General features: G+C 34.3%; 16 protein-coding genes across 19 annotated transcripts; 6 read left to right on the plus strand and 10 right to left on the minus strand.

The window, feature by feature from the left end:
- Positions 1–1021: 1021 nt before the first annotated feature.
- Positions 1022–2425, plus strand: LOC133288190 (cyclin-D3-2). The gene is made up of 4 exons (XM_061485898.1): positions 1022–1456; positions 1557–1758; positions 1905–2035; positions 2141–2425. The coding sequence occupies exons 1-4, from the start codon at positions 1022–1024 to the stop codon at positions 2423–2425; spliced, it is 1053 nt and encodes a 350-aa protein (XP_061341882.1).
- Positions 2426–5106: 2681 nt separating this feature from the next.
- On the minus strand, positions 5107–7771 carry LOC133288389 (ADP-ribosylation factor 1-like). Its single transcript, XM_061486139.1, has 6 exons — positions 7748–7771; positions 7502–7657; positions 6192–6262; positions 5871–5990; positions 5681–5799; positions 5107–5514 (listed from the first exon to the last, which is right to left on the minus strand). Exons 2-6 carry the CDS (start codon positions 7647–7649, stop codon positions 5424–5426), a joined length of 549 nt encoding a protein of 182 aa, XP_061342123.1. The 5' UTR covers positions 7650–7657; positions 7748–7771; the 3' UTR covers positions 5107–5423.
- Positions 7772–8457: 686 nt separating this feature from the next.
- On the minus strand, positions 8458–8760 carry LOC133287891 (uncharacterized). The gene is made up of 2 exons (XM_061485586.1): positions 8740–8760; positions 8458–8664 (listed from the first exon to the last, which is right to left on the minus strand). Exons 1-2 carry the CDS (start codon positions 8758–8760, stop codon positions 8458–8460), a joined length of 228 nt encoding a protein of 75 aa, XP_061341570.1.
- A 779-nt stretch (positions 8761–9539) lies between these two features.
- Positions 9540–11213, minus strand: LOC133288231 (microtubule-associated protein RP/EB family member 1C). The gene is made up of 6 exons (XM_061485951.1): positions 11075–11213; positions 10825–10980; positions 10617–10723; positions 10117–10333; positions 9909–10022; positions 9540–9818 (listed from the first exon to the last, which is right to left on the minus strand). Exons 1-6 carry the CDS (start codon positions 11180–11182, stop codon positions 9540–9542), a joined length of 981 nt encoding a protein of 326 aa, XP_061341935.1. The 5' UTR covers positions 11183–11213.
- A 15760-nt stretch (positions 11214–26973) lies between these two features.
- On the plus strand, positions 26974–28896 carry LOC133287897 (uncharacterized). Its single transcript, XM_061485599.1, has one exon. It carries the CDS (start codon positions 26974–26976, stop codon positions 28894–28896), a length of 1923 nt encoding a protein of 640 aa, XP_061341583.1.
- A 12348-nt stretch (positions 28897–41244) lies between these two features.
- LOC133287454 (transcription factor MYB44) lies at positions 41245–43060 on the plus strand. Its single transcript, XM_061485080.1, has one exon. It carries the CDS (start codon positions 41394–41396, stop codon positions 42336–42338), a length of 945 nt encoding a protein of 314 aa, XP_061341064.1. The 5' UTR covers positions 41245–41393; the 3' UTR covers positions 42339–43060.
- A 12170-nt stretch (positions 43061–55230) lies between these two features.
- LOC133287347 (UDP-glycosyltransferase 84B2-like) lies at positions 55231–56646 on the plus strand. Its single transcript, XM_061484933.1, has one exon. The coding sequence runs from the start codon at positions 55231–55233 to the stop codon at positions 56644–56646; it is 1416 nt and encodes a 471-aa protein (XP_061340917.1).
- Positions 56647–63480: 6834 nt separating this feature from the next.
- Positions 63481–65254, minus strand: LOC133287403 (cytochrome P450 81E8). Its single transcript, XM_061485007.1, has 2 exons — positions 64346–65254; positions 63481–64105 (listed from the first exon to the last, which is right to left on the minus strand). The coding sequence occupies exons 1-2, from the start codon at positions 65228–65230 to the stop codon at positions 63491–63493; spliced, it is 1500 nt and encodes a 499-aa protein (XP_061340991.1). The 5' UTR covers positions 65231–65254; the 3' UTR covers positions 63481–63490.
- Positions 65255–65601: 347 nt separating this feature from the next.
- On the minus strand, positions 65602–70266 carry LOC133287413 (derlin-2.2-like). Of its 4 annotated transcripts, XM_061485017.1 has the most exons (10): positions 69725–70266; positions 68624–68733; positions 68377–68534; positions 68206–68289; positions 68009–68050; positions 67887–67911; positions 67663–67742; positions 67273–67371; positions 66358–66516; positions 65602–66262 (listed from the first exon to the last, which is right to left on the minus strand). In XM_061485017.1, exons 3-9 carry the CDS (start codon positions 68380–68382, stop codon positions 66508–66510), a joined length of 345 nt encoding a protein of 114 aa, XP_061341001.1. In that variant the 5' UTR covers positions 68383–68534; positions 68624–68733; positions 69725–70266; the 3' UTR covers positions 65602–66262; positions 66358–66507. The 4 variants fall into 4 exon arrangements, 2 of the variants coding, with proteins under 2 accessions (XP_061341001.1, XP_061341010.1); XM_061485026.1 differs by lacking the exons at positions 65602–66262; positions 66358–66516 and adding an exon at positions 67445–67526; XR_009748239.1 differs by lacking the exons at positions 65602–66262; positions 66358–66516; positions 68009–68050 and having other exon boundaries at positions 67445–68008.
- An 8910-nt stretch (positions 70267–79176) lies between these two features.
- On the plus strand, positions 79177–80038 carry LOC133287905 (uncharacterized). Its single transcript, XM_061485611.1, has 2 exons — positions 79177–79906; positions 79992–80038. The coding sequence occupies exons 1-2, from the start codon at positions 79177–79179 to the stop codon at positions 80036–80038; spliced, it is 777 nt and encodes a 258-aa protein (XP_061341595.1).
- Positions 80039–86077: 6039 nt separating this feature from the next.
- On the plus strand, positions 86078–87277 carry LOC133288284 (uncharacterized). The gene is made up of 4 exons (XM_061486009.1): positions 86078–86366; positions 86493–86591; positions 86696–86857; positions 86955–87277. Exons 1-4 carry the CDS (start codon positions 86133–86135, stop codon positions 86994–86996), a joined length of 537 nt encoding a protein of 178 aa, XP_061341993.1. The 5' UTR covers positions 86078–86132; the 3' UTR covers positions 86997–87277.
- A 3664-nt stretch (positions 87278–90941) lies between these two features.
- On the minus strand, positions 90942–92123 carry LOC133287485 (uncharacterized). Its single transcript, XM_061485117.1, has 2 exons — positions 91484–92123; positions 90942–91396 (listed from the first exon to the last, which is right to left on the minus strand). The coding sequence occupies exons 1-2, from the start codon at positions 92121–92123 to the stop codon at positions 90942–90944; spliced, it is 1095 nt and encodes a 364-aa protein (XP_061341101.1).
- Positions 92124–92508: 385 nt separating this feature from the next.
- Positions 92509–94164, minus strand: LOC133287477 (cytochrome P450 81E8-like). The gene is made up of 2 exons (XM_061485111.1): positions 93280–94164; positions 92509–93198 (listed from the first exon to the last, which is right to left on the minus strand). Exons 1-2 carry the CDS (start codon positions 94162–94164, stop codon positions 92584–92586), a joined length of 1500 nt encoding a protein of 499 aa, XP_061341095.1. The 3' UTR covers positions 92509–92583.
- Positions 94165–111860: 17696 nt separating this feature from the next.
- On the minus strand, positions 111861–114050 carry LOC133287244 (cytochrome P450 81E8-like). The gene is made up of 2 exons (XM_061484810.1): positions 113141–114050; positions 111861–112680 (listed from the first exon to the last, which is right to left on the minus strand). Exons 1-2 carry the CDS (start codon positions 114023–114025, stop codon positions 112072–112074), a joined length of 1494 nt encoding a protein of 497 aa, XP_061340794.1. The 5' UTR covers positions 114026–114050; the 3' UTR covers positions 111861–112071.
- A 5704-nt stretch (positions 114051–119754) lies between these two features.
- Positions 119755–122088, minus strand: LOC133287924 (cytochrome P450 81E8-like). Its single transcript, XM_061485631.1, has 2 exons — positions 121195–122088; positions 119755–120360 (listed from the first exon to the last, which is right to left on the minus strand). The coding sequence occupies exons 1-2, from the start codon at positions 122077–122079 to the stop codon at positions 119755–119757; spliced, it is 1491 nt and encodes a 496-aa protein (XP_061341615.1). The 5' UTR covers positions 122080–122088.
- Positions 122089–131975: 9887 nt separating this feature from the next.
- On the minus strand, positions 131976–134190 carry LOC133287303 (cytochrome P450 81E8-like). The gene is made up of 2 exons (XM_061484880.1): positions 133250–134190; positions 131976–132734 (listed from the first exon to the last, which is right to left on the minus strand). The coding sequence occupies exons 1-2, from the start codon at positions 134132–134134 to the stop codon at positions 132135–132137; spliced, it is 1485 nt and encodes a 494-aa protein (XP_061340864.1). The 5' UTR covers positions 134135–134190; the 3' UTR covers positions 131976–132134.
- Between the last annotated feature and the right edge of the window lie 9989 nt (positions 134191–144179).

Consider the following 144179-nt stretch of genomic DNA (forward strand, 5'->3'; position numbering starts at 1 on the left):
TGCTAGTATACTTTTCTACAATGACCTCAAATTTTAGTTTCCAATGCTGAAGCAATTTGCGGAATAATAAATTAGAGAATGTGACATATGTCATTTTAATGTAGTTGCGTTTGAAAATATGAGTTATAATTGAGAGGTATGTTTATGAGGATTCTGAGTTGCAATTTAAATTGACATAGTAATAGCGTGCTTTTTTATTTATTTATGTTTCTTGTTTTTGAGCTTATTTAGCGAACCTTGTTTAATTCATTTTAGATATGGAGAATATAATTGAATTTATATGTTCATATTTGTATATTATTTTACATATCTATATATATCCAGGTCAACCGATTCGACTAGTGAGCCACCGATTCGACCAGTAACCCAATAACTCAGTTCCCCAATCGGGTCGATGCCCGAGTCGGGTTTTACAACCCTGATGATAAGTTGTTCCTTGCCAAAAAAAAATTATTTATGTAAATTTAAATTACTTAAAAATATCAAATAATTTATAAATATTAAAAATTATAATGTTTATTTACTAATTTTTTCATTAATTATAACGTAGTTTAAGAAAATATAATTACAACTAGAGATTCACTTCATAAATGTATATCATTTATTTGTTTTAAAATTATAAATTTTATCTTAAACATTGGAAATTGAGTAATAAAAATTATAAATTTATATAAATTACATACTAAAATTACTTAATTTATAATATTTAAAAAATAACAAGTTATTATTATTATTATATTTGAAAAATGCACCATTAAACAAAACTCAAAATTATTTTTAGGAATATGGAACGGCGGGAACAATGAGAGAGACAAAGAAAGGAAAAAAGAGGAGAAAAGAAAAAGACAGCTCATAAATTTTTTTGTCTTTCCTATTCTGACTCTTAATCTTACTCTCATCTGCGTTAGACTTAAACAGAGTAACGTATGTGAAGCAGAGAATGAAAATGGCTTTGTTTACTCTTTTCCCCTTCCCATAATGAAGGATAACTCTTCCTCATCTTCTTTGAACAAGAAAGAAGATGGCTCAACAACACTCTCTCTCATTCCTTCTCTGTGAAGAACAATGCACTTTCGAGGAAGATTCTAGGCCCAACAACGATGACCCAACACTGATAAAGCCCTCAACTTTACCTTTGATTTTGCTCCAAAGTGACTTGTTCTTGGAACACGATGACCTTCTCTCTCTAATCTCGAAAGAGAGAGGAACCCATTTTGTTGGGACTCTTCTTGAGGCTTCTCGTCGCGATGCTGTGAGCTGGATTTCAAGAGTTTCAGTGCTCTATGGTTTCACTGCTTTGACCACTGTTCTTGCTGTGAACTACTTTGATAGGTTCATAACGAGCCCAAGATTTCAGAGGGATAAGCCATGGATGACTCAGCTTACTGCAGTTGCGTGTTTGTCTTTGGCTGCCAAAATGGAAGAGACCCAAGTGCCACTTCTTTTGGACCTTCAAGTATGCTTTCAAAATTGAGATGAAGTTTAGGTGTTTGCTAATATGGCATTTTGTTTGTTTCTTGTATTTGAACGTTCCTTTTTTTTGTGGTTTTGATTAGGTGGAGGAGTCAAAGTTTGTGTTTGAAGCAAAGACCATACAGAGAATGGAACTTCTAGTTTTGTCCACTCTTCAGTGGAGGATGAACCCTGTGACCCCAATTTCCTTCTTTCAACACATTGTTAGAAGGCTTGGTTTAAAGAACCGCTTGCATTGGGAATTCCTAGGGAGGTGCGAACGAGTTATTCTATGTGTCATTGCGGGTAAGAAATGGAACGACAACTCTTTTTAGTTATATTAATGTTAATAAATGAGACATAAGACATTCATATTAAACTGAGAATCTGGGGATATGAAAAGCTATTATTACTGATGATAATTAGTCTCGCTATTTATTTACTCTTTTCAGATTCAAGGGTTATGAGTTATCTTCCTTCTATATTGGCTGCTGCTACAATGATCCACGTTATTAAAGAGATTGAACCATTTAATGCATCGGAATACAGAAATACACTTCTGGGTTTACTCAAAATTAGTGAGGTATATCTCTTTAACTGCAATTGTTTTGTTACCCTGTATTTCCTGATTTTCAAATCTGCTACAGATTTGATGAATTATTGGACAATTTTTGTGGCGATCTTACAGGAACAAGTGAATGAGTGCTATAAACTCATGCTGAAACAATTAGTATGCTATGAAGGTATTTACAATCTTTGCCAGAAACGCAAACGCCTATCTGAACCAAGTAGCCCAGGTGGTGTCATTGATGCATCTTTCAGTAGTGACAGCTCAAATGATTCATGGACCGTGGCATCACCAATCTCACTTTCATTGGAGCCAGTGTTTAAGAGGAGCAAAGCTCAGGACCAGCAGTTGCGGTTGCCTTCAGTAAATCACGTGTATATTGATGTTCTAAATAGTCCTCGTTGATGACTTATCTTAGTATCTCTAAAAACATGGTAGGTTTATTTTGCCCGCATATATATATATATATCTGGGAGTTATGTTATTGGGATGAACTGCACTATGTTCTTAGTTTTTACATTGCTGGCTATACATTTGAAAATGAACTTGGCAGAGAGGCTATATTCCTTCACTTTTTCGTTTGAGTGGAACAATGGTCTGATACTGGGTAGAAAGATGAATTGTAATTTTACCTATGTTAAGTTTCCAGTACAATTCCTATTCATCTGACACATGATATTTCTCAACAAGCACAGTCAAGAAATTTCTTTTGTTTCTTTACTTTCTTTAGCAATCTCTCTCCTGCTAGTGCAGGAACTATGGAGATTAGCTAATAAACAAAGATGGGTGAAATTTCTTTTGTGATAAGCACTAGATAAATAAACGAATCTATTGTACGATCAAACTGGATCCAATAACAAGTCATCTTTATTATCCCTCCAGGAGATACTCATGGTTTCTTCAATCAATGCCTACATTTCTGTTACTTCCCTTAAATTCTTCTTCTTATTGAGTGGGGGACAAATCAGTCACATGGCAGGCAGGGGACCCGATTTTCCCATAAAATACAAAATGTACAAATCTATTTATACTTCTAAGTTATCTCAATCTGTTTATATCTGAACCATTTCATTGTCTGAATTAGATATTAAGATCTTCTTAGCTATGCTCGGAGAATGGAAAAGCTTTGATTATAATTCCTGGGTCAAGGATTTTGTTGTTTTTTACCGAAGGCACTAAACATTCAAATCGATATATGTATAATTTGGATTTATTTGAGTCACTCTAATTTCTCGCTATTTGGTCTCAAAATTGTTCTTTAAGAAACTGAGCTGTCAGTTCTGTATTCTATTGTGTGTGTGTGTGTGTGCACATAGCCCTTCAATTGTCAACTATTGGCGAAAAAAGTGGCAATTTGAAGCGTATGGTTGTTTCAATAGTCGAATAGTCAGATCACACATTTTTCCTGTTTGAAAATAAGTATGAACATGAGAATTTAAGGCAATGTTTGCTGTCACTACCATATTATAATTGAAGATGCAAGTCCATATGATGAAACCAAGACTGTTGTCTTAGAAAAGAGAACTAAGAAGATTACCTTCTTCCAGTTAAAGGGTCAGGACTTGGGAGATGGAATTTCATCACAGTGCTTGTTTTTGAGAATTTATAAGTAAATTGGCCAAAATAGAAAATGCATTTTGCACAAGATATATAAGGAAAGAATGATTAAGATGAGCTTTCTAGCTGCTATGAAGTTGACCTCAATACAGGTGATAGGTGATTGAGAAATCTCTGTTTTTTGGAAGGATGAATTCTCTCTCAACTTTTATGAAGTCTTGTCTGACAATTATGTTTAAAAAGTGATAATTATGCAATGTTGACAATATAGGTACTATTCATAGCAAGAGAAAATGGGAACCCAAAAGGCAAAAAGATCAGGGGAGACCGGTCGCCAGAAAGCGAAATGTTTGAAAGAGTCAAACTTTTGATATGGGGGTGGGACGTGGCTTTGTTCCTCCTATGGTCCTGTTTCTTTGCTTTTTCACCGAGTTGATTATGGTCTGCTATATGTTGCAGTTGTATAATGTCCTTGTTGTGATGAATTTTAATACATGGCGTGAAATTTTTAAAGTGACAGCTATATTCCTGCCCAACAATAATTCTAAGTGATATGATGAGTCTCTTTCAGATTCAAATTTGGTAGTTGTATGCAGTGCTTTCTTTAGACTTATGAGAAGAACTAGGAAAACTTAGATTTTCTTGGTCAATTGGTTACAAGTTGTTTAGCGAACAATGTTTCTTAGTTTGGCAAAAATAAAGTCTTTTTCAGGTTTCCTATCTTACTAAAAACAAAAAAGATTGTGATATGGTTGAACTCTCTTAGGGAGCTACGAGGGTATAATTTGGAAGATAGTCTCCATATACTTTATTAGCTTGTTTTTTACCTCCCGTGTCTTAGCAAAGTTGTATGCTGTAGGGACCAAAGGTATGAATATATGACCATGGCATGGACTGTACAAAAGGATTCTGATGTACAACCAAGAGACAGGCGATGTGCACAATTGTATCTAATTAAAGTAGCTACCTAGCATCAAAGCCAATTAGTAGTGAGCATGCTGCTCATGCACGTAGTATTAGGTGGCTCGTGATTTTGGTTGAAACTGCCAAATTTATGTAAGCCTACTTTGTTTATGCAGTCATACTCTACCAATGTTAGAATGTCCCTGCCTTCTTACCTAGTATGCTATTTGGTTGTAGAGCTATAGTCTAACGGCTTAATTATTAGGCTATATAAGTAGTCTTCGGGGAATGAACGTGGCAAGAAACACTTCTGCAACAAACTATAGTTTGGTTATGCAATGAATCATCCAAATATATGGTTACCATGCAACCCTAGTACAAAAGCTGCAAACAGAAATTAAATTTCGAAGTCAAAAACGAGGTCTTATTCATAATATTAGTAGTCTATGTTTAATCAACTATGTAAAGATTAAAATATGATGCACAAGTTAAAGACAGATGGCAATATAAGTTAGATAACGGAGACGATGGGTGAGTAGTATTCCAGCAACAGTAAAAAATTTTGAGAGCAAATTGTTAGACTAAATAAATATTGAACATTGTAATAAAATATCATTCTTGCCCTTTAATTTGATCAGATAAAAAGCTTTTACACTTGAGCAGTCTACATTTGCTGCTCTTTGCATAAACAAACAATACTGATCTTTATTTAATACTGTAGTGGGGTGTAGATAAATACTCCTCAGGAGTGTAATACTTACATGCCTTGAACGTTTAGAAATTGCATATCACAGTGATTGATATTATAGTTGGTTCGAAGTTTAAACAAGTCACACTCGGGATTATGCCTATAAGAAAACTAGATATTGTGCATAGTATAGCAGCTGCATTTGAGTCTCAATCTTCATACCGCAAAATATCAGACACGCACTCAGAGCTTGGTTCACCTTGCCTTGCTAGATATGTTACTGGATAACCAATCAAGCCCTTCATAGAGTCCTTGACCGGAAGTGGCACAAGTTGCCTGGATGTACCTGGACCAATCAAAAACTATAATAAGTTCATTCCACATTATTCTCATGAAATTGTGGGGATATAAAAATAATAGATGTAGATTGTTTGATATAATTTAAGTTTTTAATTTTAAATCTATGCCTTTGAAATCGAATAATGATTTATTGTAATTATAATGGGACTTACCAGCGACGCTGGCGAAGTGAATGTAAACCAAGTCTATCTGTAATTTCTGCAACACTGAAAGCATTTGGAAGGTCTTGCTTATTGGCAAATACCAGTAGTGTAGCATCACGCAGTTCATCCTGCAATGCACATGCTTTATCAAGATGATTGCAACAGCATTTAACTACGATTCTATGCAAAAATTACTGACCTCACTCAGCATCCTATGGAGCTCATCTCTGGCTTCTGAAATTCTTTCTCTATCATTACTATCTACCACAAAGATAAGACCTTGTGTATTCTGAAAGTAGTGTCTCCACAATGGTCGAATCTACATAGAATTTGGCATATAATCAAATCAGAGTAGTCTCTGAGTAACATGTGCTTGGAATGTTTTCATAATTTTACTGATGAAACTATCAAAAATGTAATGCTCTGACAAATACATATATAAGAATCGGATTTCAAATAGAGATTAGAGAAGCTTCATCCACAATAAATTAAGATGAGGCCAGAAAATCACAAATAGTACCTTGTCCTGTCCTCCCACATCCCAGACAGTGAAGCTGACATTTTTGTACTCAACAGTCTCTACATTGAAGCCTGATTCATCAGAGAAAATGAATTATGGTAAATTTTTCAATCATTTTCTCTTGGAACTCATTGTAAAAAATAAATAAATATTTTTTCAATGTGTCTTATTTATTTCTAGTATAAACTCGAGGAAAAATTTTATACTACTACTACAGTCGTAGGTACAATGGACTAATAGAAATACGTCACATCAGTTGATATTTTTCTGAAGAGAAAAAAAAAATAACTTTAATATTTTACACTATTCATTTCAAAATAAATAATGTAAAATCTCTCGTGAGAGCCAATGATCTCTACCCTGTCGCAATGAAAGTGCTCTCAAACCTGAGGGGCTTCGTTTATAATAACTTTTCAAAACGTTCCCATTTGCATTGGGAAAAACAATAAGCAACCATATTCTTGATCCACACTAGATGTAGAGCTTTCGATTAACAGTTTTATACTTGGGCATGGTAATCTCACCCGGTCAAGAAAAAACAAACCTAACTGCGACATAGGTTGGATGACTAAATAATGGAAGGAAGAAAATGCTAGTACTGTGAATAAAATAGATTGATCTTATTTGTTCAATACTTATGACACATTAAATTTACATGGTTATTTATATTAAGTAATGAATTCATGTAAATCATAACTTGTTATTATTGATTTAACTCTTATTGTGAACATATTTTTTTTTAATTTATGAGGGTTAGAGTAATTATATTTTTGGGTAGGAAGTGTTAGATTAATTTTAAGATTGTGATGAAATATTCCACAAATTTATTTAAGATAATCATAAATATGGGGTCATAGGCAAAATATGATTTTTTTTTGTTGTTGATAAATCATGGTTATTCTCTATCTAAGACAAGATAGACAAGGCTCAAAATTCCTCCCAAAAAACGATACCGTTTTAATACATTTGTAACGATGGAAGTTAGAGTTTTCATCTTAAGAGTGTGAGGCGTGGTCGAATTAAGGAAAAACACCCCGGTATCAACACAATCGTATCCGCTTCATTGCCAAAGCCTAATTAGGAATTATAGCTGAGTACAAGGATAGTTAGTGGTTTGATGAACTAGATTCCTAACCTGCGTAAAAGACCCATGGATGATGATTGGATATATTAGATATTGGAAATGATAATATAACTACCGCAAATTCAACGAGCACGAAGTAGAATTTCCATCATATTTAGTGCTGAGAGAGTAAGGAACTGCTCATAATTGAAATGAACACAGAACAGTAGGGTGAGTAATTTGGAACCTATTGTGGGTATGGTAGTGACGATTTCTCCAAGTTTCAGTTTGTAGAGTATTGTTGTTTTCCCAGCTGCATCAAGACCCACCATGAGAATCCTCATTTCTTTCTTTGCATAAAACAATTTCAAAAGCCGTGACATCGTCAAACCCATTGTTGCCTCTGCTTCAAGAAAAAAAAAATTAAAAAAAAAAAGACTTAATAATTTTTCCGAGTTTAATCTGTGATAAAGAAGGGGAAGGTATAATTTACCTGAAAAAATGTATTTTGTTGAGAAGCAGGAGAACGCCAAAATTTAATCAGTGGTTCGTGTATTATATAATAATCATAAGACCAGGAATCAATACCGCAATAAAAGAAAGCGAGAATAAGATTCGGAAAGAATAAAGGGTGGTGGCTTTGTTTAACTTTCGGTTGAGGCCATTTGTTAATGAATAATAAGCTTGAAATTTGAAAACATGGGAATTGAAGAGAACACTGAGTGAAATTCAGCCGCAAGTTGGGCAGCAAAAGTGATATGAATTGTCTCTGTCCCATATGTGAGATTCGGATGGCACGGTACAAAAGTCAGCTTAAAACCTAAGCATTCGAATATGTCTTATTAGACATCAGATTAAGCACACCCATTTAGCCACTTCATTCTGCTGAGACGCAAAGGTTCATGCCGAAGCAACAAATCACTGCTTTTATTTATTTATTTATTTTATGCATTATTACTATGGGTATTTGTATAGTGCAGTTGCTGAAGATGAAAGATGGAATTTGATAGATTAGCATTTCTAGGAGAAAAGTAAAAACAAGGAATTATGTGATCAACACGATACAGAATAAATAATTACACTATGTTACGACAACTAGCAATGGAAAAAGAACAATAAACTCACACACAACGAAACCTATGTCCTTGGCTAAATGACTTTATCATTGGTTGCTCTGGAATCATAGAACATTCCAAATTTACATTATTTTTTGGATATGGCTTCCTTGGCAGACTGTAGAGTGGACGCCACGGCTGCAGCAGCATTAGTAAGAACGCCACCACTGGTGGCCGAATGGGGCTGGTGAATTACCTGCACGTTCCTCTCTTCTTGACCTTGCCCTGCGGAAGATCGATAATCCACAGTTTCCACCTTTCTTTCCATGCCACTTTGTGCATTCATAGTCTCATTCTGACAAAAAAATTCATACACGTTCATTAGCGTAAGCACAGAAAAATACAGAGAAAATGGCTGGATTTATACTACCTTCTTTGCTTGTTCATTCATGTTAACCCCGTGAATAATCTACAGAACGCTTCCCCTAAGGTGATTTGGAATCGAATTTAGACAAAGTATTAAGCTCTTTCAAGTTTCTCCTCTCTCTCTCTCTCTCTCTCTCTCCCCTAGTCTGGCGTAAAACTTGACGGTTTTTAAGGAGAATTGGAGGTGATAACACCAGGTCTAAGAATGACGATCATCAAGGCGGAGGAAAAGGGCCTCCATTCGGACACTTACAACATATCACCTTATCACACGCACGCCCATCCGATCATTGGATGACCCAATACTCCAGTAACATTTCGGTATGTTTTATGATAAAAACGAGAAACATTCATTTGTTAGGTCATGTTACATAGGTGGCGTTGTTCTACTATGGCTATTTGTATAATGCCTACACAGGAGAGATACATTTGTGGGTCATGTTTTGATCCACTTGTAATTTTTCTCAAATTGCTAACGATATTTGATCAACACTTAAAAATGCTGAGAATAAAATAATGGTAAAGTCGAAGAACAAGCCAGATATTACTTTCACTGGATTCTAAAATAACACATTGTTAAAAAATTATTACAAATTCTGTAATGCTAGAGATCTTAATCATGGCTACTTTTTCCCGAGTTGACATATACCATATTCATAATAAAATGGTCTTTCTAGAGCCCCTTATCATTGTAAAATCCCTGGCAATTCACATATGAAACAGGAATTACTGTGACCAAGAAGAGTTTGAACAAAATAGTTTTCGAAGATGATACTCGAATTAACAACAAAAAGCAATCCCTCTTTAACAAGTCAAAAGAGGAGACCCGCTACCATGAACATCTGAAACATCAGAAAGCCTTTGTCGCGGAGACAAACTGGTGATGCCAGCAGCGTCAAAGTCTAGATTGGCAATGCTCTTTCTCTTGTGAGATTCTGAACTGCTTTTCTCCTCCGAAACCTCAGCGATGGGGCTCAACCCCTCGATTTCCTTCTGACCAATAGAAACCATAGCTTGAGCTTCAGCCACAGCTGTTCCATCGTCATCCGTAGCATATAATATCTTCTGTATTGCTGCAACAACCTGAGTGATGAATGACAATCACATATGATCATTACCTTTTACGAATTATTGGTTTCATTAATGTAAGCAAAAAGTTTGAGAGTATAGTACTGGTGAGTGCTCTATCTCAGGAGTCTGGCACAGTATCTCAATATCTCTCAGCTTTGCAAAGTAGAAATCCCGTTCCTTTTCAAGGCTATCAATGGATAACTTCAACTCCGTTATCTGCATTGAATTCATTGTAAGAGAATGTACTATCATTGTTAATTTGATACTATCATTGTTCATTTGATCATTTTTTGACGTGAAAACATAGTACCTGTTCATCAAATACAGGGCCTCCAGCAGAAGATGGTCTCGTGACCTTTGCTACCTGATTTGTAGGGTTTGCAGTAGATACATCATTTCTTCGAGCATTATGGGAAGACTGAGGTCTCTGTGCAGTAGCCCCCTTGTTTGAGGATTGGGAATGTGCAGATTTCTTGGTCGCTTCTCTACCTCCTTTGCATACCTCTCTCCTTTCAAGAGGATTATAACTATAACACGAGAAGCACATATAGCCATTCTCAAAACATTCAGCATCCCAGATCAATTAAACTGTAAATCATCTCATTACCAATATCATAAGAGTAGAATTTCCTGAAAACGTTTGAGTTCTAATAATATGTCTGTAGGATTACAAAACTTCAATCATAAAACCTAATTTTCAATCTAAGAGAACTATTGAACGCAAACAAGGTTGGTTTCAGAAAATTTTAACCAGGGTAGAATCTGCAACAGTACATTTACACATGAAAATTACAGTAGGGATTAAATTACTTGTGCACAAATCCGGAATTGACAGAATCGCAGTATCTTTTCATCCATTGCATGAACTCCAGGTTATCCAGTGGTCGTCCTTTCACTAGCTTGCTGACCTCAATGTGCTGAGAAAGACAATGAACAAGTCATGATGAATTGAGGATCTTCCAAATTCAAAGGAATAAATGGATAACAGAGACACGAGTGAGATGCGAGAGAGAGTTACCTTGGTGATTTTGAGTTTGTTGAAGACATCTTGAAGGACCTTGTAGTTCTGAATCATCTCGTACTCCGTCTTGGCGTCGAAATTGACCTTGTGCATTGGCACGATCCCAGGGTGAGTGGCATCCAGAAGCTGGCAATGAACCGCACCAGAACAAGCCTGAAAGTCGCACGATCCAACCAAATAGATCAATAAGCCAGCATCAATCAAAACCTAAACAAGGTTGAAGAAAATATCAGATCTGAAATTGAACCTCTTCCACTTTGGAGAGATTGAGTTGAAGAGTTGAGTTGATCCAAGCCAGAATCTCAGATCTGCCAACGAAGTAAGCGGAATCCATTATCCCAATGTTGGTGGCCATTTCTCTGATTCTCTTGTTTCTTTCGTTCTGGCTTCTCTGCTCTCTGCTAACGTCTCTTTCTCGAAGAAATACAGTTGAACTTTATATGGGGACAGGAGCGGGAGTTTTCAAATTCAAAATTCACGATTGATGATTGATGAACGTTGTCCTAAACGGGAATCGGTGCAACATTGAACGAAGCGGAATGAGGTTCGAACTATTTGGGCTGAAAGGCCCAATCATTTAACCCAGATAGTGGGCTTTCAATTGACAAAAATGTAAAGTGGGTTTTCAATTGACAAAAAAATATGTCAACGTCGCTTTTATATTTGACATTTTGTCGACACAGAAGATTTTGAACACTCCGTCTTATTAATTTTTAAAGAAATACGTTATTCTGCCAACTCTTAATTTCATCTAGTGATAGAGATTTGTAGGATAAAATAAATCATTTCATCAATTATTTTCTCCTTACTGCCTCTTATCCTTTCTCTCTCTTCCCACCCTTTTGAACGACTATCATCTTTGTCAAGCCTACCATCAATTTTGAAATTTTATAAAGGATAGAGTCGAAAATTCAAAATTTAAAAGGTGTTTCTCTTTCGCCAACGATTCCTTGACCTGTCGTAATTGATATTATTCCAAATTTTGTCAAAGTTTTCTAATTAATCACTTATGTCGAATTCACATTATTATTTAATTATAGATCTTAGGTAAATTAGTTGATTTCATCCTTATACGATCTTGTCAAGTAGCTTCCGTACGTACTCAAGTTAGTTGCTGAAGCGCCATTGAAGAGAGAGAAAGGTAGGGATTTGGTATTCGAATAATTGTCATACTATTGGCATCTTGGGCATCAACCATTTTCAACATAATTATTTTACCACATTCGTAACAAATAGATGTGAAAAAAAAATCAATTCAAACTAATAAGGAATTTTGATTGTATGTGTTTCTTTGTCTCTGGCTTCATCGATATAGAGAAAGGGTAAGAGATAGTGAGGAGAAAAAATTGATAAAAGAATTTATTTTATCCTGCAAATATTAATCATTGGATGAAATTATAATCTAACGGTGTTGATAGGTGTAGGCAAAGATGCGTAGACAAATTAAGAGTAGGCAGAATAACTTATCCTATTTATTAAATATTCAAAAGTAAAAATAAATATAAGTTATAAATATTTTTCGTCTCCAATTACAATTATCGTTGCGTATTTCTTAACTTTTTACTATACAGTTGTAACTAACTTTAGACATCATTTATTATTATAATCTTATCTTAATAAAAAATTAAAAAGTGTGAACTGATTTTGAATATGTTAATCATTATACCTATAATGCTTATATATAAAATATAAACATTAAATGAGAACAATATAATTATCTAAATTTGGTATATGGTTTTAGAAAAATTCTGTATAATAGTGTATCAAATTATATTTATGTAATGTTAGTGTTTTTCTTACGAAGTTTTAAGTTTTTTTTTTTTTTTGATAACATTTTTTTTATTTTATTTCAAATAATAAAAAATTGACTCTTAGGATATGTGTCACAGCTTCGTGACTAATAATAACATTAGATTGTTCAATATCACACGCCGCTTTGGCAGTTATGATGACAGAATTAGTGGGAAATGAACTGTCAACTGCAGTTTAAAAAACTATCTCTTGCTATAATCTCTCTCTACTTTTTAACTTTATGAGATATAGTGTGATAGTGTGATTAGTGATATATATAGGTGCCAGCTTAAACGATCAATTATTGAAAAAAAAAAAAAAAAAACTTAATCGGTAAGGAATTGGATCCCTTACGGCGGTTTACAAAGCAGCTGCATGAATATCAATTTTCAATCCAATGACTCACATTTATAATGTTTATATTTTTTCTATAAAATACTAATCATTTTTCATGATTTGTATTTCTACAGTTTTTTTTAAAACGTTAGATGATCTTAATCCTTCTTCCAATACATCAAGTTAGTGTAGACGAAGTTCAGTTATTATTAACGAAAATTGAGTTAGATATAAAAAATTTCACATAAACAAGTTATACATACGAAATTTTAGCGTGAGTTAATAATCTTTTTTTATTTTTGGACAATGGCGCTACTTGTTGACTTTCTATAACCGCATGCTTTCCAGCTCTTTCCAATCTATCACGTTGCCGTTTTAGTCAGTTAAGACTCTCCGAAAATCCTCTGAAAACGACACTAGCATCCAGCATCGCTTCCTCGTTTTGTTTGGTGAATTATTATTTTTTTCTCTCTACGTGCTGTGGGTATTTTTATACATATCGTAAAGAGAGAAAAATTACAGCACGAGTACTTAACCATAAATATTGAAAATTAAGTAAAGAAGGAAAAAAAAATGACAACTAATAACATGCTTTTCTATTCAAAACTCCAAAACTATAATTTGGACAAAAGATATAAGAAACAGACTTTCACCCAAACCATAATTTTAGACTAGAAACGGATAACTAAACGTGCTATAAAATTAAGGGGTTTAATAGTCTGCTTTAACAAGAACAATCTTCTCTCCAGCATCACTCGTAAACTAGCAATGGGATCCACACACAAAAAAGAGAAAAAAAATTAAATGGATCCCGTAACATTTTTAAGTCAGCAGGAAAATATGCTTGTCTTCTCTGGTAGGAGATTACCCAAATTTTGTTTTCGACGATGTGAAGTACTTTTTCTTTTCTTTTTTTTATCTTAAACGAGAGGCCGACCTATGTTGGTTGCTGTAATTTAAAAAATATTAATCTATGAAAGCTTTCTTGGTTTCCAGAGAGAAAGCGTTATCTATCTAATGCTTTCGTCATGTTTGATGTTCAAAGTCTTGGACGCTTTCAATATTTTTTAAGGAGCGTTTGGTATAGGAGAATTTTTTTTTATACCAGAAACAAATATTTTCTGAAAAAAAAAGTGGCAAAATTTGTTGGCCGAGAAGGTTAAAAAAAAGCGTTTGGTAAGTTCAAATTTCACAGAAAAAGTTGAGTGAATTTTACTGATGTTATGTTTGGATGATTATAAAATATTGATGAAAAAGAGTATCAAAATTACTAAATAACCCTCCACACCTAGACTAGGGCTCATTAGCTAAGGTTTGAGAAATGTATTTTGATACAAGGCATTTTTGTCATACAAAAGCTATCTTTTTTTGTCACTGACCGGGAAAAAAAAACTAACCACAATATTCATGGCAAAAATTTTCATCTTATTCATGTGTAAAAGCAAATCTTGGTCAGCTTTTTTTCCCATTCAATTTTTTCAAAATCCTCCTACCAAACGTTGCTATAATATTTTTCCTATCTTGTTTTCATGGCCAAATTTTTTTTGCCCCCTACCAAAGTAAAGAAATTTCACTTTCTCTACTATCAAACGGCTTGTAGTTTCCTGTTATTCATTTTCCTACCTCTTTTTGGTTAGTTTAGACTTCTAGTTTTAGATTATGACTCTTAAACAACTATATAGATGAACTGGATGGAATAGTCACAGCCCATGGTTTTTCTTTCCATTCAAGAATAACACAAAACCTATTTGATCCGTTACTAAAATTCTGTGATAGTAAGGAAAGCAAAGGAGTTTGTGAGTACTAACTCCAGAAAAACAATTACACACATAGTTGGGTTTTGCTCGTGTCACTTAAAAGTTTTTTTTTTTTACTTTAGTAAATGAGTAGGCCCTAAACAATTTTAGGGAAAGTTTGGCAGAGAAGATATTTTTTTTTTACTGAGAACAAAAGATTTTCGAGAATATAGTGAAATAAAATTTCCGAGATAAGTTACGAAAAGTTGTTTGGTAGATCCAAAATTTTTCCGGAAATGTTGGGTTAATTATAGTGATGCTATGGGAAAAATAAAAAAAAAAATCATGTATCAAATGGTATTTTTATTTGAAAATATGATGTGAAAAATAAAATGATGGGAAAAAAATTTTCCTGCAATTATTTTCAGTTTCCTCATACCAAACTTTAGAAATAAATTCACCCCACTCCACTTTTCCATGAATTCTAGGAAAATTTCCATATCAAACAACCTAGGGTTATGTTTTATCCCTATATATATATATATATATATATATATATATATATATATATATATATATATATATATATATATATACACCAATTTTTGTAAGATAAATCATCATGCTTTCTGAAATTAGAGTAGTGTTCACACGCATCTCTCCTCTTTTGAGTCATAGCTTAAAAGCCTATAAGAGGATTCATCGATAGACGGTCAAAGTTAAGAGACTCAACACCGAAAAGGATATTTTGGGCGCCTATGCTACAAGAGGTATACATTTTGTGTAAATGAACCGTGATGATTTGTTAGCATTCCAAACCACAATGGTCTTATAAGCTTTCATCTATCCAATTATTCGGGACAATGACTATACTGTCACTTTTTAGGCAAAATTTTACCTGATTGCCATTTCTGAAAAAAAAAATTGTCAAAATGCCACGCTTGAATCCCGCTGGTCTGACAAGCGGGAATGGACTGGACACGTGTCAGCGTCTGAATGGTGAACCATTCTCGCTGGGCTGCTCAGCTAGAATGACAGAATGCTGACACGTGGCAAAAGCACAGGCATTCTCTGGATGTCTGTACTTTTGCCACGTGTCAGCATTCTGTCATTCTAGCTGAGCAGCCCAGCGAGAATGGTTCACCATTCAGACGCTGACACGTGTCCAGTCCATTCCCGCTTGTCAGACCAGCGGGATTCAGGCGTGGCATTTTGGCAAATTTTTTTTCAGAAGTGGCAATCAAGTAAATTTTTATTAAAGGAGTGGCAATATGGTCAATGTCCCTAATTATTCCTTCGATACCATCAAGCAATGGTACACAATACTGGTAGGGTCAGGGAGAGGCGATCGCCTCTCTCAAATTTCTCAAATCTGTCTTAGATTGCATTCAATCCTAAAATAAAAATAGTGTAGAATAAATTTCTCCCTTCGCTCTTATTATTCGTGGTGAACGAATAAACTTTAAAGAATTCTTGCTAGAAAAATATAAAAACATTAATAATTTAACTAGGTTTCAACTTACTAATTATCATGTCATCTGGCCTATGTTATTATAAATTTTATTTTTCTCGCACCCTTTTATAAAATTTTCTAGCTCCGCCATATTAGGAAAGATTAATGTTTTTATGATTCTACCATTTAATTAGTCAATTAAACAATCAATCAACGGATAAATCCTAAAAAAAAAAAACAAAATCTATCAATTTAAAAGAACTATTGTTTTCAAAATAGTTAAAATTGTACACCATGTTTATCCGAAAAGCATAATCTCCTGTTACACCAGCTGTTTTGACAAATTAAGCTGAATAAACAATTTCAAAGGAGCAAACTTTTCCTTTCTTCCTCTGTCTCCTCTTTTATGTAAGGTTATAGTTGCTAGTGAACCTGTTTGATTGATTGATATCGCTTGCCTTAAGTAACTAAAAAACATATGGAAAGATAGTATATGAATAATAAACATATTATCAAGTATATCGTGCATTATATAGATATTTAAATTTTAAAATATTTTTTTTCAAAAAAAATAAATTAAAAAAATAAATATATATATATATATATATATATATATATATATATATATATATATAGGGCAAGATATTTTTATACTGATGTAAGAGTTAGAAGTATTACACTTAATCATGATCATTGATCGCATTTTTACCGATTAAAATTTAAACTTTTATGAAAATGAATTATAAAATACACATGCTAGATTCATACCATAATCCTAGAACCCTAGGTGCCACAATTCAAGAAGCAAAACTAATTACATGAATAGTGAAACTAGATTCACATACCAATGTACAGCCAAGGCTCTGATACCAATTGAATGTATCCAATGACTCACATTTCTAAAATATTAGAGTCCTTAGATATAATTGGTATCACAGTCAAAATGAGAGTGTAACTTACACTGGTATAACATGATCATGACCCTGTATATATATATATAGACAGACTACTACATGAATTAAAAGACTGAAATTAGAATGCAGAAATTAAAGACATAAGATAAATTTAAAGTTAACGCTGGGATAATTCCACTAGCGTGAGTGGATGAGAAGAGAATAAATGATTTTACATAAGCAGATACAGAAACATATTTTATTCAAACATAAGGAAAGATAACGATTACAGTTACAGATTGAAAGAGAAAACAGAGAAGAAGAGAAAACTCAGAAGTACCTCGCAGTCTCTCTCTAGACTATATATATATGGGGAGGGATACGTTTACAACTTTTTTTGTTTACAACTCTTACAACCTCAACTATGTTCTCCCGGAAGAACATAGTTGAGGTTGTAAGAGTTGTAAACAAAAAAAGTTGTAAATGTAACCCGCCCCTATATATATATGGGATAATATAGGCTCTCATATTTCAGGAATTTGAATTTCTCCTGCAAATTACGTATTATGGGAAGTATATAGTTATAATATTAAAAGTTATTTTTTCTACGTTATAACTATGTACTATTCGAAGTACATAGTTTGCAAGAGAAATAGTACATAGTTATAACGTAGAATAGTATAAGGCAAAACGATTTGTCATGTGACTGGATCTAAGGTTTGGTACGGTCAAAAAATTATAACTATCTACTACGGATAGTACATAGTTATAATATTAAAGTTGTAATTTTTTCCCCTTCTTCAAAAATTTAACTATGTACTACGAGTAATACATAGTTATAATATTAAAGTAATTTTTTTTTCTCTTACATCACCCAACAACTATCTGAAAAGTCACTGAGGTGATAAAAAAATAGCTTCAATATTATAACTATATATTATCCATAGTACTTAGTTAAATTCATGAATAGAAAAAAAAATACAACCTTAACATTATAACTATGTACTACTCGTAGTACATAGTTATAATTTTTTGACCACACCAACATTATATTCAATCACATGACAAATCATTTTGCTATATATATATATATATATATATATATATATATATATATATATATATATATATGATTATATTTATAATTTTTTTGTTTACAAATTACATTATGTATTCATGGGAATCATTCCTAGATGAATCTATTCCCGAAAATACATAGTTGAGTTTGTAAATATAATAAATATAATATATATATATATATATATTATAAGGGATCTTTTGATTTCAAAATAAGACTAAAATTTTTTACTCTTTATCTCAGTCGTTGATTTCTGTCCATCTAATGTTGGTAATTTATTTATAATTAATAATTAATCAATTAGTATAACTCATTAAATTAAAATAGTTAAATGGATAACATTCAATGACTAAAATGAGGAGTAAGATTTTTAATTTTTATACTGTGATTAAAAAATCTCTTCTCATAATTCATTCACTGAAAATGTAAAATATATGAAATAAAATAGAGAATTTATAAATGTCGTTCATAAATAATTTAAATTTAATAATAATATGTACCATTCAATAAAGGAGATTAGATTAAAAGGTTAAGTCACTTTCAAAGGAGATTTATTTGGTTTTGAGATTTCAATAATATATAATCTAAGTTTTTTTTAGCTAAATGGACAATTTTAATTTGATAATAATTTAAGTAAATAAATTATTAATTTTGATATAAAGCCCAATGAAATAAAAGGAAATAGAAGGAAATAAAATTAACAATGAGAGACGCTTGTCATTGCAATCACCTACCCAGTAAATAGTGGAAATTGGAAGGAAAAAAATACTAGTGATGGACACTTGTTATTGCTACCACTTACATGTTTTACTTGTTAAATAATAATATACATATTTGAATAAATTCTCTTATACTTAATTTTCATATCATCATGTCACGTGATAATTTCCAGTTATTTAATGACAGATTAATAGTTAATAATTCATTTAAATACTTTTTTATTAAAGTTATGACTTTTGATTTATTATTAAATAACTGAAATTTATTACATAATATGATAACGTGAAAATTATATATAAGAGGTTCCATTCCTATATACACATTAATAGGGAGCATAAGCCAATAACTGTCTCATATATGAATTTGTTATAAAACATTTTTAGAATACCGGTTAATGAATTTATTAATTTTCCAAAAAAATATTTTTTAAAAAAAATAAAAAATTAATAAAACTTACATTGCGTATTGTAGGCCTTTGTTATTAAGACTCTTACATTTTTCTCATTTTTTATAGGTATTTATAATAAATATATCTTTAAGGCGCTAGTTAAAGAAATATTAAATTAAATTTAAAATATTTATTATATTAAAAACACAAAAAAATATTTAATATTTATTTATAAAAGAAAAAAATATTTAATAAAAGATATTCAATATTCCTTAATAAGTACGGTGCCGACCCTCAATATTAAAAATCCTAATTTTAAAGGAGTGACATGTTGGTTTGGAAGATGTCACTTGAATGTTTAAACTTAAATCAAAATATATCCTGTGATCTTATCTCCTTAGTTTGGACTGAGTCTCTTGTACTCATGACTCCAAAAGAACAGAACGAAAACGCTGTTAGCCTGTTACCTTCCGTTTTCTACTTTTTAAAAATAAAAATAAAATTAATGAGCGTATGGAAATGACTCCGTCAAGCATGATGGCAACAATAAGAGCTTGGAGATCGAAGGAAGAAAGTGGGAGAAAATAAAATAAAAGAAACAAGAAGCATCATAACAGTTAGTAGTCATTATCAAGAATAAGAAACTGAACCACGAATACAAAAAGGACCCAAGAATTATATTGGCAATTAGAGGGTCCCAGCCCCAGGATCCACAAAGGAACAAGAAAGAGCCAGCCTAACTAATAGGCATTTGAATTAGACCCTACATTCCGAACAGAACAATGTAGGAAGACTAAGAAGAGCCTTTAAACTTTATCTTCTCATTCACACTCGGCTATACATGTCCCACAGGACCCAACCTACCGTTCAACAAGTGAACGTTGAAAATTGAAACCATTACTCAGATGAACGGCTTCTTTAATTAAGTTGTTGGCAGCATATATATATCCATTTTTCGTTGCTAGGAGAGTTCTGTAAGTAGAAGGAAAATCAAAATCAGATTTAGTCTTTATAGGAGATTTCTCCTTGTTTAAGTTATTATGAAATTTTTTTATTGGAGCCCAACTGAATCTTTTATCACCGCAGATACTCTGTTAGAGCAATTAAAAGGGGGGAAATGAAGGAAACTTGTGACTATTGGAAGTGAAGTTTATCAAATTGAGTTAGTATTTTGTTCATTGATTGTAACTTTGAATGAACTAGATAGGTAGAAAGTTATTAACATATTCGTAACTTTTAAAAGGGTGTCCAGCGTTTAGGTCCAAATCATTTGGCTAATGTGGAATTTTTCACATCAAAACCACTAAACCACCACAAGAGTTTGGATATGGTTTGTTTCCAAAAGAACAGCCATGGTAATCATAATATTCAAACTTAGAATCTTATCTTAAACTCTTATGACTGCTTTAATGAATGTTTGTGGGTTGTGGGTGGGTTAACAGTTTAAGATAAAACTGAATAATGACCAACTAAGCTCCCAGAATTGAAAGGATGGTGACACTCCACCAAACCACACCACCTAAGATGGGGAACATTGGGCTCCACCTTTGACGAAAAAGCCAATATTATTGGAGGAGCCTAATGTCTCTATAAATTCAAGATGGGTTTTTTAATAGAACCTTTCTTTTTCCCTTCAATTCTGAATAGATTTCTATCGGTTTCTGTTTCTCAACTGCCTAAGGGTTGGCATTTAATGCATGTTTATACTTCACAGCCTAAAATTTCGGATGTTCTTTATTTTTTTGGTAATTTTTTGTTTTCTTTGGCCACGCGTGTATAATTAGCTCCACATCCACTAACATATCTGACGTATAAAAATGATACCTTCATTTTAATATCCACCGTTTTAATTCGATTATGTCTATGATGGTCCTCTTCCCTGAGTAATGATTACATATTTGCGGGTTTTCATCCCCTGCATAAGGTTGCATCCTTTGTACACAAGAATGAAAATTCTTTACAAAAACTTTTAATCAAGAGCAAAAGACTTCTTCAAGAGATGTTCTATATATCACAGGACTAGTAATTTGATTGGAAGATGTGAAAATCTGTTTGAAACGATATTGGGAGGGTTTGTTACTCAGCTTCTCTACGAATATGCTTGATTTTACAGAGCAATGGCCACTTTAGTTTGAAAAATGAAAAATGGGATGAAAGAAGAACAGGACTAAGTGGTAACTGGCAAAGGATAAACAGTGAAACGTATTGTGAGGGTTAGATGGTATTTGCTGTGCAAAGTGGATTACATCATTCATAGTTAGGTTTCACGAATCATAGGCTTCATATTGTAATTTAATTGGTTTAAAGAAAGAACATGAGATGAATGAAGTTACATTGATTTGCCATATATTATATAAAATTTAAAAGTGGTATGAACTTTAAAGAAAAGGTTTATTTCTCAAAGTCATACCCAATGCCATACAACTATCAGCATTATTAGATGACAATCTTCAATGAGAGTGCTAGCACACCGCAATCATTATATGTAGCAGTTGCATTTATTGGCAAATCAATCAGCGCGGACCCTTATTTTCATTTCATTTTAGTTAAATTAAGCCGTTGAAAGTAATATAATTTCGCATGTTAAACTAGTTGTCTTGTCTTCAATCCGGAATGTGCTATAATTTGCAAAATGTCAAGTGTGTTATGAGCAAAATCTGACTAAGCAAAAAAAAGTTTATATATTTTTTCAGTTTCAGAGTAAATAAATAATAGTGTATAAAATTTAAATCTTTATAACTTAAAAATTATAATATACTTTTAATTAAATAACATCTTAATATCTTACGTAAAAAATAAGAGCCAAACAAGTTGCAATTTTCACTTACTAGGGTCCGGGAGCAGGTGGTGCCTCTTCGTAGTTGGTATATAAATAGTTAGAAGCCACACAGTCCGTGCAGTTAATGGTATTTTTTCGTTTTTCCTTAGCCAGATTCTCGTCACAAAAAAAAAGCAGTAAAAGTCAATAAAAGGGATACAATTTGTGACGGGCAATATCAGTCTTTATTAATCGGTGCAAATCGATTACGGTGACTGAATCGAAAAATTAATAACTCAATTAACTAGAAAAAAAATGTGTTTTAATTGAATTGAAACAATTTTCGATTTTGTTGGTGAAAATTGATCCAATTTAAATCGATCCAAATATATAAATTACTAATAATATTTTATTATAATTATTTTAGATATTATAGATGATGATTTTAGTGCGGATTCTGAATTGACGATGTAAGTTGCTATTTTTTAATTTTAATTGTTTATATATTTATTTTAAATTTGTTGTTGCTTGAACTAGGGGCGCTAAAAGAGTGAGGGACCTTATGCTTGGCTTGTCTAGGCCTGGTCTGATTTTAGTGTTTTGGTTATTAAATCCAAACTTAGACCTGTATAATAGCTTATTTAATAAAAAAATGTCATACTCTAATTCAAAAGTTCAACCTTAAAGCCTGTCAAGTTGGCCTACTAACTCTTTTTTTTTTTATACTAACCTAATTTTCACTCTCATTATCGCGCCCAACCCACTCAAACCATCAAGCAACCGTTCTCCATTATTATATTTGTTGAAAAGCCATCTCCAAGCATTTCACCAAGTTTATTAAATTGTTTACGCAGAATTTGTAATCTTTTGTTCTTTTGGATATGCAAAATTTTGTACTACTTTTGTTTATTGGTTAAGCAGACTTTTTGAACGATTTTATTCTATATTTTATTGTTTAGATATACATTGAATTTATGATTTCTTGTGAAATTATTAGTATTGTTGATCGTATATTATGTTTAGATACATTTTTGTTGTTTTATCTTTTTTAATAGGCTAAGCCAGACTTTTATTTTTTGTAAATAAGTCAGGTCATAGGCATTATATTCAAAACATGTTACAGACTAGGCCAGTCTGGCATATTTAAACATAGGTTTAACCTTTCAAGACTAAAACCTGGCCCGGCTCGGCTCGTTAACACTGTAAGCTTGAACCCGGTCTTAATCTTTTATTTTCTAGTGGTTTGTAACTTTGTATGGCTTCATTTTGATATAGTTAGTGATTTGTAAAGCTAAAATTTTAGAATTTTCAAAAAATCATAAACCGGTTCAATTGAAACCGAATAAAATTGAATTGGATTTGAAAAAAATTGAAATCGAGTGGATGATTAAATGATCATACCGAAAAAAATTAGATCAGATAATTTTTGCTTCAAAACTGATTAAATTCTGAGTGCCAACACCCTTAATGGGCAACAATATAAGTATGGCTTGGATACCAGTATTTATAATTTATTGCCTAAATAAAACTCGAGAAATATATTTAAAAATTATAATAATGGTCTGTTTGATTATGTTCTGATTTTTTATTTTTAAAATTATTTTGTAGAATAGTAATAGAAATATGTGTTTTTTTAAGTTAAAAATCAAGATATAAAACAAAAATAATTCAAACATGTTCCTTAAATTTGATATTAAAATAAAAAAACCAATAACAATTTTTATTTTTATTTTTTATAAAACAAGCCTTATCAAATGAGTTTTTTTGTTCTGAAAACCAAAAACTTATTTTTAAAAACAGTATTCAAATATATTTTAATTTACAGTTTCAGAAAAGAATTATGCTACGAGGAAGTTTAAAGCTTTAATTCTCAACCCATTTTAAACAGAATTATCGCCAAGAATGATAATTGTAGTTTAAAAAAACGAAAAAGGAAAAGGGTTATGCTACGAGTCCGGACTTGCAGAGCAATAAGCTTGGACATGGTTAACCTTAGTTGGAAAAAATGAAATAAAAATTGAACCACATTATTCTCTCTCTTTTTTAAAAAAAAAATTAAAGAAAGAAAGAAAAAAACTTAAACAAACCGATTGTCACACTCTGGTTAAGTAGTTAATCATTTTTTCCAGCCAATTAACAATTTAGGGGGGAAATGGGTTAATTTTTTGTGTTCTTGATTTTAGAAAAATAATAAAAAATTATTAAGATGATCTTCATCTATCCATTTAAATCTTTGGATTGAATTGAATTGATTCTTTATCTGCCTAAGAAAACAAGAGAAGGGACAAATATATAGCAAAAGGAGAGGGAAGAAGATGGCGTGCAGACAAACTCAGGGTCTTTTATCCCCCACTGTCTGGTATTACTTTGAGCGATTCCGAATCCGATGTCCTAAATTATGGTGGTTGTTTGTCGGGAGATAGCAGTTTCAAATTAAAACACGACTTCATGAACCGTATCTGCCACCCTAAGAATGAGAGCTTATATTAAACTAATCAAATTCTGTTCAGTTTCTTCCGTTGCATTTGCATTATAATATATTGTGAACCATTAACTAAACTAAACCACTGTCACATCTCACCTAACCTATTCAAAAATATCAATCATAGTAATCGAAAGGAATAAAGCCAAGATACGCTTTCACCATTAACTAATTCATGTGCTGATGTAGATTCCTCCATCCTCTTGGGAGAAGCCAGAATGGGATTTCTTCTGATGAAATTTCTTATAGAAGTAAGACATTTTACATTTATCTTTAAAATGCATAAAGAAAAGCAAAAGGTTGCACTTTCAAAAGCTTGATCTAATTAAAGCCCTTTGAAATAACAAAGTTGCACAAGTAACTGCAGTTATGGCCCTAATCACTTAGCCAATCAATCTGAAAGAATTTGTTTGACAATAATATGTCAAATTGTCAATCCCTTAATGCACATACTAGTTTCAAATAAAGTTGTTCATCAATCGATTCAAATTCTGAAAATCAAATCAAAAAATTGATAACCAAATTAATTGAAAACCAGAAAAAAAAACCCACATATTTTAATTGAATTGTATTAGTTTTTGAACTTAATTGGTAAAAATCGATTCAATCCAAACAAATCTAATGTATCATATATTTATTATTTCGCATATTTATTAAAATTGATTCTGGTCCACTCTTTTTACCAATGATGTAGAAGAGTTTATAGAATAATTTGTAAAGATGGAGATAGGTAATTTACTTTATTTTACTTGTATAACTTTTTAATTTTATATCATCTTTGTATTTTTTTAATTATGAAGTTACAAATAATATTTTATTATATTTATTTTAGATATTTCTACAAATAAAGAAGTTGATTATGATTTTGGTGCTGATTCTAATTAAAAATTGACGATGTAAGTTTTTTATTTTTTAATTTTAATTATTCATGTATTTATTTTAAATTTATTGTTACTTGAACCATCTCTTAATCTCTTATTTTCATGAAAATTGCTATATTGTTAGTTGTTTTGAAGAACAAAGAGTGACCATTGAGCAAGATGAAAGAATGAAGTATAGAAGAAAAAGACGGTGGCTTAGAATATTGGATGTTATTGATAGTTAACTATCCTATTTTAGTTTTTTTTATTGTCCATTTCTCTATTTTAATCTCTTCATGAGTTTGATTTGTTTTAGTTTGAATCTTAAATTTTATGATGACTTGTAATTTTGTATGACTTTATTTTGATATAACGTGTTATTTGTATGCCTAAAATTAATTAGGTTTTTTGAAAAATTGAAAATCAATTTAATCCAAACCAAGTAAAATTGAACTGAATTGGAGAAAATTTGAAAAAAAAAAAAAAAACCTGAATGATTAATTAAAAGATTAAATCAAAGAAATTCGATCGAATAATTTTTAATTGAAAAGTAATTCAATCCAAACTACATTCCTAATTTTAAGGGGAGGGGGGAGGACATGGAAAAGGAAGCCTTAGTCCTTAAGCACGATAAAAGTGGAAAAGCGACGTCGTAGGATATCGGAAGCAAAAGCGATTCCCCATATCGAGATCGAAGGCGATAGATACCACGTGAGGACAGCCCAGCAGATAAATTTTCAGTGTTACATTTAATAAAATTATGAAATATACATAAATCAATTAACCATATTTTATTATAAAAAGTCAGTTGAATTCAAAAGTTTATCCCACCAGTAAAATTATATTAATAATTTTATATTTTTTAAATGTATTTCTCACACAACTTATTTTAAGAAACTTTATATTTTATAGGATTTTATTTTTCTTACGTCATATAAAATAAAAAAAATAATGGACTCTACATGAGAGAAAAAAATAGAGCACCAAAATTGAAATGAGAGTAGCATATGAAATTTTAAGAAACGTGACATAAGAAAAATAAACATCTATTTAATATTATATAAAAAAAATTTATCTTTTTAAATGACATAACTTATATCATTTTCCTATCACAAAGAGGTGAGATATACACCTTTACTTTTTTTGTCAATTCTCTCTTCTTTTTTATCTATCTCTTTGTAGCGGCCCAATATCCAAGTAACCGGTCCACACGCACGAGGAAGAGCCCACCATATCTCAAGGGCTACGTTCGCTAGTCTTGGGGCTACAGAGACAGAACCCAACAGCATTAGGATTATTATTAGATAATTATTTAAATTCAAGTTGTTATCAAATAAAGCTATTAGTTGGCTAATTGATAGGATATCTCCTAAACTTAGGATTAGTTGTTATTTGCATTCTGTTATTTCAATTACTGATAGAATTAGTTGTTATTTGCTTCTGTTATTTGAATTACAGATAGAGACTAGGATCTCTATAAAAACGTCAAACACAAGGATGAAAGTAGAGAGTGATTTGACAAAATTTCTTCTTCCTTCCCTTTTCCAATTTTCCCTTCCTCTAATCTTCTCTATTCCCTTTTTCCTTTCTCCTTCCAACATTTGGTGCTTTCATTCCTGAACTCCCCTCCATGGGCGAAAAAAATACACGCATGACACAGATGCAAGACCAGATAAATGGTCTTTTGCAGCAACAGGAAACCACAGAAGAACGTCAACAGGCGTTCCTTCAACAGCTACAACAGACGACTGCCGAGCAGTTTAATACCATGATGGATCGTTCAATGGAACGCTTCCAAGCCGAGATGACCCGCATCCTCCAGACACACCAGGCAACTCCAAACGCAGGCGGCGTCTTGGGGCCAGGCCCACACCGAATAGATCCCCCTCGCCCTAAACCAGTACGGTTAATTTTTCCCCGCTACGGCCAAGGAGATCCCACAGATTGGATATTTTCGGCTGAACAATATTGCGATTATTACACAATTCCAGAGGCCGAACGAGTCCGTATAGCATCCTTTCACCTTGATGCACCCGCCAACAGCTGGTACCGGAACCTCTCTCGTGAAGGGTTACTCACAACATGGCGTGAGTTTAAAGCTGCAATACTAAGCCGATATGGGCCAACGGCCTACGAAGATCCAGCAGGGGCCCTTTGCAAGCTGACACAAACGGGTACTGTCCGTGAATATCAAACAGCTTTTGAAGCTTTATCTTGTCGGGTAACAGGCATTCCCGATACACTTCGCAAAAGTATATTTATTGCTGGCCTAAAACCAAAGGTGAAAAGCGACGTCCAAGCCCATTTACCGGCGGATTTCCATGCTGCCTGGGGACTAGCAAGAAACTATGCAGAATCTGAGGAAAGAATAACACGTTGGACACCAAGATCCATGCAACCCACACAACCCATAAGCAAGACAACACCAATAACAAGCAGCTCAATCCCTATCAAACGCCTATCACAGGCAGACATGGCAGCAAGACGTGAGAAAGGCTTATGCTATAACTGCGATGAGAAATATGTTTTCGGACATAAATGCAAACCTGGTTCAGCATTCATGTGCGTACTTGTCGACTTGGAAGATACACCAGAATCAGAACCGGAATCAAGAGAAGAAGAACAACCAGAGATTCCGTCCTATACAGAAATAAGCTATAATGCCTTATTTGGACACCACTCACCAAGGTCCTTTCGGATGATAGGATCAGCCCATGGGTTCAAAGTACAAATCCTGATCGACAGCGGTAGCACTCACAATTTCATCACCAACCGGGTTGCGAAACATTTACAACTACCAATCCAGGCAATTAAGAAATTCAAGGTACAAGTGGGAAACGGTGATAGTCTATTCTGTGAAGGATTATGTGCAAAGGTACCAATCATACTCCAACAGGTACATCTATTTGACATTGACCTATATGTCCTAGACTTGAACGGAGCTGACATTGTTTTGGGAGTCCAATGGTTGTCAACATTAGGACCTGTTATGACCGACTATGAAAACCTGACCATGAGTTTCCATCACAAATCACAACCCATTCTCCTAAAAGGAAACACTAGCCTCACTCCCACCCCAATTACCAACTCACAACTCCATAAGCTTATAGGCCAAGAGCCTGTTGAATCCTTCCTAATGTGTCTCTCCATCCAAACCCAAAACACCGAGCCACAACCCCCCATCAAATCCACCATTTCCCACATCATCGACTCCTACTCCGACATTTTCACTACACCTACCCACCTACCCCCACAAAGACCAACCAACCACCACATTCACCTACTACCAAACACAAAACCAGTACAGGTACGACCATACAGATACCCTCACTACCAGAAAAACGAGATTGAAAGGCTAGTATCCGAAATGTTACAAGAAGGAATAATTCGTCCCAGTCGTTCTGCCTACAGCTCGCCAGTACTACTGGTAAAGAAAAAAGACGGGTCTTGGAGATTTTGTGTTGATTACAGAGCTCTAAACGCAGTAACAGTACAGGACAAGTTCCCCATCCCCACCATAATCTTCTCTATTCCCTTTTTCCTTTCTCCTTCCAACACTCTTTCTCTTTTTTAAAATGATACAACTTTATATTCTTTAAAATTATATACACTTTTTCTGTAATAAAAACTAATTCACTTCTTTATATTTTTATTGTGATATAAATCCACTTATTTTTATTCTATCCACAGTCGATTTTACGAGGGACAGCGGGAATCATGGGATATGAATACGAGGGTGTCAGTGTCACTTATCGTCAGCCTATTCTACTTTACAAATCCCCAAACAAAAATAAGAAATAAAAAAAGATTACAGAAGGAAACAAGTTATTGTAATGCGATATAGCTGGCAAGGGGGGGCCCATGACGTTGCCTCCCCAATCGCTTATCCATTGACGGTTCGAAAGCAGACAGAGCAACAGTTTCCGCCATAAAAAACCAAGCTCCCATAACATAGACGACATTCAACAAATAAAATAAAAACCAAACCATTCCCTGAGACGGGCCCTTCACAAATCAATCACAATGCCGGTGCTGACTAATGAATTGAAACGAAATATACTAATAATAATTGAAGAGAAAAGTGTCTGTAATTTTAAGCACATATACTTAGATGATATTAAGAGAGACAGATAAAAAAGAAAAATGAGACTTGTGTTTTTATTTTTTCAGTAGAACTCATATCTTTTTATATTTATCTTTTTTTTAAATGACTTAAGGAACTTTTGGTATATGAATTTTTTTTTGAATTTTTGAGAAATTGATATTGATAGAATTTGTCTATGTTTGGTAGAAGATTTTTAAATTTTTTTTGAAAATTTTATTTTCCTGAAATTCTGATTTGTGAACAAATTATATAACTAAATAGAATCTCAGGTGTTAGAAAAATTCGGCATTCCTAATAATATTTAACAATCAATCAAACATAGAATTAGTAAATTTGAACTAATATTTTTAGTATTATTTTTACCTACCAAATAACTTTTTGATCATATTATCAAAAAATTCATTTTTTCAACATATTTTTGGTAATCATGATTCTTGGGGAAAAAAAATTATTCTGTACCAAATATTCCTTAAGTGTGTGTCTTTTAAAGGACACAAATTTTTCCCATAAATAAATAGGTTATACTATTTATTTAATTTCATGTCTATTTTATCTCTTACTTTTTAACATCGTTAGATCATAATTATAACTAATCTTTATCATTTTTCTCTAATTAAGACTTTGATTTAATGGTATTAGAAGATAAAATAAGCATGAAAAAATAATAGATAAAAGAATTTATCCCAATAATAAAACAGATTTTTCACATTTGACCAAAGAGAAAAAAGAAAATTTTACTAGGAGTAGTATGACGTGTGAGTACCACGTCGACGACAAAGTTCGATGACATGGGCCATCTAGTTGACATAAAAAAATGTTTATAAACTGTAAGAATAATATTCAAGTAGTTTAATCTCTGAATTAATTCAATAACATATACATGATTATTATGTATTTTTATCTATTCTCAAAATAACATCTTTAGTAGATTGATATAATACTTACAGAATAACTTTTCGTTGGGACCACTTCTCGTGTCTGAGGTTGAACTAAAATTCAGGTACATACGTGGCATGGGTGAAAGAGGAACACAAATTTAAGTGGAGCCATCGTAACAACTGTCGTCCTTGTCCGTTAGGGATAGGGATGCAGGGTGACTGGCCCTGACACTTTCACCGTCGTTTTTCACGTGCTAGAAATATATTCTTCTGAACCTGATACTAAATAAGTAGTAAATACTAACAAATAACTCTGGATTAAGACTCGTACGTAGTTGAAATTGGACGGGTGATACAGTGGCTCCTTGAATTTTCTTATTTTTAGTTTTATTTTTTTACTTATAAATAAATTAAACCAAATAAATCTCGAGAAAAATTCTTATAATAATTTTTTTTTATAATACAAAAATATCAAAAGCAAAAAATTTATAGGAGAAATTTTTTTATGTTCTTATCTTTTCTTAAATTGCGTGTTTTTTTAAATAAAAAGTCAAAGAAATAAAGTGAAAAAGATAAAGATTTTTTTTTTAAAATATGTGATTTTAAATAATTTTCAAGCTAAAATAATTATATAATAACGAAACAACTTTTAACCTTTTTTAAAGTTTTTTTTTTTTACTTTTGCTTAAAAGTTACTTGTAACTAGGGGTGAGACTGAACCGGGCCAGCCTACAGGGATCTACGGCTCGGCCTACGTCAGGCCAGACCTGCTCTAATATATTTCGTAAAATGGGCCGGGCTTGGGCCTTGAAAAATTTTGTTTAATAAAAAGTTTGTAAACCCACTTTCAGAAGGCCTGACCTATAGGCCGGCCTATATTATACTTTTTATTCTAAATAAAATAAAATAGAATACGTATGTCTTGAAAAAAAATTAAAAGATATAAATTTAATCAATTGTAATTATTTATAACTTAATTATATTCAATTATATTTAATAAAAATCTGACTTTATTTCTTATGTAGGATGAACTAACATCTCAGCATGTTAGATTATGTATATGAATATATTAAACGTTTTTGGAAGAAGTTATACTTACTACAAGCATCGTGATGTGTTTGTTGGATTCATGTAGTTATTTTAATTTACATAGTATGGATTTGTTTTTTGGATCTGATGAAATATATGTTATTTAGTTTGAGCATTTTGATTTTAAAAGTGACTTAAATGCATATTGTATGAGTTTTGTTGTGATTCATGATTCTGTTTGGACGTTGAAATTATGATTTTTAGTTTAGCAATAGAATTTGAGTATTTTGTAAAGTTGATTCATGGTTCTGTTCGAAAGTTAGAAATTAACAGGCTAACGAGCCAGGCAGACTATTTGTTTTTTTATAAACGAGTCAAGTCAGGCTATCAGTTAGACTCGTACTAGGCTTGGGTCAGGCCAAATTGAGTTTTTTTGGCGCAGACTTGGACTTTTCGGGGCAAAACTTAGTCCAACCCAGCCTACTTTTCACCCCCACTTGTAACGTAAAAAAGAGAGGATTCAAAAATATTCATAGTTGGGGCCCTGTGTCATGTTATGCTCCTTGATTAACCAGCCATTTTCATATGTTCTAATTTACTTCTTGCTCGCTACTCTCTGGTGTTTATGTCCTTAGATGTTTTAATCTATTGAATAAGGAAAAAATGTGTGTCATTTTAAAGGATGTAAAGTTGTGTCATTTTAAGAGAGAATGAGAGTTAGTTAAAGGAGGAGAGAGAGTTGACAAAAAAAAATAAAGGTGTGGGTCCTACCTCTTTGTGAGAGTGAAAGGATATAAATTGTGTCATTTAAAAGGATAAACACTTTTCTCATTCAATAAACCATTTTGGCTTAAATAGTTATATTTTATGTAAAAGAGTTATAGATAAGAAGTTTTTTTTTATCTTAAGACAAAAATGAATCATCATCCTAAACAAAAATTTACATTGAAATTATGGGTTTTATAAGAGTTATGTTGTAGGAAAAATGATTGTGTAATGTTATAGAGATTCGTTTTGCGTGTCATAATTTTTTTTTTTTTGCTTTAAAAAGTGCGAGCCCCACAAAATGTTGTGTGTGTGGGAAACTTTTGTGTGTCATGTTAAAGGATAAAACGAGAACCCTAAAATTATAGATCTCTTATACATGGACATTCTTAAATTCAAACCGACCATTTAGAAGTAAATGCTCTATTTAAATTTACAAGGGATTATAGAAGTTTCTAAAAGGGAATAAAAAGTATCTAAAAGGGAATAACAAGTATCTAAAAAGGAGTAACAAAATACAAAATAACAAACTCCCTAATTCCCCTCACTTGTGTAACAATATACTAATTATCCATTTGTATCATCTCCTCGGGTGAAGAGGAAGAATATATGTAAGGGGGAGATATTCCCTAATGATGAGAGAGATAAAGAAGCCATAAATATTTGCCCTATACCTCACTACATGTGCAAATGTGTCTATCACATTGTGAGTGTAGTGAGTTATGCAGGGGAGTGATTGATCCTTTGCATTGAGGTTCATATATTCACTATGAAAAGGTACATGTATGACCTCTTGAAGGCCCCTTGGGGGTAGGCCCAAGTGTTTTGGATATATGAAGGGTGGTCTAGAACCGGCTCCAACAACGTTGATGGCGGTGGTATGAAATGATAGTAAATAATCCATGAAAACAATAAAAAAAATTCTAAGACAAAAATTAAAGTGTGATTTATTTTTCTATTCTGAAGACAAAATATAAAGAACCAATTTTCATAATGATCATAAGAAAAATAGGTATTATACAGAGAACAAACCTGATCCAATAACCTGTACCCTTTTTATTACTAGTGATATATCTGATATGTATTTCATTCACTGTAATTTATTAGCCATGTTAGCTCTAGGGCATTATTGTTACTTATTTGTTGGTTATTTTTATGTTTTAGTTAGCTCCATTTTTCCCGCTTTCTTACACGTGTGTAGTCGAGTTGTTGTTATTAGTTTTAGTTTTTATATAAGTCTCCATGTGTATCTCTTTCAACTTAATGAAGCCATTATTCGATTTTTAAAATTCATGATATTTTCTCTGGATTCTTTTTTTTTTCTTTGATGGTATCAGAGCTCATATAGTGGCTTTGGTATCCACTTTTTGCTTCCACACAAGAAACACTCTATTCTTGACAATGGCTCAAGAAAAACAGAATGATTCATCTCCTCCACCCTTCGTTTCATCTTTAGATGTTCATATGAATCAATCAAGTCCATATTTCTTGCATCCAAACGAAAACCTTTGTTGGTGTTAGTGTATCTAGTTTTAGATGGCAAAAGCAGTCACACGTGGGCCAGATCGATGAATATGGCATTGCGTTCGAACAAGCCTGGTTTTTTGAACGGGACTATTACAACTCCTTCACAATAATCTGATACTATATTCTTGGCGTGGGATCGATGTAATACCATGGTATTGTCATGGTTGCATCACTCAAATACAGATTCGATCGTTCACTCAATTGTATGGATGGAAATGACTCCTGATGTATGGAAGTATCTCAGTTAGAGTTTTTCCCAAACTGATGTGTTTTGTATTGCAGATATCCAGGAAGACATGTATAGATTGAGTCAAAGTGATGATATAGTTACTCAATATTTTACTAAACTCAAGACTTTCTGAGACGAGCTTGATACATTATAGTCATTGCCAAAATGCAAATGCAACCCGAATTGTGCTTTTGGTATGACGATGCAGACTGATGCAAGAAACAACAAGGAAAACGATCACATTATTCATTTTTTGCGATGTCTTAAAGATCAGTTTGCTCATGTTCGTTCTCAGGTGATGCTTATGGATCCAGTCCCAAATATCCATCGAGTATTCTCTTTGATTGTTAAGCAAGAACGTCAAATCAATGTAGATACAAGCATTGATACGAAGGCTTTCTTTAATGTGAGTGAACAACCAAAATTTCGTGGTCAAAGATCCTACAGAGGAAGAGGACACTTAAACTATAGGAGAGGACACTCAAATCCATGAAACATATATACACGTTGTGGGCGAACGAACCATATAATTGAAATGTATTTTAAAAAGCACAATTATCCTCCAAGGTACAGAAGCCAGGTAAATTGGAAAGCAAACTTAGTCACTCGTGACACTGATGATCCTTTCGAGTGTGCAGAGAATTCAGATGGAGGAAAGTATGATAGAAGTGAGTCTTTTTACTTCACCAAAGACAAGTGAGTCTTTTTACTTCGAATGTAGGAAATAATTAATTCCAATGAATTTTAGATACAGGTGCCACTAATCATATAACTTATTGTTTTGATCTTTTTTCATGCCCTCGACAAACTAGTCCCATTCCAATCAAGTTAACTGATGGCTCTCAAGTCTTTGCTACCCATTCTGGAAACATACACTTGTCATCATTTCTCATTATTTCAAATGTTTTATATGTTTCAAAATTTTGTGTGAATCTTGTATCCACAACCAAACTCCTTCGTGACTCAAATTGCCATGTTATTTTTGGATTAGTCACTTGTTCTATTATGCAAAATACCACTGGGAGGATGATTGGTACTGCAAATCAGCATAACAATTCGTTCATACTCATTATACCAAGTTGAAATTCTATCAGAGAAACTCAAAATAAAAGCTGCAATAATACAACAATTGACTCTACAATTTGGCATAAACGACTTAGTCATTGATTTTCATCAATGATGCATAGTATGTCAAAAGCTTTCCCTTTTATTTCATGTAATCCTCAAGTTGATGTTTGTGATGTTTGTCAATACTCAAACCAAAAGCATTTATCTTTTCCTTTAGGTACTTAAGAATCGCTGTCTGGTTTTGATCTTTTGTGTATGGATATACAGGGTCCTCATGCAATCACTTTAATTTATGATCATCAATACTTTTTAACCTTGATAAATGATTATTCACGGTTTACTTGGGTAATACCAATGAAAAGTAAGGCTGAGACACGATCACATATACGTAGCTTTCTGTCTTATGTTGGAACTCAATTTCATTATGTCGTTAAAGTGCTTCGTACAGATAATAGACTACAGTTTCTTATGAAAGATTTTATAGCTCCAAATGGATACTTCACTAAACATCTTGTGTTGAATGTCCACAGCAAAATGGAGTTGTAGAGCCTAAACATCAACATCTTCTAAAGATTGCATGTGGATTGTTTTTCCAATCAAATATTTCTAAAGTTTACTGGTGTTATTGCATTACTCATGCAGCTCATATCATAAACCGTCTCATCACTCATGTTCTTCAAAATAAGTCTTCCTATTAATTGCTCCTTGGAACTGCACCATCCTTTGTTCCTTTCAAGGTCTTTGGCTCTTTATGCTTTGCATCCACACTCACTCACAATCGATCCAAGTTCGAGTCTCATGCCAGAAAAAGCATTTTTCTTGATTATAAGCAAGGAACTAAAGGTTGTGTGGCTCTTGATATTATCTCAAAATATATTTTTGCCTCTCGAAATGTCATATTTTATGAGTCTCATTTTCCTTTCTTCGAGTAAAAAATGCCCAGCATTGTTTCATTCCATGTTCAACCTTCTAACATTGATTATGATATTGATTCTCACACAACCTCTACTATTATGTCTCCATCTATTGTATTAGCTGATCCCATAATCAGCGTTCTTGTTTCACCTATAATCAATAATCCAATAGCTCCAATTATCTGTGATCAAGTTGGTTCTACTGTTAAACGTTCCACAAGAGCTAAAACAAGGCCTCACTATCAAACAGATTTTCACTGTGGTTTATCGAGTTTGATAGACACCAATACATCCTCATGTACGGTTTCGGTTCCTTCTTATCCATTGTCTAATGTCCTTTCTTATTCTAAATGTTTCATATTTTATACATTTTTGTAATAATCTGTGTACTGAGTCTGAACCTATTTCCTATAAGCAAGCTTCTTTTTTTCCTTAATGGGAAGATGTCATGAATAATAAGTTTAAGGCTTTTAAACGCAACAACACCTGGTCTGTAGTTGAGCTCCCTCCTAACAAGAAAACCATAGGCTGCAAGTAGGTACACAAAATAAGAGAAAATCAGATGGTTATGTTAATCGATACAAAGCACGCCTTGTTGCTAAAGGCTACAGTCAATGCAAAGGAATTGACTACTTTTAAACTTTTTCACCTGTTGCAAAGATGACTACAGTTCGGATACTACTTGCCGTTGCAGTGGCTAAGGGCTGTCACCTAGAATAATTAGATGTAGATAATGCTTTTTTACATGGCGAATTACATGAAGAAGTTTTTATATCTTTCCCTCTTGGTATTCAATGTTCAATTCGTAATGTTGTTTGCAAGCTACACAAATGCTTATATGTATTAAAGCAAGCAAGCCATCAATGGAATGAGAAAATTGTTCGCTGTCTACGTTCTCTATGATATGTTTAGTCAGTTCCAGATCACTCATTATTCGTTCTTCAGAATTCACACTCTTTCACAACATTGTTGGTGTATGTTGATGCTTTAGTTGTAACTGGAAATGATGCTACTGAAATCCGACCTCGAGCTACCAGGTTCGAATGGCAATGAACATGGACTCCAAGAAAAAAGGATAGTTCTGTCAGAGCAACTGACAAGATCATCAAACGACATCTGATGTGAAGTCAAATCGTTGAAGGGGGTAAAAGTGGTCTTAGACCTCGAAAAACCTAATTCAGAGGATGAACTAGAAGAGCTATCACTAAGCCCGAGGGGAGGGATCCAATCTAGAATGGATATCGGGCCAGGAGCAACCTGAGATGGGGGAAAATGTAAGACAAAGGAAATGGATCAGGAGAGGAGCTCGACCCAGGAGGAACTACAGGATTCGAGACCGAAGGGGATTCACCCCTACCAAAATTGAGTTGAGTTTGACGTTCCCTTCTCCCTCTCCGACCTCTCCCTCTCCTGCCGCGTCTACCTCGGGAACTCCGGCGACTTCCTCGAGGATCCCGAAGAAGCTGTTGAAGCTTCTCCTCCTCAGTGTATTCCTTACCATAGAACCAATATTAGACTGCCCATGGTAACTGCTTTACCACCTCTTCATCCTCCTCACCACCTCGTCCAACAGTCATACCAGAAAAACCAGGAACACTCATTATCCATTCCAGAAAAGGAAACAAGAGGAAGATGTCTCCCTTGAAACACCCAACTAGGGATGAGGCAAAGGGACTTAACTCAATATCCCTCCTCATTAAGAAATAAAACAAATTCTTAATACGAAGAAGCAAATGGAGAAAGAAAATTGAAGGAGGAAGAAGTACCTGGTTTAAAGGAAACAAAGAAAGGATAAGCAGACTCAGAACTCAGAAGTCCTCGACGATCCTGATTAAAGACGATAGTGAAGAAACTCGAAGACAAAACACGTCCGAGGTGAAGTCAAAGGGGGAGAGGAAGTGCACAGAAAAGGAAAATGCAGAACGAAATGAAAATTGCAAATGATGTGAGAAGAAGAATTTAAAGCAAAAACCTATTCTACGCGCGAAGATGAAAGGGTTGCAAACAGTTAAGCAACCAGGGATAGAATATCACTCTGCACACATTAAATGCATGTAATCATCACGTACACAGGTACAGAATGACTCACTGCCCACGACGCGTAAACTCCCAATAGCCATAAGACACATGGAGTTCATAACCGTCAAGGTTAAGTAAAAGGTCACACTGAAATGGCAAGGGTCAGGCAAAATCTTATCCACGACATGATGACCGAGATCTATACCACGGCCTAATACGATAGAGAAGATTTTGCCAAAAGCAGCAGAAAATTCGAAATTGCTCATAAAGGGAACATAACATTGTCGACATGGCAGATATCGAGGTTATGTTCCATTTACCGACTAAAGTAGGAAATACTTCGGCAACACCTCGGCATAAGCAAGTCCGAGATAACACGCAAATACCCCGGCATTCCGAGCTTCGGAATACCGAGTTGGGGGCAATTGTTATGGATATATACCATATCCTAACTACCTACTTAAGTATCCACTAAGAGATAAATACTCAATTATCCTAACAATATTAAACAAGATACTTGGGTTGGAATCATTATCTCAACTGCAAGGAAGTTGAATCCTTCTGCAACTGAGAGATCTACATAAACCCTAGAAGTAATCCTTATAAACAAGAGGATAAAGATCTAGGTACACACTTTTTGACATATTTACTATTGTTGCCAATGCTGTGTACACACCTACGTGTTGGCTATAAACTTAATGTTTGTGCACAATGATTGAAATACTAGATATAAGCCAATTATAGCACTTACTTCTGAGCGTATGTCATTCGGTGTAGTAATATAGTTTTTTGGGACCTAACAATCATATATAAGCACGATAACTGTGCAGAAAGCACAAGCACCATCCCTATGACCCCATCTCGTGAGGGAGGTAGGAAATTATTCACCTTCCGTACCTTGTCGTCCGGATTTAGACCTCTTTGTTTTCCGCTAACAAATATAATTCGAATCAGCGTCAACGATTCAGTATGGAGGGAACTCAGCTGAGCTGACTAAAACAACACCACGACGGGGCACTTTGATAATTTAACAGGGGTAGCTTGCTGCTTTGCCGCTTCAGGGGGTGCAAGTGCCACGTGTGTCTGCTTTGCGCGATGCTCAAGCACGTGATCAAGCCCTAGCGACGTGTCGAAGGATTAACATAAAAAATGACTGAACCGGTGGAGTGAGGAGAGGAACCAAAAAGATTTTTTAATTTTTTTTTTTTTAAAAAGTGACTCAGTGAGTACTGAGTACCCTTATTTACAGCTGTCCCCACGCAACGGTTTCAATGCTGCCAAAGTACAATTCTCCGTATCCCTTTTCTCGTTTTGGAAAAAGAATGCTTTCGCATCCATTTCACTAATAATGTCATAGTTTGCTTTCAGTGAATACAGCTGCAAAGCAAAATACGAATCCAAAATGATCGTTAGTGTGACCGTCGAACTCTTTCATTTAACAGTCCATTTCTAATTCTACCGCTTCCAATATCTCCCTTAATTCTACCCAGCCAGAAAATATGCTGCTCCTTGATTTAGGGTGCATTTTTTTTTAGATTAAACTTTTTAATTATTTTTAAATTATTGTTTTTATGTTTTGAAAAAATACTGCAATAATTTTTTTTAAAAAAAAAACTTATTTACTCATTGTGTATTTTAAAAGTTATTTGGTTAAACAATTTTTTCTAAAAAAAAAGAAAGGAACCTTTCATTTTCCCAATGTTAATCAATTACCAGGTGAAGCTGCTTTAATTTTATTTTTTATTTACAAGACAGGTCAAGGGCCAAAGAAACAAAAAAGAAAACTGATCTTTAATTATTAACAAAAGTTAAGGGTACGAAAGGCGGAAAGGGTTATATTAAATTGAGAAAATGTAGACCTGATTTTTTTTTTTCTTTGGTGTGTGCAGTGCAGTGTAGAGAGACATAAACTTAAGAAGGAAGAGGTCCACTCGGCAGGTAGTATACGTACGACGTACGAGTAACAGATATGGATACGGATCTGTTTGATCATAATAGTGATATCTTTTCTTTCCCATTTGAATACCCCATCCTACCCGACAACCTTCTGTCTCGCCCTTTTCCCATACCTTTCTTTAATCCATCCCCTAATCCTCCACTTTCATTTTATTAATTAATTAATCTTTTTTTTTTTTTTTAAAAAATATTTTGTTCCTGACAAATACGTGGGCTTTATAATATTATAGTTTTTAAAACTAAAATGAATTAAAGAAATGCAACTATGCAAAGATTAGAGAGTTTTAAGAACAGGAGCTGAAGGGCATAACAAGGGTTGAGGAAGATGAGAGGAAAGTGCCTTGGCCTTGGGGATTGTGAGATAACCGGCTCCGTACAGGACTGCAGGGTGTTATTTGAAAGAGGGAATGCAAGTAACCGGCACGTGTGGGTGGGTGGGTGTAGAGAGAGAGAATAGGCCGTTATAGATGATATGGTGGTGGGGGTGGCAGGTATAGAATACAGGCTGGACTGACAGAAAAGCAGTAATGATTCGCCCTCCGATTCGGCGACCGATCTTGTCGTTTTCTTCCAGCTCAGACTACCGGTGGGTCCCCACTCTTATTTTTCCAAGAAAAGGACGAAACTTAAAAATCCCACACGAAATGCTCTACAGCCTGGAGTCCTCAGTCAAACTGAAACCAAAGCAGAAGGAACCTCACCCAACCCCAACCCAACCGTTATCATCGTTATCTTATTTTTTCCTTTCCGTTTTTGTTCTCTCTTTTTCTTTTAAATGCTATTTTAACGTGAAAATTCTGGTTCTCAGCCTCTCCTTTGTCTATATTAACTTCCAGAACTGTTCCATTCACATAACTATCCCACAACCTCATCCCATCCCGTGAAATGCACTTTCCCCTTGCGTTCAAACTTAAAACACAACCCCCCTCCCCTTTACTTATTATTTTTTAATAAAAACAAACTTAATCCTTTTTCACTGATATTTATTACTCTAAATATTATACGTCAAGTTTTATACAAGAAAAGAAAAAATCTTGAGGTGATGCAATAATAATACAAGTAAACAGTAAGGTGAAGGCTCTCATCCCCAGGTCGAAAGCAAGGCAAGGGCGGAGGCTATAATTAAGTGGAGCGTAGTTGTGTGTAATAGACGCGCTCTTGCATGGGGGGAAATAGTTTAGTTGTATTTTAATTGAGTTTGATATTAATTTGAAATGATAAGACGAAAGGAGGGAGGGTGACTTGTGTAAATGGGAGAAGCTGAAGAGTGACGCGTGTCCTTTGACAGCTGTATCCCAAATCCCAAGCCAACCGCTTCCCTGGAAGAAGCGGTACCGATTGCCCATAACGCTCGCTGACAAATCCAAAACCTAACTTGCCCAACCGGTGTCCTCTTACCCTATCCCTCTCAGATATAAGCAACCCTAGCACCACCAAACCAAACCAATGCTTCACCATCGATAAAACATAGGAGCTTCTTCTTCCTCTTCTTCTCACTATTCTCCAGTCACAGCTCACAACCCTTACCTTTCATAATTTATTATTTATTTAGCATCCTTTGAAATCTTCTCAAGGGAGGAGATGAACTCAGCCGTCACCAGAAAAGACATGGATCGGATCAAGGGTCCATGGAGCCCCGAAGAGGACGAGGCTCTGCAGAAGCTCGTGGAGAAGCACGGGCCCAGGAATTGGTCCCTGATAAGCAAGTCCATTCCGGGTCGCTCCGGCAAGTCCTGCAGGCTCCGCTGGTGCAATCAGCTATCTCCTCAGGTGGAGCACCGGGCCTTCACGCCAGAAGAGGACGACACTATAATCAGGGCCCATGCCCGTTTCGGCAACAAGTGGGCCACCATAGCCCGTCTCCTCTCGGGCCGAACCGACAACGCCATAAAGAACCACTGGAACTCCACCCTGAAGCGCAAGTGCGCTTCCATGATGATCGATGACCTTCAGCCTCTGAAGAGATCCGTGAGTGCAGGCGCTGCTCTTCCGATCTCCACCGGACTCTACATGAACCCGTCAACGCCCGGTAGCCCCTCTGGATCCGATATGAGCGAGTCCAGTGTACCAGTTGCGTCTTCGTCTCACGTGTACCGACCTGTTCCGAGGACCGGCGGGGTTCTACCACCCGTAGAAACGACGTCGTCTTCCAATGACCCTCCCACTTCATTATCCCTATCCCTTCCCGGCGTAGACTCTTCGGAGGTCTCGAATCGGGTAATCGAGCCAACTCATGCCCCGCCCCCACCATCAAATACTATCCCTTTCATGCCGATAATGGCGGCGCCGATGGCGGTGCCGGTGCCACAGCAGTTTCACGATCCCTCGGGATCGAAGCAGAAGGGGTTAGAGCCGTTTAATTTTAGTGCAGAGTTGCTGGGTGTGATGCATGATATGATAAGAAAGGAGGTGAGGAGTTATATGGCGGGGTTGGAACAGCAGAAGGGGATGTGTTTTCAGGCAGCTGATGATGGGTTTAGAAACGCTTCCGTGAAGCGTATTGGGATTAGCAGGGTCGATTCGTAAATATTATCAGAATGGAAAGAACACATGTAGGGATGAGAAAATGATGGCGCTTTCAGCTGGAGAAAAATATGAAGCTAAAATTCCCTGTTTTTTTAATTTTCCCCTTGTTTTTAGGCAATAATTTTGGTTAATGTACAGTGGGAGAACTTGTTTCCAAGGGAGATGGGTGGGGGAGTGGAGGGATAGCATCGGGGAAATGGAATTCATTTCTAAGAAGACGAAGGAAGGAAAAATGAGATAGATGATAGCCATGGAAAAAATATGAAACTTCTGGCAACTCTTTTAATGTCTCTTGGTCTTGTTCTGCAGGCTTAGTTGGAAAAGAAAAAGAAAAATGAAAAAAAGTCTAGAATAAAAAAAATCCTCAAAATCTCGATATAATTTTGACTCTATTTTCATGGTTTGCACAGGCGTAAATTTCAATTCGTTTAGATTCCAATCCAAAATCAGGCGAAGTAGTCTTTTACACGACGGGGTAACCGAGTTACCTAATTTGAAAGTAGTTAAATTAGTTTAAAAAGGGAAATATCACTGAATCGATGTTAGTTTTAGTTGAATATGCTGTTTGTATAGGTGTAACCAAAGTATTCCCCCTTGTGCCGATTAAAGATAAAACTAATATTTCTATTATCAATGGTTTAGCAGAACTGGAGGATATGAACCGCGAAGATGGAATCTGTCATGTATCAAGTTTTGAAATGTTAGGCATGTAATCACTTTAAATGTATTAGTTATCTTGGGTGAAAAGCCTATAATTACTCTCAGATGGTTAGTTTAAAAATCCTGAAAAATTGGTTATAGCGGTTTCAATAGCCCCTTGGTCTCTTGGTCTGATTTTTTGGAAGCTAGTCGCTTGGTTTCCACAGTTTTGGATCTCTGATAGTTTTTTTCGTTTCCAAAGACCCGAGAAAAAGATAAAAGTGGCTTCAAAGATGTATGAGTTGGGCCAATATTTTCGACCTAAACTTAAATGTATATATAAATTGCTGAGACGATTCTAAACCGCAAGTTTCTTTCGAGACAGTATTTTTTATTTTTTTATACTAATGAAAAGTTAAAAACAAGGAGAAAGGCGAACTACAAATGATCAGCCTGGGGAAGGCAACTCCCTGTAAGTCATTCTGCCCTAGAGGAAGGCAACCCTGAGGAGGTTCTCTAAATTCTTCAATGGACCAGCCATATCTCCTATAATTTGCAAAATACATTGATCTTATTTTATTTTTAAATATTAAACAAGATAATGAATTAATGTAAAATTAATGAAACATGATATTCAATTTAGTTTAAAATTCATTGGGGTGAATAACGAAGTGAATGGTGTTGATTCCTCGAATCATATTGTAACTAAAATTGTGTTTGTGTTAGAAGGGAAAAGAGAGAGAAGATTGATTGTTAACTCATTGAGTAAAATGGATACTGGAGAGAATATAGTTTGCAAAAACCCACCTAGCACTAGCTTTTGGTATGCGTATCTGTTAAAAACGTAGTAGGGAGAATAATGGAATAATTGATAAACTGGGGAGAAATTTCAAAAAAATATAAAAAATTGCCATGGGAAGTTCACACTAACGGATTAAGGAATAAATAGCGTAAGTAACGGTTAAACTTCATAAGCCCCCTTTAATTAACCTTAAAGATTAAGGTTACGTTTCCCTTGCACTCCCGGTAGTTCTTCTTGGGCTGTCATTTTTTTGGTACAATAAAGGGGAAAAGCCCCAAGAAAACAAAACAAAGACAGAGAGAGAAAAAAGAAAATTAAAATCAGTATGGAGCCCTAATGCAGATCCTAGCAGCAGCCCTTGCTTCGGAGTAGAGTAGCTTCAACAGATCCACAGGAGGAGAATAGCAAAAATTCCTGCCACTTTGCCATATACACCTATAGAACTTATATTTTTTCACGCATTTTGTGAATTATTTTAAATTTTATATATCGTTTAAATTTTTTAGAGTTATCAAAAAGAAGAAACATATTATTTAAATTCATTTTTCACGACGAGATAACGTTTTTTATAACATGAAAACAGATGTGCTTTTATAACTCTTTGTCTTTTTATTTTACAATTTTATTGATGATTTTAATTCAATCTTAATTATATTTTAGCACACTTTCATTCAAGCTTTAAATAATTTTTAAAAAAATTATAAATAACACGATCTATGCATTAATCATTTTATATGCTTCATCATTTAATTATTTAAATTAATTCATTCTCCAGTAGGGATTAATAATTAGTATTGTCATTAGATAGTTTTAAAATTTTAATACTTAATATTTTAGTTGTATGGAATTAATTAATATTTTTAATACATTTGCACCTAATAATATTTTGACTCATCAATTTTTATTTTATTTATGCCAGTAAATCAGTATTTGTACTAATATTGCATTTAATATATATATATATATATATGAGTTTTACATTTCTGCAGCTGGTGTACGTGCAGCAGTCAAATATTTGTCATATATATACGTGAAAGTATTAAATGTGGGGAATCATAACCATACAAAAGATGAAAGTATTAAATGTGGGGAATCATAACCATACACCTGTCGTTGCTGTACGTAAAGCGGCTGCAGAATGGATTTTACCTATATATATATTAGTCCAATCATTATATGGAAATAATAATAATGATTAAGATTAAGTGTAAAGGTTTTTCTTCTCACATTGGTATAAATTAATCATTTCCCACGTTTGTAAATTTTAGAGTGTTAAAAATTATTTTGAAAATAAATATTTCTTTATTAAGAATTATTAAATAACATTACCAATAATCCTTGCCAAATTAAGTTATATATATAAAGTAAGTTACGGATGCATTGCAAGGGTGTTCATTAACCAATTCAAACCACGGTGACTGAACCAAAAAATCGATAACCAAATTAATCGAAAATTGAAAAATTAAAAGCCAAAAAACAACCACATATTTTAATTGGATTGGACCAATTTTCGGTTTGTTTGGTGAAAACCAATCCAATCCAAATCGATCCAATGTATTATGTATTTATTATTTTTAAAAGGTTGTAGACTTGGAATCTTAGATGTTATTGATAGCAAACTATCTTGTTTTAGTTTTTTATTGTCTAGTAATCTATTTTAGCTCTTCATGAGTTCTAAGACTTTTTTTAGTTTGAAAACTTGAATTTTTCGATGGTTTGTAATTTTGAATGACTTTATTATGAAATATATAGTGTTTTGTATGACTGAAGTTTAATTTTTGGCTTTTCGAAAAAACGAAAATTGATCAAATCCAAACCAAAAAAAATTGGGCGAGATTGGATCATATTTACAAAAATAAAAAAACCCCGAATGGATTATTAAATGATCAAATTGAAGTAATTGGATCAGATGATTTTTTTTTTCAAAATCGATCCAATCCAGACCGCGAATACCCTTAATTGCACTGATTTTTTATTCAATAAATAAATATTTATATGTTTAATTTAATTACAAAATTTTAGAAGCAATATATTTAAAAGATAATATTGGCTAAAAGAATAGGTGTAAAACAAATCAATATGAGTTTACTTATTATCTAATAAAGTTTGTTTACCAAAATAAAATTAATAAATAAAGGGCTTACCAAATTATTTTTTAATGATCATACAAAAAAACACTATTGTTTTTATATACACGTGATTAATTATATTTATTTTAAAATGTTAAAGTGAATTTTTTTGGACGTAATTCTTTTTGTAATTGTTATTATTTTGTTTCTTTTTTAATATACTTTTCTAACTTAATCTGAATCATATTGTGATAAATTTTATTTTGCATCTTTAAATTGATTATTCTACAAAATAATTAATTTATCCTTTTTACTATTTTTTGTAAAATTTACTTTCTATCTCAGCTATTCATTAAAATATATATTAATTTAAATAAACTTCAACTGTCAAATGGACAAAAATCAATGGCTGAAATAGAAGTAAAACTTCTTAATTTTTTTTTGGTAATTAACAGAAATAATAACCGTTGATTGAAATAAATTAATATTTAGAATTTGGTGTCAAATTTTAAAGTTTGACACTGGTGTCAAAGGATTTGAAGGATTTTGCCTCAAATCCTTTGACATCAAATCCTAACCTTTGGTTTCTGTCAATTAACGGTTATTTTTTATTGGGAATCAATATTTAATTAATAAGTTTGATTCCCCATAAATGAGAACCGTTGATTGGTGAAAATCAACCGTTAGGATTTGGTATCAAATTTGAAAGTTTGACACCGATGTCAAAAGAATCCTATCCAAGGTTGTTGAATCACAATACGTATCTAATCAAAAGATACATAAATATAATAAAACATTTAAAAATTTATAATATAATTAATATCATATAAATTCAAATTTCAAAAAGGATCCAATAAGAAAAATATATAAGTAATTAAAGTGCAAACCAGTTTTTCTCCTACTCATCAATCATTAAGACAATGGGTGCCAACGAGTTGAGCCGGGCCATATTTTGATCTTAAAAGGCCAAGCTTGTGTTTAAATATGCCAGTCTCACCTAGATTATTACCTGTTATGAATATAATTATTGCCTTGTGGCCTGTCTTATTTACGAAGAATAAAAGTCTGGTTTAGCCAATTAAAAAAATAAGACATAAAAAATTTATCCAAATAGAATATATGATCAACAACACTAATAATTCCATAAATAGTCATAAATTCATTGTATATTTAAATTTCATAACATAGAACAAAATCATTCAAATAGTTTGTTTAACCAATAAAATATGGTGAAATAAGTTGAGAAGAGAGAGAGTTATTATGAGTAGTATAAAAAATAAAAAATAAAAAATAAAAGTTAGTATAATAGGCCAGCCTGAGAGGCTCTAAGGCCGGGCTTTTGAAATGGAGCTTGAGACCTTTTTATTAAACGATTTTTTATACAAGTCTAATCTAGATTCAAACAACCAATTTTAGACATGTAAGCTCAAACCTTTACGAGCCGCGCCAAAGGTCCCTGATTCGTTTACCACCCCCCAATTAAGACTAATATATCACTATCAGTCTATTAGTAACAAAATTTATCCATCATTCTCTTCCAAAAAGGATCATTCTATGTTTTTTTTAATTTAAATCGCAAATCAAATCATTATTTTTTTATATTTAAAATTATAAATTTTGATTTAATTTTTGTATCGTATGATATACGTATCGTATCGTCAGATACAATATTGTATCGTTCGCTACAAACCCCTTTATGATACACCTAATAATAAGTATAGCTGAGCTTGTGAATCGTATCTTGTATTGTAAGATACTGATGACTATGATCCTATCCCTATCCACACTGATAACTATGATCCTATCCCTATATTATATCGTATCGTGAATCGTATCGTGTATTGCACGATACAGAGAGCTGTTGTTTGTAGCTGAGACAACAAAGTGAGCTCTATTGTTTTTTTTAAAGCCTGGATCCGCATGCGTATCCTAGCACTGCTATATATGTAGTAATTGCAGAAATGATTTTGTCATATATATGTATATATATATATATATATATATATATATATATATATATATATATGGCTTATCGTTTCTCAAGTTATTGGAGATAAATTTATCTCCGGCCACTAAATCATAACCGTACAAAGATGGATCAATAGTGATAAAGGAAGAGAGAGAAAAAAAAAAATTATAACCATTCAAATGTGAATCAATTAAGATAAAGAAATAAATAAACAAAATGACATAGTTATAGGGTGACCAGAGATAAATATATCTCAAATGACTTGAGAAATATTTTTCTTATATATATATATGTGTGTGTATATGTACGTGTGTGTGAGAGTATATTCTTACACCGGTGTACGAATTAAAAGTCTTATATTTTATCTTGATCATTGATCCACTTGTATCTAATAGCTCTCAATACTAAAATGTAGAAAATTAGAATTCAAACATGTTTCCGTTTTTATTTCCTATTAATTAGGATTGATTATGATTGATTAGGATTGATTATGATTGATTAGGATTAATTGTGATTGATTAGAATTGATTGTGATTAGGATTGTGATAGGATTGATTAATCATCGCTTAGTCATTCTTAGCGATTCTTTCTTGTATAAATACTCACTCATGTAATTTATTCAATATCAATATACAAAAACTTCTTTTCAATATGGTATCAAAGCGGGTTCGTTCCTACCCTAATTCAAATCTGAAATAACCATCCAAACACTTCCATCACCGTCAAACACCTCCTAAACACCGCCTTGAATCTGTCCAACACAGAAACCTAGTTTACTGACCTCCGATCAAAAAAGTGAGGTGACCATTCGACTCAGAAGGATCCGACGAGTCGACCGCCGCTGGACCCATCGCCGTCAGCCGCTGCACGCGCCACCACGCGCCGCCTTCCAGACGTTTTTTTTCCGTCGCGACTTGCACAGACCTTCTCGCCGGCTTCTCCCCTTCCTGTTCCAGAGGTCAGATCAAAAGTTTACAAAACTTGATTTTTCATCAACGGTCAACCCTTATCTTTTTATTCATGGCTTCCTCAAAACACTCTTTTTATTACCACGAGCAACCTCCTAAGGCCACTAGTCATGTGGTCCAGCAAGGTACAACTTTCCATGTTGATAGTCAAAATCATTGGATCCTTGATTCTGGAGCCTCTGATCATATGACAGGTAATCTTGGCTTGTTTTGTTCATACACTCCATATTCTGAACCTTCTCGGGTCAAGATCGCCGATGGCAGTTTTTCCCAGATTGCGGGACACGGAACCATTAAACTTTCTGAGCTGATTACTTTGACATCAGTTCTTTATGTTCCTTCTCTGACTTGTAATCTCATTTCCATTAGCAAGCTCACCTCTGAGTTGCATTGCTTTGCTAAATTCTTTCCACATGGTTGTGTTTTTCAGGAACAGGACTCGGAGAGGATGATTGGCAGTGCTAGAGAGGATGGTGGACTTTACTACTTTGAGGAGGATGTGACTCATGAAGCTGTTTTCGTAGAAAAAAACTCTATGTTTCCTTTTGATTCATGTAATGATGTTATGTTGTGGCATCGTAGGCTAGGCCATCCAAATTTTATTTATCTTCAGAAGTTGTTGCCAAACTTATTTATTAATAAAAGTCCAAGTTTGTTTTCTTGTGATATTTGTCAACTTGCCAAGCATACTCGTGCTCATTATCCTTCTAAAGTTCACCATGACTCTTCCCCATTTTCCTTAATTCATAGCGACATATGGGGTCCAGCCCGTGTTAAAAATATTTCAGGTACTCGATGGTTCATTACCTTCATTGATGACCATTCTCGAGTTTGTTGGGTGTATCTTCTAAAGGATAAGTTCGATGCTGCATCCGTGTTTAAAAAATTTCATGCCATGGTTCAAACCCAATTCCAAGTTGCTATACAAATTCTTCGTACAGATAATGGCAAAGAGTATTTTAACTCTATTCTTGGAGAATATCTTTCCCAACATGGCATCCTTCACCAAAGCTCGTGTCCTGACACACCCCAACAAAACGGAGTTGCGGAAAGAAAAAACCGACATCTCCTTGAAGTTGCTCGGGCTCTTATGTTTACCACGAGTGTTCCTAAATATCTTTGGGGAGAGGCAGTTCTCACTGCCTCGTATCTGATAAATCGAATGCCATCTCGCATTCTGAAATTTCAGTCTCCTCTTTCTAGTCTTGTTCGTATCTTCCCTTCCTTCCGAGGTGTCTCCTCCTTACCTCTCAAGTTATTTGGTTGTGTTGTATTTGTCCATATTCCCTCCCATCAACGGTCTAAGCTTGATCCTAAGTCTCTCCAGTGTGTCTTTATTGGTTATTCTCCTACTCAACGTGGCTATAAGTGTTATTCACCCTCTCTTCGTAAGGTCTTTGTCTCTATGGATGTCACTTTTTCTGAGAATGACCCTTTCTTCCCCTCGACTTCTCTTCAGGGGGAGTCTATATGAGTAGATGAAGATCAGTCATGGGAACCTATTAATGCCACAGTATTACCTCTACTTTTGGAAACAGGGGAGCTACAGAATCCTCACCATCAGGAGCCTCCTCAAAATGGGGACAAGTTTATAGCTGGCGAAAGCCTCCTCAAAGTGTGAATAACCCAGAGCCTCTACACTGCCAGGATTCTGAACCATGTTCTAGTTCCAGCACCCCAATACTTGAGTGTCATGGTGAAAATGATCTACACTTGCCCATTGCTCTCAGAAAAGGTACTCGATCTTGTACTACTCATCCTATTTCTAATCATATTTCATATGGAAAGTTGTCCCCAGGGTTTCGTGCTTTCAATACTATGTTGGATAGTACAAAGATACCGAGAAATATACATGAGGCTCTCAATGATAAAAAATGGAGGGATGCTGTCTTTGAAGAAATGAATGCTTTAGAAAGAAATGGAACTTGGGAGATAGTGACCCTACCCAAAGGAAAAAAGGCAGTAGGATGCAAATGGGTGTTTACAATAAAATTCAATGCAGATAATAGCATCAACAGATACAAGGCAAGATTGGTTGCAAAGGGTTTCACTCAGACTCATGGGATAGATTATCATGAGACTTTTGCTCCGGTTGCTAAAGTCAATACCATCCGAGTTCTCTTATCTCTTGCTGCCAATCTAGATTGGCCTCTGCAACAGTTAGATGTGAAGAATGCATTCCTAAATGGTGACTTACATGAAGAAGTCTATATGGATCCTCCACCTGGTTTTGAAAGGGGAAATGAATCAGTGTGTAAACTAAAAAAGTCTCTATATGGATTGAAACAGTCTCCCAGAGAATGGTTCGACAAATTCACACAAGCAGTCAAAAGAAGAGGCTTCATTCAAGCACAGACTGATCATACTCTCTTCCACAAACACTCTAAGGATGGTAAAATTGCTATCCTTATTGTATATGTAGATGATATAATTCTTACAGGTGATGATATTGAGGAATTGAACACCTTGAAGAAATTTCTAGCAGCTCAATTTGAACTCAAAGACCTTGGCACTCTCAAATATTTCCTTGGTATGGAAGTTGCTAGGAGCAAAACAGGCATCACTCTAACACAAAAGAAATATGTTCTAGATCTTTTGTTGGAAACAGGAATGTTAGGGTGTAAACCTGCTGAGACACCTGTGGAACCTAATACCAAGTTAGGTATTGAAGATGGGAATGAGGTGGATAAAGAACAATATCAGCGATTGGTTGGTAAACTAATCTACTTATCTCATACGCGTCCTGACATTGCCTTTGCGGTGAGTATGATTAGTCAATTCATGCACTCACCCAAGGAGAAGCATCTTAGTGCAGTCTATAGGGTGCTTAGATACCTCAAGAATACTCCAGGAAGAGGATTATTCTTTAAAAAGGGGTATAAAAGGACAATTGAAATCTACACTGATGCAGATTGGGCAGGCTCATCAGTAGACAGAAGATCTACCTCAGGCTATTGCACCTATGTGTGGGGAAATCTTGTTACTTGGAGAAGCAAAAAGCAAACAGTGGTTGCAAGAAGTAGTGCTGAAGCAGAATTTCGAGCTTTAGCTCATGGAGTTTGTGAAGGAATCTGGTTGAGAAGACTTCTTCAAGAGTTGAAGATTTCATATTCCCTACCAATAAAACTATATTGTGACAACAAGGCAGCTGTTAGCATTGCTCAAAATCCTGTGCATCATGATCGAACAAAGCACGTGGAAGTTGATCGTCACTTCATCAAAGAAAAATTAGATGATGGAAGTGTGCATTTGATATATGTTCCAACCAAAGAGCAAACGGCAGATGTCTTTACCAAGGGCCTACACCGTCCAGCATTCGAAGACTTGATTGGCAAGTTGGGAATGATCAATATTTACCTCCCAACTTGAGGGGGAGTGTAGAAAATTAGAATTCAAACATGTTTCCGTTTTTATTTCCTATTAATTAGGATTGATTATGATTGATTAGGATTGATTATGATTGATTAGGATTAATTGTGATTGATTAGAATTGATTGTGATTAGGATTGTGATAGGATTGATTAATCATCGCTTAGTCATTCTTAGCGATTCTTTCTTGTATAAATACTCACTCATGTAATTTATTCAATATCAATATACAAAAACTTCTTTTCAATATAAAAATTAGAGTTGTTAGATATAAATAAGATCAACACTCAAGATTGAGAGTGTAGTTTATATCGGTGTATAATGATCTTGATCCTATATGTGGCAGGATCATCTTACACCGGTGTAAGATGAATAAATCTTACACTAAATCTTAATCGTTGATTTTTATATATCAAAGGTTAAGATTTATTGGATCCTACTCATTAATGAATTATTAATTTTCAATAAATCTCAACCATTAGATGCATGAAAATCAACGGTTAATATTTTTTATAAAATTGATTATTCTTACACTGACGTAAGTTGATCTAATCTCATATATATATATATATATATATATATATATATAGGATCCTTTGACACCAATGTTAACTTTGAAATTTGACACTTCATCTGAAAATCATTAGATAAAAAAAGATCAACGAATCTGGTTTGTAAGCATGTGACACCATTGATCTTTTTTTTTCTAACGGCTCTCAAATAAGTTGTCAAATTTTAAATTTGACACTAGTGTCAAAGGAACTTACCTCTCTCTCTCTCTATATATATATATATATATATTTATTTATATGAGGTAGGATATTGTAACAACCAATTAGCGTTACCACCAATGTTACTAGCAATCAATTTATTCGTTAGATCGATCATGTTGATCCAACGGTTATATTTATTTTCATCTTTATATAGTTATGATTCCTCGTATTTAATGTAAATTTTAGAATAAATAGAATTTTTTATTTTTCCGTTAAGAAAAAGAAGAAGTGGTAACTCTTGAAAGTAGAGGTGACAATATGGGTTGAGCCCGGCGGGTCAACCCGCCAAAATGGGGCGGTTGGGTTGAGGTTTTTAACCCACCAACCCACCTCAATCTGCCCCGCCTAGAAGTGGGTCAAAATGGGTTTAACCCGTCACCGGATAGGTTGACTCGCCTGGTTATAATTTTTTTTTTTTTTTACAATTAGGTATTATTTCATTAGTCCTTAAATTTTTGTAATATCCAAATTTGATTTTTATCTTAGTACTTCCTAGAAAAAATAAAGAATAACCATTTTATTTATGACAAATGTAATCTATATATAAATTCCTAAAAAATGTTTGACAAATATTAGTATGCATTTAAGATTGAGACTAAAAAAATATAGAGAAGTGTGAAATGAAATAAAATAATATTAGAAAAATTCATAAAATATAATTTATTTTTGAATTTTAATTAATTTTTTTTAGTTGACGGGTTGGTAGGTTGATCCGCCAACCCGCTATCTCACCGTAAAACGGGGTGAATTCATTTTTTCAACCCATATTTTTTAGTGGGTCTACCTGTCATATTTTTTACGGAGCGGGTCGGGACGGGTCAACCCAAATTACCACCCTACTTGAAAGACTCTAGTCCACCAAGCCTCTACGTTTATCCTAGACAATAAACTCTTGAACTTCGGCTGCCGGGGAAATGAAAGTGAAACTGTATTTAATTTTATTTCAAGTGAAGAATGGAAATTAAGATGTACTCTTGTTTTTTTTTATTTTTAATAATGTATGCGATTTACTTTTATTCTCAAATTCATTTTTCAATAAATGACATCAACCTCCCACAATATACGTCGCACATTTATTAACCGTGAATCGAAAGTCAAACATCTTATTACTGAATTTAATGTCAAATTTGAAAAATATTAAAAAATACAAGACAAAATTATTGAAGTCAATGAATTCAATTTGAAAAATATAATAATCTACGTTGGTTAGACTCCTAGAGTGTTTGAATATGATAGTTAAAGCCAAATAATAAGTTTACCAAAACAAAAAACCCAAAAGATAATATTCAATTAAACCTTTTTGAATGAAAAATCAAATACTCTTGTATCAGTTTGAAATATCAGTGGGATTTTTCATCCCAAGAATGATAGAGTACCATGGATGTGGATTTTTTTTTTAAATCTGATTCTAATTAGATCTTTGAGGTGAATCAGAACTCTCCGATATCTTCACGAGTTCGACTCTTTAGACGCCTATGAGACTAATCCAGAGTTCGAATGCGAGTCTAAAGATTACGGTACTTATGCCTCTCCCCAGATGGTCTAATTCAAAGTTCAGATGCGAGTCCAATGATTACGGTACTTATGCCCCTCCTCAGATGAAGTTGGTGGGATTCAAACTGAGGTCCTCTCCTACCACTTAGTCCCCGTGCTACCAAATGAGCCACCATACTTGGGTTGGATGTGGATTTTTTGAACATAATAATAAATAGTAAACATTTAACAGTTGTAATAATTACTGTATTAATATTTGCATAATTATATGTGGCAAAATGCAACCTGCTGCTTAAATTTAATTGGCACTAATTTAATACAATAATTCTATAATAGATTAGAGAGGATTTCTATCCATATAAATATATATTCTTCTTTAACTATTTTACTTTTTCCTTCTTTTTTTCCTCTTGCATATATGAATACCATATTTTGGTTTCGATATATATATATATATTTATATATATAATGCATTGGCATAAAAGTCATGTTCGTGCACAATGAAACATGACTATTGCGGTAATTAAGCTTAATATATTACGAAATAAGTTATTTCCCAAAAATAAATATTTTAAAGATTATTTTTTTCGGTCAACTTTCTCAATAAAAGACTTTGGCCGTATATAAGTGTAACGCTAAAAGCTTTAATGGAAATAATTTAGTGCGTGCTTATCTCTTCATATATCATCTTTTATATTCTTCTAATAAAAATAATAATAATATGTCATCTTCTCTAGATATATATGTATATAGGGGCTAACACCTGTGCCTTGAGTACACATTGATTTGGCTTATTTTCCCTAGAAAAAATGGCAACAGAGGAACAAGTGAATGTTCTAATGGTGTCATCGGCCTTACAAGGACACATTAACCCCACGCTGAAATTCGCCAAACGCCTTATTTCAAAAGGTGTTAATGTCACTATAGTCACAACTGAAATGGCCCGAGATCGCATTTACAATGCCCCCAACACCACAAACCCACATTTCCATAACCAACAAATAAAATTCGAGTTCTTCTCTGATGGGCTTAGCCTTGACTTTGATCGAAACAAGGACATGCAGGGCTTTGTCGATTCTCTTCGAACAACAGCTTCCAAAAACCTGTCGAGTCTCATAAATAACCTTACCAAGGGTCAGAACTATTCTTGTATGATTGTTGATCCCATTCTTCCGTCATCTATAAATATAGCTGCTGACAATGGCATCCCTTGTGCATTGCTTTGGATGCAACCTTGTGCTTTGTATTCCATTTCTTATCGCTATTACAGGAATATAGATTCTTTTCCTAATTTAGATGACCCGAATGAGAAAGTTCAATTGCCTGGACTTCCAATGCTTGAGGTTAGAGATATCCCTACTTATATGCTTCCTTCAAGCCCTTTATTTGGTCATCAAATAATGATGGATTTATGTCAAGCTTCTGATAAGTTGAAATGGGTTTTTGCTGCCTCGTTTTATGAGTTGGAGGAAGAGACTGTGAAATCTATGGCTTCATTAACCCCAGTTTACCCTATTGGACCTCTGGTTTCAGAATTCATGTTGGGAGAAAAGGAAAACAATGCTGTTGGTATGAGTATTTGGAATGTTGATGATTCATGCCTTGAGTGGCTTGACAATAAGCCAGCTTCCTCTGTTATCTATGTTGCATTTGGTAGTATTATTGTCTTGTCACAAAAGCAGGTGGATAATATAGCCATGGCTTTGAAGAATAGCAACAAAGCTTTTCTCTGGGTGATTATGCCACCTGAGAAAGGTTCTGAGAATGATGCTCCTGAATTGCCACATGGGTTTTTGGAAGAAACAAAAGGGAGGGGTTTGGTGGTAAAATGGTGCCAGCAGGAGAAGGTGCTTATGCACCCTGCGGTGGCTTGCTTTATGAGTCATTGTGGTTGGAACTCCATCCTAGAGACTCTGGCTGCTGGTGTTCCCGTTATTGGTTATCCAAAATGGTTGGATCAGCCAGCAATTGCAAAGCTTGTAGTGAAAAAGTTTCAAACTGGGGTGATAATGAATTGTGGGGAAGATGGGGTTCCTAGTGCAGAAGAGATGGAGAGGTGCATTAAGGTAGTCATGGAGGGGCCAAGTGCTCAGGAGATAAAGAAGAGGGCAATGGAAATGAAAGAGGCTGCAAGAAAAGCTGTGGAGGAAGGTGGTTCTTCTGATAAGAATATCAATCAATTTGTCAATGACTTGAAGAATGTTAATCATCCAGTAATGGCTTAAGCATCTAAATTGGTTTTGTAACAGGGTTACCTGATGAACCTTTAATAAAACTATCATGTTTTTTGTTCTTTGTTTAAATAAAAAACTTAAAATATTCCTTCAAAAAGTACGACTATTTAATCACCTTTCAAGTATTTTTAATTAATCAGATGTAATTATCCACCTTTATAGAATTATTTAAACCCACCATATTTTAAGAAGCGTGCGTTTTCTAGAAGTACATTATTGTTATAAAAAAATGGAAAAAATATTTGTCATTTAAAATGATCAGAAAATTATGTTATTTTAAGAGAGATACAGACATAGAAAATTTGAATTTTAAATTAAAAAAAATCACCCACTTTCTCTCTCCCATGATTTCCGTTTTTCTGTGTCTATCTTTCTCCTAAAATAACATAACTTATGTCATTTAAAATGACAAACATCAAACCCTAAAAAAATATCATGTTATTGTACCCAAAAAAAATATATCATGTTCTACGATATTTTATGAACTTTATCTCGCATGTTAAAAGTACATATTAATGTTATCAAAAAAAAAAAAAAAGTACGTATTAAAGTATCTTCTTTACAAAGGAAGTTGCATATGTTACTATTTGGGGTGTAAATGACTAGATCGAGTATGCGGTTTAACATATATTATGTCAAACTTAATTTATTACAAATAATTAAATAAAATATGCTTACTCTTTTAAAAAAACTCTATTTAAAAAGTAGGTGATATAATTTTTTGTACATGTCAAGCCTATAAATTTATAGGCCGGCCTGTATCATATTATTTATTTTAAATAAAGTAAATAAAATTATTATTTTAATAATTTTAAAAAATAAAATAATATTATTTTAATTATTTTTTAATTATTAAATATTTAATAGGCCTAATCAGGCCTTAACCAAGGCTTTTTATTATTTTAATATTGATTAGATCAGACTTGTAATTTAGGCCTACACAGGTTAATAGGTTAGGTCAAAGATTTTTTTTTTTGATAACAAGGTCAAAGATTACGTAAGCCTATCCTATTTAATCAAAGTCTAATTTAATCTAACCTATTTGCCATGCAATAGTACAGTTCACATCTTTGTTGCTAAGTAATTGTTTTTAGTACAATGACTGTCATTGTAATTTGGTAGCATATAGCAGTTTTTTTTTTTTTTCTTTTTCTTTCCAATATCATTTAGCCATACAATTCAATGACAAAAAATTACATATGTAATTATTTGTTTTAAAATAAAAATAGTATTATCATAAAATATAATTTACAAATTAATCAATTACATATCCTAATTACATCAATTGGTTTTTTTTTCGTATACATCAATTGTTCTTTAGATAATATAAATTATTGATATAATTGTGATGTTAAAATGTAAAACAAAGTCAATAGAGAACTCGCAAAAAAGAAAAATGAGAGAAAGCCACTGATGATAGAGAGAGAGAAAAAAATATATATAAAAGAGATAGTAACTATAATCTCTCCTAAAAAATAAATGGATCAATATGACCAAAAGTTTGAGCATGTGATTTTTTTTTATATTGAACATAACATATTTCTTAAATTTATATTCGTTATTCTCTCTTCTCATACAAATTTCAAATACAAATGAGTAATATCACATTTTACTCAATTTTTTTTTCTATAATTTTATAAAATTTTAATTTTTTGTTCTATCATGTATACCCAACACATCTGAATACCGTTTCTTAATTTGTCATAATTTTATAGAAATTATGAGAGACACGTGGAGGAGAATAATATCCCTCATAAAATCAAACTCGAACCAAATAGAGATACATCTAATTGGATTATTTTCAAACCAAAAGTATTTTTTTAATTAAAATATAAATTTAATTATTTCAAATTAATTAAATAAATCTTTGATTAAAAAATAAAATAAGAAAATTAATCATTTTTTTAATAACTTAAAACAATTAATATTTTTTTCAAAATTAATTTAAACACTCCTTAAAGTATGTGCTTGTTTAAATGAGCTAAGGCTCACGGTCACGGGTCGTCTTTTATTATGATTTGTTATCAATTTTCCGATTCCATTTTCATATATGTTAAGAACCTTGATGTCACCACCTCAAAAATTAGCTCAAAAGGTGGGAGTGCCCAAGGCCTTATAAACTTCACATTAGTTGCCCTTACAACTAATGTGAGACTATATTTCTCAACACGACTCCTCACACGAAAGCCCACTGGACTTGAAGGGTGAACAACATACAAGCCCACCTACATGTGGAAATTCCACTACAAAGAAAGTGGGAGGCGGTGAGATTTTGAACGCTCTGATACCATGTTAAGAACCTTGAGGTCACCACCCCAAAAGCTAGCTCAAAGGGTAGGAGTGCCCAAGGCCTTATAAACCTCACATTGGTTGCCCATACAACCAATGTGAGACTATATTTCTCAACAATATAGATATTTGTTTATGATAATTTAGTTTTAGGGTAAAGTTTTTTTCCAGAGTTAGTGTAGATAAGTTATTTTCAGTGACCCAAAAACTACGTTATTTTGAATTAATGAAGGATATTTTCATAATTTTAAGAAAATTAATAAAGGGTGCTTCGGTAAAATTCATATGATAAAAAAATAAATAAAACTATCGAAATATTCTTCATTACTCCAGAATGACGTAGTTTTGGTGGTCACTGTCACTCGAGATAACTTATCTCCAGTAACTGAAGAAATACTTTACCCTTAATCTTTTCCTAAATTTTGAAATTTACTAATTTAGAGGGGAGATAATTGAATAGTTTGGAAGAGGTCGTTGGTTCCAAGTTCCAACTTTAGTATCACGGTTCTATGAAAAAGATAGTTTTTTTTTTTTTTTTGATAACAGAAAAAGATAGTTTTATCTTGTATGTAGAGGTGTAAACGGGCTAGACCGGCCTATAGGTGTCTATGGCCTAGCCTATATTAGGTCAGACTTGACCTATTACAAATAGTAAAATAGAACAAGCCTAGACTTTTAAAAAACCTATTTAGAAAACAGGCATTTTTTTGTACATATCGAGCCTATAAGCTTACATGTCGGCCTATATCATATTATTTATTTTAATAAATAAATAAATTATTATTTTAATAATTTTGAATAATAAAGTTATATTATTTTAGATATTTTTTTAATTGTTGAATGTTTAATAGGCTTAGACAGACTAACAGGCCTAGGCTTAGACAGACTAACAGGCCTAGGCTTAGACAGACTAACAGGCCTAGGCTAAGACTTTTATTTTTTAAATATAAGTCAGACAGACTTGTAATTTGGGGCATACACAGGCTAACAGGCCAGGCCAGACCCAATAATTTTACACAGGCCTGACATATTTAAGCCAAAGTCTAGCCTATTTACACCCCTACTTGTATGTATTAATTTCATGAGAAAATACCTTTTTTTGGTCACTTACAAATTTCACGAAGCCCTTTTTGGTCCCTAGAATTTAAAAAGGGCACTCATGGTCCCATAAATTTTAAAAAACAAGCCACGTTAGTCATCCTATTAGTTGGCATCCAACGACCAATGTAACGGTGCACACTTGTCACGTTAGTTTGCTGACTCAGAAAGAAACAGTACACCGTGGAAAAAAGACGACGACGTTCTGAAGATGAGTTGCATCTCCATGGTCGTTGACCGTAGACCTGAAGTAGCAGCGAAGGGTAACCTGATCTAACAAAGGGGTAAATTGAGAACCCTAAATCAGTTGTAACCTAAAAATTTCCCCAAAAGCTCCGCACGTTCATGACTGCAAATTGACAACAGTAGAAGTGAAATACTGGATTTGCTGGAGCGTAGGAGAAGATGAGTCTTTCTTCTGGCATAAAGGGCTCAAGTGGAAGTACTTCAATTAGGGGTAGAACCCTAACAAGGACTGCCGGTCAAAGGTGTAAATGTAGGAGGCAAACTATTGTGTATACCTCCAAAATTGAGAAAAACCCAAACAGGGCATTCTTTGGGTGCCCCAATTTCAAAATATACATGTGTAATGTGTGTTGATTTAAGTTGCTGCATATGCTCACCGTGGTTTGTTTTGCTGGCAGGAGAAGAAGCCATTTTGTGATTTTTTGTTAGATGGGTAGATGACATATATAATGAAATGATAGAGCTGGAAGAAGGAATAATTCTCAAGGTGGAGTTGGATATTGCTGAAATAGAATTCAAGTTGAAGTATGTGGACATGATGATGAGTGAACAATTGCAAGTTAAGCTGAATGAACAAGGTGTGAAGATTACTGAGCAAGAACTGAAGATTAATGACCAGGAAAGAAAGCTAAATGAGTTATACCTGAAGATGGTTTCAGAGCTAGATATCATGGACAAGGAAATTAGGCATGTTGGTAGGAGGGCTAAGGTCTTAGTTGCTACATGTGTTGGTCTGATCATGATGTGTATCGATGTTGCAAGTATGCTAACAATCAAAACAAGTGTACCCAATGTAATGTTTCTTAACTGAAGTGTAATAAGTACTGAGTAGGGGTGTTCGCGGTCTGGATTGGATCGGTTTTGGAAGCAAAAATCATCTGATCCAATTCCTTCGGTTTGATCATATAATCATCCATTCGGTTTTGCTTTTTTTTTTTTTTCAAATCCGACCCGATCCAATCCAATTTTTTTCAGTTTGGATTGGATCGGTTTTCGATTTTTTGAAAATCCTAAAATTTATTTCATGATTATTGTGCAAATAACATCTTTTGTATATATTGGCTTTGGCAATGAGATACGAAGCTCTACAAAGATAAAATTTTGGCAATGAGATACGAAGCTCTACAAAGATAAAATTTTGTTGATGAGATATGACTAGATTTTTTCTTGCGTTTAGTTGATGGGTTAATGGGTCTTAGGTTTAGAAATTTTTAAGCTATGATTAGGGAAATACCCAAGTAGGTAGATGAAAATTAATATATTGGATTGGTTTGGATTGGATCGGTTTTCATCACCCATCCAAAAATCGATCTAATCCAATTAAAATTTGCGGTTTTTAATCGGTTTTCGGTTATCGGTTTTTCGGTTATCGGTTTTTCGGTTCGGTCACCGCGGTTTGAATCGGTTTGGATCGGTTGATGAACACCCCTAGTACTGAGTACTTTTTTGAGCAAATTAATAAATAAAGAAGCTTAATTTACATGGCTTGTTTTCTATTAGTTCCTACTTTTTTTTGTGCTTTATTTTTATGCTCAAGCTCAAACTATATGTAATGGCATGCTCAAGCTTATAGGACCACGAGTGCCCTTTTAACTGCAAGAGACCAAAAAGGGCTTTGTGAAATCTGTCAGGAACCAAAAAAGATATTTACCAATTTTTTTTGTGCTATATTTTTCTGCTCAAGCTCAAACTATATGTAATGGCCTGCTCAAGCTCATGGATTATTCCTCGCCATCTGTTTGCATCAAATGTTTTATAGTCCTTTGTCTGTCTCCACTGCCATCTGAAGATCACTATTCGTTGTATAAGCAAATGCTTAGCTCAATTGCCAATCCAAATTAGAAGCATTGAGCTATTTTTCTGCATACTTAGGCCATGTGAATAGTGGTACCCCAAATGGTACCCCAAACCATAGTTCATTGTATCAGAGCAATCGTTGTATTAGTACAACCATACAACATATACTCTCATATGACATGTAATAATCAGAAATTAAGGAACATCATATTTGAATACAAAACATCAGAATTTAAGAAATATCATTAATAAATAAATGTCATCCATTTACAGGAGGGGTTTACAACATGAAGCCAACTGTGCTGTCAATAAAAAGAATAAAACAAAGGCCTGTAATACAAAATGGCCTTTAAAGCACTGTTGAGTACAATTAGAAAGGGTACAACAAAATAACCATATTGGCCTTTAATACTAAATGGCCTTTAAAGCACTGTTGAGTACAATTAGAAAGGGTACAACAAAATAACCATATTGGCCTTTAATACTAAATGGCCCGAAATACATAATGGCCAGGAATTCCAAAAAAAAAAAAAAAAACATTCACATAATAAGTATACCTTCATCAGTTGGCTATGCAAAAATCCCACACTATAGATATCATGTGCTCTTTTTCTTGAGGCAGGCCTTGGTGGCTTAAAATCAGGTGTGGGAATGAAGGCCAATAATCTGTTTCGTGTGCCACTGCTGGTTGCATTTATAGTTTCATTACTCAAAACTTCAGTTGCCTTCGGTGGATTTGATGGAGGTGGGCTGCTACCTCTCAAGTTTCCCTTATCTGGGAGTGAACTGCCCATTGGTGCAGGGCCTCCTTGACTTAAAGGAATTTCTTCCACTGATCTTGATGTTATTCTGACATTGTTTGGATTTGCTTGTCTTGCTAGTCTCTTCCCTTTCTTACTAGTTGCTGGTCTCTTTGCATAGTGTCCAAGCTGACCATATTTAGGACATTTAGCTGCATAGGTCCTTTTCACTTTTTTTGCACTGCTTCCTTGTTCTTCACTGGGGTCCTTTCTCCTATGTTTCTTGGGACCCCCGATTGGCCTTTTCAGTGGTGGAGGAATAAGTTTGGGTTCATCAGATGAAGGCCAATACTGGTCTGAATTTACTAAGTTCAATGTGTGCGCATAATATATTGTATCGGTTTGGATTGGATCGATTTTCATCAACCAATCCGAAAACCGAACAGATCCAATTAAAATTTGCAATTTTTTTCGGTTTTTTGATTTTCAGTTTATTCGATTATCGATTTTTCGGTTCGGTCACCACAGTTTGAATCGGTTTGGATCTATTGATGAATACCCCTATTTTCGACTACCGCCTTTGTCTACAGCTTTATTCAACTTCATAAATTTTTGAAAATACTAATAAATAAAAATAGTAAGCCTTAATCAATTTTGAGCTGCTACTATAGTTCAGAGAAAATCTTGTTGATGATTGGACGCGCTTTGCATTGGGCCTCCAATGGAATGGCCTTAAGCATCACATTTCCTGTTTTTTCGGTCATGTCAATTTCTTCCTTTCCAATCCTTTTCCACTCAAAGCATTGAATCAGCGAGCCTATAGTCAAGCCCAGAGTTCTATGGGCCAACCCTGACCCAGGACATGCCCTCCTCCCCATCCCAAAGGAGAAAAGACTTTGAGCGTCCGCTTGACCGTTCTCAAACCTCTCGGGCTTAAAGCTTGTTGGATCATCCCACTGCTGTGGGTCCCTATGGATGGCCCACGCATTCACCATTAGCATCGTCTTACGTGGCACATCATAACCTCCCACGATGCAGTCATCGGAGGAGAAATGAGGTACCAGGAGTGGCGCCACAGGATACAATCGCAGAGTCTCGGAGATTATATTCTGAAGGTACGGTAATTTGGTAACATCTGATTCCTCCATCAAACGATCTTGTCCAACTTGATTGTCCAATTCAATCCTTGCTTTCTCCAACACCTCTGGATGGTTTAACAGATTTGACATCGCCCACTCTAATGTCGATGCAGAAGTTTCTGTTCCAGCCACTATCAACACCTGAAAAACAATAAAGAATTTGTAATTATATAATTGCTAGAGGAGTATAAAAACTATACCCTACTCTAATTTTTTTGGGTTAAATTAATTTTTTACATGTTATGGTAACCTCAGATATCACAACTTCAAGCCAGTGGATCTATGCACCTTTCAAGTCAGTGGACTGTTACGTGAGGGGACGAATTAAAGAAATATGTAGACTCGTATTTACACTTTTTTTTTTATAAAGTAATGACTCACCATAACAAGTCCTTTGATTATTTGATCAGTGTAATACTCAGGTTGTGCGTCTTGTGAGGAAAGTAGATGTTCTATCATGGTATTTGAACTCTCCTTCTTATTCCGATGCTCATCGATGAGTCCTTGGAAAAGCGCGTCCACCTTACCCCCAACCCTTTTTAGCTTCTTACGGACACCACTAAAATCGAACAACTTGAAAACAGGCACAAAATCCCCGAGGTTCGATCCCAAACCGAACGCTGCCATCTCATTCATTATGTCTCTAAACTTCTTAGCTTCCTCAGCGTTAGTCCCATCATATTCCTCGCCGTAATAGCGTTTACCACAGACCATTCTCATGATAATGTTGAATGTTAGCTCCGAAAACTTAGACTTGAGCTCCACTTTTGTGAAGTCTTTACAAGAGCCCTCAGATAGCTTTCGAAGCAACCTCATGGTCTCGTCCTTTCGGATTCCCAAAAAGGAGTTGAGACGGTGAGTGGAGAGGATCTCGAGTGAGCTGATACGACGTAAGTTGCGCCAGTGGTCGCCGTATGATGATGTAAGTAGAGTGGTGTGGTTAAAGTAAAGATACTTGGACTTGAGAGAGTGAAAACGGTTCGCGAAAATGATGTCGTTTTTGGTGAAACATTCTTCGGCAGCGGATGCAGATGAAACGACCACCACGAGTTGAGACCCGAATCTAAGGGAGAAAATTGGGCCATATTTCTGTGAGAGGCCTTGGAAGGCGCAGAGAAGTGGTGGTTTCAGCTGATGGAGGTTTCCGATTATCGGAAGAGAAGGTGGGCTCGGTGGTAGGTTTTTGTATCTTTTTCTGAAGAATAATAGCTTTAAAGTGATAAGAAAAAGGAGGAAGGAAAGGATGTAGATAAGGTTGTCTTCCATCTGTGGCTATGCTTGGTAGTGTTGGATTCGAGAAAAATCTGTACCGAAACACACAAGTATACATATGGTTTCGATTAAAGACCAATGTATTTGTTTGTATTGGTCGTCGCGAATAATAGTCTAACCCACAAAGGTGAAGATTTGTATATATCTTCTTTGATTTCAACTCTTACGTTGGACCCGGCATCAAATAGAAATTTCTTCGAACAAGCTAAGGTGCCTTTTAACTTTTTCTAAAAGTTTAAAGTTTTTCATATATTTAATTTTTTTAATATATTAAATACTTTTGTCTTTTAGCTAAGAGTGATGATTTGCCATTCAAGACAAGTCTACCTGTAGCTTTAAAGGTTTGAATCTAAAAACTTACCACTCTCTTTATGGAGAGATTAGTCTCTCAATTATGTCCGTTGAAATGCCCAATCAAATAAAAAAAAAATACTTTAAAGTATTTTTTTGTCACTGGAGCTATCATCCGCAAGAAAATTCTCAGCAGCATCTTCATGTCTTACATAGTCCTTGTCTTCTTTTGTCAATTGTAAGATCCCAGGGTGGTTCCATATCTACTACAGACAATAAATTTCTTTATCATCATTATTCACTAAAATAAGCTAGGAAGCAACCATAATTTAACAGTAAGTTCAAGAATAACTGAACATTCATTTTCAGCTCAAAAGTCAAAAAATTTATGAAAGTCATACTAAAATTAATAGAAAATAATGGGGCAATTCTGAACAATAGAAAATAATAGCATGCATGTATATAGTTCTCATCAGGAAAGGATCAAGATCCCATTGGAGGACTGGACAGAGGTTGTGGTTTTTCCACCCCAACCAACAAGCCATATTGCGATAATTACATAAATTAAAACTCACATGCCATCCTATAACGATTTTATCAGTAGCACCTGTCCATTTTGAACCAATGTGAAGCGCTTGATTGATGTTTCTTAACTCTCAGATTATAAATGCTATTATTTCCACTAACTCCATAATAAGGCATACCAGGAATTGTTTTAAGAGATACCTTTGCAACCTACAAATTCAGTAGATTAAGATAACTTGTCCAAAATTCAAATATTATATGTGATCTACAGACATAAATTGAGAAAATATGAAATTGAGACTTACATGAGTACCAGGGCTGTGTTGAGCCAGGATGTGATTATTTAATAATGATTTAGCTCGAATGAGATCATCTTTTGTTGTCCTCCCAACAGGAACTGTTCTTGTTGGACCCTGATCTTTCTCAAGCCCAAATATGTTGATAGATCATAAAAATCATTGTAACTGAAAGCAATACCACTTCACTTCCTTTAGTTTTGAAAAATGATACTTGCAAGATGACAATATAAAAGCAACTAAATCACAACAAGACTAAGTTAGGAGTTTAGGTTACGAACATTGTACAATTGATTATTGTGATTCCCTTTCAACTAAATTCATTCATTCTTAAAAAAATAACAGAGCAATTCAATTACAGTTGGCTATGGGAATTCAGTTGCATGGCTCGTAAATTAGAGGGACATAATTGAAGGAAATGAAAGAACAAATAGAAAGAGGAAAAAGCACTGGTGAAGGTAGAATGGTGAATAAGGGCATAATACTAATTAATATTATTTAGAAGGATCTTGCATATGCGTTCCTTACATGATTCAGTGTGCCTATTACAGTATATAGCTCCAATGTAAGAAAGTTCAATACAGCGACATTGCAATGGTAAAAAACACATTATTATCATTATAGCCTGACAACAACAAACACAAACACATACTAAAATGGTTATGATAGCATAACATTCCTCTGAGTAATTTCTGAAGTTACAGGACTACAATAAGACTGGTTACTCTGTGCTTCCCATTTGTCCAAGACAAGTTCCCAAATATGACTTGAATAAGTTTGGTCAAATTAAAAATATATGCTTACCCACGCTTTGGTTTCTTAATTTCAAAGAATACCATATTTATGTATAAAAATATGCATGAAAATGATGGATATAATACAGGTGGATAACAATGAAAATGATTCCTCATCATACAGTCATACCCCATTTTCAGATAATGGCTTCAAAGGAGCGTGATATATCCTTGCAAGTCCAAAGTCAGCAATTTTAACGACTCTATGTTCCTCTCCTTCACCCATAACCTGATCAAAGAAAATTCACGTAAAGTAAAAATTCACGTAGGGGAGAAAGGAAACAAGATTATGAAAAGCACACCACTTATTCTGAGCTTCATAAAGTATAAGGAACTCAATGGCTTGTGCAGCAGGATCATCAATTTCGATTTTAAGGAAGGATCCTGAGCCAGATTAATAAGAGAAAAGTAAAAGGAAAAATAATCAAACAGTAATGAAATCTATATTTAAATCAGTCAAGCCAGTTTATAAATATTCCTTGAAACTATTTTTCTTCTGCAGTAATTATTGGAAACTTACTTTCATAAATAAGAGTTCTAAGAGCTCTGTTCTTATAATTTTTGGTTCCATCTGAGCAACGAGAAGGGAGTACCCACTTCCTGGAAACATTAAAAAAGTACAAGGGGGAAAATAAATCTCCTTCAAATTACAACATATTCTTGGGTATCAAGTACAACTCCATAATGTAAAAAGCAAAGAACCACTACAATTTGAAGCCTGAATATCTACTTGTAATGCAGCACCTGGTGCGGAAGAACTAACACCAACCTGCTCCATTGAATACTTGCATCCATTAGCTAAGAGATTACTACAATCTCATTTATCATTCACGTATACAATTCAATATTTTGGGCCAGCCATATACCTGCAATTCAATATTTCCCTCAAGGTTGAACTTCCCTGAAAGCTGCTCCAGGGCAAAAAAAGGTTGAACACAAGATAACATGTGCCCAAATAACTAGTAGATATTCAAGCAACTGTCTTATACACAAGTATTAAATGCCTCAAACGGGTTAATATTATTTTCCAATCAGACAGATAACAACCATAGATCTTACGCACCCATGGAAGGTAGGCAGCAGTGAAAGTAAAGAGGCCAAGGAAGCTCATATGAATAAAGGGATTTCGTTTGCTCCACACGTAAACCTAAAAAAGATAAATTAAGCTTTAACATTTGAGACAGATTTTAACATGTGAACTCAATTACCAAAAATATATAAAAATGTGACTCACCATCATATATCATCCCCCCAAGAAGAAAATTCCAGTCAATACAGTGGCACCAAATAAGAGCATGTAAAAGAAATCGGCAGTCCTCCCCCAGAACGAGTTCTCCTCTAGAAGCTTGCAGTACCGAGCAAGAAAAAACATATGAAACAAGAAATCCAAGTCTGCCAAATCAGTAAGAAAATACCATGTCAAAGTCAGATATATGATTCATAAAGCAAATACAATGAGCATTCTCTTCTTCGTTCAGCACCTTCCATGATCGTCAAATATTTTCTCTAACTTTATGTCTTTTAGAGCAACTAAGGTAGTCTCCAGCATGTCAAGCCCTGCCTGGTTTGCGAAAGTGAACATGGGCAACGCCTGCAATAACTGATTCAATGAAGATACTTTCACACAAGTAGTACAAGAGTATAATAATCAGAAGGGTCGATAGTTGACTTGCAATTCTGACAGGTATAACTGCATTTTTTAAGGTACCAAGTAGAAGATGGGTCTATACTCAGGCAAAAGAAAGAATAAAATCTAAGTAATTCACTATAACTCATAATGTTGAACAACCTCTGAGCCCATTCCTAAAAAATAGCAAGCAATCATAGTGCAACTAAATATTTTCATTATTTTTTCACACCAGAGAAGCCGAGTTGCAGTATATACAGAGAAGGTACATGACATAATAGATGCATGTTCTGTGAAATTGAATAAATTTTGAGCATAACTTTACAGTGCAACACAATATTATACAAGAGAGGTGTATGTCGCGGCCATGCAAGGCTAGTGAGGAGGAATCTTCATGACACATGGCCATCATGCACCACATGGGTCTCATGTAATGGTTGAAGTGTAAGATTTCCAATTGTACTAAAATTCTAAGGTGTCAGAATTAATAAAATTCAGAATTTACCTAGGAAAAATTAACGAGCTGTCATAAAAATACACTACAAATTAAACATTAAATATAAGACAAAAATTATATGCATGAAAAAACCAATAATTGAACGGATGCATCTGTATCAGTCCAAACTGAAAATCTTATAGCTGAACATGCATCTTGATTCCCATATGAAACAAGAAAATATTCTGCACTTTAAATCATCCAACTCGTCAAAACTGGCACTTCGCCAAATAAACTACTTTTGTATTTCTCAATTCAATTAGCCTCAACCATTATCTTCATTATCCAAACATTACGCCAAACTAATATACACACATTTCGAACCTAAGCCTGCTTAGCTTATGATTTTTAACAGCATAATGTTATTCTACAGTATTGGTTTATTTAAAAAATCACAACCAAAAATCTCAAACAGAACAGTGAAATTGAGAACATTCAGAAAATAGAAGCAACGTGTACCTGTTAGAAGCGTGTACTTCCCCATATCTCAACCTCGTTGTTTGCACTAGCTTGAAGTTCGCCATCGACGAGCCACATTACGTTGCTGTGGAAGAGCATCTCGACGTGGCCGGTTTCTCCGCCGGCGAAGTCGCGACGGAAGAGCTCCCGGAAGGGGTCGCAGTTGTAGATGCGAAAGATGGCGTCGATTGCGGCTGCGAAGCAGGAATGGTATGGTTTGAATGAGACTCGGAGGAGCGATATGGGAGATTCCGGAGAAGGGGTTTGAGTTTGAGATTGGGGAAGCATTGTGGAATGGAAATTAAAGATTTGGGATTGGTAGAGGAAAAGGTAGGATTAGGGTTGGGGTTTGGCTAAGAAGGTGAAGAAGAGAAATAAAGAGTGGCCATTCAGAAATAGCAACGGATATGCGTTTGTTGCTAAAAAGGAAAAACATATTCGATGCGCTAATGGGATATTTACTACCGTCAAGAGAGAGAGAAAAGACTTAATAAGTAGCTTGGGGGCGCTTTAATTGCTTGATTTAGGGTCGGCTTCTAAAACAGCCATTAAAACACCGCCTTTGTATTCCGGTTTTCTTGTAGTGTATGTTTTCATTCATTTTAGTTCTTCTTATGCATCATTTCATGTATCATACAACAACTAGGAAATATTAGAAAAACTGGATAATAAGTAAATTAAAATAATAACATTCAACTGAATTTATATTTATGAGAATATTATTATTAGTATATCAATATTCTACCTCGCTTATTAATACTAAGAGTAAACTTAATTTTTTTTAATTTCTATAATTTTAACCTAATTGGATTTTGTCTTTATAGTTTTTATTTTATTTTATTAATCTCTATATTTTGAGTTTTACTCTTATTACAAGTTAAATATCACTTTTTCATAGTTTTATTCATTTAAAATTTAGTCTTTTATAATGTTTATTTATTACGCTATTGATTCTAAATCTAATTATTCATGAAAAAAAGTACTTCCTGTAATTTTCATTTAATGATTAAGATATTATTTCATGACGATTTAACACCTTTAAAATTATATCAAACTCCTTCATTGAAAATCTCTCTGCTAGGATTTCCTTGAGCAATTTTGTAAGGTTAATTGAGTGAGCTACGCTCAGAATCTTAACTCAGTGTTTTTGAGTAGAGGTACTGTTAATCTATCGGATCGAGCTGAGCTTTAGTATTGAAAGACTAAGCTTGCATTTAAATGTGTCAGACTCACCTAACATGTAACTTGTTATGAATATAATTATTGGCATGTGGCTTGACTTATTTACAAAAAATAAAAGTCTAGTTTAGCCTATTAAAAAAAGATAAGACAATAAATTTTTTTTTTTGGTAAGCTAAGACAATAAAAATATATCCAAACAAAATATACGATCAACAACACTAGTAATAATTCTACAAAGATTCATAAATTCAATGTATATCCAAACAGTATAATATAGAAAATCATTCAAAAAGTCTGCTTAACCAATAAATTAAAGTAAAGTCAAATTATTTTTTACATTTAATTGTAATAACATAAGATACAAATGAGTAGTATAAAAAATATAAAATAAAAATAAGAATTACTATATCAGGTCAGTCTGATAGGCTCTAAAGCCAAGCTTTTGAATTGGAGTCTGGATCTTTTATTAAATAAACTTTTACACAAGTCCAAATCTGTATCCAACCACCAAAATAGACGAGTCAGGCCAAATGCCCCCAGCTATTTTAACACCCCTATTTTTTAGGAAGTTGTTCAGCGTCACAAGTCGAGTATTTTGGTCGATGTAGTTTCCTTGCTTGTTGATGAGTTGTTCGGTGGAGAAGAGATAAAATATCTCGGTGAAGAAGGTCGTTGTAACAGCGTAGTAAGCGTGTCCTTGTGATCTCAATATGTCTTTCTCGAGTCTTTTTGTTCTGTCTTCGTTTGCTTTTTGCTTCCTTGGCTTCTATGCTTCTGTTTTGTTGCTCCTCTTTCCTTGCATTTGCCGAAACCCTCAATATCTTGTTCCACATCGTGTTGCAACACTCAGGTCTGCCTTATTTACTTTCATCTTCTTTCAATCTTTCTTGTTTGGCATTACTTTCTCTTCTGTGCTATGAAGATTCTTGTTTTTAGTTGAAAGTTAACGAATAGAATTATCAACCCTCACACCGGATTCCGCCCATTTTCATAATACTTCTCTTTGCTTGAGCATGCAATCAAGGACGCATTGATATGTTGTTCTGCAATGTCATTTTTGTTCTCTTGTAGTACACAAAGTTTAATTCTATGTGCATTTCATTGGAATTGAGGAATGTGTTTAAAGAAAATAGGGAGTTTTAACTGGCTTTGTTTCAAAAAAAATCTCTCTCTTTTTTATTTTTAATCGGTATGCTTAATTTATTTCAAGATAAATTATAGCTTTAACTTGCTCTGGTTTATTTTCACACACGTATTGTTGTGTGTGGTGTTACTAAAAAAAGCACACTATGTACTACATTGTGTATGTATGCTGTTTTTTTATTAGTTTTTCCTTGCTACTATATTTTTATTTAATTTTCTTATATTGCTTTTCTGTTTGTTGTTGGTAAAACACACCTTTTTATTAACTAATAATATTGCTTTTTGTTTAGTGCCTTTTAGTTATGGGGTTTATACCTCTCATTTCGCACTCAATTTTTTTTTGCAGCACTCACATCGATTTCTGTGCTTAGCTTTTTTTTCTTCAAAAAAACAAATGGGACCCACAACAACTCTGTCTACCGCATAAGATGAGTGTTCTCTTTGAAAGGAGAAGTTGTTTTCCCTTTGGTTATAGTCATGTCCCTGATAAAATATATTGTTGCTATCAGGATTTCTTTCATCTCCACATAATCAATTTTTACTCTCTATCTCTCTCGCTTGCATTTTCGAAGGTTCACAAAAGCTCTCTACCAGGGTTTTCTCTCAAGAAAACCATTCATGTGCTAACTATGTTCTTCGTTCAATCTTGCCTAGATTCGGTGTTTTTGCTTCACGGATCATTGTTACAGGTTGAGGTGTGGTACTTTCTTGGATGTTTCTCTTCATTCCAAGGTTGCAGAAACACGAGTGAAGTAGGAAGCTTGGAGCTGCTGTGTTGAAGAGCTTCAGGTGTTTGAGCTCGTGTTTTTTCCTTTCATTGCTGTGGTTTGGCTTTTACACCTCTGTTTTCTGGTTTTGCATTTCGATTAGTAATCTAAGTTTCTTCGGATTATGCATTTAGGGCTTTTGGTTTCTGAGTTTAATTGGCATATGTATTGGTATTATTTTTATTTTTTATTAAATAAAATAAACAATGTTACCGTTTTAGAAAATTCGAGAAACATGGATACGAGACACATTGGTAGAGTTATTTCTACATATTTGTTTCATAGTTGAAATCTATGAAGCACCGACTCCGACACGGCATTTTCGATGCGTTCCCAATACGTTCTCAATATGACCGTTAATTCTTCGATACGATAGAATACGTTTTCGATACGCGTATCCGATACATTGGAAAAAAAATCAGAGTATCGGTGCTTCATAGGCTGAAATTTATGGTAGTGGTCCTCTTTCTCTTCCTTTTAATGTCTGTAAAGAGTAAAACGTGAAAGGAACAAGGGTGTTCAGTTTGATTAATTGATGACCCTATTGCTTATCTTGCTTTTTGGGTGTTTGATAAAACGACCTAAAGGGATATGTTGACATAATTATATAATGACAGACTATTGGGATCATTTTCTGTAAGTGTTCTGTTAAACAACTGCTAATTTGACTTGTAACTTCACTGTTGTTGCTGGAGACTCCTGTTAACATGAGCTATAGCATTATTTATCCTTACTTTTTATTGGCCCTACTTTAATTATTTTTAACATTTAAGATTATGTTGGTAGTGGAGCTAGAATCATTATGGTGACTGAAACATCAGTGTCTCATATTGATTGCCTTGTCAACATGCAGGAATAATTTCTAACTTCAACTGCAGAAAAATATATTTTTGATAACTGGGGCTTAATTTATCCTGTGTTGATATATGCAGTAATTTGATTGTGGAATTTGAACTAGAGATTTTTTGTTTGAATGTTACTCTTCCATTAATTTATGTTTCAACTTTATATCTGTTTCAAGAACAGCCCAAATGCATATACTACTATCTTATCTTTAGCCAGAAGATGTGTATGCAGTATATACATGTTGACTTTGCATTTTATGTAGTATTTTATTCATAATGCGGTATATTCCACTAACATAAAGTTTGAGTGATCAAGTGGGTGCTGCAAATTTCGTATTATAAAGTAAATAGTATCTTAAGATCCTAAATAAGTGTTTGAATGTAGTATCTTGTGTTAAGACAATTACACAGCCAAAAAATAGAAGTTCTGCCATCTCCACTTTTATCTTATGCACCTACGATGGGCATGTATATACATATATAATACATGCAAACATGTATATGTAATGTTTTTTGAGTCAGATTGTAAATAGTTAGTCTGTAAATTTTAGTGTTTTCTTATCTAATCTGAAAATTACTCATTCTAATAAATTCACTTATATCTTCAGCGATTGTGATGGAAGATAATCATAATCTACCTTCGGTGGCACCAGGAACAGAAGGAGAAGGTTTGCCATATGCCCCAGTTGATTGGCCTGAACCAGGTGACACTTGGGGATAGAGAATAGGGAAGAGAATTGGGTAGGATGAATGCTTTCAAGATCGGGGCCTCTATCTCCAATTTGACTTCGTGGGCAGAAACCAGATTCAAGCCGCAAACCGAAACAGGGTTTTCATAGCAAGGCAGAAGTTGAGCATTATATTGAAGAAAAAATGCCCTGTGATGTTGATGTTAGTGCCTTTTTCGCTTTATTTAGCTGGAATATCCACGGTATACACTTTGCTTCAACAGACAGTCTCTTTCTCCTCTTCAAAATTCTTTGAGGGGCGTTTGGAACGTGGCTAAATTTGAGATTCTCGAGAAATTGATATTGGGAATCTTATTTTCTTATATTTAGTTCAAGGGAGTGTGAAAATTTTCCTGGGATTCTTGTTTTTCTTGGATTTTAAAAATGTGAACAAGATTCCCAAAGAATAAAACCACCCAACATGTGATATTCTAAAAATCCCACAAGGTGGAAAAATATTGAGTAATTTTTCAGAAAAACAATCCTTCCTAGAAATTTGATTGTGGAATTGGAGAGAGGAAAAAGCCAAGGATGACGAAGGAGGAGTGGAGTAAGAAGAAGATGGTGGTGATGGAATCATTGCGATGGCTAACAGAATCATCGATAATGTTGAAGAAGCCACGAGCCATAGCGGGTGTTGGGGCATTGTCGATCCTGGAATTGAAGGTTGAGCTCTACAAATCTCAGGAAGATTCCAAGAAATCAAGGGAATTAGCGTGCCTTGACGTCAAGTACCAAGGCTCTAAGAACAAGATTACTCCCAAAGATCCTTTTTCCACTAAGAACTTTGTGGTTGCTTTTAATTATTATCAACATGTTTTTTTTATAGCTAATTTGTCTTTGTTGTTGGTAATAATGTTACAAAATGAGGAGCTTGATAATGATGCTTCTGTGCTGTTTAACTTGAAACCCTTTGGTACCTGGACGAACGACTGGAACAATTGATAGTGCCGAGCCAAAAACTTGTTGCGATCACGGTAAGTATATCGGTCGTACAAGTAATAAAGAATTAGAGTATTGTTCCCACGAGGATTAGTGTTTGAAGAATTAGTTCACTATTTTTACTTATGTTGGACAAATCAAATTTGATTAAGCCTTACGCGCGATGAATTACAAAAGTTTGCAATTCGTACCAGCCAATGTCTAGATCAAGTAAGAATTGATGTTTATCCCGTTCTAGATTAAGACACCAATGTATCTATTGTGAACCCCATCCCTCTTTATTCCTATATGATTGGCCAAATCATACAAGAATTTAAACAAGCAATTCAAGATAAACACAAACAATTAAAGATAGTTTATTGATAAAAAGAATTAAACCAAATAAAGGATGCATGTTGTATCCATATTCTTAATTACAAAAAAAATTAGCCACACATATCTATCTGGCTTAAACAAAACAATAAAAAAGAAAAAAAAAATAGAAGTCATGGAGTGAGTGTTGGTTGATCTCCACGATGACGCTTCGATCTCCCTCCACCTTTGTCCTTAATCTTCGAAACTTTGAATTCTCTTCTCTCTGCTTTCTTCCTTCGTGCTAAAAGAATGAATACCCCAATGTTTTTAAAAGTTCACTTTTTATATTGAGAGAAAGTATCTCTTTTAAAATCCTATCAAATCCTTTGCAATATCTTCAAATAAATCCAAAATCATGAATACTGGCGCTAATGGTGCCAACCTGACACCTCTAGCCCCGTGAAACAGGGCTTAATGTGTATTGGGCACTCGTAGCGCCATTCTCATGCCGTTAGCGTGAAAATTTGAAATCCATCAGGGAGTTTGACTCTAGTAGCACGGAGCTGGCGCAAATATTGTTTTTTTCTCATTCCTTTCTTGCTTCTTGTTGAGTTATCCAACTTGGTCTTCTTTCACTGAGCCAAATTTCCTACAAAATATAAGAATTTCATGAAAATATTCTCGAAAGTAAATTAACAATTTAATCATAATTTTAATTTTTTTGATTAATTTTAGATCAATTAAATGCTCAATTTGACCCTAATACATAATATATTGGAAACACATCATTGAGCATAACAAGTTATTAAAGAGGAGATTATTTTTGTAATATCATTTCACATTCTCAGTAATATTTGACAATCAACCAAACATTGAATCAGTAATCTTGAGCCAATATTTCCAATAATATTTTGGCCTACCAAGCAGATTTTTGGTCACATTCCCAGCATATTTTTGGTCCCATCTATTTTTTTTTGGGATTATTGGTCCCATCTGTTGTACCTCTTGAACAGATAGCAAATGCAGAAGAAGATGTTAAAGGTGACCTTTAACCCTTTTACCCTCCACCCCATCACTCTAGGCAACATAAAGGCATCAAAGTGATTTTATATTACCGTCTATGCCAACCAATTTAAATTACGGGTGAAAATCAAAACATTTATATTCCTATCTGTTTTCACTTCTTTCTCTACTGAAACAAACATTCAACCCCAAGATATACTGATTGATGATGCAAATGTATTGATATGAATTTATAGTTATGTTTTATAGCATGTTGTTACTTTTCCAATGGTCAGACTAGTATAAGACTTAGCATTATAAAACCCATAGGGCTTAGCATAAATTGCTATTAGACTCTGCTTCAATAGATGATCTCTTTCTCCTCTCCAAAATTCTTTGAATGAAAGAAATCAATAAATTATTTCATTTTTTATACATTTATTTTGGATTTTTGATATATTAAATCTTTTTTCAACTTTTTGGTATGCTAATTAGTTGTTATGACGCTTTATCGTAAGCAATGTAGCTGTTGTATACTTGTATCTCTTGAACAAATAACAAAAGCAGAAAAAGATGTTGAAGGTGAACTTTAACCCCTTTACTCTCCACCCCATCACTTTAGGCCACATAAAGGATCAAAGTTATTTTGTAGTACCCTATATACCAACCAATTTAAACTATGGGTGAAAATCAAAACATTTATATTCCTATTGTTTTTCATTTCTTTCTGTATTTCTCACATACTGAAATAAGCATATAACCCCAAGATATAATGTTGCTGATGCAAAAGTATTGATATGGATTTATAGTTCTATTTTATGGCATATTGTTACTTTGTCAATGGTCAGACTAGTGTAAGGCTTAACACTATAAAACCCATAAGGCTTTAGCATAAACCACTGTAGACTTTGTCTTAATAGATGGTCTCTTTCTCCTCTCCAAATTTTTTTGAATGAAAGAAATAATTTAATTTTTTTACATTTATTTTGGATTCTTGATATATTAAATCTTTTTCAATTTTTTCGTATGCTAATTAGTTGTTCTGACACTTTATCGTAGGCAATGTAGCCGTTGTACTTCTTGAACATATAACAAATGTAGAATAATAAGATGTTGAAGGTGAACTTTAACCCTTTTACCCTCCAACCCATCACTTTAGGCCACATAAATGCATCAAAGTTATTTTGTAATACCATTAATACCAACCAAAAATCAAAACATTTACGTTCCTATCTGTTTTCACTTCTTTTTGTATTTCTTACATACAGAAACAAACATACAACCCCAAGATATAATGATTGATGATGCAAATGTATTAATATGGATTTATAGTTATGTTTTATGGCATGTTGTTACTTTTCCAATAGTCAGACCAGTGTAAAGCTTAGCACTATAAAACTCATAAGGCTTAGCATCTTATTGAGAACTATCAACCCCAAAAGCACAACCATCTAACCTGCTAAATGCTATCTGTGAAAAAGGACATGGTCAGAACGTTGAACTGCAACGGTGATTTATAAATTTGTTTTACAATATGTTATTGCTTTCTTATTTTATGTTTATTATTAGTAAAATTTTATTAATTTTTTATGCAATGATTATATATACTAAAATTTAAATATATGATTTTATATAAACTATCCAAATTCTTTATCATTAGTCCGCTTTTGATGACTTAATGTGCTACCATTTAATGTCTAATCTATTATAGAAGAGGTATATATAAAAAAAATCGGGCTTCTCTTTTGACAACATCCATTTCCCATATTGTGGATCCAGTCCATCATGAATCAAGTCCAAGTTCAAGCCCATCATGAAGCAAAGCATCAGGACTCAGTTAGCTTTAGTTTTCTGTTCATTAGCTCATTGTACAGTTAGTTCAACTAACTTATGCACGTGTGCATTAGCTTCGATCTGTTAGTTTGTTAGTGAGTAAGTTAATCAGTTGTAACTATTTTTAGTTAGCTTAGTTAGCTGAGTCAGCTTACTTTCCTTTCTTAGGTTTCTGTATAAAAGCTACACTTGGCTTGTATTGTACACACTTTTCACTTTTACTCAATATATTCAAGAAATTATTTCACATGGTATCAGAGCAAAGCTCTGGTACCCCACTCTTCCGCTACAAATTTTCAATTTCTGATTGAGCAATGGCAAGTCAAGAAGGACTTCCAGATTTTCTTACAAACCCTGCAAATTCGTTTTTTCTTCATCCTAATGAAAGCCCTGCGTTGGTATTAGTGAATCCGATTCTTGATGGAAAGAACTACCACAGTTGGGCGCGAGCAATGAGTATGGCGTTGCTATCAAAGAACAAGCTGGGATTCATAGATGGATCCATTCAAGCTCCACCTGATACAGATCCTACATTCAGTGCTTGGAGACGGTGTAATATGATTGTGCTTGCCTGGATTCACCGTTCTATTAGTGAATCGATTGCAAAATCCATTCTATGGATAGATAAGGCTCGTGATGCCTGGATTGACCTCCAAGATAGGTTCTCTCAATCGGATATCTTTCGTGTTTCCGATTTTTAAGAGGACATTTACAAGATGCAACAAGGAGAACGCTCAGTTACTGATTTTTTTACAGATATTAAGAGTATGTGGGATGAGCTTGATAATTTGAAGCCTCTCCCCAATTGTAGATGTGCTGCTCCATGTCAATATGGAGGATATCAACTGATGAGAAACCACAGAGAGCGAGACCACATCATAAGGTTCTTAAAAGGTCTGAACGAACAGTATTCTCACGTTCGCTCTCGGATTATGTTAATTGATCCTTTACCGAATGTGAATCGTGTATTTTCGATGGTGGTTCAACAAGAAAGGCAGATGTTAGGAGAAGGACAGAATGTTGCTGTCAATGAATCAAAAATGTTTGCTAGTAACAGCAATACTGTGGCTGATATGAATGCACGAAGAAGTGGCTTTCCAAGTAGAGGAAGAGGCCGTGGAAACTATGGCCAAGGAAGAGGCTATACCAAGATCTGTACATTCTGTGGGAGACAAAATCATACAGTGGACACTTGTTATCGTAAACATGGCTTTCCTCCAGGATTTAAGCCAAGAAATGCTGCTAACTGTGTATCGATGAATGATGTAGCTGATACTTCAGCACAGGACCAAGAAGAAATGAAGGACTTGGTTTCCATGACACACAAGCAATATGATTCATTGCTTAATGCTTTACACTCATCAAAGATCAACACAGAAATTCCTACATCTTCAACCAATATGATCCAGACTTCAGTCCTGAATGCTGCTTCCAATTATACATCAGGTAACAGATCTGTTATGTGGTTCCTAGATACAGGAGCCACAGATCATGTGTGCTTCGTTCGTTCTGCTTTTGTGAATCTCCAAAGGATTGATCCAATCTCCATTTCCATCCCTGATGGTTCACGAAATTTAGCCTTATTCTCTGGAACAGTACACATTTCTTCTCATTTGAATTTAGTCAATGTTCTTTATGTGCCAACTCATCATCAAGGAACCTCTTAACACGACGAATTTCAGCCAAGTTATCTCCAGCAAGAACTATATCGTCAACGTAAATGAGCAGAGCAGTAAAACTGGAATTCTCAGAACGGACAAAGAGACTGTGATCTGCCGAAGACTGAGTGTATCCCAGAGAAAGAAGTGCAGTGGATAAACGAGCATACCACTGCCTACTCGCCTGCTTCAAGCCATAAATCGACTTCTGAAGCTTACAAACTTTGGTAGGACCAGAGACATGAAGACCAGGAGGCACATCCATGTAGACTTCCTCATGCAAGTCGCCATGGAGGAACGCATTGTTTACGTCCAATTGTTCCAAGAACCAGTTCTTGCTAGCAGCTAAAGCAAGCAGCATGCGTACAGTTGTCATCTTCGCAACCGGGCTGAAGGTATCGAAATAATCAATGCCCTCCATTTGAGTATACCCTTTGGCCACCAAACGAGCCTTATGTCGTTCAATGGTGCCATCTGAGTGGAACTTTGTCTTGTAAACCCATTTACAGCTAATGCTTCGCTTTCCTTGGGGGAGATCAACAAGAACCCACGTTTTGTTTTGCTCAAGAGCAGCGACTTCCTTTTGCATGGCATCCTTCCAGCAATCTAACTTGGAAGCCTGACTATAAGTCTTTGGCTCACATTGAGAAGTGATATTAAGACAGAAATGCTTGTAATCAAGAGAACATCTATCATAGGAAACAACATCCGATAATGGGAAATGGATAGAAGGACTAGTCAGAGAAGTACCTGAACGCGATTGATTGTATGAGTCTGATGCAACAGATAAACTACAGTGATAATCCCTCAAATAGGATGGAGGTCCTCTGGTGCAGCTAGAGTGTCTATGAGGTACGGTTTGTGTATTATGGGCTGGCTCTAGTGTAGTAGGTAATATAGGTAAAGGGTCAGGATGGGGCAGTATGGGTGCAATAGGTATATCAGTAGGGTAGGTATCATATGAGTCTGGTGGTGAACCCGTGAGAATAGGTTGGCTTGCAGCATTGGAAGGAACAAAATGAACTGGATCCACAGTATTGAGAAATGGGAAGTGGTGTTCAAAGAAAACCACATTTCTAGAAACAGTGAGTGATCGTGACATGAAATCAAGTAGAACATAGCCTTTTACCCCTGCTGTATAACCAAGAAAAACAGCCTTTCGAGTCCGTGGGGAAAATTTTGTTCGATGAGAAGTATAGGTTGATGCAAAACATAAACAACCAAACACTTTGAGATTACTGAGTATGGCTGGTTGGTGATAAAGCATTGTAAATGGACTCTTGTTCTGTAAAAGTGGTGTGGGCAACAAGTTGATTAAGTAAGCAGCATGCAGGACTGCATATGACCAATATGTAAGGGGAACTTTGCTTTGAAACATTAGGGCTCTTGCTATGTTAAGTAAATGTTGATGCTTCCTTTCAACAATACCATTCTGCTGAGGAGTCTCTACACAACTCCTTTGATGTAATATACCCTTAGATTGGTAGAAATCTGCCAGGTAAAACTCAGGTCCATTATCACTCCTAATGACCTTAAGGGAAGAGTTGAATTGATTCTCCATGAGAATGATGAAGTTTCGAAGGCAATTACGAGTTTCACTCTTGGTTTTCATAGGGATTACCCATGTATATCGGGTGTAGTCATCCACCAGTGTTAAAAAATACTTATGGCCATGCACAGACGGTACCATATAGGGACCCCATATATCTACATGCAATAAGTCAAAAAACTGCTTTGTATTGCTATTGCTTATGGGAAATGATAAACGTCTTTGTTTTGCATACTGACAGGCATCACAAGGAGAGACGTGTATATTTGGAATGAAAGGGAATTGCACTGACATTTCTTTCAATAAATTGGAAGAAATATGGCCTAGTCTAAGATGCCATAATAAGGAAACATCAATAGAACTAGGAACAGGCTTATTGCAACTAAAAACTTCAGATCTGCAGGTGCTGAGAGTCCATTCTGCAGGTTCTTTATTGGGTTTATTTTGGATGAAAGGTTGTGGGGAAGAGGTCTTTATCACATATAGTCCATCCATTGCTTCAGCTGAACCAATCGTCGCTCTGGTTTGGATCTGTTTTATGACACAAGAAGAATTACGAAAAATGAGATAACATGGTACATTCTTCGTAAGCTTTGCAACAGAAATCAGGTTAACTCGAAAACTTGGCACATAATCCCACCTTCCATGAACGATCCAAGCATATTGAGCTTGATTGTCACATCACACGCGAGAAGATTCAAGCTGGCCTATTACATCTACTCCCTGTTTCCTCCTCCATGCAACTTGCTGACATTTTCACAAAGGCACTCCATCCTTCTCCCTTTAATCATCTTGTCTCTCGTTTGGGTTTTTCTGACCTCCATAGTCCAGCTTGCGGGGGGGTGACAACATCCATTTCCCATATTGTGGATCCAGTCCATCATGAATCAAGTCCAAGTTCAAGCCCATCATGAAGCAAAGCATCAGGACTCAGTTAGCTTTAGTTTTCTGTTCATTAGCTCATTGTACAGTTAGTTCAACTAACTTATGCACGTGTGCATTAGCTTCGATCTGTTAGTTTGTTAGTGAGTAAGTTAATCAGTTGTAACTATTTTTAGTTAGCTTAGTTAGCTGAGTCAGCTTACTTTCCTTTCTTAGGTTTCTGTATAAAAGCCACACTTGGCTTGTATTGTACACACTTTTCACTTTTACTCAATATATTCAAGAAATTATTTCACATCTTTTCTCATTTCACGCAAGATAACTTCTCTTATGTTATTGGCACAATAAGTGGCGGATCTTAAAAAAAATAAATACATATTTCGATATCTCATGATAAAGTTATTTTCTATTAAATGAGAAAATGATTTCCCAATTTTTTTATACAACAAAATTATTTAAAAATTTATCGTAAGAAGTTCATTCACAAACTTTTCATTTTGTTTGAAGATTTTAAGAAAGTTATTTTAAAAAAAAAAAATTATATTGTTCTACAACTTTTGAGTTTATTTTATTCTTTTAATTGAAATTTTAAAGAATAAATGAAACATTCAATTTCATAGATAAAGTATGTTTCTACCATAAATTGTTGGGGTTTGTTTTTCTCATGTTGCATAAAAATGTGTGTCACTCATTTTTTTATTTTTTGTTTTTTTTTTAAATAGGTGAGTCACACATTTAACGTAACTATAAAATGAGATTAGAATTCTCCTACAACGTAAGATTTACTTTTCCCTAAATTGTTATAGGATATAAATTTTATTTTTAGGAGTAATATTTTTTGGTCCAAAAAAAATGGACAATAAAGTATGATAAACCAATTATGAACCTAATCATATTTTGAAATGATTATTTTAAAGCTGCTGACTTTTGTTATTTATTATATTTTAATCGTATCAATCTACTAAAATTAAACAATTGTATCGTCTGTTTCTGTCCCAATCAATTTGATAAGATATCATAGACAGAAAGTCTGAAACATATATCCCAATATAAAAAAATATTCTTATGTTATAGAAGAATGTTTTTCTTTTTTATACATATATCGATTTTTGTGTTACATTTTTATCTTTTTTTTTATAAGTGACTGGATCTCACATATAATTATTTTTATAGCATGAGAGGACTTCTCACTTATTGCATGAGATCAATAAAGCTCGTAAAAAATATATGTAAAGACTTATCCCTGACTGCTTAAAAATCATATAGTTTCTTTGGTAAAAAAACGCGGACAAACCTAACAAGATCAAAATTATCATATTAACCTTATGAATAAGTACTTGACATGATTTGGTCTACATTGCAATGGAGTTTATTTCACCCCCCAATTAACAATTAATTATATGCATAATTTAAGATAGGAAAAAAATGTGTATCATTTTAAAGGATGTAAAGTTGTGTCATTTTAAGTGAGAGAAAGAGATAGATAAACGAGAAAAGAGAGTTGACAAAAAAAATATAAAGGTGTAGGTCCCACCTATTTGTGAGAGTGAAAGAATATAAGTTGTGTCAATTAAAAAGATAAACATTTTTTCCTAGGGAGCGTTTGGTAAAGAAGAAATTTTTATTTATCTGAAAATCTTAATTTTTAAAAATATGATAAAAATATTCATTTTTCGATAATATCTGAAAATTAAAAATTTAAAAAAAATTCAATTTCCCGAAAATCCTAAAAAAGTCACGTAATAAACGGCCCCAGTGTTTCGTTATAAATCATAAACTCGTAGAATTTTCTGCCTTACCAATTTATCACAATTTGTCATTTCTGGATATAAAGTGATCTATATTCTGATACTCAGTAAATATTAAAAAAAAACAACCTGAAGTATAGGTTTGTTGGTGACAGCGTAGAGTAATATATATACACATTTGCCTCAGCATCCAAACAAGTACAGTATGTGATGGGTATATGTGAATCCCTTGAGAGGGTGTTTGGTAGCTTGTATTTTTTAGGATTTTTGAGAAATTAAATTTTTTAAATTTTAGATATTATCGTAATCTGAATGTTTTCATTATATTTCTAAAAATTGCGATTCTCGGATAAAAAATAATCTCCTCTATCAAACGCCGTGAAAGCCTAAGGAAGAGACTAATTATCATTGATCTTGAATATGATTCCATAACTTATTGTCTCCAACTATCATTTTTGCAGTTATTTAAAAGAATCAACCTATTGCAAGTTGGTTTAATGCCTGCTGCTTCAGCTATCTTTTAGATGAGTTTGGTAAGCCAACAAATTCCTTCTATGGTCATTTTAGTAAACCATTTTTTGCTTACTGACCAACAATTTTAATCGGATATGAATCCTCTAATGTGAAAAATCACATGACCATATCATGTAAGAAATCATAACCATACAAAGATAGATCAATGGTAATAAAGGAGGAGAGAGAAAATATATTAAAATAGGTAGTTATAAAATCATAACCGTTGATTTACCTTTGTATGGTTGTGATCTTCTCACATGACTATGTCATGTTTTTTTTTTCACATAAGAAGATCGATTTCCATTTTAATCACGCTCTTTCCCTAAGGCACCGGCCACCGGGAATACAAGAAAGTCAATTTTTCTAAAGGGAGATTTATAAATATAAATAAAACAACTATTTAATTAACTAATTAATTAAAACAAACTAGTAATTTAATATATTTTTATAAGAATAGAATATTATGCCTATTAATTTTCATACTTATTCTACTTACTCTTCTCTAGAATATGCATCAAAATAATAAGGTATAATATCTTATCTATTTGTATATATAAGATAGCTTTCATGTAAATGATAAGCTCATTTTAACCACGCTCTCCCTAGGCAGAACCATGTACAAAAGCCGCGGTTTCAAGGCCCATAGTTTCATTTTTCTGCTATGTTATTTTTCTTTGTCTCCAACCCACACGTGAAGTAAGAATTTCAAGTAGAAAATTCATTACTTACTAAAATAAAAAATAATCAAATAATCATAAAGTAAGAGAGAAGAGTTTATTATTTTAAAGGATATAAAGTTGTGTTATTCTAAGTGAGAGAAAGAGATAGATAAAGAAAGATAGTGAACAAAAAAAATAAAAGTATGAGTTTCACCTCTTTGTGAAGATGAAAAGATATAAATTGTATCATTTAAAAGGACAAATACTTTTTCTTAAAAGTAAAAAAATAACATAAATATATATATTTTTTATATTTGATAAAAGATACAGAGTAGTCAGTAGATTTCTCAGTCCAGAAATATGTAATATAGTTCAAGATGACTGAATTTTTTGGTGCTTCCTCTCGTATCATTAATTTTTTCTTTACTTTTTTATCCTTATTATTTTTTCTCTTTTCCAATTTTATCTTCCTATTTACAATAAATTACCATCTGAAAAATGATGGTCCCTAATCACAGTAAATAATCTCTTCCATACCGAAAATATTTTCCCCCTCTCTATATATGTACAACTAATACAAGGACTACCCTGCCAACTGCGCATCGGCGTGTTTGATAGAGAAAGAGAGAGAAATAGAAAAGGGAAAGCAAAACAGACAATATGGTGGGGCAATGGACGGTGACTAAACCCAGCCGGAGCGACGACGTTTTGGATGCTGATGAGCAAGTCAGGATCGCTAATCAGATCAGAGCTCAATTTGACGCCTTGGCACCCAAGCGACCCATCAAACCCAACAGAAGCGAACCTGAACACGAACACACCGTTGACTCCACCGTCTCTGTCCACAATATACCAGAGCTTCACAAGTTTCAATCCCTTCAATCTCGCTCTCATGTCCGTAACTTCTTTCTCTCTCTTTCTCTCACACACACTCAATTTGTTTATTTTTTTTATTTTTTTTTAACTGAAGAATTCTTGTTATTTAGCTTTTGGTTTCTCTCATATCCGTTAAATTAACAGGATATACTTTCCGCGGAGGGGTTCGTGGATGCGCAGGATGAGTTTGTGGAGACTCAGTACTACAAAGAGTTGGCATCTATTGACAAACAGCATCACGCGGTTCGTGATGAATCTGTTTCTTAATCGCCTTATATATTAGTTTTTTTTTTCTTTCTTTCTTTTTTAATATTCTTTGCAATTTATTTATTTTGGTTATTGAACAGACAGGGAGTGGGTTCATAAAGGCGGTGATAGAAGGAGAAGGTGAAGGTGGAAATGAGATTCAGTTGCCTGTAAGCCATGTTGATGCGGGTGAAACCCATCTCACAGGCTATAAAAGCAACCCGGCCACGAACGATTGGGTTCCCAACTTTGATGAACATCAGGTGAGTTTCTCTCTATGTGCTCGTGTGTTGGGGTATAGCGAGAGATGCGATTGTTGTTTTATGTTAAATACCATTTTGTTCTTTTATGTTGCAACAGGTCTTCGTCTCGTCGAAGCCGAATAGGAGCGAGAGTTCTTAGATCTGCCAGGAGAAAATCGGTTGCCCTGTGCTGGATTTTTCTTACTCTCTATGCCTATTTGGTGTTTTTAGGAGATGAGGCTGGGTGGCAGCTTTGTAATTTGTGTTGTATAATATAATAAGAGAAAGGAGTTTGGCAATGCTACCATTTCTCGTGATATGATTGCATTTTGAACGCCTAAACCTAAATCAGCTTCCTTCTACGATGTTCTAATCCAGTGTCACTTCCTCTTTTTTATTATTAAATTATTGATTTAAGTTGGCCTTGCCAATATCAATATGCACTCTGAAGTGGTCCCTCGAAGTAAGAATCATGTGTTACATTTTTTATTTTATTTCTTTAACTTTTTAAATAGTTGAGCGTTGAGATAATTGAGTTGCGCGAACCTTTAGTTCATGATTCTCTCATATTACCTAAAACCGAAAAATTCTTGAGTAAGCTTTCTCCACAAAAATTGTGCAGACCAAATTAATCAATAAATGATATGTTATTATTTTATATTCAATAATCACATAAACTTTTAGTGTTTGCATTTTTAAATGATGAGTTATTATTGATTAATTTAATTCATGCAACTTACATATAAAAAAAGTCTACACCAACTACCTTAAAAACAAACATTAAAGGCATGTTTGATGTAATGTATAAGGTATGATAGTATAAGCTTATACTATACATTATGATATTTTCAGTTATTTGGTGTGATCATCGTATAGTATAAGTTTATACAGCAGAATCACTTAATACATCAAAACGATGTATAACTTAATCCGGCTTAAGAGGAAGAGATTAGGCATAATAAGGGGTAGTGTATTAAAATCATTGACCAGTGCAATTCTCAAAAATTAATATATTAAAATAAAAATTAATTTGTCAATATATTAAATTTTAAAATATTGAATATTGAATATTTTTACTTTTATAAAAATTAATTTATTTTTGGACACACCGATCAATCGATTTCGTAAAAATTAATATCATATGAAATTTTTTGAAGGATTATATAAATTCTTTATTAAAAATATTTTTATTAAAAAATATTTATTTTTATCTTATATAGTGTTATATAGTGCATTACTAAATACTAGATGATATTATCTTATACAATATATTATTTTATACAATACCATACCAAACGCTGGATAGTATTAAAATTTAATTAGGTCTTACACAATCAGGCCTTATACCATCAAATTTTATTCTTTCAGACCTTATCTTATACTATGCACCAAACATGGCCTAAATTGCATGGACACTACGAGAGGCTTTACAAACTACCGCCTTCGTCTACACTTTAGTCAACTTCATAAATATTTGAAAATACTAATAAATAAAAATAGTAAGCCTTAGTCATTTGAGCGGGCTTTTTGACCCTTTTGCCCCTCATTAATTAATTAATAACCAATTTGCCCCTGATCAAGAACTATCCACCAACCTGCCCCCGTTTAGTCGACTACCTTGCTGTTTTAGTCGAGCAAATGGTCAATCTTCAGAAAGTGGACTACCGCAAATTTAGTCGACTAAAAAATCATCTTAATCGACTACATTTTTGGGATATTTAGTCGACTAAGTATCGATATTTAGTCGACTAAATATCGACGGATTTGTTTTTTAAAACCCCCCATTCGGCAGAGGGGGAGTATGATGACCTAATCGACTAAGGAGGCGGTCCAAACCCCAAATCCGCAGGAGCAGCTGAAGAACGCCCCAAACCCTTCCTTTAGGCGTGTGGATTGCCCCCAAATTTGGTCCAAATCGTGAAATCTGAAGGATAGGTAAGGTTTCTTAACTTGCATTGTGTTTTAGGTTTAGGAATTTTTTGTATTTGTTTGTTGTCCGAATTTGTGAACTCTAATCAAAGCGTTTGTTGTAGGTTTTGTAACCGTAATCTACTAAGGTTTATTTTTTTGCATTGTGTGAATTTTTTTGTTTGAAAAGTTTGTATGGGGCAAAAGTTTGCTTTTGGTTTACAGCGCTTATGTTGCAAGTTTTCATTACCATCATGACATGTTTCATATAGTTAAATGCTGACATGTTTCATTGTAGGTACCCTAAACAAATGACGAGCCGCAGAAGACCAAGCGATGAGGGCAATGAGTCACTTGAGAGACGCACCAAGCATAGGCAAGAGCGGCCTTCTTCGTCAAGGCGACAAGACGAAGAGCCTGATACTGTTGACCTCCCGTATGGGTATCTGTTTGAGGACGACCCTGCCGTCCACGCTTCATTCGTACGTGACCATTTGAACCGGCCGTTATGTGCTCCAAAATCTTTGGATACAGCTTTTTTTGATAAGGAGGGATTTGAAATTGTGGGGGTGTTGGAGGCGGCACATCTGAGGGTGTTGGCCGAGACCCTATGTCCGTATTCAGAGCTTATGGTGCGGGCCTTCTACCATAACCTCAGCTACGTACAGGGCGAGCTGAGGTCAAGGGTCTGTGGAATAGAGATCATCTTGACGGCACCTGCATGGTTGGAGATACTCGGCTATGATTTTGACTCTTGTCAGACTGTGGTGTATGACGCTGATAGTGGTGTAGTACTTCCAGGATATGTACGAGAGGATGCCGTGCAGGAGCAGAGAAGAGTCCGTGGGGAACACTTGCACTATACGGTGGGGTTGCTTTCTGTGGAGTCCCGTATACTACACTATGTCCTCACCCACGTTCTGTTTCCGCGATCTTTTAATCATTCCAGGGTGTTGGAACATGACATTCCCATTATGTGGGCTATCCGACATGCCCAGATGGTGAACTGGAGGCACTATATCTGTTGGTTTATGTTTAAGGCCAAACATAAGGGTCATCTTCCATACGCCTGTCTGGTACAGAGGATATTGGTTCACTTTGGTGTTCCCATGGAGACTGAGCTGTTGAAGAAGACCACGGGCTATAATTGCAAGTTCGGAAAGCGTCTATTGGAGCAGTGCAAGATTACTAAGAACACGAGATCGGGTGTGTGGGAGTTTAGTGGTATGCCCCAGGTTGAGGTTCCTTATGTTGCCCCAGATGACCATATTGTTGAGCCAGATGTGGAGGAGGAGGAGGAGGAGGAGGAGGAGGATGTGGCTGAGGGTTACTGTCGATAAAATCCTGGAATCTGATATCAAAATGAATCTTTGAACTCAAGTACCCTGAAATACAAAATGATGCGTTAGATACAAAAGGATGAATTATATACAATTTGTACATATTAAAAAGAAGATTGTACCTAGCTTCATCAGGGTTTTCTTTAATTCCACATCTCTGAACTTAGTGTTAAAGTTGCTTCCGATGTGGCGTAGACAAAACACATGATACGCAAATGGTGGCTGCCAACCGGCATGATCTCTTACAGCCCTGATGATGCTGGGATGACGATCGGATATTAGACAAATGCCATGCTTATGCGTGACGTGAAAACGCATGAGGCTAAGAAACCACGACCAATCATCCAATCTCTCACCAGGAGGAACAATAGCAAATGCAATAGGGAGAATGTAACCATCTCCATCTTGTGAAGTTGCAATCAAAAGAGTTCCTTTGTATTTACCGTACAAATGCGTGCCATCAATTTGGATTATGGGTTTACAATATTTGAAGGCCTCAATGCACTGGTGAAAGGTCCAAAATACTCGGTGAAAGACAGCCTTATCCGTATACACTCGACGTTCATCAACACATTGGTCTGTATCAATCTTGAACACAGAACCCACATTAGCCTGCGTCATGTATGTCAGCCAACCAGGCAAGAATGCATACAATTTATCCCAGTCGCCAAATAACTTGACAATGGCTTTCATTTTAGCCTTCCAAGCTTTCCTGTAAGATATGTTGTATCCATACAAACGTTGTACCCTCTCTTGAATAAGAACTGGCTTCAATGATGGATCTTCTTTTAACATACCTATATAAAAAAAAACACCGGCCAACAGTCAGAATACAAACTGATTAACGTTAACATACCTTAGGAAGTTAGATATATCGAATAATACATATTGATAATGGTTGCACATATCACATCAGAATCCAACTGTCTATGATCCCGGGTAAGACCTTGGTTTAGGCAGGTGTGTTCTTTAACCCATTTACTAACCACCCAAGTATTTCCATTCTTCGGCAACAATGCCCTCACATACCAGGGACATCCATCATTATGGTGTCGACACTTCATCACAAATCTACGGTCATCACTTTTTGCCACAACGGCAGTACGGTGAGCCTTCATACAATATAATTTGACTGCATGTTGCATTTCAGATTTGCTACGAAACTCCTGATACAAATATAAAGGATCCCCTAATTGCCAGCCACCGTGATCATCATCGTCACCATACAATATCTCCGTCTCATCATTAGGGTGGGCCCAATTAATGAAGGTATAATGTGAGCTTTCATTCCAAAATGGCTCGACCTCAGAACCTACGGATGCATTATAATGCCACCGTCAATACCATTCATAACAAAAAAAATAATTGCTAAATTAAATCTTTAAAAAACAAATCTTACCACTGCTAACAGGGTCAACACGAAGTGGTCTCGTAACCTGCGAACCCGGGGATGGTGAGCTTGTGTCAGCGTCGAAATCACCCTCTACGTCAGTATCTGACGTGTCACCTAGTGGAATAACACTCTCAGGTTCACCGTCCTCATCGCTGTCCATATCGGCATCCTGTTCATCCTCATCTATTTCCCGCAGTGTTATCTGACTTATGACATGTGCAGGTGCAGATAAATCGACTACTCTTTCTTCATGACCAAAATACGGTTCACTTCTTGTATGCATGGGTGCAGATGAAGATTGACCACAATCTAATTCAACATATATCTCAATAAAATTTTGAAATTTTCGGTCAACAATTGCATCTATGACACATTCGACATCTTCATCATCACATATATCGTTACCAATGTAGTAAATAGCATCCTTACCAACTGTTGTCTCTACCCTGGCAATCATCCGTTGAACGCATTGGCTGCCTTGCAAACCCAATTTTTGCTGAATTCTCTCCTTTAACTCATTGTATGTAGTGCCCCGTTTGATTTTCAACATTTTCGTTTTTCCTTCAAATTGAACACCATTGGGGCCTTCATAATGCTTTCCATCATAGTAGATCATTGTCACATACATGTTTGGACTTGTGCTCATCTTCCTCACGAAATTGGGACTTGGGTTCTGAAATTGGGGGTTTGGGTTCGGATTTTGGGGTTTGGAATTGGGCAATGACAATGATTTCACAATATTAGGTCTGTAGAGATGGTGGGATGAAATACAATCGGATTGAGAGGATTACACATGAACAAAGGGAGCTATTTAGGTTTACACAACAACAACAATCGAAATGAGACCGAAAACATGGAAAATATTGGGTTTCAGTCGACATTTAGTCGACTAAATATCCCAAAAATGTAGTCGATTAAGATGATTTGTTAATCGACTAAATTTGCGGTAGTCCACTTTCTGAAGATTGACCATTTGCTCGACTAAAACAGCAAGGTAGTCGACTAAACGGGGGCAGGTTGGTGGATAGTTCTTGATCAGGGGCAAATTGGTTATTAATTAATTAATAAGGGGCAAAAGGGTCAAAAAAAACCCATTTGAGCGTCTTCTATAGTTCCGAGAAAATCTTGCTGATGATTGGACGCGCTTTGCATTGGGCCTCCAATGGAATGGCCTTAGGCATCACAGTTCCGGCTCTTTCGGTCATGTCAATTTCTTCCTTTCCAATCCTTTTCCACTCAAAGCATTGAATCAGCGAGCCTATAGTCAAGCCTAGAGTCCTATGGGCCAACCCTGACCCAGGACATGCCCTCCTCCCCATTCCAAAAGAGAAGAGGCTATGCGCGTCCGCTTGACCGTTCTCAAACCTCTCGGGCTTAAAACTTGTTGGGTCATCCCACTGCTGTGGGTCCCTATGGATGGCCCACGCATTTACCATTAGCATCGTCTTACGTGGCACATCATAACCTCCCACTGTGCAGTCATCGGAGGAGAAATGAGGTACCAGGAGTGGCGCCACAGGATACAATCGCAGAGTCTCGGAGATTATATTCTGAAGGTACGGTAATTTGGTAACATCCGATTCCTCCATCAAACGATCTTGTCCAACTTGATTGTCCAATTCAATCCTTGCTTTCTCCAACACCTCTGGATGGTTTAACAGATTTGACATCGCCCACTCTAATGTCGATGCGGAAGTTTCTGTTCCAGCCACTATCAACACCTGAAAAACAATAAAGAATTTGTAATTATATAATTGTTATATTTACACTTTTTTTTATTATTTTATAAAGTAATGACTCACCATAACAAGTCCTTTGATAATTTGATCAGTGTAATACTCAGGCTGTGCTTCTTGTGAGGAAAGTAGATGTTCTATCATGGTATTTGAACACTCCTTCTTATTCCGATGCTCATCGATGAGTCCTTGGAAAAGCGCGTCCACCTTATCCCCAACCCTTTTTATATTCTTACGGTCACCATTAAAATCGAACAACCTGAAAACAGGCACAAAATCCCCGAGGTTCGATCCCAAACCGAACGCTGCCATCTCATTCATAACGTCTCTAAACTTCTTAGCTTCCTCGGCGTTAGTCCCATCATATTCCTCGCCGTAATAGCGTTTACCACAGACCATTCTCATGATAATGTTAAATGTTAGCTCCGAAAACTTGGACTTGAGCTCCACTTTTGTGAAATCTTTATAAGAGCCCTCAGACAGTCTTCGAAGCAACCTCGCGGTCTCGTCCTTTCGGATTCTCAAAAAGGAGTTGAGACGGTGAGTGGAGAGGATCTCGAGTGAGCTGATACGACGTAAGTTGCGCCAGTGGTCGCCATATGATGATGTAATTAGAGTGGTGTGGTTAAAGGCAAGATACTTGGACTTGAGAGAGTGAAAACGGTTCGCGAAAATGATGTCGTTTTTGGTGAAACATTCTTCGGCAGCGGATGCAGATGAAACGACCACCACGAGTTGAGACCCGAATCTGAGGGAGAAAATTGGGCCATATTTCTGTGAGAGACCTTGGAAGGTACGGTGAAGTGGTGGTTTCAGCTGATGGAGGTTTCCGATTATCGGAAGAGAAGGTGGGCTCGGTGGTAGATTTTTGTATCTTTTTCTGAAGAATAATAGCTTTAAAGTGATAAGAAAAAGGAGGAAGGAAAGGATGTAGATAAGGTTGTCTTCCATCTGTGGCTATGCTTGGTTGTGTTTGATTCGATAAAAATCTGTCCCAAAACACACAAGTATATATATGGTTTCGATTAAAGACCAATCTATTTGTTGTATTGGCCGACGCGAATAATATTCTAACCCACAAAGGTGAAGATTAGTATATCTTCTTTGACTTCAACTCTTAGTTGGACCCGGCACAAAATAGAAATTTCTTCGAACTTCTAAGGTGCTTTTTTTTTTTAAAAATCTCCTCTATTGATTAATTATTCGGACTAGTCTAGTATGAATACAGTCGAATCCTATATAAAGAGCAATTATTTAAAGACCATTTTTTCATTCCTGGGCTCGAACTCTTATTACGGGAACACAACTTTTTTATCACTTATGACAATGGTATTTGGTTCAAGTGACTTTTAACTTTTTCTAAAAGTTTAAAGTTTTTATATATTTAATTTTTTTAATATATTAAATACTTTTGTCCTTTACCTAACAGTGATGATTTGACATTCTCTTTAGGGACGTTTGGTTCAGGAATTTTTTTTGAAATAGCAGGAAAATGAGATAGATAGAGAAATGATTGGAAAGATAGATAAAGTAAGATAGATAGAAAAATGTAAAAAAAAGTTGTTTGGTGGGAAAAAACTTTACTGGGAAAATTAGATAACTTTATGAAATCAACAGTGCATTAAAAGCCAGATAATCGGCTTTCCGAAAAATTCCACTTCAAATTGGGTTTCTAAACAGTGCGGATATATATGTTTCTCATAAATCCAGACAAATTGGATAGATGGGTTTTTGGTGAAAAACGTTGAAACAAACATGATATTTCTAAAAGTCATACTTGAGAAATATAGATATCCGCTAAAAAGCTCACAATCAAACACCAGCTTAGGAAAAAATTAATCTCTCAATTATGTCCGGCGAAATGCCCAATCAAATAAAAAGATAATAATTTTATGTTTTCATTCATTTTAGTTCTAATTGTATATATGGGATTTACTAGTGTCCTATAACAGTAAACTCGGTCCATCATGTCACAGACACATCAATTATAAGATCAATTGTTTTTTTAATAAAATAAAAACTGAAACAACAACTTCACACTAATCGAAGGGTCAGCTCGAAGGAAGCTAAAAATCCTATAACATGATACTTGATAATCCCTTGTATATATATCGATCACCGACCCGAATTTTAGTCGCGACATATATAAGGATCAAGATTTAAATGAATAGAAGTTATATACTCTATCTAAAATCCCTTCTAAAATAGTAAATAATTAAAATTTTATTATTCTTTAAAATATAAAAAGTTAATTTTAAAGTTGACAATTTAAAAAAAAAACGGATGAAGTAAAACTTTAATAGGAAGAAATTTTTTTTGTTAATTTGTTAAGAAATATTAAGTTACTCTATTTCTAGTGATTGAACTTCTAAAAGTCTCAATCACTGCGTGGACAACACCGTCAACAATTCACGTCATCCACCGTGAGTGCTAAGAAAACAAATGTATGGTGTCAAAATAACTCAAGTTATAAATTTCCAAAAAAAATAAAAAATAACTCAAGTTATAATAACCAAATAAAATCTTAGGTTAGCGAAATTGAAAAAAAAATTGATTGACTTGACCTGAGTCGTGCGTGCATTCTTTCTAAATTATAAAGATTGGTTAGACTTATAAACTCAAAAAATATAATAAATAATTAAATTCCTCTTATTAAAATTTGCATAAATATCATTTTAAAATTATTAAGGTTATCATTGCATGCGGCCTATTTGGTTTGCTAATTCATAAAATTATATATTTTTACTCATTTGAGATTTAATCATTGTAATTTTACACATCAAACTATTAATTTTTTATCCATTAAAAAGTTTCCTACATTTTTTACTTATTAATTAAAGTATTTGAATTTGTTAAAGGAGTGAAGGATGAGATATTAATTTTTAAAAGATGAATAGATAGTCATTGATGAGGCAACAGATTGAACTACAACTCAATAATAGTTGTCGTAAAAATATAAACAAGCCGAGGAGAGAAATGGCTGGCGATTTGAGAGAAAATTGGCCACTGGCACTACTAAAAAAAGTATGAATTAGAGACGGATTTTAGATACGAAAAATATTCTGTCTCTAATTAGAACGGATTTAGAGACAAAAAAACAATTTGTCCCTATTTGGGACGGAATTAGCAACAAAATAAATTCTGTCTCTAGTAGGGACAGATTTTGAGATGGAAAAATATTCCGTCCCTATTTGGGACAAACTTAGGGACGAAGTATGTTCAATTTTCGTAATTCGTCCCTAATATGGACAGAATATTGTTCGTCCCAACTTGGGATAAAATTAGGATATGGTTTATAAAATTCGTCCCTAAATCTGTCTCTAATAGGGACGGAAAATAATCCTTCCCTATTAGGGACAAAAAATAATCCGTCCCTATTTGGAATAGATTTACGAACTTAATTTTGTATTTAAATATTATTGTTTATAAAATTATAAAACATGAACTTTTTGTTGGATTATCTAGATTGGATGTTTACGTTAAAAAAAGTAACATTACATGATTTATGTGGAGAGAAAATGTGATTAAAAGTGTTTTCTAAAATGGCTTTTTTCAAAACTTGAGTCAGTTCTATTTTGCTCTATATAATAGGTCAAGTCTCCTTTAAAAACGAAAATATTATAAATCAAAATTTAAACTAAACTAAATGACAAATAAAAAAGAATTAGATGAATTCGATCAATATCCGAACCGTATTCTAAAACACGAAAAAAGAATCATTGGCTTATCAAATTATTTGTCGAGCTATGAAAAAAGGCATTACTCACTATCGTAACTATGTCCACTATTACCTCATGTCATATAACTTTTTTGAGATTGTTAAGTTTTTAAATATTAAATTAGAATACTTTATCTTGAGAATGATTAAAATTCTTAATTTATTTTTCTCTAAAAAGTGACACATGATAATATTACTTATATTCTTTTTCTTTTTTTTAAATTAATCATACAATGAAGGAAGAGTGAGAAATGCAAATAAAGGAACATTCTTCGCCCTCTTGCTCTCATTATCAATAATCTACTTCGATATTTAACTTTTTGATCAAACTGTTCTAACAAAATCACTCCCACAACTTGACGAACACTTTCTCTAAGATACGAAGTTGTGAAAGAGATAGCTAGAGTGGAAATCTTTATGGGATAAGATCATAGTTAATAAAAACGGACCGATCCGGCTGGGTCAACCCGGGAATCGGTAACCGGTCTGGTTGAAGTAACGGTCATATAGTTAGAGATGTCATTTTCTGAATCTAAAGCCTCGTATCACGATCATTATATTTTTATATGATCCTTTATTGGATAATAGTATGTGATTTATTATTTTTTATATTAAAATATTTGAAATATTTATAATTTTTTTAGATATTTGAGTATGTTTATAATTTTTCAATATAAATTATAAAATTGCATATAATTACCGGGTAATGCGGTTGAACTAGTGACTTACTGGTTGAACCAGTGACCCAGTACCTCGACCGGGTCAATGGCCGAACCGGTTTTAATAAGAAATTTTTGGAAATTTTTTTTATTTTTTCCCCCTTTTTTTATGAAATATTCGTTATATTTCATCAAAATTGTTTACATTTTCCTATTTTCCAAAACTATATTTTCCTCTCTTTTTTTCATTTTTTCCCTCCTCTCTAACTTTTCACAATCAATTGCGCTCTTTTTCCCAAAAAATTTAAGCTCCATTTAGCAAATTCCCAATTCTTTTTGAGATTTTCTCTAATCTTATCACAATATCAAACACTACATCAAAACCAAATATATATATATATATATATATATATATATATATCTTTTATTTCTTTTTGCATCTTCGCCATCAAATCCCTTTTACCCTCAGATCCAAAATCTTCCTATTTTGAGTCAATAATGACTTGACGATTAGAACTTTCTCCTTAGTTATTGGACATAGTGTTTAATGGACCTAAGTTGAATATCATATTTAGAAAAAATATGTATCCAATAAAAGATAAAATTAGAAATTAAATATTTTAAAAACTAACAACTTCATCTCCAATTTAATCAAATGAAATTTAATTTTAAATTATATTTACTATCTCTACTTTAATTGTAGATCGAATTAATTTTTTATATTTAAATTCAAATTCAAATTTTGAATTTTTATATTTGTATTGACAATTTTTGAATAATCAAATATGATAATATAGAGTTGATTTTATCCTTTTTTTTGTAAGAGTTGATTTTATCTTAAAAAGGTAAGTATAAATTGACAATCAGATAGTGCCAAATACCAATCAATATATTAACTAATATATTATTTAATTCATAGTGTATTATTAGGATGATAATTTGACATTTTAAATTTTGCTATATTTAACAATAATTATCTTTTATTTTTTTTATATTTTCTATTTTTTCATTTCCCCCCTTTACTTCCCGCCTTCGTCGTTTCATCTGCCGCCTTCCCCCTTTCATCTAAATTTGCTAGCCCTAATCACTACGAGAAAAACGTCATGTAATCTTAGATTTCGATTTTGAATTATTATTTCATTGTAATCTTAGATTTCGATTTTGAAGAAGAGGAGGAAATCTGAAAGGGTTTTCGGTGCTTTGCAGCAATGCCAATGGCGAAGCAGAGGGTTCACTAGATCTGGGACGTCATCGGCTTCGAGCTCTAGAAGTCACCGTCGCCATCGCCGGAGCAAGAAAGAAGGGTTCACTATTCTTATTGAGAGACGCCAATTTCAGAGGCAAGTATACCTTATCCAAATTAAAGCCAAATTGGTAAAGTTAATGCAAGGTTGAAGATGAACGGTGAAGTAACAGATTTCGATTTTCAGAATAATAGAGGGTTACTGAATCTCCCTCGTGTTAACATGTTCTCGAACCAGAGTCTCAATCAGGTGAGATTGTAAAAATTTTAAACCCCTTTGGTTTTTTTCTCCCTTCGGTTTGGGGAACGCAAGCAAAAAATAACTGGCTGGTTCAGCAACAACAGCTAGAGGCACAAAAAAGAGAGTGTGATGTTGTGTACGAGAGTGTAAAATGTACTTGCCCTTTGTCATTGCCTCAATTTTCGTGGCCCCCTCTGCAACTCCACAACCAAAATCAACGACCCGTTCAGTATAGCGGATCCGAGTCGCGGGTTGTTTTACCCGGTGGATCTTCTGTGAAAAGGGGATCCGGTGGAACTGGAGTGTTTTTACTATATTTTAAGTGATTTAATTAGATTGCTTATAATTAAATTAATGAATTGCAGGTCTGGTAGATTCTGTTGTGGATCCTCAACCTGGTGAAACCATCATTGATTGTTGTGATGCTCCTGGTGGAAAGACCCTCTATATGGGGTCTCATTTAAATGGCCAAGGTATTAATTGGTGTAAGACTCAGGCTCCAATTCAAAAGCTCAGTCTTTGAGTTTTTCAGGTTAGTCTAGTATATTAATTTTTATTTTTATTTATATTTTTTATACTATGTATAATAGTCCCCTCTCTTCTCTCAATCATCCATTTCACTTCTATTTTATTAGTTAAACAGACTTTTGAATGATTTTGTTCTATATTATGTTGTTTGGATATACATTGAATTTATGAATATTTATGAAATTACTAGTGTTTTTGATTGTATATTCTGTTTGAATAAATTTTTGTTGTCTTATTCTTTTCTAACAGGCTAACAGACTAAATAAGACTTTTATTTTTGGTAAATAAAGTAGGTCACAGGCCGATACTTATATCGTAACAGGTAACAAACTTGGTAAGGCCGACACATTTAAACACAGATTTAACTTTTTAAGACCAAAGCTCAGCTCGGCCCGTTAATACTCTTATTTGCTTCGTAGCTGTTTAGCAGTCATGTTGTGGGCATATGTAGCCGAAGGCTTTGTTCTAATTCTGTTGTGTAATTTTATTCCTTTATATTAAGAAAAAAAAAAGGTCAGTTCCAAACTCCCAATTATTCTGCCGGAAGCGCAACAGTTGACGACATCTGCATTGAGTACGCAACAGTATAATTAAGAACGAGCTCTAATAATCAAATAAAACATGCGAGCAGCGTAAGGATACCCCCCAAAAAAAAAAACATGCGACCAGCGTTATTAATTGAATACAAAATATATATTCAAATAAATTTTTTCATGTAAAATTTTATATAAAATTTTTTATGTCAAATTATTTTATAAAACTTAATTAAATCCTACCTATTTAATATTAATGAAAAGATATAGACACACAATTTTTATATAATCAAATAATTTAAACTTTTTTTTTGGTGTGGAACAATTTAAACTTTTAACATAAGAATATTTATTTCCATATATTTTAATATGTTTTTCTTTTTTTACAATTTTAATATGTCTTAGTCTATCGTGGACAGATTTTGAAAACTCGGCCAATGCTATGCTAGGGGTCACGAGTTCAAATGAAGGATCACAGAGTCGTTGAAGTGACACAGTTTTATCTATTAAAAAATAAATATATATATTATAAGAAAAAATTAAAAAAAATCAAACTACCAATCATCAAATATTTAAAATACACTTAACATAATTCTACCAATTACATCTATAAATCAATATTACACAAGCTAATCAAAATATCAAACTATCAAGGAGTGAATAGCATGTCAATATCTATATTATTTGAAGTCACAAATAGCAATAACTGAACATTGAAGTCATGCATAAAAATTATGTAATAGCATGTGAAAGGGAGATCCCTTACACAAGAGAAAATGACAGAGGAGAGGCGGGGGTGTCGCAACCGTATCGCGACGTGACGGCGAAAGAATATTGAATGGTTAAAACAATGGAGTCGCCACCAAAGTTTATTTAGGAAAACATTGGAAAAACCTTTTTTAAAGACAACTGATCTTTGAAAAAAAAGAAATGGATTCGGGAGTCGATTACGAGTAGGGAAGGTATTAGCACCCTACACCGTCCGTTAAAAAACGGTTACCTTATATCAATTGTGCAAATTATTGATAATATTTTAAATATTTATTTCACCCTAAATAAATAAAATTGATCGTTGGAAAAGAAAACTAATTTTGAAATTTTATTTTTGTGCTTGACGGGATGGTCCCGCTCCGACGTATCCCTCGGTACAATAAGGAACTCAAAGCTACGTCGTTCTGTAAAAAATATTTGTATGTTGATTGATTTTTATTTTGAAAGTAGTTTTAAAGAAAATAATTTGAAAGTTTTGGATTTGATGGTTTCGGAATATCAAACTGTCGCAGTTAAAATAATCCGAAATGATAATTGCAGGATTAACAAACTGTCTCAACTCAGCTAATCCCTTTTTAGAAGAATAATAATATTCATATTATTATTTTTTGTTATTGTAAATTTTATGATAAATTTGATTTAATTTTGAATCACCAAGTCGTCACGGCAGAAATGAGTCAAAACAAAATGTGTTGGGTTAACAAGCCGTCACGGCTCAGCTAACTCCCATTTCAATTGATATCAAACTAGTTTTTTATTCTTTATGTTTTAAGTTAAATCAATAATTTTAAATTAAAAATTCTGATTATTTATTTGTTTATTTACTATTTCTAAAATATTTTAAAATCATCGGACTGTCACAGTCGAAATGATTTTAGAAAATAATGGGATTAACAAACTGTCTCAACTCAGCTAATTCTTTTTATTTGATATTAAATTAATTTTGAGATTTACATACCCTCAAGTGATCTGAATTGAATGATGTTATTTTCATATTTAAAAATAATCCATAATCACTGCGTTCTTATCGTTTTTATTGTTTTTCATTATTATGGTAATATAAAGATGTTTAAGTTTTGCATTCACCAATACAATTTTGTTTTTTTATCTCATTTATGTACTTAGAAAGATACTGTGTAGGTTTGCTTTTGTATTATTATAATATATTCTTACTTTATTCAAATTGGTTGAGAATGATTTCCACCAACAGTGACCAAAGCCCTTGACGTTTTGGAGAAAAGAAAGTAACCGCATGGAAAATAACAAAATGTTTCAAAGGGACACTTTCTAAGCCTTGTTGGTATCATTTTTAATCACAGTAAGGACATGGTTTCGGCCAACCAAGGAAAAAGGAAAGTGGTGACCGTCTGTGTCATTTATTAACCTATGAGTGAAATCATGATATCGATCCACATTTGCATACACACAATATTGTTCCAAGCTAACGAATGAAGTTTTAAAGCAAGAACTTTATGAAACTTAACAAAATCTGGAAGCAAATTGACAAATATATGAACACTTCAATTTAAAAGGACCCATAAGCAAAACATTCAGAAACTAAACGTCTAAAAAGCAAATAAAAAAGGGAAAAAGACATTATTTAGTATGATGGAATATTAAGAATTTGATAACTAAAAAACCTATACAGTTTCCAAAAGAGCAATACATGCATGCTACGAGACATATGTTCATGAGTCAAAAATCAAACTAACAACAGATGTACTTTTTAGAATGAAACACAAATATATGAAAAAAATAACCCATGAGAGCAAAGTGTATAGATGAGTTACTTGGACGCCTAGTTTGGATTTGCTGATTTTTGGGCCAAAACACAAGTCTCCGTTTTAGTGCTACACTTCGTTTCTCACTTGAGTTCCTTTTTGCAACTCTCTCTCTATTCTTTTTTATTTTTTTCTTTTTTCAAACTCACAGAATTTTAGTAGCTTTCCTTTAGAAATTGCTCATTATCTCCCTCTCTTCATTCTGTCCCCCCTTTTTTACTTGCATCTCCCTCTCTTTTATAACGTAGATGAAGCGGTGGAATAATAATATATTTTTTTAAGACGCCCCTGCAACCCCTCTATGGTCGCCCTACCTCTGCTCTATACCCCCCTCTACTTCCTTTCTTCCAAGGTATTACAGATATAGTACACCTTCATATGGTAAGCACATGGGATTAAATGTTATAATGATGGGTCTATGGGGTTTGAAAAACCGCCAGCAACGTTTCCTTTTTATCAAGAAAGGTATCTTATTATCATTATTATTATTTTTAAATAAATGGTAAAATCTGAACTACTACTTTTTTTTCTCTTTTTCCTTTTTTTATCAATATCTCTTTTTTACTTACCCTTTTTTATTAATATTTTTTATTCTCTTTTTCATTATTTTTTTTTCTGTCTTTTTTATTATGTTTTTAGGACAAAATTGAGTGATTACAGGGGGTGTGACGAATCAACATAGGGAGAGAAGAACTGACATGGTGGAGAAGAGGAAGAGAGAAAACCAAAAAGGATAGGAGAAACCATCGCGACAACAGAGGAGAGGTGGAGGAGATCATCGAATTAGGGAGACTAAGTATGGTATGGGAGAAAAGATCGGATGAGAAGAAGAAGAAGAACGATTCAAATTTCTAATCTAGTTCTATATCTAAGCAATAATAAGTTTTTATTTTATTTTTTTATTTGTTATACACCAAATGACATCATTTCGTGTGTAAATTGTTTTAAAAAAAATACAATAACCCCTTCTAACTCGAGAGTCATCAAAACCCGGCCTAATTTCAAGAGTCGTAGGAGTCAATATCTATACAAGATTTAACTGTGAGTCCCTTTAATGACCCGACAAAGTCGACTTGGGGATGGGGGTGTTTTAAAACACCAGTCCTGGGCAATCTCAACTACATTAGATTAACACAATTTATAAGTTGACAGAATAATTACTAAATTAATATTTTTAACCTTTTCATTTGAAATACAATTCGCAAGTTCTATACATGTTAAGAACATAAAAATAGTACAAAGTAATTATTTTAATTTATGAAATTAAATTCATAATGAAATTTCAATCACATATACGTCAGCCAAATAGTACGTAATTAATATTTTAAAATAAATTTTGTCTATTTAAACTAAAAAAGAATTTAATTTCTAATATAAAGTAGTCAAATATTTTTTTGAAATTAATATTTTAAAATAAGTAAATAAAACATTAACTAATACAAATAATTCAGAATCACCTAAAATCAAAAGTCCTTTAATCGACGATTTATTCGAACCCGCGTGGTGCACGATGCGAATAGCTACCGCTACCCCTAGGATAACCTTGCGACTTATCTAGATCGTCAAGACGTCACTGAGTATGTACGTACTTGTGGATTAAGCCAAGCTACTTTCCTTTTCGTATCTAATATAATATGCGGTGTTTAAAAATTCGGCCCGGCCATCGATTCAGTTGAAGTCAGGAGTCACGGAATCACAGGTTCAACCGGGAGGTCAGGGGATCACTACGCTGACCCAATTTTATATGTTAAAAATATATAAATAGAAATATTCTATATGAAAATATTAAAAAATAAATCACCAATCATCCAAGATTCAAAATATACTTAACATAATTCACCAATTACAACCGCAATTCAATATTATACAGCCTAATTAAAGTATCAATATATCAAAGTAAAAAACTCATATGCTAATGGGGTCACTACACTGAACCGGTTCTGCCTCTTTTGAGAAGGTCTATGACAAAGGAAAATTTAAAGGAAGTAAGAATGAGTTTTTGTTTTCCATCGACAACCGTAAGGATTTCATTTGAAGGGGTGAAATTCTTACCTTTTCTAGAAGATTCACGGCAGTGAGGTGAAGATTGAAAACATTTAGGTCACTAGGATAGAATAGAACAATTAGATTTAAGTTTGCAAGCATTTTTATTTTTTATTTTAATAAAACAATGTTGTTTCATAGAAAAATTTTTAAAAAAAAAAACATGTAATAACCCCTTTTGACCCCTCTGACCCGGGAGTCACTGAAACCCGGCCGAGTTTTAGGGGTCGGAGGAGTCAATATCCATATAGGGTCCAACTTGTGACCCCAACCCTCAGAGGAGAGGGGTCAGGGTTGACCCAGGTCAACCCGTGGGTGGGACGGAATTTTAAAACAGTGATAGTACGTGTGTACGGAGATCTCTTTTCATCCTACCAGTTAGGTTCTTGTCCATGAGCCAGCGCAAAAAAACTACCATATTAAATAACTCACACGGGATAAAAAAATCATACAATTCAATCGGTTAGAACAACTGAACAAGCTCGCAAGTCAATTTTTTTTTAATTCAAAAATCTTATTTTCCAGATTAAGTAATAAAGCAATTATAGCTACCGTAAATAAAAAAAATGTACATCCAACGAACATTACAGCAAAATGTATTTAGCAATTGGTTGCCTCTCTCAATAAACTTGACAGCGAAAATTTCTTTGGTGCACTTGTCCCTAACCAACTTGGCCACAACAAACTTCCCATACCCAATATCTTTGAGAATATCGTAGCGCTCCATGTTTATTATTGCCCAAGTGGCAAGCCTTTGATCGTTGCAATTCTACACAACCCAATGTTATGCTTTTGACATATAAGGAATGAAAAGCATAGCTCATTAAACAAACGTGTATTGTTCCCTAGAGACAAAAACAATAAAAGTTCAATACTTTTCAATACTAACATTGCATCCAGGACAAAGGGATAAGTGACAACAGAAGGAAGTCCAATACTCAAAAACAAGTGATCCAATCTCTTGAGTTACAACATTTGATCAAGTACATTATTATTATTATATTGTAGACTTATTAAATACATACAAACTAACAGATACTTCAAATCTGTCCCAAAAATAGTACAAGCGTCAAAAACCTTGACATCAGAGGGAGCTTCTTCAACATTAAGAGCCTTTGGAGGTGCTAAACAAACCAGAGGCCTTTGGCTCGGCTCGTGAAGGCATAAGTTTACATGTCTAAAATTAGTTGTTGGCACAGGCTTGGACTTTTACAAAAGCTCGTTTAATAAAAAGGCCTCAGGCTCCAATTATTAAATGCGTACCGATGAAGTATCTCAGAAAATTATAAAAAATGTGTATATGTCACTAGAATAATATATAGGACTTGTAAAACAAGTTTCAAGTCAAAATAATGATAACTGGTGGCAGAACTGATAATGGCTATGGAAAAGTGCGTAACGGAAAGGTGCTGCGAAAAATAAAATAAAAATTTGATAAATCTTAGAAAAATGAGTAGATTCAGAATCCTAAGTTTGGGATTAAAATGTTAAGCGTAGCATTTAACACTAATACAGTGCGATTAAGTTTAAACCGACTATAAATAGCCTTGGCACATGATCCTAGGTCTATTCTCGTGCCTCCAGCGTTTGAAAATTCTGAGTGTGGACTCCCTTTGCTGCCACCTTCCTTCCCCTTGAGAAATCATCAAGGAACCACCTTTCTTCCATTTCTCTTCACCAAAATGCCTTGTGTGTGTGAGAGGGATCTTAAGGGATGAGTGAGAGGCTTTGTTTCACAGTTTGGAATTCTGTTTTTGTGAGTCTTTGAGCTGACTTGGTTGTGTGGGTTGTGTGAACCTTGTGCTTCATACTTTGAGCTTCAAGGAGCCATCTTTAGTGCAAAAGATCAACCTTTGATCTCATTTTCATGCACCTTGAGAAGTCAGAACCTAAGGGCTTCTTAAAGAGCTCCAAGAGCCTTTGTTGCTTTTGTTTTGAAGCTTTGGGTATGTTACCTAACTTGATGTTGAGTTTTAATTGTTTAAAAGTGGAGTCTTGGCATGTTTAATGAGTTGTTTAAGTAACCAACTGGTATATGAACCTAAATGGACTTAAAGATGTATGCTTTAACGTTTTAAGGTGTTAAAAATGGAACCTTGAAGCTTCGCGAAAATGCAAAACTGCATTCTGTCGCGAAATATCCAGAAATTTGGCTGGAAATATCCGGATATTGATATCCGGATATGGGTTTCGGGATATCCGAATATGGGATGAGGAATATCCGGATATTGATATTCGGATATGGCCCCGAAAAATATCCGGATATCTGGGTTTTCGAAGAACAGTAGCTGCACTGTTCATACAGGATGATGTTTGGGGTTTGTGGACCCGAGACTGGTTAAGTTGAGCTTCTGTATTGATTAGTTAAGTCAGAATCTAAGTGATTAAGGGCTTGTGACTTTGTGAGAAGCCTTAAGACACGAAATGTAAAGGAAAGACGTTGTCCTTGTGTCTTATACTTGTTGAGTATGATTTTGATATGATTGTTGGTCCAAAACAGATTGTGATTCTGCTGTATTTGGGCTTTGAGATTGATTGGACTCTTGGCTTGGGTTGTTAGCTTGCAAGGTAGGCTTTCGTGTCTTCGGTTTAGCCATTGTTGGTTCTACCATGTCCCATGGGGGTATGGTTATATGCATGAAGTTGTTTTCATGATATATTGATTTGTGAAATGTTGTTGAGCTGTTATATGCGAGTGCCTTTATGATATGCATGTAGTGTTCCACCTATACGGTAAGCCTGAGTATGTGGTACATACAAGAGGGTGAGGCTGTGGGTGAGGTGCAAGCGGTGTTCCTTGTACTTATTGTGGGAGTGTAGACGTACGTCCTGCTTTTTTCTGGCCAGTAGAATATTAAAACACACATGGCATGAATATCTGTTGCACTGCATAGTTTTGGAACTTATACTGTTAAATGCTTTTGAACTTATACTGTTAAATGCTTTTGAACTTATATTGCTCGTGTAAGTGAGCTTGGGGTGGAAGATCCTTGAGGACCCCTTGTCTTACTGAGATTTCTTTTTAGAGATCTCACACCACGTTTGGGACACATATTTCAGGTTCAGGTAATGCGGGGGTTGAGACCTCTGGCGGTAGGAGGCCGGAGCTTAGCTGATTATATATGTTGTATGCTGACATGATTGGATATTGGATGTTGTTTATGTTTGTTGTCTTTATATTGATATTTGAGTTAAGACTCTTTGTGGGCTTTGTTGCCTTATTTGGTGAGCATGGGGTTTGTCTATGCCACTTTGACTTGACTTTATGCTTAGTTGTTTCTTGTTGTAATTAATAATGTATCAGGATATTGTCCGGACTACGGGTTGTAGATCCGTGACTTAGATACTCATATCTATGTTATGAGGTATTTCAGTTAGTTGTCTTTTACAATTCACATACAGGCGATGTTTTATGAAATGAATTAAGTAATTCAACGTGGTTAATGATAATAACGTCATAATTGAAAAGAAAAAGACATTCCACATTTTTAAATTAAGCGTGGCTTAATACGATGATATGGTAACAAATCGAATATATACGGGGTGTCACAGAGAGGGACCATGATTTGGTGATATAATCCTAGACCATTTAAATAATTTCGGTGCATTTGGGATTATAGTTACGTATAAGGTACGAGTTCACCTGCGCAGACTGATTTGACCCCAAAACCGATAAACCGATCATATAATCGGTTCAGGTGAAATAATGGATCAACTAAGCAATAGAACTTGTGCGAACCAGTGAAACCCGGATGATTTTGGTGAAAACAGATGACCAGGCCAGTTCATACAAAAAAAGAAATAAATAAAATGCTTATAAATTTAAGAAGACCATTTCAGGCTTTTTTTTTAATTTAAGAAACTTATAAAATAAGATAAAATAATAATTAACAAGATAAATTAATGAATCATCAAGATTTCATTTGGATTTCACTTATAGTAGATGTTAAATGTTTGAAGACAGGTCAAGTGTTATGTGTTTCTTTGTTTGTTGGACAATGTTGTGTGATTTATTATTTTTTCTTATTAGAATATCTGGAACTGATAAAATTTTTTATAGGTATTTGAGTATGTTTACAATTTTTTTAACATAAATTATATAATTACATATTACCGATAAGGGTGTTAATGAGTCGGGCCGAACAGAGCTTTTTTTTTTTGAAAAGCAAACAGGAAACATAAAAACAAAAAAAGAAACTAGGAACACCTCCTAGACCAAACTACTCCTACATAGTCCCTTTCAAGTTTGTCACGACAACCAGAAGGAGGCGAGTCAAACTCTTGTAAAGACCAATCAAAGGAGTAGGCAAAAGAGGCCATCCAATCGGCAACCCCATTCCCTTCCCTATGAATATGGGAAATTCTAACCCTCCAATTCCAATCCAGCACATTCCTTATGCGCAAGACCAAGTTAGAGGCTGGATGATGAGAGCTGCACCCTTCTCTTATGAAAAACTGGGCTACTAAGGAATCACCTTCAAGCCAGACAAAACGAAAACCTTTCCTCCATGCAATCTCAAGCCCAAGGAGACAACCCCAAAGTTCTGCTAACAAAACATTACCACAGCCAAGATTTTTACAAAAGCCAACAAGCCACCTTCCACTAGCATTCCTAAATACACCCCCACAAGCAGAAGCTTCTCCATTATTCATACTTGACCCATCCACATTGAGCTTAACCCAAGGGTCCGAAGGAAAAACCCAAGAAACTAATTTCTCTTTTTTCGAGTTAGTCTCAAGACCAGCAACCCGAAGCGTGTTTTCTGACCAAGAAAAATCTTCACCATAGACCATAGCAGCTCTAAAAGTGCCATAAGCAGGAACAGAAGATCCCTGAAAAATTTTCTTATTCCTAGCTTGCCAAATGAAACAGGAAATGATACCAAACAGAAGAGGCCATGATGGCAAATTGGACCAATTACGATCCTCAGAGATATTGGACAACACCCATTGCTGAAGATTAAGAGAGAAAAAATCCTCCCAAGCCTCTCGCTTAACTGCAATCTCCCACACTTTTTTTGCTGCAATACAATCTCTAACCGCATGTAAGGAAGTTTCCGTAAAACAATTGCACAGATGACATATATCTGAACCCGCCATGTGCCGTCTGCAACGCCTTTCATTTGTCAAAATTTTATCTCCTAACAACAGCCAAAGGAACGTACGAATCCGTTCAGGTCCATGCCACTGCCAAACGCGATTCCAAGGTAAATTGGTAGATTCCTCGTCGCCCCTGGATATGGCCATATAAGCGGACTTCAGCGAAAAACTCCCATCAGATGTCCTTGTCCACAAAATTCGGTCATGACCATTAACATCCGAAGGAGGAAGGATGTTATTAATACGAGCATTGACGTGATCGGGAAGAATATGCTGGAAAGCCCCCCACATCCAACTTCCGGAGGATGAGACAAGATCAGAGACCATTAGCTGATGATTTATCTGAGAGGGATCAGAAATAGCAGCATAAGATGAGAGTGCACCACAACCCGGAACCCACGGGTCATCCCAAAAATGAGTAGAATTTCCATTACCTAGCAAAATTCTGGAATGCTGTAATATCACAGGCCAAGACGAAACAATTGCTTTCCAAAGAGAGGAGCTATTCCGAGTAGCAGAAATATTAGGAACCAAATCAGACTGAACTTTATACTTGCTCTTTAAAACTCTAGCCCAAAGCGCGTCTGGATTAGAAAGGATCCCATAACCAATTTTCATAATAAAAGCCCTGTTAACTTCCTTCATTTTCCTCAGACCCAGCCCTCCATGATCTTTATCCATGCACAGCTGATCCCACGCAACCAGATGAGGACGAGTAGATGCTCTATTAGAACCCCACAAAAACCTCCTAATATGTTTCTCAATATCATTGCAGATTCCGAGAGGAACAACAGAAACTTGCATTGTGTAGGCTGGAATAGCTGAGAGAACAGCTTTCGAAAGTGTAAATCTTCCTGCTAGAGAAAGACTGGTGTGGTTCCAGGCATTAATCCTAGATTGAACTCGATCGAGGATATGACTGAAAGCCGCCCTCCCAACTCTGTGATGATGAAGAGGAATACCCAAATACTTTCCAAGATCCACCGTCCTTGAGAAGCCCAACTCACCACTAAGTTCCTCTGCCAAAATATGATTCACATTGTGGGAGAAGAGAATTTTTGTTTTTTCATGGTTAACCTTTTGCCCAGAAGAAAGACAAAAATCATCTAGCACCTTGGAAATGGTTTGGGCCTGATCAAAGGATGCATCCGCACAAAGAATAAGATCATCCGCAAAAAAGAGGTTTGATCTTGAAAGGATAAACATATGTTTAAATGTGTTAGACTGACCTAGCCTATAATCTGTTAAGAATATAATTATCGGTCTATGGTCTGACTGATTTACAAAAAATAAAAGTCTGACGTAGCCTGTTAAAAAAATAAGATAACAAAAATTTATCCAAACAGAATATACGATCATCAACCCGAGTAATTCCACTAAGATTCATAAATTTAATGTATATCCAAAGAATACAATATAGAACAAATTCATTTCAAAAGTCTGCTTAATCAATAAACTAAAGTTGTACAAAATTTTGCATATGCAAAAGAATAAAAGACTACAAATTCTATGTAAATAATTTAATATATTGTGATGTTTCCTCCTTCTACATAAGGGAAAAAAACAAGTGATATTATTTTTGACATTCAATTATAATATCTTAAAATATAAAATAATTTAAATTAAGTAAATTAATACCTTATGTTTAAATAATGAAGTGAAGTGAGGGAGAGAAAGTAAAATAATGATGGATATGGTGTAAACGAGCCAAACTGGCCTGGCCTTTTTTTCAAAATTAAAATAGGCTTAGACTTGTATAAAAAACTATTTAGGTTTGAACTAACTTTAAATGAATTAAGGATTAAAAAGGAAAAGGAAAACAACATACGGACAAACTTTTTTTTTCATTTTAATTAACAATAAAATTTTCAGATAATTAAAAACCTAAAGGATTTCGGAGAAATAGGTGTATATTAGTGGGTAAGTAATTTAATCTCAAACACCATATATCCACCATAAATTAAATGAATTAAGGATTAAAAAGGAAAAGGAAAACAACTTACACACTACCTTTTTTTTTTCATTTTTTTTAACAATAAATTTTTCAGATAAAAAAAAAGCTAAGGAATTTCGGAGAAATAGAAATACGCTGATGAGTTCTACCGAAAAAGAAAAAAGAAATACGCTGATGAGGATCAAACCTAATTTTACATTGGTGACCTAGCCCTTATTTTAGCACCGATATTATTTATTTTATTATACATAGATACTTGCTTTGCTTCTTCAAGATGATTATGCCATTTAGAAAATATCCTTAATTGCTGATGATTGGTGCACTTTAGTCATGGCTTCTAAGGAAATTTTCTTTGGCATGGTGATCCCTTTTCCTTCGGTCATATCAATTTCTTCCTCTCCTATTCGTTTCCACTCAAAGCACTGAATCAATACGCCCAAAGTTAAGCCTACTGTGCGTTGAGCCAAGTTTTCTCCAGGACAAGCCCTTCTACCTAACCCAAATGAAAGCAACTTGTTTGCTTCGCCTTCTTTCTCAAACCTCTCGGGCTTAAAGCGTGTAGGGTCAAACCACAACTTGGGATCTCTATGAATGGCCCAAGCATTAACCAACACAATAGTGTTTTGTGGGATATTATATTCTCCTACAGTGCAATCTTCTGAAGACAAATGGGGTACCAACAATGGAGCGGCAGGATGCAACCGAAGTGTCTCATAGACAATGCTTTGAAGGTAAGGGAGTTTTGAAATGTCAGACTCATCTACCAGGCGATCTTGTCCTATTTGTGCATCTATTTCATTTCTTGCCTTTTTCAATATTTCTGGATGATTCAATAAATTAGACATTGCCCATTCTAAAGTCACAGATGATGTGTCTGTTCCTGCAAGCACCATTACCTGGAAAGTCCAACAAAGGCAATATCAATACAGCGAATAAGGAAAATTATACAGTTACCTCATGACATCAATTTCGATGGTAATAATATCAGATGTACTAGTATAAAATAATAATATAATAACATATTAATTTAACAAGTCCCAATCACCGGTAGCAGACCATGCCTGTTTTCATTTTTCTTTTTCGAAGATAAGGTTTTGCACTACTCCCAGAGCAATCCTCTATCACTAGTCGACAATCTGGGTCCGCGAGCGCATAACAACAACGGTTCATGCCATCCACCTAGTTGGCATTTTTATCTTCTTTCGTATAATATTATTTTGTTTTATTCTTTCTTTCATAAACTTATCCTAATCTGCAACACGAGGTTGCGAGCTCACTGTAAAGATGGGGCAAGATGGACCACAACAATGATGTTAATATTGATAAAAATAGAAAAAAGTATATAACAACAGTTACCAGAATAAGTCCTTTGATGATTTGATCCGAATAGTATTCAGGCTGTGTTTGTTGTTGGGTTAAGAGATGGTCTATCATGGTATTGGCATGCTGTTTCCCATTACGATGCTCATCAACGAGTCCTTGTAAGAACGCATCTGTTCTCTTACTAATCCTCTTTAGCCTCTTCTCCAAATTATCAAAATCAAACCACCTTAGTAATGCTAAGAAGTCACTTGGGTTGTTTGCCCCTCCTAAAGAGGTCAACTCTTTGATGATTTCTCTGAATTGCCTTGCTTCCTCGACATCAGTGACGTCACAGTCCTCACCATAGTATCTTTTCCCCGAGACCATTCTCATTATAGTGTTAAACGTCATTTCTGAAAACTTGGACTTAAGCTCCACTTTGGCAAAATCCTTGCACGAGTCCTGAGCAAGCTTTTGTATTAGCCTCATGATCTCGTCCTTTCGAACTTCCAAGAAAGAGTTGAGACGGTGTGAAGAGAGAACCTCTAGTGCAATGATGCGGCGGAGGTTGCGCCAATGGTCGCCGTAGGGGGATGCTACTACGGTGGTGTTGTTGTACGCGATGTACTTTCCTGTGAGAAAGTGAGGACGGTTTGCTAGGATGATATCGTTTTTGGTAAAGCATTCTTGCACTGCTGATGGTGATGAAACAACAACTACAAGACGGGATCCGAACCAAAGAGAAAAAGTTTGGCCATATTTTTGTGATAGAGCATGGAAGGTGCGGTGGAGTGGCTGTTTGAGTTGATGAAGGTTTCCAATAATAGGAAAAGAAGGTGGACCTGGAGGAAGGCTTTTGAATCTTCTTGTTTGAAACAAAAGCTTCAAAGTGACAAGAAAAACAAGAAAGAGGATGGAGAAATAGAAGAAGTAGTTCATGACTGTGTAGTAAAAGCTCACTGGATTGTGTTTCGGGCCAAGGTTGATTCTGATCCCCACTTGTACTGGACTTTATAAAGTCATGTGACATAGACTGCCGCATATTAGTGGCTTCTGTTGCGTTTGAGCTTACGTAATCGATCCTTCATTGAATTGGTCACGGGTATATTGAAACTATATATATTTTTTTAGAATTTATTATTTTTATGTTACGTAAGATATAATCTATCTTCTACACATACAAATTTAATATGAGTCTCACTTTATTTATTTATTTTCTCCTCCCGTGGGAGTAGACTCTACCTCCACAAATGAGTCTGTAGTTGATAATAGTTATTTTCTATTATATCAAAAAACTATTACTCATATTTTTATGTTTTTAAATATTTCTTTGAATTAATTATATATTAATTTAATAAAGTTATTTTGAAATTTATTCAATAATAAAAATATTTTAAAAAAATTGCTTCCTTCTCGAGAGGCAGTTAGCTCTGCACTCATCCACGATCCCACGTGGATAAGACTTCGGGATTGGTCGCTCGTTCGGTGGACTATTAAACAGGTGAATAAATATTTTAATGCTACTGTTGTATTAAAGATTCAGTACATTCCACCAATAAAAATATTACACGTCAGTTAAATATTTTTTTCTTTGTCAAATTTTTTTTCTCTCCTACAATGTATAATACTCTTATTGATGGGATGCACTGAATCTTGGTACAATAGTAACACCAAATATTTGTTTTAAATAGGTACTCTAGATTTGTTAACACGGAGCAATTTCTGTTCTGAACGCAATTCCCTTGCAAATTGCAATATTGCTTTTTTGTTTTGCTGTTTTCTTACCCTCTATGTTGAGTACAAAATATAAATTCGACTAAAGTTTTTTTTTGTCCCTGCTAAATATATGATCTTTATTTTTGTCCCTTACAAAAAAATATATCTATATTAGTCTTTTTTTAAGGATTAAATTGGGTCTTCATTAAATTTTTAAGGGATCACAATTTCAAATAACTAGAATTTTAAATGGTCCAAAAGTTGATTTTTTTTAAGGGACGAAACCGTATATTTTTTTTGGGACCGAAAAGGAATTTTACTCTACAACTTTTTAGTGACTATTTGTATGCTCTTTTCTTTAAGTTAGAAATTGCTTGTAAGTATAAGTTTGGCTAAATAGATTTTGAGAAAAAAATTTATAATCAAAAAATATTTTTTTTATAATGAAGAAAAGAATTAAAAGCTTTTAGGAGAAAAAAGTTTTAAGCTCTTACCTGATTGATTTTCTTGAATTATATGTTTTTTTAAAAATAAAGAGCTATAGGTATAGAGAAAGATAATTTTCTTAAAATATGTCTTTTTCAGTAACATTTAAGCTAAAGATTTTATATAATTACCAAACAGTTTTTAACTCTTTTTTTTTAATTTTAGCTTAAAAATAACTTCTAATTTAACTTGAGAGAGGATCCAAACATACTCTTAGGGCATGTTTGGTGCATAGTATTGAATAAGGCCTGATAGCATAAGACCTGATTAAATTTTAATGTTATACAGCATTTGCTATGGTATTGTATAAGATAATATCTTCAAATATTTTGAAAATTAATATATTAAAAAAATTATTTTATTATTTAATATTGAAATGATATATTAGTTCTTGAAAATTGTAAATGTAAGCAATATTAATACATCAACCCCTTATCAGGCCTAATCTCTCCTCCTTAGGCCGGATTAAGGGTCTGTTTGGTGTGACGTATAAGGCCTGATAGTATAAGCTTATACTATACGTTATGACATTTTCAGTTGTTTGGCGTGACCATCGTATAGTATAAGCTTATACAGCAGGATCCCTTAATACATCAAAACGACGTATAACTTAATCCGGCATAAGGGGAAGGGATAAGGCCTGATAAGAGGTGGGTGTATTAACATCGTTTCTAAAAAATTAATATATTATTTTAATATTAATATATTAAAATAAAAAATAATTTTTCAATATATTAATTTTTAAAATATTGAATATTTTTATTTTTATAAAAATAATTTATATATTGAACACACTGATCAATAAATTTTTATAAAAATTAATATCATATGACATTTTTTGAAGAATTATATAAATTCTTTATTAAAGGATATTTTTATTAAAAATATTTATTTTCATCCTATAAATAGTATACAGTACATTACCAAATACTAGATGATATTATCTTATACAATATATTATTTTATACAATACCGTGTCAAACGTTGGATAGTATTAAAATTCAATCAGGTCTTATACAATCAAGCGTTATACTATCAGGTCTTCTACTAACAGGCCTTATTCTATACTATGCACCAAACATGCCTAAGTTATACATCGTTTTGATGTATTAAGAGGTCCTGCTGTATAAGCTTATACTATACGATGGTCACACCAAACAACTGAAAATGTCATAACATATAGTATAAACTTATACTATCAAATCTTATACGTCACACCAAATAAATCCTTAATGCTATAATACTGCTGAGTGCAGTAGTAGTGTCACGCATTTTATAACGTACAGAAAAATAATTCATGTTATGTCATCATTTAAAATTTAAAATAAATTTTCTTATTTTTGTTTTTATTTTAATTTAAATTTGGGATTTATGAATATTATGTCACATGATGAAAGTTGCATCATACTACACTCACAGTGCAAGTAGGTCCCCTCAGTTTTTATAAAAAAATAAAAAACATAAAAATGTTGTACACATTTCAATTTCTCTACGGGAAGCTACAGTCAAATTCTTGTAACATAATCAAACGATTTCCCTTTAAATTTTTCCATTCGTCTAACTCAGCACTATCCACTCTTTTTTCTTTCAACTTCTTCCTCTGCTATATCTCCCCCACTGTCTCTTTTTCTTCCTTTTCCTGTTTCATATTTCTCCCACTCTCTTCCATTTTGTTTAGAAGGTTGCAGGAATTTCATATGTGATTATAAACTCAAAAATCCCTAATAGACGAGAGATCTAGCTAGGGACGCCATCGGAAATTTCCTAAAGATTTCTTACAGGCTTCACAAATATTCTTCATCTTCTACAATAAATGAAATGATAAACAAAACTGTTGGACATAAATAACCAATTGACGTAGAGATATAGTGCGAGAAATGTGGATTGCAGAGAAATATTAGGAAGAGGAAGGGGAAAGGGGAAGAGAAAGAAGAGGGAATGAGTGGGAGAGAGATGACACAGGAAGAAGATTATGGATAGGGGAGGGAGATCGCAGAGAGTTAGACCAAACATAAGATGGAAAAATGAAAATAACAAAAATATTTAAATGACAAATGAGAAGTTGATATGGATTATTTTTCTGTATGTTATAAAATGAGTGGCAACAAGACGGCCTACTGAACTTTCGATACTAGTGTAACACTAAATATTTATTTCCATGGTGGGCCTTTTAATATTTGATAAGTGTCAAATACACTATATTTTTAATGTTAAAAATAATTCAAATAATAATTAATAGGGTTCAAGTTTTCTCATGTTGTAGGATAGTAGAAGAGAAAAAAAGTAGAGAGAAGTTAAATGTAGGTCTCATCTTTTATATTAAAAAAGAAAAGAAAAATTAATTGACATGGAAAATGAATTTGTGTAGGAAAAGATGTTACTCTTATGTAGTATGAGAGTATTATTTCCCTAATTAATATGATTAAATATATGGTGTTAATTGATATAATCTTAAAGAATACTAAAATGCCAACAAATAGATAAGATTCTAATATTTTCTCATTGTTTCATGTTGTTTTATACTAGAAGAACAAACTACTACTAACCTGATAAGGAGAATTGGTCGAAGATAAATCAAAAATAAATAAAAAATAAAATAATTGGTCAAGCTCGCCTTAATGCTCGCTTCAGGGAGCAAAGCAATTGAGCTCGCTCCACTGCTCCCCGTAGCGAGCAAGTGAGCGAGTAAAGGAAAATAGCTCGCTAAGCAGCTCGCTTCAGCGAGCCCCTCAACGAGCGGATCCAAAACTCAAAGCCCAGTTTTCAGCCTATAAATACAACGCGACGAAGCCTTCAGAAGGGACACATTCAAAAGACGAAAGAAGGCGAACGCGTAGACGAAGGCAGAAGGCAGAAGCGGAGGAGAAATTCTGGAGCGGGATTCCAGAAGAGGAGAAGAAGATCAAAGCTTCACCATTGATCGTCTTTAATCAAGTTTTATCATGAACTATGTTTATCTTTCAGCATATTTTTATTCTGGATTTATGAATATGTTAGGCTAGTTTATTTATGTAGTTTAGATTATCTATCCGATGTGAATCCTATTTTTAGTTTGATTTAATTTCTTTAATAAATTATTTCAGTATTTGTGTTTTACCTTGCATGAATTTTTATATCCTTGTATGAACTGATCACTCCTATAAGAATTTGAAGGTTAGGTCTCGCAATCGACATATTGCATGAATTTCCGTATGATTTCCATTTTTTATCTATTTCTGTACATGCATTGGTCCAATTAATAATGGATGTTCTAACCTCCAAGGGTAGCTCAGTTGGCACCTGAGCTCCCAAGGGATTACTTGGTGCAGAGATCAAACCCTGCCTCAAACAGTTTCTTGAAAAATCTTTTGGGGCTAGAGGATAAGCCAAAAAATCTTCGGTTGGAGGAATTAGTCTCGTTCTTTCTTCGGTTGCGAAGTTTAGTGCACCCACTGTTACAATGAGGGGCTAGCCCAAACGGACCGTACCCCGAGGGCATGGTGCCTGGAGAAGATTGAATGAGGATACCTTCTGGCAATGTACCAAAAAAAAAAAAAATGGATGTTCTTTTCGGCATGACGAGCAAGCTCTATCTTTGGAATTTTCTCATGTGTACAATATTTTTTTTAAAATTGAAATTTTTTAATACTATTTGAATCCAAGTCCTTTTTCATAATTTCTTTGGAAATCCAAATTTTTTTTTTTTTTTAAAAGTGATGTATGGTTAGCACCCAAGGTTTAACTTCCATGACAAAGATTGTCTCCAATGAAATTCTGTGCGGGATAAAACGTACGGCCTTAACATCAAACCCATCATTTCTTTTATACTTTTAACAGCAAATTCTATCCAATTGTATGTACTATAAAAAGGGAATATGTTTTGTCTCATACAATATATAAAATATTGGATGAAATTCACTAAGAAAAATAGAAAGAAAGAAAAATTCACTTACTTTTTGTATATTATATGAAGTAAAATTATTTAATGCAAACAAAAGGAACATATTTCTCTTTATGAAATATAGATTTAATTTTTCTAACACTAATTTTATGGGATTATCATAATAATCAGTCCGAACCAATCATGAGCTAGCTCAAACTAATTTTTTTATTAAGTTAAAGCCCACACTTATTACTGTCCGGCTACACTTAATTTGGTTACATCTAGACTCTAGTCTAGATTCAGTAATATTTGATGTATATTGGTGGGCGAGTAATTTCGTTATAGAGTCCGTTTAGTTAAAAATGAAAAAATGAATCAAGGATTAAAGTAAATGGAAAAGGAAAGTAACATACGTACTAACATTTTTCATTCTAATTAAAAAGAAACATTATAGATGATTGAAAAACAAAAAGTATTTCGGAGAAAAAGTTTAAGCGCCATTGGCGATCCTACCTTTATTTTAGCACAGATATTATTCATTTTATTTTACATATATAACTTCCATAACTTCTTCGAGATGATTATACCCTTGTGCATGCTTATTTCAGGAACTCTCAACTGCCAATGGTAGGCGCACTTTACACATGGCTTCTAAGGAAATTTTCTTTGACATGGTGATTCCCTTTTCTTCAGTCAGGTCAATTTTTTCCTCTCCTATTCGTTTCCACTCAAAACATTGAATCAATAAGCCCAAAGTTAAGCCCACAGTGCGTTGAGCAAAGATCGATCCGGGACAAGCCCTTCTACCTAGCCCAAATGAAAGCAGCTTGTTTGCTTCGCCTTCTTTCTCAAACCTCTCGGGCTTAAAGCGTGTAGGGTCACACCAAAACTTGGGATCTCTATGAATGGCCCAAGCATTAACCAACACAATAGTGTTTTGTGGGATATTATATTCTCCTACACTGCAATCTTCTGAAGACAAATGGGGTACCAACAATGGAGCGGCAGGATGCAACCGAAGTGTCTCATAGACAATGCTTTGAAGGTACGGGAGTTTTGAAATGTCAGACTCATCTACTAGGCGATCTTGTCCTATTTTTGTATCTATTTCATTTCTTGCCTTTTTCAATATTTCTGGATGATTCAATAAATTAGACATTGCCCATTCTAAAGTCACAGATGATGTGTCTGTTCCTGCAAGCACCATTACCTGGAAAGTCCAACAAAGGCACTATCAAATATCAATACAGCGAATAAGGAAAATTATACTTTTACTTTCTTTAAAATTAATTAATATATTTTGATGTAGTTAGTAATCCATCCTCTGATAAAAGCAACGGATCTGGCTATCCACTTTTTGCATAGGTGCTTTCCAAACTTCTGTATACCAGTGTTGAATAAAATGATTAATTTAAAAGGGGTTTTATAAGAGTTATATTGTAGGAAAAATGATTGTGTAATGTTATAGAGATTCGTTTTGCGTGCCGTAATTTTTTTTTTATTTTTTTTTCAAAAAGTGTGGATCCCATAAAATATTATGTGTGTAAAAAAGTTTGTTGTGTCATGTTAAATGATAAATACACACCCTTTAAAAAGTGCCTCTTTGTGCTTTTGCAGATTGCACTAATCTCCTTGCTCTCAGACTCAGGTTTACTAGTCAGTAAAGTAGGAAATCAAAATACGGCACCATGGAACAAATACAAAAAGTGACCATTATATTTATTTGTTAATGCGTTGTATGATGGGTTTTATAAGAGTTATGTGGTATGAAAAATAATTGTGTAATGTTATAAAGATTCGTTTTGCGTGCCGTAATTTTTAAATCTTGTTCAAAAAGTGTGAGCCCCATAAAATATTATGTGTGTAAGAAACTTTGTTGTGTCATGATAAATGACAAATGCAAATTCCTTGTATGATTCCACCCCTTTATTTGAGAAGTAATTCTTAATTAAACATTCAAATTTATATTTGACATGTCTCTGTAGCAATCATGGCAATGTATATATAAATAAATATAGGAAAAAATATAGATAGCAACAGTTACCAGAATAAGTCCTTTGATGATTTGATCCGTATAGTATTCAGGATGTGTTTGTTGTTGGGTTAAGAGATGGTCTATCATAGTATTGGTATGCTGCTTCCCGTTACGATGCTCATCAACGAGTCCTTGTAAGAACGCATCTATTCTCTTACTAATCCTCTTTAACCTCTTCTCCAAATCATCAAAATCAAACCACCTCAGTAATGCTAAGAAGTCGCTTGGGTTGTTAGCCCCTCCTAACATTACCAACTCTTTGATGATTTCTCGGAATTTCCTTGCTTCCTCAAAATGAGTGACGTCACAGTCCTCACCATAGTACCTTTTCCCGGAGACCATTCTCATTATAGTGTTAAACGACATTGCTGAAAACTTAGTTTGGAGCTCCACTTTGGCAAAGTTCTTGCACGAGTCTTGAGCCAGCTTTCGTATTAGCCTCATGACCTCGTCCTTTCGAATTTCCGAGAAAGAGTTGAGACGGTGGGAAGAGAGAACCTCAAGGGCTATGATGCGGCGGAGATTGCGCCAATGGTCGCCGTAGGAGGATAGTGATACGGTGGTGTTGTTGTAGCCGATGTACTTGCCATTGAGAAAGTGAGGACGATTTGCTAGGATGATATCGTTTTTGGTAAAGCATTCTTGCACTGCTGATGGAGATGTAACAACAACTACAAGACGTGATCCGAACCAAAGAGAAAAGGTTTGGCCATATTTTTGCGATAGGCCATGGAAGGTGCGGTGGAGTGGCTGTTTAAGTTGATGGAGGTTTCCGACAATAGGAAGAGAAGGTGGACCTGGGGGAAGGTTTTTGAATCTTCTTGTTTGGAACAAGAGCTTCAAAGTGACAAGAAAAACAAGAGAGAGGAGGGAGAAATAGAAGATTGGGGACATGTTTGAAAATTGAAGGTCGCTAGATTGTGTTTTGGTACTATCTAGCTAGAGACAGTTAAGGCCACAACAATTGTTGGTTGATCATTCTGATCACCACTTACAGTGGAGTTTATAAAGGCATGTGACATGTACTGTCACATACAAAACATCCAGTTATCGTACGTACCAGTTGTGGCTTCGATTGCGTTTGAGCTTACGTAATCTGATATCTTACAAGACATCCAGTTATCTCTGCACTGAGCACATTTAATTTGTGTGCTTACCTATTCCCTTGCTTGCTTAAAAGGACAAAAAAATATAGGAAAAAATAATTATAAAGATAGAAATAATATAAATATATTATTTTTTTTTACTAAAGGATACATTACCTACCACTAAAAATATTTTCAGCACCAACGATTCCATTGGATAAGACTTTAGGGCCATTTGCTATAAGGATAAATTTTAAATAATTTACAGTAAACTTATATTGGGAAGTTACTTAATATTTAATTCTGCTTATATTTTCATAACTAAACTATCCTCTATTGTTAAAGTCTAATAATTAAATGTGTAAATAGATCATTCTCATATTTAGTAAAATAATAAAAATTTAGATTTAAGAAAATACGCTTAGACAAAACTATATTATAAATTTAAGAAAATACGCTTAGACAAATCTATATTATATTAATTATTTTAAATTATTTAAATTTAAAGTATTATTTAATTAATTTCAAATAATAAAATAATATTAGTATAATTATTTCTTTTCCTAATTCTCGATATGCTCGAGAGTTTAATGGGTTTAATTAAATAGCTAATATGACTGGCCAGATTTTTTTATAAAATAATAGCTAAGGATGTCTTAGTTTTGCATTTAGCCAATAGAGTATACCAATATTCTACATATATATGGTTTATAATTAAGGTTTGACAGATCTAGCCTAATTTGTTTAGTAAACTAACACAAGATCAGGTCTAAGAAAAAGTCTGTATAAATAATGGGTTTTATTAGTCTCCTTTTACATAAGATAATTATCTTATGTTGTAGAGATAAAATGAATGAATCCTACCATTATAAGAAAAAAGAAAAAAGAAAAAAAAAAGATGGGGTGCGAAAATCGAAGTGAGGGAACATGAGAGAAATTATCTTATGTGAAAGGAGAGTAATATTTTTCATAAATAATAGGTCACCGGTCTGTTTCTAAATATCATATTATTTATTTTTAATAAAATAAAATAGTTATCTAAATAATTTTTTTTTAAAAAAAGAAAACTAGTTTAGTTACTTTTTCGAATTCGCCTTGAAGATTGATGGTTTAAATGTATTAATAGATCAGACCATATTTTATAAAAATATATATTAAGGATGTCTTAATTTGTATTTGACTAATTAACCTGATTCAAAATATTCTACTCATATATTTTCTATTTAGTGAAAAAGCTTGATGGCCTCTTTAATTATACCCCTACCAATAATAAACTATTAGTCCTGGAAGATGATATAGGCTACCAAAAATGGGCAAAACTATTGAGATTACATGAAATTAGAAGATCAAAATTTTACGCTTAGTTGTTTAACATATGGTTTTGCATCTCAAGAAATTACCGCCACTACCCAATGGGTGCAGCTCAGTTGGTTCTTTGGCGCTGAGTTAGTGGGGTTGGACATGTGTTCGATTCCCGCTGAATGCATTCTTGGGAGAGGGGGCTGAACCTTTAGCCATCACTGACCCCTGCACTCTGGATTAGTCTCATAGCCGGCTAAAAGAGTCAAAGCTTGTGGGGATACCAGAGGGAGTCAACTCGCCTCAAAGAGGTAATTAGGGTTGGGTAACTCAAAAAAAAAAAAAAAAAATTATCGCCACTGATATAATAATCTGAAAAGTTAAGAAGACAATATGAGTACTTATGTATAAGAGAGAGAGAAAGACTATATGACTTGATTTCCAACGCCGGGTTTTCATCCTTTTGAGTAATATCAGAATTTTTTTTCAAAAATTCATCAAAAGTTAGTTTTGTAAAAGCAACTCACATTCTCAATAATCATTGACAATCAACCAAACATAGAATCAGGAAATTTGAGCCAACATTACGGAGAATATTTTAGCTTATCAAATAGTTTTTTAGTAACATTCCTGATAAATTTACTTTTCCAGCATATTCCCAGAAATCGTAATTTTCAAAAATAAAAAAATTTCCCCTCTCCCAATGTCCCATTAGGGAATAGTCATTCGTGCAGTAGATTAGTAGACACATACTCTAAATTTGTCGACACATGCCATTCTTTGTTCCAAAGGCAATTCACTTGCAAATTTCTTTTTATTTTTATTTTTTGGTAAACAAGAGGGGGATAAAAAGCCCCAAAAAAAATTCAAGTCAAAACAATCTTACGCAAATTACAAACCAAAGAATACAATGGCAAAATACCAGAGGGAGGGGAGGTAAAATTACACAGATTATTCTCTATTAAATGATCAAGGGGATATTAGATAACCAATCTGCACAGCTATTACTTTCTCTGAAGACATGTACTAGGTGAACATCTCAATCCTTCCGAACCAAGCTCGAATGCGAGTCACCAGGCTAGACTTTCGAGCTGCTCTCCCATTCATGGTGAGCAAAGCGATAACTGAACTTGATTCACTTTCTAAAATGCAGCGTCTCCAACCCCCAGCCCAAACAGCTTCAAGACCTTTGAGAACGCCCCATAATTCAGCAACAAAAGCTGAACATTGGCCAATATGATAAGCCAAACCATGCAGCCAACAACTAGTCTCATCTCTGATGATAGCCTCGCATGTAGCCCCACCACCATTACTTCTAGCCTACCCATCAGTATTTATTTTTATCGATCAAATTTTCGGAGGATCCCATCTAACAGAAATATAACCCTGAGTTCTTCTAGACATTATTCCATGATGACTCCCCCAAGCTACAGAAAACTCCCTAGCTTTTGATTCAATAAATTAAATTTTGTGTGCTTTACCAATTCATTTCCTTACCATGAACAATTTTATTTCTCCACCACCAGGCATTCCAAACAGTTACAATAAAAACCAGAAACCGAGGAACATTAAATCATACCTGAAAATCATTCTTCATGTTTTTTAGTAGCCACAAGTCGAGATCTGAAGAAAAAAACTCATTTCCTTATCACGCTAAAGCAATTCCAACCAAAGCTTTTTGATATGTACACAATCTCTAACCATATGTAAAATAGTCTCATCTTCTAAGCTACACAGAGGACAGGTAGCATGAGCCATGTTTATTTTTGCCAATAAGTTCCTAGTTGGAAGTCTATGATGACAAATTTTCCACACAAAAAGTCTGATCTGATTAGGAACTGTCAACTTCCATATGATAGACCAGATACTCTATCAGCTCCATTTGATTCACGAGGAGGAATATAACTTCTAATAACTTGAATAATTTCTTGAGGGAGAAAGTTTGACATTTTCCAACAATCCTACACTTCATCTTTTGTGACATATTCCACAACCTTCCTGCCAATCTCAGACTGCGGGATAGAACAAATAGCTTTGTTGGATAAATTACTATCATAATCCACCCACTTATCTCTCCAAAAATCTACTGATGTTCCATCCCCAACATCTCAAATCAGTCTTGGTTGAAGCTTGTTCCAGACAACACAAAAAAACTTCAAAAGACGTGAGTTGCCATTTTTACAAATGATTCCCTCATAGACATTATCAACATGAATATAATTTTCTTTTAGCACTTTAACCCACAACTGATCAGGTTCATTCAAAAATGCCCAGATCAATTTTTCAATAAAAGTTTCATTCATGACAAATAATTTTCTAAATCCTAAAGCACTTGAGCTTTTCGGCTTTGTTATAGCATCTCAACTAATGAGGTGCATGTGTTTTTTACTGCTCGAATCATTCCAAATGAAGAACCTCATAATTTGTTCCAGCTCATTGCATATAGTCTTACGAAGCATAATGCTTTGCATATGATAGAATGGTATTGTACCAGTACAGATTGAGCTAAGAATACTATTCCAGCTTGAGTGAGGGATTGGACTTGCCAACTGTTAAATCTTTCCTTCACTCTATCAACAATTCCAGTAAACAAATTTTTAGTTACTCTACCATGATTATTCATTGCTTCTAGGTATCTTCCTACATTAGAAACTCTTTTAAAACCACTCACTTATGTAATTCTTTTTGCAATATCATCCGGTATGTTCTTAGAGAAATATACACTGGTTTTTTGTTGGCTAACCTTTTGACCTGATATTTCACCAAACATGTTAAGACACCTAAGCAGAACATGGATCTTCTCCTCACTTGCCTCTAAGAACAACATCAGATCAGCTGCAAATAACAGATGAGATATTTTTGGACCACCCTTACCTGCTCTAATCGGATTCCACATTCCACCATTGACGGTCGTATCAATGATATGAGATAGATTCTCCATAGTTAAAACAAACAGATAAGGAGACAATGGATCCCTTTGTCTGATACCTCTACTGGGCTGAAATTCTTTTGTCAAGCTACCATTCCAAATTACACTAGTCCTTGGGCTAGAAACAGTTGACATGATTAAATTAATAGATGACCAAGAATCTTAATTTCCTTCAGAACTAAACGAATAAAATTCCAATCGAGTTGGTCATAAGCCTTCTCAAGATCAACTTTGACCGCCATAAAACACTTTCTCCCCCTCATTTTCCTCATTGAATGAACAAGCTTTTGTACAATAATAATTGTCTTAGATATGCTTTTGTTGAACAAAGCTTGTTTGAGCTGGAGACACCACTTTTGACATGATTGGTTCTAACTGACTAACAATGATCTTGCTTATAATTTTGTAGACCACCGGGCAAAGAGATATCGGACGAAATTGGCTAATCTGTGAAGGATTCTGGACTTTAGGATAAGAGCCATAAGTGTAGAATTAATAAAAGCCAACATATCTGGGTAATTCCAAATCTGATGAATTAGGGAGCAAACTTGTGGTTTGGCAGGGAAACCATCAATCCCTGGGGCTTTGAAACCACCCATATTGAACATTGTTTGTTTTATCTCCATTTCATTTGGATACTTATAAAAGGAATCCATATCTCTTCGCGAGAGGTCTGGCCACAAGCTTTATGAAGTAATCCATCTTCTATTTTTAACATCTTCAGAAAAAAGAACTTTAAAGAAATTGCAAGCCAAATTTTTAAGCTCGTTGGGATATGATATCCAGGCACCACCATCATTTCTGAGCCTAAAAATTTTATTTGTATTCCTTCTAACAACTGTACTAAGATGGTAGAATCTTGTGTTTCTATCCCCGATCTACTATCCACTTTTGCCTTGACTTCTGAAACCATAAAATCTCCTCTTCTCGAAGGACATTTACCAGCAATCTTTTACAATTTTTCTCAATTCTCTTTAAGTTATCAGAATCATTTTGTTCTCTATTACATTGAATTTTAGAAATTCTATTAATGAGATTGTTCTTCCTCCTATCAATGTTGCCAAAGACTCTTTTATTCCAAACTTTAATATCTGGTACTGACCTTTGGAGCATAGAAGGTAAATCAAAATCATGATCCTATTTTGATTTCAGAAAATCATTAAAAGCTTGATGCTCCTGCCAGACTGCAAAAAAATAAAATGGCCTCGTGCTATTATCTCTAGCACCTTCAAAAAGTTTGATCATAAGCGGATTATGATCAGATAATAAACGAGGAAGAGATGAGACTCTGGCTTCATCAAACATCATTCTCCAATTCAAATTTTCCACAACTCTATCAAGCCGTTTGAAGATTTTATCCAAATTAGCCCATTTTGGACCCTGCCAAGTAAGTAGTGAGCCATCACAACCCATATCAGTAACCTAACATTCTTCAAGCACTGATACGAACTTAACACATCTTGATGGATCAGCCGCAACACCCCTTTTTTCATATGTATATGCAATTTCATTGAAATCCCCTCCTAGAAGCCAGGGGCCAGAAATAGAGCCACTAAGATTACAGAGATCATTCCAAAGATTTTCTCTCAAATTTTGGGATGGGCTAGCATAAATAGTTGTAAAATTAAAAGACTGCTCTGAAGGGATTTTCACACTACAGTGGATAAACTGGGGAGTTTGGGATATCACAACCAAATCTACATTCTTGCTATGCCACTTGATCCAAATTCCACCAGCAAATCCAATAGCTTCTTCCACAACTGAACTATCAAATCCCAGCTTCTTCAATAGTTTATTACAGACTCCACTTTGGGTTATAGGTTCAAGAAGGACAATAATATTTACATTATTCTTCCTAAACATAGACTTAAGAGATCCACCGAATTCTCTTTTGGCAGCCTCTCTAGAATTCCAAATCAAAAAATTCATCAATAACTAGAATGATAATTTGCAGGCTTAAGAGATATCTGTTCTTTTTCTCCTTTCTGCAATAAATCTTCTTCTTCAACTTGATCTTCCAAATTGACATTTTTTTGTCCATCTTGATGTCTGTCCACCATCATCACATCTGGAGGGTTTGGTTCCAAACCACCTCCAATCGATTTTTGATCAAGTTTTCCATTACCCGAGACTTGCCTCCATTTATTAAGGTTTGGATTAGCAAATGAGAGTTGCAACTCTGCTTCAGTTTTTCTCCTCTCGAAAGTTCCCTATCTGTGGAATCACGCATCCGATTTGTTACTAACTGCAAGGGAATTTTTTTTATTCTCAATCTCACCCTTTCCTTTACCAGATACTTCTTTAGGCAGGTTCCTAATATCTCCCTCATTTTTGTCACCAACCAATAATATTTTTGAATTGATTTCAACTAAAGAAATTGGTTGAGATTCTGAATTTCTATTTTTGGATTGAAGAGAACTCTGAGAAGATGATTGATATAAAACTGTTGTACCTTATGTTTTACCTACATCACCTACATCCAGGGGCCAAATTTCGGATTTGCCTCCCCTGAATTTAAAGTTGCATCACTTTGATTATTATCATTACCCATAATCCCATCCCCTGAGGTTGAACCTTGTTCAGCTACTTCTTTGTTCACACAATTTTCCATCTTATGACAATACTTACCACTCTCATAGCAGATTAGGTGCAAATCCTCATATTCAATCTTCTTGATTCTTCCATCCATCTTATACTTTACTTGTAGAGGCTTGCTAAGATCTAATTCAACGCACATTCTTGCAAATCTACTCCTAGCAAGCGAAGTAGTAGCCACATCCACTCTAATAAATTTCCCCAGCCAATTTCCTATGTTTTTAACCAAAACAGTGTTCACGTATTCCATAGGAAATTCAGGAAGACGAACCCACGCAATAATTTGGTTGATTGTTGCAAATCTCTTTTATCTTTTTTGTTTTGCTGCCTTCTAAGTTTTCCATGTTTGAAAATATTTTCAGTAATATAGATATATCGATCACTCGATACATCCTTTATCAAATATAAAAATTAATATATTTACACTACCCTTATTTTTATGATTATTTCCTTCCATGTCATTTTTTTTCATTTTTGATAAGGGAGTACCTATTCAATTCCCGCTGTACCAAAAATCTACTCCCATGCGATGTTGTGTCAGTGATCATGCATTTTGTGGTTTATAATACAACTAATTTCAACTAAAAATAGGATTGATTTTGCTTAAACATCCTAAACCAGAAGGAACAGTCCAATTCCATTAATATTTTTCATTGATAATTTAAAGGCAATATTTTCAAAAAAATTAATATAGATTTGTATTTTTTTAACTATATAATTTCATGGTAAAATGATGTCAGAATATTAATCACGAATTCAAGTTACAAACTTTTAAGTAAATAGTAGTTCGTTTTTACTTATCTTAGTGGGATTTAATTTAGCTTCTAGAGATATCATTGGAAATGAATCCTCTCATGTTAAAATTTTAGGGACATGCTCATTTAAAATTTTTGTGTCCATCTCTTTCTTTGCATGCATTAAAGAGTTTGTTTGAATCCTCTATTTTTTAAGCTAGAAGCTATTTATAAGCTAAAGCGAAAAAAGGTTAAAAGTTATTTGGTGATTACATATATTTTTTAGCTCAAAAGCACATATTTCAAGAAAATTCTCTCTTTCTCTATCTCTTTAGCTCTTAATTTAAAAAAAACACAGGATTCAAGAAAAACTTATAAGAGCTTTTGCCTTTTAGTTTTTTTTTATTATAATTTTTTTTTTTCATTATAAGAGCTTTTCTCAAAAATAGTTTAGTGCATGTTTGGATCCTCTCTCTTTTAAACTTGAAGCTACTTATAAGCATAAGTTGAGCCAAACAGGTTTCGAGAAGAACTCTTATAATGGAAAAAAGATTTATAAGAAGAAAAAAGCTAAAAGCTAAAAGCTCCTAGGAGGAACTTTTTAAAGCTCTTATCTGATTTTCTTGAATTGTGTGCTTTTTTTAAAAATTAAGAGTTATAGAGATAGAAAGAGAGAGATAGTTTTTTTGAAATATGTGTTTTTAAGCTAAATTTTTTATGTAATTACCAACAACTTTTAGCTTGTTTTAAGTTTTTTTTTTTTAACTTTAGCTTGTAAGTAGCTTCTATCTTAAAAAAGAGAGGATCCAAAGAGGCTCTTAATCTAACTTTTACTTATAAGTAGCTTCTAGGTTAAAAAAGAAAGAGAGAATCCAAATAGACATTAAATAAGTTGGATCCACTTATCATTAATGTCGTGTGAAATTTTATCCACTCCCCTCCATTTATTATAGAAATTGAGCATTTGCGGCCTTGGTTATTATAAGTGCGTGATTCATACCGAAGTCAAAAATCTCTTCTCATTAAATTAATGTAATATTTAATTTAAGAACAAATTTTAAAATAGAGTAAAAATGTTAATATTTTATAAGTAAGTTTAAATTATAATTGGCACAATAAATTATTATTAATTTTTAATTATTATGCTACGTTGCTTCACCTGCTTGTATTGATGGAAACTTAAAGACATAATAAAAAGATGAGTTATAATAATTTTAAAAAATCGGATACAAAACATCTTCATCGGAACCATACGCATCTTTTGGTATGTACTAGAACTCATTTTGGTCCATATGTTGGCATCCCAACTCATCATCAGAATTTTTCTCTCCCAAAACTGTCCCCACTCTTGCGGCACCGCTAGCAATTTCAATTCACCGTTAAAAATCACCGAATGAATCTAATCACAGACATACTCTGGTGCCCCAACTCAATTGCACACCTTCAATTTTTAATTATAAAAAATTAATTCAATTCAAAATTTTAAGTTATTCGATGATATTATATTAATAATTTTATGTATTTCTAATACGTCTTTTCACAAGAGAATTTATTAAAATTAAAAGGTGAATGATGCATTAAATTCAATCTACCTGTGCTAAACAAATTTCATAAAAAAATGATTGGCGGCAAAGATTGAATTGAAGACACCAAAACTCTGATATCATGTAAAAAAATTTAAATCAATCAAAAAATTAAGCTTTTGGATGAAATAAGTTAAATCCCAACTTATTAGTGTCTGGCTCAACTTAATTTGGTTACATCTTTACACCTAGACTATAGTCTAGATTCACTAATATTTGATGTATATTGGCGGGTGAGTAATTTCATCGTAGTGACCGTTTAGTTAAAAAAAAAAAAAAAAAAAAAGTGTTTTTCATTTTCAACGACATAGACTCACGTTATTTTAAAAGAGAGATAGACACATAATTTAATTTTTTATTTAAAATTTAAATTAAAAAAATCACTCACTTTCTCTCTTCCATATTTTTATTCTCTGTGTCTATCTCTCGACAAACATCAAACCCATAAAAATATGAATCGAGGATTAAAATAAATGGAAATGGAAAGTAACAGACGTACTAACATTTTTCATTCTAATTAAAAAGAAACATTATAGATAATTAAAAAACAAAAAGGATTTCGGAGAAAAAGTTTAAGCGCTGACGAAGATGAGTCATAATTGTACATTGGTGATCCTATCCTACCTTTATTTTAGCACACATATTATTCATTTTATTTTACATATATATACTTCCTTAACGCTCCTTCGAGATGATTATACCTTGTGCATGCTTTCAGCAGCGCTCAACTGTATGCCAATGGTAGGCGCACTTTACACATGGCTTCTAAGGAAATTTTCTTTGGCATGGTGAGTCCCTTTTCTTCAGTCATGTCAATTTTTTCCTCTCCTATTCGTTTCCATTCAAAGCATTGAATCAATAAGCCCAAAGTTAAGCCTACTGTGCGTTGAGCCAAGTTTGCTCCAGGACAAGCCCTTCTACCTAACCCAAATGAAAGCAGCTTGTTTGCTTCGCCTTCTTTCTCAAACCTCTCGGGCTTAAAGCGTGTAGGGTCACACCACAACTTGGGATCTCTATGAATGGCCCAAGCATTAACCAACACAATAGTGTTTTGTGGGATATTATATTCTCCTACACTGCAATCTTCTGAAGACAAATGGGGTACCAATAATGGAGCGGCAGGATGCAACCGAAGTGTCTCATACACAATGCCTTGAAGGTAAGGGAGTTTGGAAATGTCAGGCTCATCTACCAGGCGATCTTGTCCTATTTGTGTATCTATTTCATTTTTTGCCTTTTTCAATATTTCTGGATGATTCAATAAATTAGACATTGCCCATTCTAAAGTCACAGATGACGTGTCTGTTCCTGCAAGCAGCATTACCTGGAAAGTCCAACAAAGGCACTATCAATACAGCGAATAAGGAAAATTTTACTTTTACTTTCTTTAAAAGTAATTAATATATTTTGATGTAGTTAGTAATGCATCCGCCTCCAATAAAAGCGACGGATCTGGCTTTCCACTTTTTGCATAATTAAACATTAAAAAAAATAAAATTATTTGACATGTCTCTGTAGGGTTACAAAAGAGATGGCATTGACTGATGATCTTCTGATTTCAAGTCTATCCAGCAAGCCATGTTCATGTTCTCATGACACTCTGGGCCCACGCACATAACTGCCACCACTGACCCATCCACCTAGTTTGACATTTTTATCTTCTGTCGATTAATATTAATTTATTTTATTCACTCTATAATAAACTTATCCTAATATGGAGCACGAGGCTACGAGCTCACTGTAAATATACAAGCAAAAACATAATGCAAGATCGACCACAACAATCATGGCAATATGTATATATATATATAGGGAAAAAAAGTATATAGCAACAATTACCAGAACAAGTCCTTTGATGATTTGATCAGTATAGTATTCAGGCTGTGTTTGTTGTTGGGTTAAGAGATGGTCTATCATGGTATTGGCATGCTGTTTCCCATTACGATGCTCATCAACGAGTCCTTGTAAGAACGCATCTGTTCTCTTACTAATCCTCTTTAGCCTCTTCTCCAAATCATCAAAATCAAACCACCTCAGTAATGCTAAGAAGTCACTTGGGTTGTTTGCCCCTCCTAACGTTACCAACTGTTTGACGATTTCTCGGAATTTCCTTGCTTCCTCAACATCTGTGACGTCACAGTCTTCACCGTAATATCTTTTCCCTGAGACCATTCTCATTATAGTGTTAAACGTCATTTCTGAAAACTTAGTTTTGAGCTCCACTTTGGCAAAGTCCTTGCACGAGTCCTGAGCCAGCTTTCGTATTAGCCTCATGATCTCGTCCTTTCGAATTTCCAAGAAAGAGTTGAGACGGTGTGAAGAGAGAACCTCAAGTGATATGATGCGGCGGAGATTGCGCCAATGGTCGCCGTAGGGGGATACTGATACGGTGGTGTTGTTGTAGCCGATGTACTTGCCTGTGAGAAATTGTGGACGGTTTGCTAGGATGATATCGTTTTTGGTAAAGCATTCTTGCACTGCTGATGGTGATGAAACAACAACTACAAGACGGGATCCGAACCAAAGAGAAAAGGTTTGACCATATTTTTGTGATAGAGCATGGAAGGTGCGGTGGAGTGGCTGTTTGAGTTTATGAAGGTTTCCAATAATAGGAAGAGAAGGTGGACCTGGAGGAAGGTTTTTGAATCTTCTTGTTTGGAACAAGAGCTTCAAAGTGACAAGAAAAACAAGAGAGATGAGGGAGAAATAGAAGAATGGGGACATGTTTGAAGATTGAAGGTCGTTAGATTTGTTTTGGTATTATCTAGCTAGAGACAGACACAGTTAAGGCCACAATGATGGTTGGTTGATTCTGATCACCACTTGCAGTGGAGTTTATAAAGGCATGTGACATGTACTGTTGCATACAAATCCACATACCAAAGTGGCTTCGATTGCGTTTGAGCTTACGTAATCTGATATCTTACCAAAGATCCAATTACCTCTGATTCTCTGCAGTACTTGACAATTCCATGCGGATAAGACTAACGAATAGTCATACGTGCAGTGCATTAGATTAGTAAACAGATACTCTAGACTTGTCAACACGTGCCATTAGCGTTTTTTATTTTGCTGCCTTCTGTTGATGTTGCGTCAGTGATGATGCAATTTAAGGTTTATAATAGAACTAATTTCAACTTAAAAGGAACAGTCCGGTTCTATTAATATTTTTCATTTATGCTTTAAAAGCAATATTTTTTAATTTTCTGATATAGATTTGTATTTTTTAACTGTATAATTCCATTGTAAAATGATGTCAGAATATTAATCAAGAACTCAAGATACACACTTTTAACTTTTAAGTAAATAGTTCGTTTTTACTTACCTCGGGTGGGATTTAATTTTGCTTATTCTTTTTTCTTCTATGAAAAAAAAATGAATCTTATTACACAAAATTAATACAGGTGGCGTTTGATAAAAAGTTTTTTAGGATTCTCGGAAAATTAAGGATGGTAATTTTATTTACCCACATTTGATATGAGATTTTTTTTTAAAAAAAATTGAATTTTATTTTGTGTGTAAAATTTTCTGTAAATACCATTCAAAAATTCCACCCAATGGATGATATTTTAGGATTTCTATGACAAGAAAAAATTTAACTTAACCAAGCATTCTCGAGAATATTTTGGTAACACTCTCAGAAAATTCATTTTCCCACTATATTTTAGGAAATCATGATTCTTGGATTAAAAAAAATTCTCCACTATCAAATTCCCCTTAAGTAAGTTTATGATAGAGTGAATAAAATAAATTAATATTAATCGACAGAAGATAAAAATTGTCTCCATTTATTTTAGGCAATATTCCATTTATGATGGATTAGACAATATTAATTCTAGATGGGAAAATGGAACACAAATGAATCTTATTACACAAATACTCTGCTAGCTCCTGTTGGAATTTTTTTAATTCCTCTAAACCTTTTGGTGATAACTATCACCTACAAGCTAAGATTCATCATACCAAATCATAAAGAAATAAGAACAACATAAAGGTGGAGGCATACCTGTCTCCATTGCAGCGGAATAACTTTGATCTTGTCTTTTGGGGTTTGTAGTCTTCCTCAGTCAAATCACCCTAAAACCGAATTCCTTAGTGTGCCGTCTCTCTCTTGATGGGGAAGAGAAACTAGGGTTGTTCATTTGACGTATTGGGGACCATAACCCTTTTATAGTGTTTTTATCTTTATTGTTGGGCCAATAAGCTCCCATTATACCTAGTTGGCCCAACACCGGTATCCACTCATTCAGCCCATACTCACTTAGGAATCTATTTGGGAATATTTACCTGATCACTTTAATTTACCCAATATATATAAATAACACAATATAATTATTAATATAATATGTGACCCACAATAATTATTAGAAAATATAATTTCCTAACAATCTCCCACTTGGGCCACATATTAACTTGAGATAATTAATTATATCATATATCGTATATCTTTAGTGCGCAACTGTATGCTATTTTTCTTTAGATTCCTCCTTAGATACAATCTGGTCCACCTCCTATATCAATATGAGATCATGGCGGCTTTTGTCACTTTCAAGCGTAACTAAACCTTCCATGGTCATCGCACCAATATATTCAATGACATAGATCAAGTATGGATGAGTGGCATGGAAATTACATGCAATGTGATCTTACCATGCCTATTTCCAACTGGTCCTACTTTAATCTTTATGAGATCAATCCTAAATTTTCTGCATACACAAAGCAGAAACACAAGCACAAAATTTAATACATTCAGAGGGAAAATAACATTGAATTCTTTATTCTGCAGAAAATTTAATCTTCATAGAACACTAACATAAAGAACTCCCACTAAACCGTAGTGTCATCGAACAAAACAACACCCATATGAGCAGTATGCTCGTGAAAGACCTTAGGCACTAAGCCTTTAGTAAGCGGATCCGCAAGCAAGGAGTTCGTCCTTATGTGTTCTATGGAAATCTGACCACTCTGAACTCTTTCTTTAACAACCAGAAACTTTATATCGATGTGCTTCGATTTTGAAGAGCTTCTGTTGTTGTTGGAGTACAACACTACTGACCTGTTGTCACAATAAATCTTCAGTGGCCTTTCAACACCACTCACTATATGCAGCCCTGTGACAAAGTTTCGCAGTCATACCCTAAGGTTGGATGCCTCAAAACAAGCTACAAATTCAGCGGCCATAGTAGAGGAAGCTACGAGTGTCTGTTTAACACTCTTCCAAGAAATAGCTCCTCCAGCCAACATGTAGATAAAACCTGACATGGATCTTTTACTATTTTGGCATCCAGCAAAATCAGAGTCAGTATATCCGACGATCTCTAATTGATCTGACCTCCGATATGTAAGCATATAATCTTTTGTTCTCTTTAAATACCGCATAACCCTCTTGGCTGCTTTCCAATGATCCATTCCTGGATTGCTCAAGTATCTTCCTAACACTCCCACTATAAATGCTATATCATGGCAAGTACAAACATGGGCATACATAAGGCTTCCTACTGCCGAAGCATAAGGTACCTTTGTCATTTCTATCATCTCAAGCTTACCTTTAGGGCATTGGGCGAGACTAAACTTGTCTCCCCTAGATATGGGCGTATCTCCTGACGTACAATCCTTCATGCCAAATCTATCCAAAATCTTTTCAATGTAGGCCTTTTGTGATAACCGTAGGATACCTTGAGCGCGATCTCGAAGTATCTGTATTCCTAAGACAAAAGATGCATCACCAAGGTCCTTCATCTCAAAATCTTTAGTGAGAAGTTTCTTGGTTTCATGCAATAAGCCTATATCGCTACTGGAAAGTAAGATATCATCAACATATAGTATCAGGAATATGAATTTACTCCCACTGAACTTGTGATACACACAATCTTCCACTAAGTTCACCTCAAAACCATAGGAGATAATAACCTGATGGAATTTGTGGTACCATTGACGAGAAGCTTGCTTAAGGCCATAGATGGACTTTTTCAATTTGCAAACCATAGACTTTGAATCTCCCAATACAAAGTTTTCTGGTTGCACCATATAAATTGTCTCATCACTGTTGCCATTGAGAAACGTTGTCTTTACGTCCATCTGATGTAGCTCCAAATCCAAATGAGCCACAAGCGCCATTATTGTCCTAAAGGAGTCCTTCGTAGAAACCGGAGAGAAAGTCTCTTTATAGTCTATGCCTTCTTTCTGAGTGAAACCTCTAGCAACTAGACGTGCCTTATATCTTTGGATGTTGCCATTTGAATCCCTTTTGGTTTTAAATATCCATTTACATCCAATGGGTTTCGCACCTTTAGGCAACTCAATAAGATCCCAAACGTCGTTGTCTTTCATAGATTGCATCTCATCTTTCATGGCATCAATCCATTTATGAGCATTAGAGCTTTCTAAGACTTGTTGGAAGTTGATTGGATCATCTTCCTTCAAGCTTAAAATATTTTCACGCTCTTGAAGAAACACAATATAATCATCCGGAATTGCATTTCTCCTTTCCCTAGTGGATCTCCTTAATGGCACTTCTTGAGTTTGTTCTATAGGTGGCATAGGGGGTGATTCATTATTGTCTTGACCCAAAACAATGTCAGGGACCAAAGCTTGTTCCATAACAATGTCATGAACAGGGACCTGATCATTAATTTCTTGTTCCGTAATTGCATCTTGAATGATGATAATATTAGGAAGAGAAATATTATTTTCTTCCTCATCAAAGACAACATTCCTTATTTTATCTTCCCCCCAAACTCAACATCCTCGAGGAATCTGGCATTTCCCGTCTCCAAAAAGGATCTTGTAGTGGAATTATAAAACTTAAAGCCCCGAGAGCGTTCAGCATATCCAACAAAATAGCAGCTGATTGTTCTTGAGTCCAACTTTCTTTCATTTGGCCTATAAGGCCTTGCTTTTGCTGGACAACCCCAAATGTGTAAATGCCTTATGCTAGGTTTCTTTCCATTCCATAGCTCATAAGGGGTTTTTGTCACTGCTTTGCTGGGAACCCTATTAAAGATATAAACTGCAGTCTTTAGTGCTTTTCCCCAAAGTGATTCTGGCAATGAAGAATGACTAAGCATACTTCTCACCATGTCTTTAAGAGTCCGGTTTCGCCTTTCCGCAACACCATTCATGCTAGGTTTACCTGGCATTGTGTATTGCGGGACGATTCCACACTCCTTTAGGAAGATCGCAAAGGGCCCTGGACGTTGTTCACCTGATCCATCAGATCTACCATAGTATTCACCACCACGATCAGATCTAATGGCCTTAATTTTCTTGCCTAACTGAAGTCTATGAATGTGATAAAGTATTGTTGACCATTCCAAGAGGCTATAGGAAATGGTCCACAAATATCCGTATGAATCAATTCTAAGACGTCTGAAACTCTGTTGGAACCTATTTTCCTTATGTTTGTCTGTTTCCCCTTTATGCATTCAATGCACACCTCAAAATCATCCAGATCAAGGGGTTCAAGAATTTCATCAGTCACAAGCCTCTGAATTCTCTGTTTAGAGATATTACCTAAACGCTTGTGCCACAAAACCAGTACCAACAAACTAAAGTGAGAGTCATACCCTTCCTTTCGCGCCATGCCTTGTATTTGGAACACTCTTTCTTCATGTGTCCAGATTTCTTACAAAAGAAGCAAGTGAATTCCTGGTCCTGCTTCTTTTGCTTCTTTGGCAAAGCATCCGCATTATCCTTAGCTCTCTTTCTTTTCTTGTCTTGAGAGGTTGATGCCAAGTGAGCACTATCAGTCTACTCTCGCTGTAACCTCTCTTCCTCTTGCACACAGTGAGAAATGAGCTCATTAAGAGTCCATTTTTCCTTTTGAGTGTTATAACTCACCACAAATTGACCGTATTGTGCAGGAAGAGAACTAATAACTAAGTACATGAGCAACTCAGAGGGCAGCTCTAACTTAATGCCTTTAGTTTTCCAGCAAGATTAGACATTTCCATAATGTACTCCCTTATGTTTCCCTTTCCTTTATACCTCATGTTTATGAGTTTGGACAAGGTTTGACCAATTTTAGCCTTTTCATTTCGAGCAAAGTATTGCTCGAGTTCCTTCAGAAACAACTTGGCATCAGTAGTCTCAACAATCGATCCCCTAAACGCCTCCGAAACGGAACGTTTCATGATCATCAGACACATGCGATTTGAGCGTTCCCACTTCTCAATTTTATCCGTGTTTGGATTTTCCTGAGTGGAAGTGGGTTTCTCAGTCCTTAGTGCATTGTCGAGATCCATGCAGTCGAGAACAATTTCCACATTCTCTTTCCACAGCTTGAAATTTGCCCCATTAAGCATTGGAAGCATATTCATTTGAGCAACATAATTGGCAGCGGTAGCAGAAACTATACAGAGAACAAAAAAGATAACATACTAATAACATGTCATATCATATATATACATACACGATGTAGACAAATAATCCGAAGTAAAATGAGTTTATTATAAGATACCTAGCACAACATTAATATTTAGTCTGTGGACAAAAATATCAACTTGTAAGTGGTACTCTTAATGTAGTAATCAAACATTGACAATAAGTCCTGTCAAATCATAGCCTTCCTGTGGGCCGACTATGAATTACATGGAGAATTCTTGATAATTGTCACATATTTATTACCACAGGTATGTTTGTTACTTGGCAAAATAATAACCTTCCTGTGGGCTGATCACTATCCGCATAAGCAATAAACACACACATGATCACACAACATATATTATTTGACCAAACAATAACCTTCCTGTGGGCCGATTATTATTTGCATAAATAAAATATATTTATATGACCAACCTATTTGAAATCAAATTAACCTTTATAAATTTGGCCACTGTGGCGGCTAACAAATCTATCATATTTAATTTCAAATAGAAACCTTTAGGGATAATAAACCCATTTAAAAACAAAATAACAACAATAAAGAAAATTATTCTTTATCAATCCTCAATGTATTTACATACATACTATATCATTATACCATTAACAATAAATACCTTTTCATTATAAGGCTTAAAAAATGATGCACAAACAACGCACATGTAAGCCTTTTCAAATGAAAGCTTGAAAATGATGCATAATATCCAAAAAAATATATATTTAGCTTTTAACAAAGAATATCAAATATAAGGAAAACCCCAAAACCAAAGACCTTAAACATTTGATTTCTTTCAAACCGTAAGTCCAAAATTTTCTAAGAGAATTCATTGTTTATTCAAAAAATTCAAACAACAAAACCTCATCGATTATAAAGCCAAAATTCTTCCAAACTTTCCATCTATTCACAGATTCAAAATTTAAATAACAAACCCTTATTAAACTGTGAATCCTAGTTTTTTCTAAAAAATGTAGCTTTTGTTCCAAAACAAAAAAATCACCATCAGGGAACAAAAATAACACTACATAGCTAATACCAAATACATAAGATGGAACCCACGGTCAAAAAATAATAAACTTTATGCCAAAAGACAATAAAGCAAAACTTTTCATGATTAATCGTATATAAAAATCACAAAACTTAATTCCCTCATAATTCAATATGATGATGGCTCTGATACCAATTGTTGGAATTTTTTTAATTCCTCTAAACCTTTTGGTGATAACTATCACCTACAAGCCAAGATCCATCATACCAAATCATAAAGAAATAAGAACAACATAAAGGTGGAGGCATACCTGTCTCCATTGCAGCGGAATAACTTTGATCTTGTCTTTTGGGGTTTGTAGTCTTCCTCAGTCAAATCACCCTAAAACCGAATTCCTTAGTGTGCCGTCTCTCTCTTGATGGGAAAGAGAAACTAGGGTTGTTCATTTGACGTATTGGGGACCATAACCCTTTTATAGTGTTTTTATCTTTATTGTTGGACCAATAAGCTCCCATTATACCTAGTTGGCCCAACACCGGTATCCACTCATTCGGCCCATACTCACTTAGGAATCTATTTGAGAATATTTACCTGATCACTTTAATTTACCCAATATATATAAATAGCACAATATAATTATTAATATAATACGTGACCCACAATAATTATTAGAAAATATAATTTCCTAACAGCTCCAACTCAAGCCCACCTTCATATCTAATTCAAGCATTCCAATACCTCCTTCTTCAAATAGATAGCAACCATAACCATAACAAAATTGGTTGATTCGTAAGAAGAAGAGAAAAAATGAATCAACCAAAATCCGAGTGATCAGACTGCTGGACCATGTACATTGTACCTCATGGCTCATGCATTGAAGCTGGGTCTACCAAAGCGAGTGATCAGACAGGCCGGACGACTGATTATTAAGAGACCACGGGCTTAACCCAACACTTCCTTACAATATCATTCCCTTCATAAACCTATTTTCCTTTTTTGATTTTATTTTATTTTATTTCCGAATTAGCATTACATAACTCGGAACAGTGATCATTTTGTTACGTTTGAACAAAAAAATTATCAGACTGCCATGCCAACAGTAAATTTTGCCAAAATGTCACACGGCATAATTCGCTACACAGTGTAGCGAATTATGCCGCGTGACATTTTGACAAAATTTACTGTTGGTGTGGCAGTCTGGTAATTTTTTTGTCCAAACATGGCACTTTGGTCACTATCCTACATAACTCCTTATTTTATTTTATTTTACTTTTGGGAGACAAAAAAAATTTAAAGTCCAAGAAAACAAACTAAGAACTGAAAACTAACTAGGGAGAGAAACATAATGAACTCTCCCAACTGATACAAGATTAGCCAAAAACAAAACATGAATTCCTTCTAGAGGATCCTCAAAAATAGTTAGTCAACTTGGTGTGTATGATCTAGCAGGTAATTAGTCATCCAATTTGCACACATGTTTCCTTCTTTAAATGCATGATGAAGACGAACCTCCCACTCTCTATCAATTCATATTTGTATACAAGAGAACAACCACATCTCACGAACTGCTGCACCATCCTTAGTGAGCCCAGTGATTACCACTAATTAAGGAATCACTTTTTAGCAATAACTTTTCTGTAACTTGCATTCCACAACTCCTCCAAGCTATACAAGATGCCCCAGAGCTCGGGTCTAAAAGTTGTGCAAGTTCCCAACCTAATAGCAAAGCCTCTTAACCATTGACCTTGTGAATTTCTCAGCACACAACCGCATGTAGCCAACCGGAGTTACCACGCGTTGCTCCATCTGTTTCGATATTCGCGTGACCCTCCACTGGAAATTGCCCAAGAGGCATGATGTGAATGCTAATGGAAAATTTTCCCCAATCTTCTATTTCTTTTCTTCTTCTCAATTTATCTTTTATGTAATTTCATTAGTATGCATTTGGTGGGTTTTTGTTTTTTGTTTTTACTTTTATTCTCATAAAAAAACTTAACCAAATACATTGTTATAAAAGTTTTTATTTTAAAATTTGTTCATAATAAATAAATAAAGTTAAAAATTAAAAGGAGAACTTTTTTTAAGATGTATATCAGCTTTTCATAATTCTCATATTTATTTTCTAATTATATTTTTATTCTAAAATTATATTTACAAAATGTATCATCTACTTTAATGATAAATCATTTGATTTTCTTATCCCCTTTAAAACGAAAAGAACATCACTAAGAAAGAGTTCATTCCAAAGTAAAATTTTGCACGCTAAGTTGTCTGTCTGTCTCTTATATGTATTTTAGGGTATACTTTATATTGAATAAAAAAATATAAGTAGATTTTTCAAAAGTTCATATGCACAAATAAACAGGCTTGTCCACCATCTATTTCATTTTTGTTGTCTCCGTCACCAAAAAAAAAAAACAACAACGAGGGGATCGAGTTCTCACCTTACCTTCAGTTTTGATCATCACAACCCTAATATAGTTTTGCAGAACTAGGGACATAAATAAGTCAAACGACTTATTTAAGAACAAGCCATAAGCCTCTTTTAAAAAGTTTGGCCTTAAAGCATGTGTTGATTTATTTAGTACCAATTGTAAAATTCTTTTATCACTAGTCCAATTGGTAAGAAGTGTGTTGATCTGTGATTTAGAATTGCAAGTGTTAAGTTTAAAAATGATAAAATTATCCTTTTCTTAACTCTTTATTGAAAAATGTTTTGAAGATATTAATTAATTGTTATAAGAGCTATTTCCATTTATCTTATATTTTATTTATTTATTTATTTTAAAATAACTCATGTTTGATTTATTATAACTGAAATTATAATAAACCTGATAGAACTCAAAACATTTACATAAATTTAATATATTTAGGCTAAAAAAATTAAGTCTAAGCCAACTTATTTATTCACACTCTTATCCATGACGATACTTGAATCAATGCCTAATATTTCAAAATTATAATTATAAAATACGATGGCGTGTAGACGATAAAATTGGAAACCACGTTAAACTTTTAATTTCTTGCCTGGTGTAAAATATCTATAAAAATTATGGTTTTCTGCAACTTTCAATTTTTTTCTTGAATTAAATTTTTTAAAAATAAAATAAACATCTAATTTCGTAATTTATTTAATCTTTTTTCTTCTCTCCTTACACGATAAATTTCTTTGGAAATGGATTCTCTCACGTGAAAAAAAACATAATATGGTCATATGGAAGATCATAACCTATGAAGCACCGACACTTCAAAAATTCTGACGTGTCGTGTCCGACACTCCCCGACACTCTAACACTGTTATAGAAATTCAAAAAAAAGATTCAAAGGCTGTGTTGCGTTGAATTTTTAGTTTCAACTATTAGATTGGTTGAATTTCGATTATCATTTTATTGAGTTTAATATAA

The sequence above is a fragment of the Gastrolobium bilobum genome, unplaced genomic scaffold (assembly GCF_033153095.1).
Source record: "Gastrolobium bilobum isolate Gb01-03AN ecotype WA unplaced genomic scaffold, APGP_CSIRO_Gbil_v1 utg2810, whole genome shotgun sequence".
In the NCBI taxonomy this organism is placed as follows: domain Eukaryota; kingdom Viridiplantae; phylum Streptophyta; class Magnoliopsida; order Fabales; family Fabaceae; genus Gastrolobium; species Gastrolobium bilobum.

Coding starts and splice junctions, on each gene's coding strand:
- LOC133287403 (XM_061485007.1), bottom strand. CDS start 65,230: ATGGAAGACAACCTTATCTACATCCTTTCCTTCCTCCTTTTTCTTATC. Junction 64,106..64,345: donor TAATCAAAGGACTTGTTATG/GTGAGTCATTAC, acceptor ATTGTTTTTCAG/GTGTTGATAGTGGCTGGAAC.
- LOC133287454 (XM_061485080.1), top strand. CDS start 41,394: ATGAACTCAGCCGTCACCAGAAAAGACATGGATCGGATCAAGGGTCCA.
- LOC133287897 (XM_061485599.1), top strand. CDS start 26,974: ATGACACAGATGCAAGACCAGATAAATGGTCTTTTGCAGCAACAGGAA.
- LOC133287924 (XM_061485631.1), bottom strand. CDS start 122,079: ATGTCCCCAATCTTCTATTTCTCCCTCCTCTCTCTTGTTTTTCTTGTC. Junction 120,361..121,194: donor TCATCAAAGGACTTATTCTG/GTAACTGTTGCT, acceptor TGGACTTTCCAG/GTAATGGTGCTTGCAGGAAC.
- LOC133287485 (XM_061485117.1), bottom strand. CDS start 92,123: ATGAGCACAAGTCCAAACATGTATGTGACAATGATCTACTATGATGGA. Junction 91,397..91,483: donor TGTTGACCCTGTTAGCAGTG/GTAAGATTTGTT, acceptor ATGCATCCGTAG/GTTCTGAGGTCGAGCCATTT.
- LOC133287413 (XM_061485017.1), bottom strand. Junction 67,912..68,008: donor AGGGAAATATTGAATTGCAG/GTATATGGCTGG, acceptor TCAATGGAGCAG/GTTGGTGTTAGTTCTTCCGC. Junction 67,372..67,662: donor TAGAACTCTTATTTATGAAA/GTAAGTTTCCAA, acceptor TTCTTTGATCAG/GTTATGGGTGAAGGAGAGGA.
- LOC133287477 (XM_061485111.1), bottom strand. CDS start 94,164: ATGGAAGACAACCTTATCTACATCCTTTCCTTCCTCCTTTTTCTTATC. Junction 93,199..93,279: donor TTATCAAAGGACTTGTTATG/GTGAGTCATTAC, acceptor ATTGTTTTTCAG/GTGTTGATAGTGGCTGGAAC.
- LOC133287244 (XM_061484810.1), bottom strand. CDS start 114,025: ATGAACTACTTCTTCTATTTCTCCATCCTCTTTCTTGTTTTTCTTGTC. Junction 112,681..113,140: donor TCATCAAAGGACTTATTCTG/GTAACTGTTGTT, acceptor TGGACTTTCCAG/GTAATGGTGCTTGCAGGAAC.
- LOC133287905 (XM_061485611.1), top strand. CDS start 79,177: ATGCAACAAGGAGAACGCTCAGTTACTGATTTTTTTACAGATATTAAG. Junction 79,907..79,991: donor TGCTTCCAATTATACATCAG/GTAACAGATCTG, acceptor GAATCTCCAAAG/GATTGATCCAATCTCCATTT.
- LOC133288389 (XM_061486139.1), bottom strand. CDS start 7,649: ATGGGTTTGACGATGTCACGGCTTTTGAAATTGTTTTATGCAAAGAAA. Junction 5,991..6,191: donor ATGTGGGAGGACAGGACAAG/GTACTATTTGTG, acceptor AATTCTATGTAG/ATTCGACCATTGTGGAGACA. Junction 5,800..5,870: donor TCCATAGGATGCTGAGTGAG/GTCAGTAATTTT, acceptor TGTGCATTGCAG/GATGAACTGCGTGATGCTAC.
- LOC133288190 (XM_061485898.1), top strand. CDS start 1,022: ATGGCTCAACAACACTCTCTCTCATTCCTTCTCTGTGAAGAACAATGC. Junction 1,457..1,556: donor CACTTCTTTTGGACCTTCAA/GTATGCTTTCAA, acceptor GGTTTTGATTAG/GTGGAGGAGTCAAAGTTTGT. Junction 1,759..1,904: donor TATTCTATGTGTCATTGCGG/GTAAGAAATGGA, acceptor TACTCTTTTCAG/ATTCAAGGGTTATGAGTTAT.
- LOC133287347 (XM_061484933.1), top strand. CDS start 55,231: ATGGCAACAGAGGAACAAGTGAATGTTCTAATGGTGTCATCGGCCTTA.
- LOC133288231 (XM_061485951.1), bottom strand. CDS start 11,182: ATGGCCACCAACATTGGGATAATGGATTCCGCTTACTTCGTTGGCAGA. Junction 10,981..11,074: donor ATCTCTCCAAAGTGGAAGAG/GTTCAATTTCAG, acceptor TGCGACTTTCAG/GCTTGTTCTGGTGCGGTTCA. Junction 9,819..9,908: donor CTGAGATAGAGCACTCACCA/GTACTATACTCT, acceptor TTCATCACTCAG/GTTGTTGCAGCAATACAGAA.
- LOC133287891 (XM_061485586.1), bottom strand. CDS start 8,760: ATGAATGAACAAGCAAAGAAG. Junction 8,665..8,739: donor TGAATGAACAAGCAAAGAAG/GTAGTATAAATC, acceptor TTTTTTTGTCAG/AATGAGACTATGAATGCACA.
- LOC133287303 (XM_061484880.1), bottom strand. CDS start 134,134: ATGTCCCCATTCTTCTATTTCTCCCTCATCTCTCTTGTTTTTCTTGTC. Junction 132,735..133,249: donor TCATCAAAGGACTTGTTCTG/GTAATTGTTGCT, acceptor TGGACTTTCCAG/GTAATGCTGCTTGCAGGAAC.
- LOC133288284 (XM_061486009.1), top strand. CDS start 86,133: ATGGTGGGGCAATGGACGGTGACTAAACCCAGCCGGAGCGACGACGTT. Junction 86,592..86,695: donor TTGACAAACAGCATCACGCG/GTTCGTGATGAA, acceptor GTTATTGAACAG/ACAGGGAGTGGGTTCATAAA. Junction 86,858..86,954: donor CCAACTTTGATGAACATCAG/GTGAGTTTCTCT, acceptor ATGTTGCAACAG/GTCTTCGTCTCGTCGAAGCC.